The following is a 139,483-nucleotide window of genomic DNA, read 5'->3' as shown; positions in this document are numbered from 1 at the left end:
TGTAAACGGCACCACTGAAGTACATGAGTCCTTCTGATGGCCGTCGTTTTAACTGCCGTCACACGGACTACATATACGCTCATCTGAATAAGCCCTTATAATAGTTTGCTACAATGTATCAGTGTAGGTAAATTGTATCAGCCTGGTGTCTAGGCTGTTTAGATCACAGAGGGATGTCTAGACTGGGTACAACTGTAGCAAACTCTCAGCTGTGACAGGTATTAGGTCTGTATGAGTTTTCAGTCTCTTAAAGAGGCTCTGTCACCAGATTTTGCAGCCCCTATCTGCTATTGCAGCAGATCGGCGCTGCAATGTAAATTACAGTAACGTTTTTATTTTTAAAAAACGAGCATTTTTGGCCAAGTTATGACCATTTTCGTATTTATGCAAATGAGGCTTGCAAAAGTACAACTGGGCGTGTTGAAAAGTAAAAGTACAACTGGGCGTGTATTATGTGCGTACATTGGGGCGTGTTTACTACTTTTACTAGCTGGGCTTTCTGATGAGAAGTATCATCCACTTCTCTTCAGAACGCCCAGCTTCTGGCAGTGCAGATCTGTGACGTCACTCACAGGTCCTGCATCGTGTCGGCACCAGAGGCTACAGTTCATTCTGCAGCAGCATCAGCATTTGCAGGTAAGTAGCTACATCGACTTACCTGCAAACGCCGATGCTGCTGCAGAATCATCTGGTGCCGACACGATGCAGGACCTGTGAGTGACGTCACAGCGTGATCTCTGGAGAACACGGCTGTGTCTGCACTGCCAGAAGCTGGGCGTTGTGAAGAGAAGTGGATGATACTTCTATACACAACGCCCAGCTAGTAAAAGTAGTAAACACGCCCCGATGTACACACATAATACACGCCCAGTTGTACTTTTACTTTTCAACACGCCCAGTTGTACTTTTGCAAGCCTCATTTGCATAAATACGAAAATGGTCATAACTTGGCCAAAAATGCTCGTTTTTTAAAAATAAAAACGTTACTGTAATCTACATTGCAGCGCCGATCTTCTGCAATAGCAGATAGGGGTTGCAAAATCTGGTGACAGAGCCTCTTTAATATCTCCATTCATTTATAGCAAGCAGAGCACGTGAAAATATTGAGAAATTAAAACAAAGTAAGGTATACATAAAAACCTACAAAACTTTTTGGTATACAATGACTAAAGGGGTGTTCCAATGACAAACATTTATCCCTGAGAAGCTGATGTTAGATTGATTCCATGAGATCACGCTGTGACGGGACATCCTAACGCAGGTCCTTCACCGGAGCGACAAAAGAGTCAACAGACATCGCCTCCAGCCGTGCCAGGACGTTTATCCGAATCTGCAGCGGCTGGAGGCGATGTCTGTTGAGTTTTCCATGGCTCCGGTGAAAGACCTGTGGGAGGAAGTCACGTCACAGCGTGATCTCGCGAGATCACGCTGTGCTGTGAAACAAGCTGGGCATGAATGAAGAGAAGTGTATGACGCTGATTGGTCAGCATCATACACTTTTCTTTACAACTCCCACTTGGTGAAAAGTAAAAAATCGCCCAGTTGGGCATTTAGAACAAATTAGCATAAAACTAAAAATGATCATAACTTGGTAAAATATAAACGTTGTTTTTAAAAAAAAACAAAAAACCTGTTGTTATCTACATTACAGCGCCTATTTGATTAGGTAGGAGATAGGGCACTTATAATCTGGTGACAGAGCCTCTTTAACTCAGTTGCTCATGAATGATCAATTCCTATTTTCTATTAATTTTCTTACTTCTTTTCAAGTTGTAGGAAGCAGGTGAATAATTTCAAGCATGAGCAAAACTACCAGAGTTGCAAATATAACAGCTGCAATTGGGTCCAGCTACTAAAGGCCCTTTTACACGGGCCAATTATCGGGTAATACAGCGTTCACAGAACACTCATACCTGATCATTGCCCCTTGTAAACAGGGCAACGATCAGCAGATGAATAACCAATTGCTAGTTCATCGGCTGATCATATCGTTTTAGCTGCCTAAAATATTATCATTGTCGGCAGCCCAACGTCCCCAGAATGCTCGTCCCCATACATTGCTCCTTGTGAAAGAAGCAAACGAGCGCCGATCAACGAGCTGTCTCATTGATTGCCGCTCATTTACACGGCCCACGTCGGCCACCGTGGTTACGTCTTACAAACCCAGGGAAAAGAGGTGCTTCTTTGGCAAACATGGATTTTTCCATATGATCCATTCAGATTACAAATTTAAATTTTCTAAGTATTTAGAATGAAAAGGGTAATATGAAATCCTGTTATTAAATAAGTCAATTTGACAAATGAGAGGACTTGAATACGAATATAGAGCGCCTTGTCTAGTACAGTAACCTGCTTTGTCTGCCGACTTTCCGGTTTCCTTCTCATTACTTGCCCTGGTACCTTTTGTCTTAGGGTATGTTCACACGCTGAGAGGCAGTTACGTGTGAAAAGACAGACTGTTAACAGCTGCCTCGTTTCACACGTAAAAGCTCCTCCTCGTAATTTACGAGGCGTCTGAGACGCTCGTAAACCTTGAGCCGTGCTTCATTGATTTCAATGAAGAACGGCTCAAATTACGTGGCAAAGAAGTGCCCTGCACTTCTTTGCCGAGGCAGTAAATTTACGGGTCGTCGTTTGACAGCTGTCAAACGACGACTCGTAAATAACAGGTCGTCTGCACAGTACGTCGGCAAACCCATTCAAATGAATGGGCAGATGTTTGCCGACGTATTGCAGCCCTATTTTCAGATGTAAAACGAGGCATAATACGCCTCGTATACGTCTGAAATTTGGCCGTGTGAACATACCCTTACAGGGAGTGTTCTGAAAATGCTTGCTCAACTAGAATTTCCCCTCTTTCTTACCTTTTATCTGAACAAGATCAATGTGTAGTAAAAAAGAAAAAAAAAGAAAAAAATCTTGTGTTTGCTTAGCTGACACAATTTTTGGCTAGATGATCATATGAATATGGCAATAACCTGTCATTCACATTATCTTCAACAGTTTTTAAATTTTAATTAATTCTCATGATTGAAGACAAATAAGGTATTTCCACTTAATATATTTATACAAAAATGCAACTAAGGCTGCGTCCATATCTGCGTCATGGCTCCGTTCCGACGTTCCGTTGAAATTTTCTGTCGGAACGGAGCCCTGACTGACACAAACGGACATCAGAGGTTTCCGTTTCTATCACCATTGATTTCAATGGTGACGGATCCGGTGCCGTTTGTCTCCGTTGTGCAGGCGTTCCGGAACCGTCACCATTGAAATCAATGGTGATAGAAACGGAAACCTCTGGTTTCTGTTTGTGTCAGTCAGGGCTCCGTTCCGACGGAAAGCTCAGACGGAACGTCGGAACGGAGCCCTGACGCAGATGTGAACGCTGCCTAACACCCTTGTATTAATAAAACATTATAAGAAGTGCAAGTCATATGCAAATGCCTTTCCTTGGTCCATAAAATTAGCTTGAGTATGTCTTCCACTTCATTTCTCCACATTACCAAGTGGCGAAGAGAAATTATCCAGAATCTGAGCGCCATTTGCAATATTTAAATGTAAAAAAAAATGAGACATGGCATTAGACTACGTGTCCTGTGGAGCAAATCACTATTTAAAATATGTCCAAGGGAAGGCAGCAGCAAACTCTCAGTCTAGGTTGCAAGTCTTCCCCAGAGGGGACCCTGTCCTCCATAAAAATGTATTGAAACCACCAAAAAACGCCAGCATAAATATGGCCAAAAAGTTTATTTTTGTTACCCATGAGCATTGTTTCGGCAATTCTAAGATCAGAAAAGGCCTAGAGATGCTGTAACATTGCAGTGACAAATGTAAAAAACAACTTTTTGACCATGTTTTTATTGGATATCGCAGTCTGTTATGTGGTTTGGCTATTAAAAATAATTACTACTATTAACCATTAATATTTTTTATACTATATGCTTTTTAAAATGAAAACAGTTTGTGTTCCTGAACAGGAAGTATCAAATTGTGGCGAACCCACATGCACCGCTATACGTGTCTACTCTATCTATAAAGCCGGTAGATATGAAACTCCATCAAGTTTACTGCTTCTTTACCACCTGCACATGATCATAAATGGATCCAAATACAATGCCACAACTTTTTATGGACCAATTCTGTACCTCTAAGCAGCGTTACCTTAAGGGCAGGGACACACATACCGTATACACTGCTGACTTTCCGCAACAAATTTAATTGCAGAAAATCCACAGCGTCGTACAGTAGCAGCAGTGTGGATGGGAAAACGTTCATAAATTGACCTGCGGTGAGGTTTCTTAATCCGCAGCATGTCAATTTATGCAGGTAATCTCTGCAGTTCTGTTGCGGGCTTTCCAGGGGGGGGGGGGGAGGGGGGTAGACCTGCAACAAATAGCCATGTGTTGCGACTTTTGGGAAACGCTGCGATACCGCTGCAAAAATCGCAAAAGAATTCAAATTAATTTAAAAACGTATACTTACCCCAGTCTGTTGTCATAGTGACGCAATCCTCTGTTCTGAGTAGAGCCTGGCCTCCCGGGATGATATTTAATCCCATGTGACTGCTTTTAAATGGCTGCAGCGGTCATATGTACTACAGCGTCATCCCAGGAGGCCGGGCTGTACTTTTTTTTTCCTGCAGTAGTTCTGTAGCGGACACTCCACCCAAAAAACTGCACCACAATTTGGTGATGTTTTTCTGGCAGAATTCCAGGCAGTTTCCATGTCGGATACGCGGTGTACTTTTACACAGCATATTTGCCCTGTGTGTCCCTTTCCCTTAAACTGCGGGGTCTTGCAGCTTCTAAACTTGCCCCGCTCAGTCCCGATGACAGCCTGCATAGCCGCAGTTTTCACGCACCCTGCACTGCTGTAACAAAGCGTAAACGTGCTATGGAGTCCAAAGCACGCATACGCACTTGCTGCAGTAGAGGACGGAAGCTCCTTCTTCTTTACCACTGCCACCAAGTAGCCCGTCGGGGCACAGGGAGTGAGGAGAAAGGGGAGGCACTGAGAAAAGGAGATGCACAAGCAAAGCAGGAACGTGCCACTGTAGTAGGTAAGGACCGCCTTCAACAGTGGCATGTTCCCGCTTGTCTGTGCCTCTCACGGCTGAGCGTTATAATGGCTGGCAGCTGCCTGTTCGATCTTTCCTGCCTTAGAGGATTCCCACCAGGTAATTTTAGAGGTAAATTATATTTTTAAATAAAAATTATGGGATTACCAATATGAGGCTCATTGAGTTACTAATGGGGGTAGTTACTTTTAATGTGAGGCACGTTGGGGTTAATAAAGTGAGGCCCAGGGGGTAACTAATGTAGGACACATGGGGTTACTAATGTGAGGTACATGAGGCTACTTACTATTATTATGAGGCACATGGGGTTATTATTTAGTAACCCCATGTACTTTACATTAATTGCCCCATTTGCCTTACATGAAGACCCCCAATTGTCCCACAGTAGTCCTATTAAAGATGTATTAACCTGGACAATTGGCCAGCTCCTAACCGCTGCGCAGCTGCAAAGGCTTAGCGGGAACATCGCATCCATTTGCCTCTGATTTTATACATAGACAAATAGCATAACAACAAACAATATGGCGGCACCTGGAGTGCCTATAGGACCATGTAAAGACCGTTAGTCATTCTGTGTTCCCCCATACGGCGTCCAAGCACGTGAAATTGCCATGTGCATAAGCCCTTAAAAGAAGTGACTCATTAAACAACCATTACTTTGTGAACAGGATTATTATTTGCATAATGTCGCTACATAGATCCAACAATATCTCACTTCCATTTCAGAAACTATGACGGAGGAAAGGGCTCTCATGTAGCAAGGACTGATACAAAAACTGGACTAAACAGAAGTAAAGAATGCGGCTACATGACTGAAGATTGAGGTGCACATTGCTCACATGTAATATGTAGTAAAGGGGAATACTGGTAAATACAGGCGCGCCTTGTAGACACAGATAATATACTGATAATATTAGCATTTTTTTCCCTAAATTTGGGCATAGTGAAACACAGACTACTATCACTGCATACAACACTTATGCTTTCCAAAATTATAATTTTTTTCTTGTGTTTATTTAATTTTTATAAGGAAGTATAGGAACTAGTTCTGCTTCTATGGAAAAATATGTGGTTTCCTACTGTATTCCACAAAAAATGCCACAAAGATATTAAAACTGAATTGACACAAAGTTTTTACGGGTGCTGTCGGTGACGTTTTTCTTCATGTTTTGTTTTTTTTTCCCAAAAAATTATGCGGACAGATATTATAAGCCTACATAAATAGCGTTTAGGTTTGTGCATTTTTTTTGCATGCGTTTTCAAGGTCAGTGGGGTAGTGCACTAAATAACAAATGCCACCCAAAAACGTACGTAAAAAACCCCATTAACTACACATGAAATGTGTTTTAAAACTCAGTAAAAAAAAGTGTGTGTGATTAGGGTATGAGGTGGTTCGGAAAAAAAAGCCTACCCTAAAACAGCATAACCTATGTATGGATATGACAAATATAAACTCACTTGGACGATATTTCCATTAAAAGTAGTCCAAGAAACTGGATCTGCGCTTTTGAGGTTCACAGAAGAGAAAATAATGTTCAGTACGACCTTTATGTCAGGGATATGAATAGGGATATGCTCTGTCAGGGATATGTACAGAGAATTTCTAGGAATCCATAATATTTTCCAAGTTTGTCTCTTTGGAACATTGTTTAAATGTATAGCCTACAGCAAACGTAACGTGACACTGGAAGTTTGTTCAAACCTGCTTGATACTTTAGTAACATCAAAATGTATCACTTCCTCTTGTGTCATGGATCTCCCTGAAGCTAGACGCCACCTTAGTTAATTTTTGGCGTTCCCTCTTCTAAATGTTAATTAGATTAAGGGGGAAAAAAACGTTACCTAATCCTTTATATATGTCACGATCTGTGGGTATGTGGACCCACTAGGCCGCACCGCTGTAGCAGCTGGCCAAACAGTGTACCAAGTCTATACAAAGTCCAAGCACAAGGGTACCTGCAATTGTCCAGACAGTAGCAGCGGCTTAGGCACAAATAGTACTTTCACGACAGGTGATGCAAAACTTGGCGGGTGGTTCCAGGCGTGGCAGAGGACACCAGACGTAGTGTGAGACAGCAGGCATAGCAGGCAGCACAACACGACTCCAACACTAGAGCGGGCACAGGAACAAATACAGCACGAGATACAGGATACAGGTAGCGGGGCACGGGAACACTGGGAACAGGATATGACTAAGGGACCATTTACAAGACTACTATAGGAATACAAACAAAGCTCAGGCAAGGAGTGAAAGGGCAGGGCCCTTTTTATAGTCCAGGGTGATCTGGGAGTAATTAGTTAATTCTTTACATGTGTGTGCGCTGGCCCTTTAAGGCCAGAATTGAGCTCGCGCGCACACCCTAGTGGTCACTGCAGGGCAGCACAGCCGCATGTGCTGGCGTCTCCTGGGAGGGAGACGTCGGCAGGATGAGAGGGGTCCGCGACCGCTACAATATATAATGTATTTAATAAGTGTTCTTTATCACGAACAGTGGCATTTAGTATAGGAAGCTCTATATGAGATTTATCTTCCCAAGGCGGGCTCCTCCAACCAATTCAGCTCTGATGCTTGGTCACAAGAGAAAAAAAGTGCAGTCTGAAGATTTCTCCATAATCTAGAATAGGCCTGGGTATGTAACTACAGAGGAAAATTTGATTATGATCTCCTGTGGATCCAGGGTCCTAGAGGAATCCGCTTCAATAGCACTGCACAACTGGGAACTATCCTCCAGTCTATAAATGGCATGTCTCAGACCCTGACAGCAGTGGGGGAAAGGGGGTGCACTTTTTTAAAATTCATATTTTAAATTGCCAAAACCCAATCTAACTGCACCTGAAGAACTTGCCTAGGTGGCTACCACATTATATTTGATCTGTCATAAATCGTCACACTCCATGAAAAGTTCTGAAACTTTCATTGACGAGCGGTAGTAAAGGGCTCCATCATCTACAGCTCTCTTTAGCTCATACGTCCCTTCCTAGCAAGTAAGACTGTGCCCAAACCAGAAGAAAGTTCTGCACAGGCAGGCAATACAAATTTTATCACTACCCAGCCAAAACCACCATTGCCCCATACCCATTATACTCTATCTTATCTTCAAGTGCCACCAAAATCCATTGGACCAGCAGGGTTCCTGATGTGAGATCTGATCCTCAGATTGGTTGGATGGCACCTAGGCATGCACCATGTAGACCTGAGAGGAGAAACACAATAGACTCCATAGGTCTCCATTATTGGGACTTGTTTGCTGCCTGTAATTCAGGATTCGCCTGTGCTATGACTGTATGCCTTTGCTTGTATTTGTGGAGCTTTCTGCTATCTACAATATGATGACTGCATGTTCAAACATTATATTGTTTTATGACATGCCCATCCTTACAATGTTGAAACGTTGCCTTCTTACGGTCATATTTTTCCATTGGATTATTGTGTAACATTGTTCACTTTCCCTCAATAGGATCTTGGAAGTATTCCTTACTCAGTTTTTGCAACACACAGATCCTTTTTCTCATAAGATGCTACCACCTATTCCTGTATTGATGCCTTTTGCCTCCAAATTTGCACCTTCTGCAGGAGTCATCCTCCCATTCGGCTATTGCTCTTGAACTGAAATTCAACACACCCAACCCTTATACTGTCAAACTACCACCACTGAAATCACCACACTCTAAAAATAGTAAAATATTCACACCTGAAGGGGATCCTTAGGGTCCTATTACATGGCTCGACGTGGGCCGTGTAAACGACTGCCGATCAACGAAACAGCTCGTTGATCGGCGCTCCTTTCACACGAAGCAATAATTGGTTATGTATAGGGATGAGCGAGCATTACTCCGATCACTCGTCCCCATACATTTTTATCATGTCGGCATCGCATCTTCCTGATTACACAGCTGCCCACAACAATGATTTTTAATTCTGCATAAAAGTGCAGCTCAGCTGTTGAAGGAGCGTTTGCTCGTTCATCGGCTGATCGTTGCCCTGATTACACAGGGCAATGATCTGGGACAAGCGTTCATATGAACGCTCATTTGCCTGATCATTGGCCCGTGTAATAGGGCCTTTAGTTTTCTCAGAAATATGCCCTTCTCCCTCACTCATATCCCATTTACTCCTAATGATACAATACTATGATATTACAATATTCTGTTTTTTATTTCCTTTTTATGTTGGATTATATTTGAATTTGAATCTGACGTGATTTACTTACAAATAAATATTTAATCAGATCAAATAACAAAAAGATTGTGAAACCATATACAAGAATCCTGCAAATCTCAAAGAATGTGCCATGTTTGTACATACAAAATGCTTGTATGCTTAGAATACACATGACTAATATTGTTATATTTACTTATTCAGGACAAGATTAAAGATAAATCAGGGAGATTTATTCAGGTTATTTCAAGTCATGCTAAGGACAAACAAATACACTTTATCTTAAACTACAAACTTTAGCCATATGATGATCCATGTTGTACGAATTTGTAATACGACACCCATTGTTACGGCCACGTACTAGAATGTCGATTCTCAAAGCCGCAATCCACTTGACACTGGCTAGACTGGGGTGCTGAGTCTAAAGGCTCCCCTGTTTTCACCCCTAACTCCCGCAAAGAGGTGTGGACTTTGCTGCAGGAAGATCCCCAGGTTGCGGTCCCCAGAAAAGTCAGGATTTGCGGTAGTAGCGCTGATACCGTAGTAGCATAGTCAGGGACGGAGCCAAAAGTCATCACTAGGAGAGCAATAAAGCGACAGGTCAGAGGACGAGACGGGAGAAGTCAGAAACCTAGCCGAGGATCATAGGAAAAGAACAACAGGTACTAGACAAACTATTCAAAGGGCGAGGCAGAGGCAACATCCATGATCAAAACCACGAGGTCACGATCAGAGTCAAACAGAAGTCAAATCAGGAGAAGAGGACAAGGACAAGAATGAATGTGAGATATGGCTGGGTTTAAATAACAAGCGTGGATGATCTCATAAAAAGCAGCCCAGGAGCGTGGGGAGGCATGTAACACCCATGGTCTGCTATGAATCCATATTATAGTTTTGGGTGCCTCCAATTTAATAAAGGGGCACGCAGATGTTTTGTTTTTTTATCACGGATTCATGCAAAATCTGTGAAAAAAAAAATTGTGACATGTTCTATCTCGTGCCACATGGAGGCACCAAACAGTAGCACATGTAGTGCCTAAGCTCCATAATATGGAACCATGGGCACTCTGTAAGCCGCTGTACAATCTCCGCACATGTGGCTTTGCTGGGTGCGTGAGGCCTAAATCTCTTTGACCTGCTTCACTGCATCAAGATGCCTAAAAGGTAGAGCCACTTATTATAAAGAGATATCATACCAACACAACTTACACCCTCCCCCATACCCACTAAATGTTCTGCTATACCAATACACTAATGGAGTTTTATAAGCTTTTATACTTGTTGTAGCCTCCGTGGCCGCGGGTAGTCCGGTTTACTTACCTCCCGACGCCCGCAGCCATGGATCTGTGAGCGCTGGTCCCCATCTCCTTCCTAGGAGACGCCAGCGCTCACTTCCGCTCCGGTCCACTGTGTCCCGTAGAGTGCGCACACATGCTCGTGCCCGCTCTTAAAGGGCCAGCGCGCGCACATGAAAACAATCATCATCATCAAGTCACATGTATTCCTGGACTATAAGAAGGCCTCTGCCCTTCTGATCCTTGCTTGAGTGTTGTTTGTCATATCCTAGTTTGTCTAAGCAAATGGTCTTCTACTGTTTTCCAGTTCCAGTGTTCCCTGTTCCTGTATCCTGTATCCCGTGCTATCCTGGTCTAGTGGCGTGCTGTGCTGTAGCCGTGCTGTGCTGCATCTACGCCTGTCCTGCTGCTCCACGCCTGACGTCTACCCGCTGCCTAGTCCCAGCCAAGCCTGCCTTGCTACTGTCCGAGCTGCCAACTGTGGACTGTGACCTGCGCCCTGTTGGCCAGCTGCCATACCGCCAAGGCAGTATGGCCCAGTGGGTCCACGAACCCAATATGACACTTGTCCACCATGAAGAAAATATCAGTGGTTGTTCCCCAGCATGTTATATACATTTTATTCATCTGCCATTAGTTGTTAACATTTACTGTATGCTCTTTAGAAAAGCAGTCAGTGCAGACGAGTGAAGTTGTACACTTCTCCACAAGAGGGAGTTATTCAACCACTAAGAATTCACATTATTACAGCACATTTCCTTGTATTAGGACTCGATTAACGCTATTTTTAGGGAACACTTGTTTTCTTTTAAAATGGATGCAAACAGAATGCACGACCGATATCCTCCAGACTTCAAGAATAGAAAATAAGTACAGACCCCGACCCCCCCATCACCATTGGATCAAACAAATGTTGTAACACATGACGGCTAAGAGCCGTTTCAGATCTTCCTTTTACTTCATATTAATTTCTTTCACTATCCTTATCTCACTTTTCTTCCTCTACATTTTTGTGTATTTGATAATACCGAGTCATAAATGACCTGACCTCTATTTTTTTTACAACTATATTTTTTCTTGTGCTCTCGTAAAGAAACAATAGATGACTTTTCTAAGAAGGAAATGCAAATCCATTATACAGAAATGTATTTCTTCCTTATTGACATTAAACTAAAATCTAATTCTGCATTGCCCCTTCAATAATGCTTTTAATGGCTTTTTGTTTTTAGAGTAGGGGGCGAATATAACTTCCATCATAAGGTGCTCATATGTAGTATTCTTCACACAATAATCTTTGGTTATTGTTCCTACCAATTAGAATCTTATATATATTTTCAAAAGTTTGTTTTAAGCCCGATTTTTCATTGGTTTAAAATCAGGGAATACCTATTTTTGATTGGACACGCGTTCCATGGGTAATAGATTGCACTGGCAGGCTCCGCCCCTATTGATGACGTGGCAGCCCATAATTGGCTGCAATGTACATCATTCGATGACTTCTGGGACCTGCAGTATGTCACGAAGTGTCTGTGGACCCACTGGGCCATACCGCCTTGGCGGTAAGGCAGCTGGCCAACAGGGAGTAGGTGATTGTCTATAGTTCTATAAGTACCTGTGGCAGCTCAGACAGCAGCAGGGCAGGCTCGGCTGGGACTTAGGTAGCAGGCGGACATCAGGCGAGGTGAAGCAGGTCAGACGTGGATGTAGCGCAGCACGACTTAGGAACAGCTCCGTGCTAGACCAGGAAGGTATGGATTGCTAGGAACAGGATCTGGAAACAAGTATAGGGACAGGGACAGGGACTGGAACAGGAAACACACGAGGAGGCCATCACATAGACAAACACAACACAACAACGCTCAGGCATAGAACTAGGGGGCTGGACCCCTCTTATAGTCCAGGGTACTCACGGGTCATAGTTCGTCCATGCGGTCCGGTGTGCACGCTGTCCCTTTAAGAGCGGGCACGAGCGTGCGTGCGCACCCTACGGGATCCGGCAGAGGTGAGTGGACGCGAGCGCTGGCGTCTCCTGAGAAAGAAGGCTGAGGCCAGCGCTTGCCGACTCGTGGCTGCGGCTGTCAGGGGGAGGTTGGAGCCGACAGCCCGCAGCCACGGACATTACACAGTAAGGACTAATCCCTATAACTGGTCATTTATAATCAAGCACCGCAGTAATACCGCATGCAGATCACACAGCGATGTCAGTGACATCTGTATAACGTGTTCTTATATAAAACACAGCTGCCGCAGAACCTCTTATATGAATGGGACAGCTACAGTTCTGTACATCTGAATGTCGCAAAATCGCGGCAAAACGCCACGACCGCTACGTCTGAATAATCCCGTCAGAGATGAGACCCTCATGATTTTTAGCTACGAAAAAAAAAAACACCATTTGTACCTGACACCTTTGTTCCCAGGCTCTGCCCTCCATCATTGTGTGCAGTCGCCTCAGCTCAGCCCTGCAGCTACTTCTCGTGCGAGCCAAATGTGTCACGTGATGTCCCCAGTTTCCCACGCTGTCGCGTCCTCACATGAAGCGGGTGAGTCGGGTGAGCGGCCGGTGCCTCAGTTTTGTGGTCACATTATGTGTGGAGTTTGAGGTACAGCGGGGGCTCCGTGTCTCCCTCCACTGCCGGTGAATGTCATATCACTGCAGGATGCGGTCTGGACGGTGAATCCCGGAGGAAAGGATTACTAGGGGGAGTAATGGTTACCCCGAGTGCAGTAGTCCTCTATGTATCCTCTCACTGAGGGCATGCTGAGGGTTGTAGTACCTCCTCAGGTGCAAAGCTGCTCATCTATTAAATAGACACGTCGTCTGTATCGTGTGAAACTACAACTCCCAGCATGTGGCCGCACCACCCGTAGAGACCAGAAATACAGTGACAGGACTGCAAAAACTCATTTTATTAAGAATGAAAAAAATATATATAAGGTGATGACGTATATAACATAAGTGAAATATAGAATAACTGGTATATAATATTTACAAAAAATACCTGCAACTGGTGTATAACGATACATAACTGGAATATAAAACATATAATATAACAAATATAAAACATATATAATATAACGAATATAAAACACAATATAACTGGAATATAAAACATCGATGCCAAATGGGCATGAATCAGAAGTCCCCACCCCTCATCGACCACTTCGTAGTTTAGTCTAGGAGCACTGGCTTAGGACTTTTATTTCCTAAAAGGAATACATTTTTTTGATCATGTGATCATAGTGTTAAGGATATTTAATGGTGCTTCCAATAACATTGGGTTCGGTGTCACCAGTATTCCACCCATACTTACGGACCCGTTTTCTCTGCACTAATCGTTAGCCCCTTCTCTCTATCAGTGCTGGAAAGAGAGAAGGGGCAGCCCTTTTCGGGCAGAGTTTCCGCAGCGATTGAAAGTAAAAGCAGTTCATACGTACCGTTGTCCTGGTGACACGTCCCTCTTGACATCCAGTCCGACCTCCCTGGATGACGCGGCAGTCCATGTGACCACTGCAGCCTGTGATTAGCCTGTGATTGGCTGCAGCGGTCACATGGGATGAAACCTCATCCCGGGAGGCCGGACAGGAGAAAGAAGCAGGTAAGTTAACTTTCAATACTCTAATTATTATGCGGGTCGTGCTCCCATATAAAGTATGGGAGCACGGTCCGTAAAAAGCAAAAACAGGACATGTCCCATCTTTTGCGGAGCCTTTCTACGGCACGAACACCTTCCTGTAAATATACAGGAAGGTGTCCATGGGCAATAGAAGTGAATGGGTCCGTAATTACGGACAAATTCTACGGTCGTTTGCATGGGGCCTTACAACACATAATTGGGTATTTAAATAGTGAGCTTTTACTCTATCTATACCGTAAGTCAACCTCCCGAGCAACGCCCGGTATAAAAGCTAGTTGAATGTATATTCTTTTTAGAATTCTCTCTGTTGTGAATCATAGACGTTTAACCAGCACCTATTTCAATGTAAAACATCATTAGTAATTTATGAACAAGCAAAGCGTACAAAGAAGGTGACACATGGCTGTTGACTATTTTCCATTTATGAATAATTACTTTATATTCATTGTGCCTATGTATGTGCCCTAAGGTCATAAACTTAAAGGGGTTCTCCACTTTGGAAAATTCCTACTTGTTGGAATAAGCTGATCACATAGTGTCCTCTTGTTGGGACCCCCAGAAATCAGCTGTGATGTTTTGGAAAATCTAGGCGTAAAGGCCCTTTTACACTGGCCAATTATCGAGCAAATGAGCGTTCAAAGAACGCTCTTTCCCAATAACAACCCTGTGTAAACAGGGTAGCGATCAGCCGATGAACAAGCAAACGCTCGCTCATCAACTGTACATATTGTTTTAAATGTGTAAAATATTATCGTTGTCGGCAGCACATCCCCCTGTGAGACACGCTGCTGACATGATAGAAATGTATGGGGACGAGTAATTGGAGTAACGAGTGCTCGTCCCCATACTAGCTCCTTGTGAAAGGAAAAAACGAGCGCCGATCAACGAGCTGCCTCGTTGATTGGCCCTCGTTGTACCGGCCAAACTTGGCCAATGTAAAAGTACCTTAAGTGTTCATTTTCCCTGCAGTGCCACCACAGGGGAAATGAAGCATTACAAAGAGTCTAATCAAATCAATATGTTGTCTGTGTAATGAGGACAGGACAGGTCCTCCAGAGTGAGAGACGCTCTTTGTAACCGCTCTCCATTCTGGCCAAGAGATGAGGATCCTAAACGGAGGAACCCCAATAATAACTCAGAATTCCCTAATAGGGTGTATGAAAATAGGTTTTCTACATTGGACAACCCCTTCAATGTGTTTGTAGATGTATAATATGTTTACATCTGCATCATTTGTGTTTTTGTACCGTTTTAATTATTGTTGGAGCCGACGACTGCTCTTTTTACGATAAGTTGTAAAATTTATGATGAGGTCATTTGCACAACTGTAATATGATATGACGGCAGACCCGGCCTATTCATGCATTACATGCTCAGCCATTCATTTGAATGGCCACCACATAATGCTACATTTCTTCTGCAGAAGTGTAACAGGGGAAAGGTATGGCCAGATGCAGCTTCCCTCGGCAATAACAGCTGACTGGAGTTTCTGAAGCCAAACTTACGATGATTATTCTACAGTATATAAAATGGGGCTGGCTTCAAAAGACCACTTCTTTGAATGCCATAAAGAAAGCAGTGCTTTAATAACTGCCACACCTGTAATCTGAGGCTTCAGACATCCATAGTGTATATTTACCCTACTATAAGAGGGACCCTTTATACGGCTAAGGCTTCGTTCACATCGTAGTTATTGATTCCTTCACGACGGAACCCTTGCACAACGGAGACAAACGGAAACCATTGGCACCAGATCAGTCACCATTGAAATCAATTGTGACTAGAAACGGAAACCTATGGTTTCCGTTTGTGTTAGTCAGGGCTCCGTTCTGACGGGAAGCTCTGACGGAATGTCGGAACAAAGCCCTGATGCAGATGTGAACGAAGCCTTATCCAGGTTATAAGAACCAGATCCTGGCATTGTTAGTGTACCAGGGATAATAAATGTTCTTCTGCAAATGCAGTTCCTCAATCCAGTAAACATAAAGGCCCATATTTACTAAGACTGGTGTATCTTAACGCCAGTCCTAGTAAAGGAGATAGTTGGGATTATTTGCACCCAATTTTTAAAAGGCGCATGTTACTTAATACATTTGGTGCATTTGAACTGTCTGAGAGGCAGTAAATCAAATCTACGCCTGCTATAAGTTGGTATAGATTTGCAACAAAGTTTGCGCCATTTTCAGCTACTTTTCTTAGTAAATGGGGCCTAAACTACGTCTCCTTAGAGTCCACGTCCTTAGAACTTTCCACATTTGGTGGGCAACATCCTTCAGAGTGCCAGTCACCAGAACGATCTCTGTGCAGATATTGAGCCAGTAGGGAATGCTGGGAAATTTCTGAAATCTGCTAAATTGTGAATGGAGCTCTAAGCTATAATACAGGCTGTAACTGAGGATCAGTACAAGGGAATCAACCAAATATATTTAAAAAGTTAAATTGATATTAGATTAAAAAGTTGGTCGAGGGGCGCTCGCGAGCTGCTAACCAAGATGGCCGCATGCTGAGGTAGCTCCGCGACTCCTGGGCACAACAGCTATCAGACGCTAACTTTTGAGGTGAACTATCTCGCTATCACACCCCACTTTCTCCCCCAGACGACCCCCTGCTCAGTTTGTTCATGGTCCGGAAGAATTTAGTGGGGCGAAAGGACTTAAAACCGCCGGAGTCCTCCGTCCCTGCCCCCACGCCTGAGAGCGCAACTTCTCCCGCCATGTCGGCAGGCTCCGAGGATGAGATACGGGCCTCACCCGAGCTCATTGCAGACTCGCAAGAGGACGGGTCCCAGCAACCCGATCCACAATTCACTACCAGAGATGCCTCCCTGCTTCTAAAATTTAAGCAGCTTCTACAGCAGGAACTACAACTTACAGCTTCTAAGCTGTCCAGGGATCTTACTCGGGAGATACGGGAGCTGGGAGCCCGGACAAATGTCCTGGAGACTAAAATGGATGACACCATAGAAGTCTTAAATGCGCACGATGCTGAATTAGATTCCCTGAGGGCAGATTTGGATTCCACTATGCTCCGACTAGAGGATTTTGAAAACCGTGCGCGGCGGGGAAACCTTCGAATTAGAGGTTTACCTGAAACCTACGAAGATCTTAACTCCTCGGTTACTGCCCTGTTCCAGGAATTGGCGCCAGGCCTCCCTATTGACAGATTGGAGATGGATCGGGTCCACAGATCGCTCGGTCCCAAACGTCAAGATGGTAGGCCACGGGATATAGTGGTGAAACTTACCTATTATGCTACTAAAGAAACCCTGTCTCAAAAAGCCAGAGCTGCTTCATCCCTGCTGTTCCAGGGTCACGAATACCAAATCTTCGCCGATCTTTCCCCGATCACCATCCAAAAGCGGCGGAACATGAAACCCCTGCTGGCCGTCTTACAACATTGTCAGATTAGATACCGCTGGGGATACCCTTTCAAACTCCAATTTTCTGTGGATAATAAGTTCTACTCCGCCAACTCAGCCGACGACCTCAAGCAACTTTTGGTCACCCTGCAACTCTTACCTGTGGAGGCTGACAGACCGAGTCAACTGTCTCAGGCGCGCCGCGACAGACCTCCTCTTCGCCCCATCTGGGAGAAAGTTCCTCCACGCAGACCACCTGGGAGATCTGGTGCCATACCCGATGTTCGTGACGACCCCGCCTGATGGATGAGTATTTCTTGCTTGGAATCCTCCTGTGTAGTGGTCTGACCGTCCACCTTTTTGTTTCCAATAACCTTGGATTGTTACTCTGCCTCACTTGCAATGGTCTGTCTATGATGGGGACTGATCTCTGCAACGGGCAGTTAAACTCATTAGACGTTTTGTCTTGTTGTGTTTGATTTCTATGCTGTTCACTACATACAAAGTATTTCTGGCATTGCCCGCACTCATTTTCCACTTACACATTTATGGATTTTTGGTCTAGCCTGCTATGCATGTTTTGCCTTACCTCATGGCGGCACTGCATGCATGGCCTGCTGGACATACATTTCAACTGCCTCCTATTCTGTATTGCAGCCGGGTGTTGCGGCATACTTCTCTCGGGCCGTGGACCGGCCTGCCGGGTGCCCCCTGCCTCTCATTGGGGGTGGCGGGTGTCGGGCATGCTGTTTCCCGGCTCGAGATGTTGTTTCATACACTGTGCTTTAATATGCCGCTTCACAACACTGTCTTTGTTTCTGTATACAAGTAATGGGGCACACCAAGCCTGCCGCCGTTCCATTTTGTGTGGGATCGGTTAACTCTGCTTTACATTTGCTGTCAATATACTTACGTTTTATTCCCCTTACTTTACCTCTGCTACATTTTTGAGTTCACCCCAACAAAATGTTGTTACCACACCTTTGTGCCCAGGTGCTGGCGACCCCCTGGTTCTACAAGTAGTATTACCCGTACTGCTATCCACTTCTCTATGCCGTGTTTTGGGCATTTTCCACTTCTCGATGTCTATGTGCATAGTTTTTTCTATATCCCTTTTTATTTAGTCTGTCTCTCCCTCCCCTTTCTTACCTTCCCCTCTCTCCTTCTCCCCCTGTCGGTCAGAACTCTTCGTCGGATCATTAAACCACTCTCATGGCCCCTCCTGCCTTGAAAATAATCTCTCACAATGTCCAGGGTTTCAACTCCCCACATAAACGCTCGAAGGCTTTTCATTTCTACAAAGCTAGCCATGCCGATATAGTTTGCCTCCAGGAAACTAGATTTTCTGCCACGTCTAAACCACAATATCTAAGCGCGCACTTCCCCGTTTTTTATGGCGCATACGCTCATGAAAAACGGCGAGGAGTAGTTATTGCCTTCAGAAAGAATCTCCCTTTTATTTGCAACACAGAAATTATTGATCCCACTGGACGCTATGTGATTTTAGTTGGCACACTATTTGATGTAGAAGTGACCCTAGTAGGTTATTATGGTCCTAATGACTTTCAAACAGGGTTTTTTTCCCACCTATTTAAGCTGGTCGACGCTAACCGACGGGGTCTTCTGGTGGTTATGGGTGACTCGAATCTGGTAATCAATCCTTCAGTGGATAAATCCCCGACCCCCAATCCATCCACATCCCACACATCTTCCTCTGAGTTCAGGGATATGTTGCACCTACATGACTTTCAAGATCTCTGGCGTGAACTCCACCCCACCACAAAAGACTTTACTTTCTATTCCTGCCCTCATTCCTCGTTTAGCCGTATTGACCACATATTTACATCTCAAAGATCTCTACCACTATGCTCCTCAGCTAAGATATTAAGCACACCTTGGTCTGACCATAACCCAGTGGAAGTTTCCTTTTCTTCCCTAGTCCCACGGGGGCTCTCCTTTAACTGGCGTCTGAATGACTCCCTTTTGTCCTCTAAAGATACTTTCGCGCAAGTGGAAGCGGCGGTACAGGACTATTTTGACCTGAATGTGGGTTCCACGTCCTCCCCGATTATATTGTGGGAGGCGCATAAAGCCACATTGCGGGGAGCTCTCCTTCGACTAGGCTCATTTAAAAAGAAAAATAGAGAACGAAAAATCGCGGAGTTATACCGCGTGTTAGAACAAAAGGAACATACTTGGAAACAGAACCCCTCGATCGCTAATAAAACCTCGGTAGATGCTACTAGGTTGGAACTGGACCTTCTATTGACGGAGCAGGTAGAACGCAAACTCAGATGGTCCAAACAGCGATATTACTCGCAAAGTAATAAACCGGGTAAACTCCTGGCCCGTCAATTGAGGGTCCCTGTGTCGCCAAGGGAGCCTATTAGATTACGAACTTCCACAGGTAATGTTACAGCGGACCCCAATAAAATCACTTCCCTATTTCAAAATTTCCTCTCCAACTTATACTCCTCCCCCCCATTATTTGACTCCTTGAGGGCTGAAGGCTTATTTGCAGACCTGACTTTTCCGGATATCACTCCTTCCAACCTTGAAGCCTTGGAGGCTGAGATATCCGAAGCAGAGGTTCAGGCAGCTATCAAGGAGTTGAAACCCTCCAAATCACCTGGTCCTGACGGTTTTTCTCCTTTATATTATAAAAAACTCTCCCCACTACTGATCCCGTATTTAACTCAACTCTTTAATGCCCTCAGAACTGGTACAACCCCTCTCCCATCAACCCTTCATGCTCATATCGCTATGATCCCCAAACCACAAAAAGACTCTCTCCAAATTACCAACTACAGACCAATATCACTCTTGAACACAGATATTAAAATCCTGGCCAAGATTATGGCGACTAGGATTAACTGCTTCCTTGACGTTATTATCCATGGGGACCAGGCTGGCTTTGTCCCAGGCAGACAGACAAGTGATTGCACCAAGAGAGTTATATCTCTGATTCATGTAGCTCGTAGGAGAAATGTGGCCTCAATGCTTCTCTCGCTCGATATTCAAAAAGCCTTCGACACAATATCCTGGTCGTACATGGATTTTGCCTTGGGGAAGTGGGGCTTCCAGCGCCACTTTATGTCCTGGGTGCATGCCCTCTATTCCAACCCTACAGCCAAAGTTTGCTATGCTGGTTATCAGTCTGCTCCTTTTCCTATTGAACGGGGCACTAGACAAGGATGTCCGCTATCTCCCATTCTATTTATTTTGGCTCTTGAGCCCTTGGCTATGATGATACGCCAAAATCAGAACATCAAAGGGTTGGAAGTGGCGGGCATGCAACATAAAATGTCCCTTTTTGCTGATGACATGCTACTAATGCTCTCCCAACCTACTGTTTCCCTTCCCAACCTAATGAAAACTTTATCCGATTTTGCCTCAATTTCTGGGCTAGCAATTAACCCTACAAAATCAATCGCATTAAATATTAATCTCTCCCAACAAGTCCTGCACTCCATACGTAGCCATTTTCCTTTTCAATGGGCCAGACACTCATTAAATTATCTGGGTATTCACCTGACCCCCTCATATGCTCAGCTATATTCTGCCAATTATCCCTCTCTGATCCGCTCCCTCACCTCTTCTCTGACATCATGGCAACACACTTATCTCTCTTGGGTTGGACGGATTTCTGCGGTTAAAATGACCATCCTTCCCAGGCTTCTTTACCTATTTCAAACCCTGCCGATAAAAGTCCCACCGCACATGTTACGTCTCCTTCAGAACCGTATATCCTCGTTTATCTGGCGTGGCGCACGTCCTAGAATATCCAGGTCCACTCTCTGCTCGCTGAAAACAGACGGGGGATTGGGTGTTCCTAATATCTCTAAATATTATCAAGCAGCCATGATAGCATCCTTGCCTAAATTACACGTTTCGGTAAATATGCCTCTATGGGTGTACCTGGATGTTCCGGAGGTGTCGCCCACCCCGATACAATCTCTGCCCTGGATGCCCCCATCCTTACGTCCTACCCATCTCTCCCCTTCTCTTACACACATTTTAACGGTCTGGGACTCTATCAAATATTCCAGTAGATTGATTTCTCCACATCTTCCCCTTATTTCTATATGGCACAACCCTTTGTTCTCTCCTGGCGCAGACAACTATTATGCCTTTAAATGGTGGTGGTCGAATGACATACTTAGAGTTCACCAACTCCTCACGCCCACTCACTCTCGGATTCTCTCGTTCTGTGAACTCCAGACCTCTAAGCAGATCCCCAGTGGCGAGATATTCAGATATCTACAACTTAAAAACTGGATTACTTCTCTTCTTAACAACAGGGATACATCTGACTCTTGCTCACAGTTCGAGAGAATCTGCAGCATCTGCCCAACCTCGAGAGGGATTATATCCCTCTTATACAAATGGCTCCTCAACAATCCATCCCCTACCCCTCATACATATGTGGACCGATGGCACCGGGACTTGGGGATGACGCTGGAACTGGCTGAGTGGCGTAGTATCTGGAGCACAGTTTCACATTGCTCTATCAATACGAATATCTTAGAATCCGCATATAAAGTCATGATGTGGTGGTACTTGGTCCCCAGCCGAATTGCACATGCATTTCCCTCTTACCCTGCTTCATGCTTTAGGGGATGCCCCACGCCTGGTGACATGCTCCACATATGTTGGTCCTGTCCTAAACTCGTTAGATTCTGGAGCAGAGTTTTTGGTCTCGCTCAGAGTCTGTTTGGTATAATTTTACATAAAGACCCTAAGTTAGCTCTCCTCCACCTCAAACCCTCTGAACTAACGCATGCACAATTTCAATTGTTTTCTTACATCCTATTGGCTGCCAAAATGACTATTGCCCACGCCTGGAAAAAGCAGTCTGTAATTTTTGCAGGTGTCAAAACCAGAATGGACCAAATATTTGTAAACGAAAAACTCACAAGTATTTTATTGGATAAGATTGCCAGATTCGAGTTGCTTTGGCTGCCCTGGATCAATTACGCCTACTCTCACCTACCTGGTGCCATGATCACCGCCTTTTGACAATTTGCTAATAATTTTTCTCTAGATCTCTGGCCGACCACACCTTTACCTTTCCCTGTCTTTTTGTTCCCCTCTCTCCATTCCCTCTTTCCACTTCTCAATTTTGTTTCCTCTTTTTACATGCTCTTATCATTACCGCCATGACTGTTTGACATACTGTCTAGTGCATTGCTGTATCAGTTGCGATATATTATATATTGTGTATCTCCCCCCCTTTTTTTTTTGTGTTTATGCAATATATTTCCTTACTTTGTTGTAAAAACTCAATAAAACTTGTTGAAAAGAAAAAGTTGGTCGAACCCTCTGATTTCAGCTAATGTCTAAGATCTAATGTGTATTGAGGCCTCCTGACGGCAGATGTTGGGGAAAGGATTGGGCATATTGAATTTAAACATGCCAATCCTTTTTTGCTGTGGAAGAAAAGCCCATGCCGAAGCCACATTTACTCAACCTTTTACATGGATTAATTCTGTACTGCTCTGTGCCCATTTAAATGCCAGCAAACAACCCCCACACAAGTGTAGCTTGACACTCCTGGGCCTCATTGCAAAATCTTTAACAGGGCCAACCATCATATGCAGTTTATAGTACTGCTTGTGTCATAGAAGGTCCAGATATGATCCACAATCCCTTTCCCCTCACTAGAGCTATGCCACTGATTCCACATATTATCATCGCAACATGGGTTCACCATTTTTTAGAACAGACATTGGATAAGAAACCACTGTGTCTAAGGGTATGTTCACACGAGGTCATTACGTCCGTAATTGACGGACGTATTTCGGCCGCAAGTACCGGACCGAACACAGTGCAGGGAGCCGGGCTCCTAGCATCATAGTTATGTACGACGCTAGGAGTCCCTGCCTCGCTGCAGGACAACTGTCCCGTACTGTAATCATGTTTTCAGTACGGGACAGTAGTTCCACCGAGAGGCAGGGACTCCTAGCGTCGTACATAACTATGATGCTAGGAGCCCGGCTCCCTGCACTGTGTTCGGTCCGGTACTTGCGGCCGAAATACGTCCGTCAATTACGGACGTAATGACCTCGTGTGAACATACCCCAAAGGTTCTTTTACACGGGCAGATTATCACCCAGTAATGAGTGCTGATCGACTATAACAGCATGTGATCGGCACCCGATCATTGGCCAGTGTAAAAGAGCCATTAGAGTTCTGGTTCATCAAGGTCATGGCTCATCTACAACTGCAAATTGGGTTTAGTTTAGTTTGGTCATCAGTATCAATGGGAGTGCTGCACGTTTAGTAAAATAGACCCATTTTAGACTATGGTACAACATATGGAAAGATCTCTAAACACCCATTAATATACTCCAAGGTGATTAGTAAGTAGATTCTACATCCTAAATATCTTAATATTGACCAACATATATTAAAATTAATGAAAGCGAGACTTCCGGTTCCGGCGCTGGGGATGCAGGACGCGAGTGACTGAGCTCCCGCTCCCTTCCAGCCTGTAAGCTCGCAATAGTCGCTACGGCGACGATAATCAGCGGGGAAGTCACCAGCCTTGCACACAGCAACATCATCGGTGGTGCCTGTATGGACAGGTACCTCCTCAGAAGCGCGCAGAAGCCAGCCATGGAGGAATCAGCCGCGGCCGTGGTAAAGGGAGGTAAGATGGCGGCGCTTCCCGCCACTGCGACCCTGCTATACACACAGGAAGATGAGCTGCAGCACCATCAGTCCCAGCTTTCAAGCCCGGCAGAGCATGTACTGTCCGCTCTTCCAGTAGCCATTGACTATGTAACCCTGGCCCGTGAAGTAGCCAAACAGATAGCGCCAGACCTGCAAAAGGCGCTGGAAAAAACGGTGCAAGATTCTCTAAACCGCGTGCATGCGGAGCTGGCACAAGTCACTATCAGAGCTGATGAGTTAGAACAGCGTATGACGCTGTTGGAGGATGAAAATGAACGCCTGCAATCCAAACTCAAAGGGGTGCTGTCTGTTACTGCGCAGTTGGGAGACAAGGTGGAGGATCTGGAGAACCGCTCCAGGAGGAGCAACCTGCGACTGGTGGGGCTGAAAGAAGCGGTGATATCTGCTGATTTGCAGCGAGTGTGTGAGAGGACATTGCCGGAAGCCTTAGGTCTCCCCCGTCCCTGCCGGGTGGAGAGGGCGCATAGAGTGGGGCTGGACCCCAGAAACCTCCCAGCAACAGCTGACCATAATTCACATCGTCCCAGACAAGTGATCTTCAAACTGTTGGATTACAATGACAAGGTGGCACTCATGAAAGCTTTCCGCAGCAGATCGCGTCCTTTGGAAATACTGGGCATGAAAGTGCTACTATTTGAGGATTTCTCGGCGGAGGTTGCAAAACGAAGGCGGGCTTTCAGCAAGATCTGCACCGCGCTGTTCCAAGCGAGAATACGCTTTAGCCTGCAGTACCCAGCCACCCTGCGGGTGTTTCAAGAGAACGGGCGGAACAAGGTTTTCACCACTCCACAGGAAGCGGAGGACGCACTTGCGGAGCTTTGTGGGAACAGATCACAGCAAGAGGAGCGTCACAGTCCAGTACATAGTCCGCAACGCAAGTCAAGAGAAGACAAAAGGCACCGGCTAAATATGGAGCGTACCTGGGCAGAAGCCTTAATGCCCACACCTGGAAGATCCCGGGGGGGTCGAGCCGGAAATAGAGGGGACTCTCCGAAGCCGCAGAGGCGAACACGGGACCGCACCCGATCCACGTCTCCTGATTGACGGACGAAGTCCTTTTTGGCGCATTTTATTTAAGCTGATGTGATTTTGTGGACGCTGTAGACCAATTGCAGATTCCGACCAGATACAGATAAGTTTACAGATAATCTGAAAGTTATTGAGGGGGATATTTTGCAGTCTTAAACAGCACTATGTACCGGTCAATAGTTGACCTATTGTTACAATGTTACAATGTTATCAAGGTTGAAGTATATGCATTCTGATATTTCCCTGCTTTTTCAATGCAAGATATTTGTGAGGGAGTTAGATCAGGATCTGAGATTGTCCCTGGTGGGCGGGATTGAACGGGAGTTATACAATGCCTCCCCCACGCAAGGGATTAGTGTTATCTGTTACAATGACAGACTGAGGGACATTGTGGTAGGAGATAGGGGGCACGGAGGTAGGGAAACCTTGAAGCGAAGCAAGGTTCATAGGGAAATGTGAGGATGCAATCCTAACGGACTCTAGGCTGTTAAAGTAATGATAAGGGAAGGTACATAAGGGTGCGCAGGTGACAAAGAGGTACTGAGGGGGCAAGGGCAGGTGTTACTTCCTCATGGAAGGAGCCATATAGGCAGGCTGGGGGGGAGGGGGAGGGAGGGGCGCGTTCTGGCATAACAGAAAAAAGTGAAGTCACATACACCAGTGGGTATTAAGGGAATGCTAACCCTTGCCGCAGGTGATTTTATGATTTTGTTAGGTAAGGGATGGTTGGCATTGTTGGTTCTGGCTTACAAGCCAGGGTTTGGTTATGATGTTAATGTTAATGTTTGTACATGGCTCTTGGGAAAAGACGGATCTGACTCCCTGGACTCCACACGACTTTTAGGCACTTTAGCTCATCTTAAACACGGTCCAATAACATGAAAATAGTTTCTTGGAACGTTAAAGGGCTGAGATCCCCACAGAAACGGACCAAACTTTTAAGGCACATGAAACGATTGCATCCTGATGTGGCCCTATTGCAGGAAACTCACCTAACCGAGCCGGAGTTTAAGTATTTGCAAAAGTTCTGGGTGGGTCAGGTTTTTGGCTCGTCGGCAAGGGAGGGTAAGGCGGGAGTTATAATTCTGGTACATAAAAACTTTGCGTTTACGCTGGTGTCCCAGGAACGGGATGACGAGGGCCGTTGGATCCATCTAGTGATGGAGCATGCAGGGGAAACCATCAGTATTTATAATGTGTATGGCCCAAATACGGTTAACACTGGTTTTTTTGGTCACTTGGAAACCCAACTCCAGCAGGATCGCACTAGGTTTTTGATTTTAGGGGGAGACCTTAACACTGTAAGGTCTTCAGAGGAGGATAGGAGCGCAGGGACTAGTTCGCAGAGAAATAGAGATAAGATCTTGCCCGACTTTTTAAGACACACGGCCCTAATAGATGCGTGGAGGAGTCTACACCCAGATGCGCGGGAATATACACATTTCTCTCATGTTCATCAGTCATGGTCGCGTATTGATTATTTGTTAGTTAGTGACGCAATGTCGCGACGTTTACGTGAAGCGACAATTGAAGATTTAGTTATTTCGGACCATGCTCCGGTTACCATTACCTTGGCCGACACAGTAGCTAGAGGAACGGATTTTATCTGGAGGTTTCCCGCTTTTCTGGCAAAGGATGAGGGCTTTACACAGAAGCTTAAGGGGTGGTGGATGGAATTCGATGGGGATAATGTAGCGCATCGCTCGGAACCGTCATTGTATTGGCGTACAGCCAAGGCGGTAATAAGAGGGAAAATCATGCAGTATATGTCTAATCTTAAACGTAGGACGACCGAAGGATACAAGGCAGCGAGCGACAGATTACGGCGTGCGTACACAGCATTCCTACATTCGCCATCAATGCTATTGGGGGAGGAATGGAAGGAAGCCAAGCGACAGTTTGATCAATGGTTAGACAAAAGAGAGAGTATTTACCGGTCCCAATTTGATGCTGATTTAATGCGTTTCGGCAATAAGGCGGGCAAATTATTAGCGCGGTTAGCAAAGGGGAGGTATGCACCGTCACACATTTCAACACTTAAAGAATCAAACGGAACTCCTACCTCGGACCCAAAAAAAATCAATACCATATTAAGTAAATATTACCAAGCCCTTTACTCAGAAACACCCATAGATCTCCAAAAAGGGAGGGAATTTTTGGAGAAGGTGAAGTTGCCAGGGCTTACCCAGGAGCAGAATGGTCATTTGAGCGCGGAGATTACACTAGAGGAAGTTTGGAGCGCCATTAAAACATTATCTAACGGAAAGGCCCCGGGTCCGGATGGATTCACAGGGGAGTTTTTCAAATCTCTGAGAGAAGAAATCAGCCCTACCTTGGTGGCATATTATAATACTTTACTAGGAACGGGAGCTCTACCAGCAGAGGCCAAGGTAGCGCATATAAAGGTGCTACCCAAGAAGGGGAAGAATCCTCTTGACCCGGGGTCGTACCGCCCCATCTCGCTGATAGATCAAGATCAGAAATTGCTCACAAAAATTTTGGCCAATCGACTGGCTATGTATCTACCCATACTGGTGGGAAAATCTCAGGTAGGCTTTGTAAAGGGCAGGGCTGCAGTGACAAATTTACGTAAGGTATTGACGGTGCTAGAAACAGTCAGGCACGATCCCCAGCCAGGTACCAGGCCGGCACTTCTAGCGCTAGACGCAGAGAAAGCCTTTGATAACATACAATGGGAATGGCTGGGGATGGTGCTAGACAAAATGAACATTCAGGGAGATTTCCGGGTCTTCCTGAAGGGAGTCTACAATAGCCCGCAAGCACGTGTTCACTCCTCGGGGTTCCTATCAGATCCCTTCCAATTACATAAAGGAACACGGCAGGGTTGCCCCTTGTCGCCCCTGCTATTCAATCTAGCACTGGAACCTATGGCCAGATTCTTGGAGGAATCGGATATGTTCAGAGGCATTCAAGTGGGATCTTGTGCAGTGAAATTAGCCCTGTTCGCTGATGATGTCATACTTTTTATGTCAAACCCTCAGGAGCATTTAGGGAAGGTTTTTCAATTTTTGAAGGAATTTGGGCAGTGCTCGGGATACAAAGTCAATATAGCTAAGAGCGAACTGCTGGAGTTGGGCAGGCCATTGCCAAAGACCTTTTGGCAATCCTTGGGTTGCGGGATATCACCGGTGGAACACTGCATTACCTATCTGGGTATCAAAATAGGGAGGGTACCAGACACTCTGTATGGCCTAAATTATCCCCCGTTAATTAAAAAAATACAAGCGGAACTCACTAGATGGGGCCAATTGCCGTTGTCCCTCTTGGGAAGATGTCATCTGATCAAGATGGTTAGTTTTCCTAGATTGCTATACCCCTTTCAAACGCTACCTCTCTTATTGAAGCATGTGGATGCCTCGAAATTGACGGCTTCATTCACTAAATTTATATGGGCAGGAAAAAGGCCGCGCATAGCACTCACCAAGTTCATGATGGGCAAACAAGAAGGGGGTGTGAACTTTCCGAATGTCAGGGGTTATAACGTGGTCTGTCTTATGCGTCATGTAGTAGATTGGCTTCATGAAACAAGTAATTATTCCAATTTAGATCTGGAAGGGGAGTATGCCTCACCTTGGAACCTGAAAGCTTTGTTACATTGTAGAATCGCTTCTCTTCCGTGCCGTCTCAAAACCTCCATTGTATTGAGAGATACAGTTCTAGCTTGGAAAGTGGTACGTAAGCAGTTTGGGTTACCCCACCTGTTATCGAAGTATATGCCATTGAGCGGCCACCCGGAGTTTTTACCGGGAATGGACAAGGGGGACGGAATTGCCTCATGGGGGAGGGTAGGCATTGGTAGCGCAGGGGATCTCATGCATACAGAGGAAAAGAGGTGGTTAACTGGGGAGGAAATCACCGCTAAACTCAGACCCATAGTAGATAGAGTCAATTTTTTGCAAGTACTTCAGGTACGAACATTTTGTACCTCCAGGCTCAGGGATTTGAGTAAGGAAGCTACTACGCACACTCTGGATGAGGTCATAGGTCCAACAACTGGGCGGGCGACCATTTCAGGAATGTATAGAGCATTGAGAGAGGGTTTTGTTCGTCCGCAATTAAGGATTAGTTTTAAAAGCTGGGAACGGTGGACTCAGGATCCAGATATAGGAGAGACCATACTGGGAGGTTGGGAGACGGTACGGAAGAGTGTGATAAATGAGAGCTGGAGGGAAACCTATTTCAAGTTGATGCATGCAGCTATATATGGTTTTAATATCTTGCCCTCACAATCTTTCCCTGATCGCATTACAAGTTGTCCCAAGTGCAATACACCACTGACGAATTTGTGGCATGGAGTGTGGGGGTGTGTACACACGAAACGATTTTGGGGGATGGTACAGAAATATATTAAGGACCATTGGAAAACGAATCTCCCAATGACGCCTCAAGCGCTACTATTCCATCAAGCGCGGCCGCCGGAGGAAGAGGGTGCTCGAGGAGTAAGATCACCTCCCGTGTTGGTGCACACGATTCTACTGGTAGCTTTGAGATGCCTCCTGAGTCACTGGTTAGAGGCAGACACGCCGGGGTTAGAAATGATTGTGTCACGGCTGAAACAGTTATTGGTTCTTGAGAGGGTGGAGGTGGAAAGGCGGAAGGAAACGGGAACCAAGAAGCTATTTGATAAGTGGCAAGTATTTATAGAAACGCAATGTACAACAGCCGAAATAGCGGAAATTGTTAGGCCTTTCCAGTACACAAAGTGGTACTGCACGCAGCTCTTGGCAGGCGGTTTAGGGAGGATGCAACTGTGAGCCAGCTGGGGGAGAAAGGATGAGTGGAAACTCATTGATGATCTAGGTGGTGTTGGAGTTGGGGGAGTCATGTTTGTTTGGTCCATCTGAAGATCGACAATTATGCCATGTTTCTATGTTGGTGTGTTTATATGTTATGTTGAATCTAAATCAAAAGTTAATCCCATGACAGTTGAGTGCTGCGCACTCATGATGTAACTCTTACGTGAAATGTTTGTAAGAAAATGTGAAAACTGACAATAAAAAGGATATTTAAAAAAAAAAAAAAATTAATGAAAGCAATAACTAGAAATGGAGGGGCAAAAAAGAGAAGGGAAGTGCGTTGTCCAGAAAACCTTAGGGATTAAATAACACATTTCTATATGCGGTAAAATATGCCAGAGAGACTGTCATTAATTTTTCCATATATAATAGAAATGGCAAAATACACAAAGCTAAGTTTATTTTGGGCACTGATGTACTTTTCTCCCATTAAAAATAAATTAATCAGCAAATTCCTACACAGTTAAGCCGTCTTTCTGTAAATATAACACAGCTGCAATACATTACAAGGTGAGATCGCTCGAAATTTACTTTAGAATGCTTTACACATAAGTAGGTTCCCGTGCAACAAAAGCATGTTAAATAAACTGAGAAAATTTTGTTTGCTTTGTAATGTTTTGAAAGAAGTGGGATATACCTTACACTTATAAAGTTTCTTTATATGACTCATTTTATAAGATGTTAAAGTGAGGAAGTTTGGCTTGGAAAACAGAATTAACAAAATTGCGTTCTCTCGACTCAAAACCAACCTGTTTCTGTGTACTCAGAAAAAAAAAAATCCATGGCGGTTGACAAATGTTCACACAGATATTTCTAAAATGTGCCGTGTTCTCAAAGGAAATACATACTGTGAAATAAAAAATGTGCATTGTGGAAGGCACAGATACATTATCAACTCACAATTTAGTACTCAAAAAGGTTTAAAAAAAACCCCACAATATTCAATAGTGAGCAAATAAAGTTATAATAAAGCACCTTGAAATCGAATATAATATATGTGATATGTACAATAAATAAGTAAACATATATATATACATATATATATATTCCATAGTTACATAGGTCGTACGGTTGAAAAAAGACACATGTCAATGTGAACATTTCAAACAAATAAATGTTCATTTCATAGTCAATTTATATTTAAAAAAAATAGATCAGTCAGTGTGTTTGGTGCAACTTTCAAATTAGTTTTTATTAAAAATTATTTTTACTTTTTGAGACACAGCTGCTCTGTATTTTGTATACAGAGCAGTGGTATCGTTTGCTAAGACCTGAATCCGTCAGTCCCACGGACCTGACGGGTTCAGTGTCAGCGGGTCCTGCGTGTGGATCCACCTGTAATCTATCACATCTAAATTATGAAGATGTGATGGAAAACAGGTGGATCCTGTGTGTCAGACACACGTAGGAGCCGCTGTCACTGAACCTGTCAGCAGGATTCAACGAACGATACAGCTGCTCTGTATACAGAATTCAGAGCAGCTGTATCTCAAAAAGTAAAAATTATTTTTAATAAAAATTGATTTGAAAGTTGAAAGTTAATTTATTTTTTAAATAAACATGTCAAAGGTTTACATAGCCTTTAATCTTACTAGTTGAGAGAATAGAACACTTCAAAGTATTTTAAGTCAAAGTATTTATGTGATTTACTACCTCCTACCCATATTCCAAACATTTATAGGTGATAAAATAGCTCAAAGAAAAAAAAGAGAGAACAGCGCTATATGGTGTAATATGTTTCAAATATAAGCGGTTAGCGGGCATATAGCTGTAGGTTAGTATGCTCACCTTTTGGTGTCGTCTATTGATGCGTGTAGAATGGCGCAGCTGCTGCCGTCCTTCCCTCCGGGTGTTCGATAAGATAACCTTGTCTGTATGTAGAAAACTTTTAGGGAAAAAAAAAATTGCAGATGATATTTTACCCGGAAGAAGCTACTAGTCCAGTCCCAAAACCGGTCGGATTTATACCTCCTGCCCAAAGTGGAGTTTTATTACTAGCATCACCTTCGAAAATCCCACCATTTTTCCCCACAAGTATCCATACATTGATAGGAACATTAAAGTTAAAGAAAAAATACCAACTAAACCTAATATGATACTTAAAGGATACTCCTCCTCCAAAATGCAATCCAAAAGTTAAAAAATAACTTAAAGTCTTACATTCGTCTATATGTTTCTGGAGGCACCCCATTTATCTCCCTCTTCTTCTCTGCTTGCTGAGCCTACACTATGAGGCTGGGAGGTGGTCCCTACTGCTTCGACGGCACTACAAAACAAGCAAAACTGAGCCATATTAGTATAGCCGTTTTCTGTGGAGTTTGCTTCCCTAGATCACAAGTGGGGCAGTCATGTGTGTTCTGTAGAAGTGCCGAGCCCTTGTGCACTAGTTTGAGTGGGCAAAGAGTTGTAACATATAAACAACTGACATAATAGAAGAGGAAAGGGGGAGAAGTAGGAAATGTTTGTGTATACTGAGGTGACATTGTGACCTAAGACAGTTCTCTATAGCCTCCAAAATGGCTGCCTAGGTTGCAACAATTACGTGTAGCCATGGCGCATAAATTACTACTTTAACAAGAGACATATTGCACAGAACAACGTATGAAAATGTCTAGGGCTTTTACTTGGAAGATCTAACTAAAGGTATTTTTACACCAGCACATTTTGGCCATTGCAACGAGCGTCGATCAACGAGACAGCTCGTTAATCAGTGCTCGTTTGCTCCTTTCACGAGGATCTAGTATGGGGACGAGCGCTTGTTACTCCGATCGCTCATCCCCGTATATTTGTATCATGTCGGCAGCACGTCTCCCTGATTACACAGAGAAAGGTGCTGCCGACAACGATAATATTTTCCACTTCTAAAACTATATGATCAGCCGATGAATGAGCGTTTGCCTGATAATTGGCCAGTGTAAAAGGGCCTTTACACATTTGTGTGATAACATATCCACGCTGTTGTGAGCTTTAGATTAGATTAAGGCCCCATGCACACGACCGTAGATTTTGTCCGTAATTCATTTCTATTGACCATGGACACCATCCCGTATATTTGCGGGAAGGTGTCGTCCGGGCCGTAGAAACCCTCCGCAAAAAATAGAACATGTCCTAACTTTTCCTTTTTACGGACCATGCTCCCATTCTTTATATAGGAGCACGGGCCAAAAATGCGGGAGGCTATCCGTTGGCACCTGTGCCCATAATCGCGGACTGTGACTAGAGGCACGAATGTGTGCATGAGGCCTAAAGGAAATGTGTCATCAGAAAATGACCTCTTGATTAAATCAAGTTTTTATGTTAAAGCGTACCTCTAATTATACAGACATTATTTAGAAAAACGATTAAAGTGCAGGAGCGTGCAATATCATGGTTTTTCTAAATAATTTGTATTAGCGATTTTGCCTCTAACTACAGCACGGACAGTCTATGGTCGCTGCTGGCTGCTCACAGCTCGGCATTGGGAGTCAGAGTGTCCTGCTCTGTCTCCTAGACTCCCATCTCTAGAACCATCAGCGCTGTAGGACCACATTACACTCTACAGCGCTAGAGGTCGCTCTGGATACGGGAGCCGTGGAGACGAGCAGGATGCTCTGTCTCTTAATGCAGAGCTATGAGCAGCCAGCAGCACGGACTACGGGCAGTCTGTGATGCTGTTAGAAGAAAAATTGCTAATACAAGTTATTTAGAGAAACGATTATAGTGCACACTCTAGCACTATAATTGTTTTTCTAAATAATGTCTGTATAATTGGAGGTGCACTTTAAAGAGGCTCTGTCACCAGTTTATAACTTTACTATCTCCTACATAATCTGATCGGCGCTGTAATGTAGATAACAGCAGTGGTTTTTATTTTGAAAAACTATCATTTTTGAGCAAGTTATGAGTTATTTAGATTTATGCTAATGAGTTTCTCAATGGACAACTGGGTGTGTTTTTACTTTTGACCAACTGGGTGTTGTACAGAGGAGTGTATGTGGCTGACCAATCAGTGACCCATCAGCGTCCTGCACTTCTCATTGTTCCAGCCCAGCATGATCCACAGCACAGCGTGATTGTGCAGTGAAAGAAGCTGGGCTGGAACAATGAGAAGTGCAGGATGCTGATTAGTCACTGATTGGTCAGCCTCATACACTCCTCTGTACAACACCCAGTTGGTAAAAAGTAAAAACACACCCAGTTGTCCATTGAGAAACTCATTAGCATAAATCTAAACTAGCTCATAACTTGCTCAAAAATGATCGTTTTTCAAAATAAAAACCACTGCTGTTATCTACATTACAGCGCCAATCAGATTATGTAGGAGATAGTCAAGTTATAATCTGGTGACAGAGCCTCCTTAAACAATTTGTACGATTTGGGTGATTTTTTCTAATTTTCTTTGTCCTGTACTAAAAAATGATATTAAAAGCTTTCAGTTTTCCCTCTGGACACTGAGCCGCACAATAAACTGACACTTCCTGTTCTGTATAGATCCCTTCTCAGCAGTCATCTCATTATCATCACAGGCAGGATTACACGGACAGGTAACACCTATATATCGATAATGCAGGATCCACCATTTATAATAGACTGGCCCTTCCTGTTCTGAAGAGATCACTTTTCAGCAGTCACCTTTATTATCATCACAGGCAGAATTACTATGGAAGGTAACACTTCCATATATAGTTAACACAGGATCCACCATTGCTAATAGGTGATGGAAACTGCTCTCCTCCTCCCCTCCCTGCACAATGACCTATGCACAAGTCACAGGGCTTGCCTAGAAAACTATTCCATAGAAGTCAACGAGTCCCCTCCTGTTCATAGGTTCCTATGGTCCATGTGGCTGCAGTAAAGCAAATCTTTAAATGCTGTTAACAGCAGCTCAGGCAAGATGGCTGCCCCATAATCATGTACAAAAAAAACCCAAAACAGATCAGAAAAAAGGATTATGTTTCACGATCTGATTTTAATTCTGAAAAAAAAATAAAAAATGTTAGGTGATACATTCCCTTTAAGGGTGCACGTTCACATGACATCTAAAATGCTTGCAGTTGATTCTGAGCATCAGACTACAAATGATCATTGTGTTAGCAATAGCGGCAGGTGCTAAGGAGTAATTGGTAGAATTTTAGAGGTTATGTGACAAATATTTGCAAAAAGAAAGCCTACACTTTGGATGACCCAATGCTTTGAACTCACTACTTCATAAAACCAAATAAGATGGAGAAATAAATCACATCATGTGCTGAACAATCTAGTGCAACAAATTAATATTAATCAATGAAGGAGTAGAAAAGTCCCTTTAAACTATGCGAACATTTGACTTCAGGATGTTACAATTATCGTATATTTAAAAAGTCATTCTCTTCACTGTACGAGTTGTTTCATCTTGTAGAAACACCAGGGTAATGAACATGAGCTTGTTTATTGCTTCTACATCTGGAAAGTCTCCGAGATCAGTCATTTTAGGATATGCTGACATCAATGTACTTTGTTTTATGGATCTAGGCACTTCTGCTAATAAGTGAATCAGCTTCTTGCATCTCCTGAGTAAAGGTGATTGTGGATTCATCTGCATTTTACATATAAAGTCTCCTTGGACTTCTCCGAATGTTAAAGGAGCACTCCCACAAAAAAATTATTCTCTGGCCCTTTAGAGGGGCACATTATATAAATTGTGGTGAAGGTAATCTTCTTACCGGACACTGTATTTGGGAGTTATCCGCTCCCTTCTGGTCCTCAGTTGTGTCATGTGACCAGTAATAGGAGACTCCAACCGCCACAGCGTCTCATGTGTGGACAGGAAGTCAGTTTCTCCATTCATTACGATCACAGCCTCGATGTCAGTCTTATAGGAATGGAGAAATAGTTGGCGTAGCTATAGAGGGTGCAATTGAATTTGGCCCCTTATGGCTTGGGAGAGCAAAGAGTCCTCTTCCACATAAGAGACAAGCAGCGCCAGTGAAGATGCCACAAAATCTTATGTGAAAGGGAACCTATCATCAGATATGACCCCCCACAAACAGCCACCATTGGGCACACATGTCAGTGAGATAAATCCAAAGATGCCCATGTATCCAGCAAATGTTTAACTTACCTTTAGGCTACATACAGACGAGCGTGTCTGATTTGCGCGCGTAAAAAATGCAGCATTTTTCCTACATTTAATTTCCGTGTGCATTGCGTATTGGCATCAGTGTGCTTTGCGTGTGGCATGCATTTTTCACATCCGTGCAAAGCATTTTTTTTTTCTCTGCATTTTAGAGTGTCTGATCCATGTACTGTCCGTGTTTCACGCATGTCGTCCATGTGCTGTCTGTGGTTTTCACGCACCCATAGACTTCAATGGGAGACTAGGTGCGCAAAAACGCACCAATATAGGACATGCAGTGAGTTTCACACAACGGACACGCTGTGTGAAAACTCACGCGTCTGAATAGCCACATTGAAATTAATGGGTCCGTGTGCTGTCACTTATTTAAACGCACAGCACACGGACGCGGTACACGCTTTTTCTGAATGAGCCCTTAGAGCCCTATTACACCGGCCGATTTTGGCGGGTGCAGCGAGCGCCGATCAATGAGACTGCTCATTGATCGGTGCTCGTTTGCTCCTGTCACAAGAAGCTAGTATGGGGATGAGCGCTCGTTACTCCGATTGCTCGTCCCCATAAATTATTTTCATGTCGGCAGCGCATCTCCGTTTACACAGGGAGATGCGCTGCCAACAATTATAGTTCAGTTTTTTGAAACAATACGATCAGCTGATGAACGAGCGTTTGCCCCTTCATCTGCTGACCATTCCCGTTTACACAGGGCAATTATCGTCAAAGAGACTTCTATGAACGCCTGCCTGCCCGATAATTGCCCAGTGTAAAACACCCTTTAGAATGGAGTTTAAAAGACTTCTGCATTTTTTGCAAATTAGGCTTGAAGTGTTCGTTGGGCAGAGCTCTAATAATACTGAAGAATCCTTTTCTCAACAGGCTTTGACCAAGTCTCGTGCGAGCGTCGAAATGATTAATTCCAGAAACTGCACAGTATAAATATTACGTCCAGTGGACACTGGAGGACTAACTTTCATACTGTGCAGGACGCTTTTAAATTGCATTTCTTAAGGTAACCGTACGCATTTGCTGGACACATGGACATCTTTGGACATGACACTTATTTGTGTCTTTCAATCCTATAATGAAGTCATTGCATACATGAGCATGTAATAGCATTGGCAACGACATTGGGGCTGAAATACTGCTACAATTGCATGGGCATGAGCACACAGACTGAGGAGCCAGGCACTGGAATTGCAAATCTATGGAGTGTATAAAAAATACAAAGAGAGGAGAACCCCTCGTATAAAAGTTGGGTGGTCTCAATTTAATTCAGTTCCAAAATTGGTGGAGCTGTAGAGGCTGTGAAAAACACACGTACTCATGCTCCCATTTTATTCAAATTATTTTCTTTCTGGTAACAACCCATCTGTACAAGGTCCAATATCTAGGTTTATGTAAGAACCTGCTCCTTATCACATGTTGACTAAAGGCACTCGGCAAAAAGGTACAATAAACAAACACACACAAATTGATAACACACTCTGAAATCATGTAAATCGATGACACAGATTACATGCAGTACTGTATTCCCTGCATTGGGGCAGTATTGTTCTGTCCTGTACCTAGTCTTGTAACTCATACGTCTCATATGAACATAATATCTAAATAGTGTACTGCAGTGGTCTGCTATGTGTGATTTCCCAGTTTGCTCTACTAGAGCATTATATGAGCTTAGGTTTTATAATAGCTGGAGAGCCACAGTTTGGAGAATGCTACACAGTACTGTAAAGTATCCTTCAGAGTCCCCAGCATGGCTCCCCTCTCCTCAGTCCCCAGCATAGCCCCACTCTGCTGCTCAGTCTACAGGAGAACCCAAGGATGACTCCATCAGCTTGTCAGTCACCATAATGGCTCCCCCATGCTTTTTAGTCCTCAGACTGATTTCCCTTTCCTCAGTCCCCAGCACAGCCTTCCCTCTCATTCTACTAACCATGGTTAACTTCTTTTCCTCCAAATGATGGCTCCCTGCTCATCATGCCGGCTGAGCTCTGTTCACCGGCAGCAGGAATTCAGCTTAACAATTCCTATCCTCTGGCTCCCTACCATTACTAAGTAAGCAGCACCTTGACCACCCCTGTGCTGCATTCAATCAGGCAATGCACCGGCCCTAAGAAGGAACCAGAAAAAAAGACTCAAAGCTTGGCAGCTTCCTCCTGTCCTCTGCTAGGCCTTGCTGTCCCACACTGAATTTGGGACAAAGTAGTCCGCAGTCAATTAAGTGATGCATGTAATCTTTACAAAAGGAGATCCTAGCAAAAAAAAAAATATTTAAAAAAAAGGATAGCCTCTGGTCAGAATGAGAGGTGGTCTTTTTAAAGAAAGCCATTGTACTGTACATAGATTATAATAGAGCTGCAAATGGGTCACAAAACATCTGGTCTTTTTGGGGTGGGGTCTTCTCAAAGAAGTACTCTTCTGGGGAGGTTTCATTGTATATCTTATGGCAATGTGTAAGAAAAAAAATAACTTAAGCGATAAAATATGAGTCAAAGAACTGTACAACAAGCAAACGTTATAAACGTACCACATCATAAATCTGATCAAGCAGCAGATACTGTATATGACATTACTGGATCAGTAATCCCGTCAGTTGAGGACTTACTATAGAGGCATTGATTGTACTAGATGACCGTATGTAATTCAACGGGATAATAGTCACAGACGTGATATTACAAGTATTTAATGAACACATACAAATACTTAGGTATCAACTTTCCAAAGTGCAATGTACAGCTTTTTCAAAATATTTGTTTTATATACTTATATATATATGTACCACACCACACTTTATTAGGTTTACTTTCTACAGTATAATATGTATAAGTTATTCAATCATCAAATATAGTATATCACTTCTATAACATCTGCTAGTCACAAAACATAGAAATACAAAGAATGAAAGTACATTTGAACTCAATAGTAGAAAATCATAAAAATAATTGTGTGTGTGTGTATATATATATATATATACACATGTATGTATATATATATATATATATATATACATATATATATATATATATACATACACACATACACATACATACATACATACACGCACTGACAACTTGATAATTAGCTCATAGTGACCCATCACTTCTATCAATCTGGTCCAAATAACAGGCAAACCTATTGGTTCATAGAAAATATTTAAAAAAACTACAGAATTATTTTCCCTGTTACTCTCCAGTTGTAAATGTGCACATTAAAGAGAATACTGAAGGCTGGCATATTGTGGACATGGCAATGCTTCTCGTTAATGAACCGGGACAATGGTCGTTATCAGACCTCGTGCTAGTAGTGCAGCTGCATCTTAATACATTTGACTATTGCTGTAGTCGTGAAGGGTTATTCCTTAAAGTAGCTCTAGGAAATATTCCTGAATCTGGAGAAAAATGGAAAATGAAATAATGGCTTTAACCAATTTTTTTTTTATTGAAGTCATTAGGGAAGAAATACCATCAAAATGCCATGGATAGGCACGCTGCTGGCCAAAAAACCTGCGTAACTGTTTTCTAAGCCCACATTGACTAACACGTAACATTTGGCAACTTTGGTAAAAAGCGGCTGTGGCCAAACTGCCTCAAAAATACTAAATATGAATGAGGCCTCAACAAAAAGAAGGATAAAAATAAATAAGACTAGGTGTTTTATAGCTTCCTAACAAAGTGCCGGACCATGAATGCCTATGGGTGGGAAGGCGGCTGCAAGAATAGAGCTCACAACGCAGATGTCGACAGGGCCAATCTTTACGGTTTCAAAGCTTCGTGGACCTGTACACCCTTTGTTTGCCTGGCATAACTAAATAAACCCTTAAAAAGCCTGAATAATTCACAGGATAATTATTATGATAAAGCCAGTATCTAGTGCTACCCTGTGTCCCCTGCTCCCCATCCTGTCGCAGGTTAAAAGAAAAAAACCCTGAGTTGAGCCGGCCATAAGGTACTTTTACACGGCCGGACGTGGGCTATGTAAACGGGGGCAGATCAATGAGATCGGCTCGTTGATCGGCGCTCGTTTGATCTCTTCACAAGGAACTAGTATGGGGATGAGCGCTCGCTACTGTGATCGCTCGTCCCTATACATTATCACGTCGGCAGCATGTCTCCATTTACACAGGGAGATGTGCTGCCGACAACGATTTTAGCTGCAGTATTTTAAACGATACGACCAGCAGATGATCGAGCATTTGGTAGTTCATCTGCTGATCGCTGCCCTGTTTACCCAGAAAAATTATAGGGAACGAGTGTTCTGTGAACGCTCGTTTGCCGATAATTGGTTGGTGTAAAAGGGCATTTAGACATCAGATTTTTCGTCGTCGATTTTGACACTGATTGAATTGATCCATAAGAGACACCCGTGTAGTTAATCTCCCTACAGATTATACTGTACATGGCTCATAAAAAAAAGTGGTTATACATACTCGGGCGGACACTAGAAAATGTTTTGTTTCAGTCCTGGCAGGAAAGTAAGGATTGTGAAAAAATATTTAGAAATGTTTTATGTTTAAATAAATCAGACTTCTAAGGATTTTTCTTATTAATATTAGTGTATCCATGTAAAACAAAATAACTGTGAACATATAAAAGCTAAGACAAAACAGCTAAAATACATGTGCATTGTGGTGCGCGCAAACAGACATTTCTAGCACTAAAAAGGCAGCGATCATTTCTATTAAAGGGATTTTCCAGTTTTCTGTAAATAAAAGCATTATCGCTGTATAAATGAAAATCTCTGTAACTTTCTCATATGCTGTATTTCAATACTTCACCATTTTCAAGTTATTGGTTTGCAGTCAGTGAATGAGAACACTAGGCAGCAAACCGTTACATCAGATAAAACGTGGATACAATTGTATCCATGAGCTAAATACATCAGCAGCATCAGTCTAGAGCTCAAAGAACACGGAATAGACCAGATACAATTGTATCTACTTGCCAGTTGGGAGCAGGACTACATATTTAGTTTGCTGGCTCTAAATGTAAACAAGTATTTCCATTCACTGACAGCAAATAAATATCTTAAAAATGGTGAGAAATGGAGACAAACTGTATATTAGAATGTTGTAGAACTTTTTATTTATACAACAATTAAGCTTTATTTACATACAACCGGAAAACTACTTTTTTTTAACTTGTCATCCACATTACACTTGGTCTCAGAGGGAGACGATCACTCCTTTAAAGGGGAAATCCAGTCAAACTGATGTTCTGATGTCATCGCATTAGTAAAGACTATGATCTTGGACCACCACTGGTTTCGGAAGGTATTTATAGAGCACACAGACCCCATTACCACTATTTAGAGATCTTCGTGCCAAAGGGGTCTACACACTCTATATTGCCCTTTCATTATGGAATATAGATCTGGACCGAAATCACAGACTTTGCCAGTCTGATCTTCTGACGTATATCTATGAAGTTTAGGCATCTATAAGAAACCCAAACGAATACTAAATAGCCCCTGAAGGGTCAATCCGTTAGCACGTCACTTGTATCAATGGCCTCTCGTCTAGTCAGGAATTACTTGCTATGACCTATCTCTGAGCGCTTCTGACTTGTGGCGAGGTGGCACAATGCTAATCTCATCGTTTCTTCATGGGCCATTTAGTTCACAGAAGTTATAGCATCTTATAGATTTCCTTCTTCTGCTGACAAATCCTCTCTAAGTCGAGGGTCATGGCTTCTAGAAATAAGGATTTAACAAAATCAAAACAACAACACAGTGCATGTCTTTAATATGTTTGTTCACAGTTTTTAGGTAAATGCGCAGGTGCCATTATGGATTGGATAGCTGGAGAGCCACAAGTTGGAGACCACTGCTCTACTGCATATAGAAAGTCCTCTTCACCTAGACTCGAACAGAACAGATGTGTAACCTTTTATAGACACCAAGAACCAAGACACCATCATGGTTCTTCAAGCGTCACATAATAAAATTCTACTAAATCCAACAACAATATCATAGTAACACTGAGGGTCCCACAGCTATGGAACGCCAAGTCTCTGGGTCTCGAACAGGATGCAGATCATCCAACTAGGTCTAAGACCCGATCCATCTCTTCATAGGGATTGGTCAACTAATTTGGTTGATAAAACAGCATATTTTCTGTAGCTTCTCCACCTTGGGGAGTTAGCAACATTTAGTTCTATATACACAGATCATCCCAATAGCCACTTTGTCACGATGTTCAAACCCCAAGACAGTGGCATTACTATGGAGGGTGGAAAGGTTCAATGTGTACTGGGTTCTGGTGCTTGGGGACACCCATTTTTCCCCTTTGCCACATAAGACGATAGTACTACTATACATATCATGCTTGAAGGGTTCAACAGTCTTAGGCCGAATTCAGACGAACGTGGGGAAACTCGGACGTGAAAACCAGCAAAAGACACATTTCAAAACTCATCCTCAACGTGGAAGAAGCTACAAAAAAATTAGTCAAGAGAAACCAAACATTAACATTTATTCCAAGTGTAATATTCTATTTCTACATAATACAATCTGCAGTAGTCTGAGCATTTTAAGGTCCCCCCAAAATAGGCCAACTGAGTATTATATGATGTCCTCATGTTATTCATCCATGTCAGTTCTGGATGAAGAGTTCTATTTCAGTGCTATGGTGTGCGGAAAGTTGTCAGAATATTTGATACCGTCGGGCCATAATGGAAATTGCATAGTATACCACACAGTGACTCTCCCGGCAAGAGAAGACTCAGTGGAAGAGTCCATAATATCTTTACCTATTCCCTGAAATTTATGTAAACCAATCCACTGAACATATACTATATATATATATATATATAAAAATCGTCTCTTTCTGCATTTTTAACAATTTCCCACAAAGCATACTCCTTTGATGGTCTCCAGGGCTAGACACACCACGTGCTATGTTCAAGAGACACATTGTCATAAAGCAATTTTAAAGTCCTTCATCATTGTATGTTGGGGGAGATGGCTTCAGGATGCTTTGAGGATCACTCTCCACAAGGGGGCGCCAAGCTACTTCACCAGTTAAGAGAAGATCTTCTCCGTTTAGTGAATCCAGATATTGAACCTTAAAATAGAAGGGTGAAAATGAAATATATAAGTTAAAGAATTAGATGTATGTTTTTTTCATTATCTGCAATACAAATGATAAATATGCATATGGAATACTAGTTCTTTATGTATTTCCCTTTGTGTATTAATATAGCAAAATGTATATGCTATATGGAGCATAGATGAGAAAGGACAAACTGAAGGAACTACTGTATATAAATTAGATTTAAGAAAAAAAAATAGGAAAAAAAAGGTTTTCCGCAAGAGATACACAGATTCAACAATGAATGACCATACAAAAAAAATCTAAAATCACCATCCGCATCAATGGCCACACATATAACTGCCACTAGTAAAGCTAGTTAGGATATAGACATTGATGTAGATGGTGATTTCTAGGCACACAATATCTCGGTGACAACACTGAATTTGAGAAAATGAGAACAATAAATATTAACGTTTGTAGGTATTCAGGCTGATATATTAGGGAGCGGCATTATCTGCTGCTTTTATGTTAACTCTCAGACTGGTTGACCTCACGTCTCCCTGCATCCACCAGTTAGTTCGGCTTCTCTATACAAAGAATGTCCTGCTGTGGTGCATTATTGGAGGCGTAGCGTTTATACTATAACTGGAGATGGGGAAAAATTACCCACAATGCAGTGCACTATAGTCAGCATATGTTTCCATCTAAGCTATTATAGTGGTGTCCGTCAACACAGTGTTGACGGTTTCCAAGTGGCAACCAGTAGAATTTTGAATGCATGTCTGTATGGAGATGGAGGGGACATAACGAATGTAGATAAATAAGCAAAGGGTCGTATTTGTAAAATTGCTCAACGTTAGAAGTAGACAAACTGTAAAATGGCAGAGAAAATTGGAAAATATTAGATGTGTTGTATTGAGAAAAAAATACAATATGTTGTTTCCAAGTAATATTTTTGGATGGTTATTCGTGTATATCATCAAGGTAGAAAATGATGGAGAATCACCGACTGATTTGAGAGGTTTGATGATTTTATTAAAAAGTATATGAGTGTTGTGTTACTTGTCTCTTTGGAAAGAAGCTTGCAGCTAATGTCACATCTCCGTGACTCTGAGCAACTTGTTTTCCATCCACCAGCCGTCCACTTGGCAAATATCACATCGTTGGGCATTTCCCTACTCACGTCTCCTCCAGATCATATTTATCTTTCAAGAGATCTAAGCGTTTCCAGGGAGCACAGGAGAAGTGGTGTGACATGTAAACTCATATTTTCAGTAACTCGAATTTGTACTCGGCTCAAATTGTTAGTATTAACGGATTCAAAATGCTTTATGCCCAAGTTGAGCTGCCAGGTCAATATATTTCCATGTATGCAGTACTATCCGAATTTATTCAGCCATTTCAGCACGTAGTAACGCAAATATCATTATGAAACATAACACGTGTGAGGTACCTCATCAGATGTCCTCCTTAGAATGTGTGGACATCTAAAAATATGCCCACAAATGGTAAACCAGTGGGCACGATCTACACAGCATAGGGTTTGCACACTTTTAGTGCCTACTCACTGAACAGGTCATATAGGTGGTGTGGCGAGGAGATCTTTGCCTATCTGCATCGCTTAGAGAGCACACGGTCATCTTGATTGGCCAAGAGCCAGGCAGTGATACATATTGTACTTACAAGACCCGTAGAGTGAGTAGGTGGTAGAAGTGTGCGTCAACCAAAAGGTGATTAATGGGGTTCTCCTACTTGTTGGAAGGGTCCCTTGACAATATGCTGATCAGAAAGTGTCACCCTGCTGGGACCCCCAGAAATCATCTGTAATCTGTGGGGAAACCGTGCACTAAGTGTTTCATTTCCCTGCAGCACCACCTCAGGTGAAATTAAGCATTACACAGTATCTATTCATATCAATGTGTTGTCTGTGTAATGCAGGAGAGGATAGGTCCTCCAGAGCGAGAGATGCTCTTTATAAATCGCTCTTTACTTTAGCCAAGAGATGAGGATCCTTAACAGCAGACCCCTCTCTATTAACTCAGAATTCCCTAATAGGGTACATTAAAATGGGCTTTCTAAACTGGACAAACCCTTTAAAGAACTGTTTAGCGGGAGCAGTTAGTGCCCAACGGTACATCACAAGATCACCATGGCAGCCCTTGAAGTTTGACTGGCCCGACAGAAGACCAGAGAATTCTCCGGTGAGTCTAGGCTCTGACACAATAATGGACCCCAAAAGGTCCAGCAAGACAAACCCATGTGGAGCTTGGGCTCTAGGCTCTATTCCTACGAGTTCATTCACAAATAATCTAGTTAATCCTATTAATAATATGTCCCGTGTGTAGCGATGACAACAAAGTTTACACTGGTATTTAACTGGACGTGCACATGATCAGTATAAATGGGAGATGGGTCCCCAAAATCTTTTCTTCTGGTGGTCTCAGGGAACCCTCGTCTGACATGACAGACAATGCTTGGAGTCTACTATTATGTGAGCTAAACCAATATGCAGCCTATTAAATTTACTAGAAACTAGATATTGGTAATGTATGTTAGTTTCTAGTCTGAGGGGGGCAGACCTTAGAGGCAGCTGAAGTGAATCTATATTCCCCAGGATTGCCCTTCGAGCCCGTTAGCAATTAGCAGTTACAGTAATGACAATGAATTTGGCAATTAGACTTAATTTAGTTTGCGAATGTCACACTCAAAAGGAGTTTGAATTTTTTTGAAAGAAAAATGGAGAAAAACAATAAAATCGTAGAATAGCTCTAGCTTTAAAGAGTAACTGTCATTTCATGAAACTTTTGACATAGGGACGTCAGAAGTTTTGATTGGTTGGGGTCCGGGTGCGGAGACCTTCACCGGTCACGGACATGAAGGGGCTGAAGCAGTGCCCCTGCGGCTGTAATGGTATAACTTCTACTCACCTTGACTCTACTCAGAGAGGTGGCGTTAGCGGAAGACGGGCCCATAGAAGTCTACGAGCCCGTCCTCAGTTAACTGTCTTTCTGAGAACTGCCAAAAGAGCTGATGGGGCATGCGCTCAGCTGAGCGCTTCTGCCCCTTCATTTCAGGGAGTTGCTCAACACCCACGTCCCCCACCGATCAAAACGTTTTTTTAATATTATATATATATATATATATACCTTCACCTTTGGTGTTTACTTTTGAACATTTCATTGGCGTCTTTTCCGCCACAGATATGCACTTAACCCATTATAAAGAAATGATTCTAAATATTCACATACTCTCATTAGAATACCACTATGTGTGTAGCTGGGCAAAGTATGGGCTGGTGGCAACTCTACTGAAATCAACTTTCACCCAACCAACTCAATAACTCATGTCCGCAAGGTGCGCGTGAACTACACTATGTCTCTGGGCTGGTGGAATAACACTGCTTAGCATACATGGAGTGTCTCGAAGGTCTGGGAACTGTTTTCACCATGCTTGGCCTGTATTCAGCCAGCAAAAGCACCAGCTCGCAGAGTGGCAGGAACACGGACCAGCTGAATAAACAATGACATGTTAGAGAGAAAGTAAAAAAAAAAAAAAAATTCAATCTACTCTCAAAATCCTGCCTGTCCCGTACTTGTTAACACGGCTGTTCCAGCCCAATCTCACATAATCCATAATGAATACCTTGTGTTAAGAGAGGGGGGGGGGGGGGGGAAGAATAAAAACTTAGCTTTTTTATTCCTTAATGGATTTACTAAAATGAATTTTAAAAACCTTGTCGAAGAACCAAATGACTAGTGTTCTCCTTGAAGGTGGGGAAGATCTGATGGCCACTTGTCACGACTTTGATTAAAGAGGGTTAACTAGAGTAGCACCTTCAATCTACTAATATATATATATATATATATATATATATATATATATATATATATATATAATGTCAAATATCTCACAGAATATATGAAAGGAGGATGGAGTCATTTGGGAAAGGATTACGTAACTCACAGGTGTTTCTGCAGACCCGTACAGTTTAGTCCATGCAGAAAAAGACATCATTAAAACCAAACCTTAGAAGGACCTACAAAATCCACATGAGACTAAACCCTAAAACATTCTTTGGAATTGAAGGATTATTAAGCATGTCACAGTGGTGTTTATTTCGTTTAACAAGTTTCAGTCTAGCTACAAAGACCATACCACAGAAGACACTGATGTTGGAAATTCGGCTTTGCTCGGCAAGGCTTCGGAGAGGGCAGCGCACAAGCCTCTCCTGCGTCCTCAGCACATCCATATGCTAGCAATAACACACCAGACATTATTAAGAAATGCCCCTAGTGGGTTGTTTACTGCATGCCAACTATATGTGTAATGTGTCTGCACAATAAAACACGCAGAAAGACTTACGATCTATCTAATACACCATTGAGAGCGTGACCAGCTGCTTTGTATTAAAACCTGATAAACAGACTTTACAAATGTCTCTCATTATTAGCTACCAGAATAAGCAGCTGATACGTGCGCCGTCTCGTGCCGAAAGTGAACATATACATCACTTATCCAGAATTCGGCTCAAGACCATTGGAATTGTCATTTGTGAACTATATAAAATTGTATAGAGTGATTAGTACAACTAAAAAATATACAGTATGACATGTAAACAATGCTCAGAGAACAATAATACATCCCTTTAATTCATACTCTATTTTTGGGAGAGATATAAGGAGGTTTTTGGGATTTACCTGTTTGCGCACATATTCAACCATGAGTTCCAATTGTCGGGGATCATCGCACTGCATGTTAAAAAGATTACGCCAAAGGGCGGAAGCCAGAACACGATCATTCGATATAATCCCCTATACAGACAATAAAAGCGTGTGTCAATGTTTACGCACAACTATAGACGCGAGTAACAAGCATGGTAAAAATGACTTTGTATCACTTGAAACATTAAGGGACATATCTAAAATGCGTCATTTTGCTAACAATTTCCTATCAGCAGAAATGAAATTTAGTGTAAATATTGTATCCTCACTTAAAGGGATTGTCCAGGACTAGAAAAAAGGGTCTGCTTTTTTTTTTTTTCGAGAAAAAGTGCAACATCTTGAAAATGGGGCGTAGCTGCCATACCAGACACAGCCTGTGTACAGGAGTGGTGCTGTTTCTGGGGGAGAAAAAAAAAATCTATGCAAGGGTCATGTTGGATTTTAAATAATCTTAGCCAGATAGTGGATAAGGAACCATCCCATTTCATTTTTACATTTTCAGACTGTTAAATACATAAAAAGGAAAATATTTTTTTATCTCCCAATACCAAAAACTGTCTGTGATCCCATCAATGATGATATACTCTCCTTTTCTTTTTGATATATTTAGTTAGCTATGGGACCCATATCATACCTCGTCATATCCAAAGATTGACGCATAAAATATTTCTGTTAAAGCTCTCATTGTGTTCTTCATGGTCACGGAATCAATCTGAAAAAAAAAAGTTAAGATGTAGGACTTAATTTCCTAAGTTAGCTTTATAGCAGTCAGAGCTCTGTTTTTCAGATACAGAACTCCAAGTCCCCTGTAAAGACATAGATTTAAAGGACAACATCGCGGCTGCCGAACCTCCCACCACTAGGGGGAGGTTTGGATTTCACTGCTTATTTTATATACTTGAACTCAATAATAACACAGTATGCAGTGAGCTCCCTCTAGTGTTCTGCTGTTCATCTGTTATTCCTCCTAGAAATGTATGAATAAAATGAGAACAGGGTGTTACTATTCCTTTTGTCAAAGAGGCGTGTCCCTATACAATCTGATACTGTGACCACTGATTGGACAGGGTCAGTCTGTAGGGACACACCCCCAACTGGTAACACCCAGTTGTCAATTTATTCATACATTTCTAGGAGGAATAACAGAGGAACAGCACAACGTAGAGTTCTAAGAAAAGATGCTCTAGAATTGTTATTTCATGGGGAATGTAATTATTTACTCAAATAGACATGTCAGGAGAGGTGACAGGTTCTCTTTAAGCAATGTCTATTGTTACATTTAAATCCAACATCTGTATTAATGCAAGCGCACACGATGTATTAAGTGTCTTTGGAAGCTTACGGTTTACAGAAAAATTATAGAGAAATAGTCCACTGTTTGCCATGTTTTAGGTAAATAATTTTTTTCCATGTCCCTGGCCTTTTCTGTAATACGCTCGACTAAAAAAGCATCAGCCATTCTTGGATTCTGGTCAAGCTGCCGTCTTCAAGACTGACTGTGTCAATGACAGCAGCCAGAGCACGGAGTTGTTGGATGCGCTAGCCTGCACAAGTGAGGTCAGCATAGCCAAGCATAGACCAAGTCCTTTATTAAATTAGAGAACGTTTAATGACATTTTCTTCATCAATAGGACCTTGTGCCATTTTTATAGAAGGTTATTTTGGCTACCGCTATTGAGTTCAGTAAATTACATGGATAATCTACTTTTTCAACCATTTATTGTATTTCCCTACAGGATAAAAAAAAAAAAAAAAAAAAAAGGGAAAAATATAGTTTTAGGCTGGAATTGTGACATTCAAATTTGGGCTTTTCTGTCAAAGTGATGGTAAAAAGATATTCAGTCATTTCATTGTGAAAGCCAAGACACTTCAGCCTCGTTCCAAGAGCACTTTGCTTGCGTTTTGGGTTTACAACAAAGTTTATTTTCTCTTTAATGTTGTAGTGACTTGAAATTCTATAGTGACGACTTGCTTTTTCCCTTACTCATGTATATTTTGTTGATCCACCTAAATTGTCTGTCTCGTCAAGTAAAGTGAAGACAAGCTGGAGTCTTCTGAACGTTTTATTTATTGCTTATAGATTCACTACAAAACTTATGGCAAAATCGCACCACATCGTCGTAAATACTCCAGATTCTTGATTAGTTAATAGAACGGACTTTCCCAAATTCTGTCCGCCTTAAGGAACAGAATCCCCGTATTCCCTGCATATGACTGTAGGCATTTCAAGAAGGCACATCGATTGATAAGAACATGGGTATAATACTTTAGATCTGTCCAAAAGTTATTACTGAAGTATCTTATTACTTAACCCCTAGCTGCACCACTCAGTAACTATACGTGGTCACGGGCGGTTACTTTCCGAACGAGGACGTATAGTTACTGAGTCGTTTCCGATGCACACTGTCGGCGACAGTGTGCACCGGGAAGGAGGAGGTCAGCTGTCTCCGACAGCTGACACTCCGCTCTTGCCGGCCAGGTGTCATTTGCCACTGAATTTGGCAATTAAACCCTTAAATGGGGTTTCTAGCACATTGGCAGATCCTGCTCTGAAATTGCAGAGTTTGCTGATGGTTCGTATGGCAACCGGAGGCCAAACAATGGCCTCTGGGTCTGCCATGTATGCAAGCCTATCAGGACCAGCCTCCGGCTGGTTCTGATAGGCTTCCTGTCACAATGACAGGAAGTCACTGTGTCGTTCCCAATGCACACTGTCGGTGACAGTGTGCATCGGGAACTGGGAGGTCAGCTGTCCCCGACAGCTGACTCTCCAATGTTGCCGATCAGTGGCTCATCGCCGCTGATTTTGGCAATTAACCCCTTAAATGCGGCGATCGATTGCGATTGTCGCATTTAGGTGGTTTGTAGCACATCAGCAGCCCCCATGCAATCGTGGGGGTTGCCATGACAGCCGGAGGCCAGACAAAGGCCTCTGGGTCTGCCATGTATGGAAGCCTATGAGGACCAGCCTCTGGATGGTCCTCATAGGCTTGCTGTCAGAGGGACTATGACGTCACACTGACAGTTGTAATACATTACACTACCTAGGTAGTGTAATGTATTATAACAGCGATCAGAGCTACAGGTAAAAAAAAGAAAGTGTAAAAAGTAAAAAAAAAAGTTAATAAAAATGTTTTATAAAAGTGTAAACATAAAAGTTGTTTTTTTCCTAGAAGTCTTTTACTATAGGAAAAAATTGAAATCGTTAAAGAAAAAGTACACATATTTGGTATCGCCGCATTCGTAACGACCCAAACTGTAATGTTATTTTTCCCCACACGGTGAACACCGCAAAAAAAATAGAAGAAAAACTACGCCAACATCGCTATTTTTTGGTCACCACCCCTCCCAAGATATAGAATAAAGAGTGATCAAAAGGTCGCATGTACCCCAAAATAGTACCAATAAAAACTAACACCCGTCCTGCAAAAAATAAGCCCTTACACGGCTGTTTTTGACTGAAAAATAAAAAAAAGTTATGGCTTTCAGAATATGGTGACACAGAAAATAAATTATTTTATAAAAATGTGATTTTATTGTGCAAACGCTGCAAAACATAAAAAACCAACTATATACATATGGTATCGCCGTAATCATACCGACTTGCAGAATAAAGTATAACGTAATTTATTGCCCACGGTGCACGCCATAAGAAATAAAGAATTTAAAAAGGCCAAAATCGCTGTGTTTTTTGGTCACCTTAGCTCTAAAAATTTTTTAATAAAAAGTGGTAATCAAGAAGTTGTATGTACCATAAAATGGTACCAATAAAAGCTACAACTCATCCTGCCAAAATTAAGCCCTCACACCGCTCAATAGACTAAAAAATAAAAATGGTATGCCTCTCAGAATGTGACGATACAAAACAATTTTTTTATTTTTTAACAAAGTCTTTGCTTTGTAAAAGTAGTAAAATCTAAAAAAAAACAACATAAATTTGGTATCACCGTAATCGTATTGAGCCGCAGAATAAAGATAAGCTCTCGTTTTTACTTCACGGTGAAAGACGTAAAAACAAAACCCAAAAAACAATGGAAGGATCACAGTTTTTTCCAATTTCAGACTGCAAAGAATTTTTTTTCAGTTTTCCAGTACATTATATGGTACTATAAATGTTGTCAATAGAAACTACAACTCCTCCCGCAAGAAATAAGCCTTCACACCGCTCTATTGACGGAAAAATAAAAACGTTATGGCTCTTGGAAGGCGAGGAGTGAAAAACTAAAATGAAAAAGTGAAAAAGGATCAGTCCAGTGAGGGTTAATTAATTTAGAATAAAAAAACATTTATTACCACATATGGGGTATTGCCGTACTCGGGAGAAATTGCTTTACTAATGTTGGGGTGCTTTTTCGCTTTTATCCGTTGTGAAAATTAAAAAATTAAAAATTTTAGTGGACAAAAATGTTGATATTAATTTTCACGGGCTAATTCTACTAAATTGTACAAAAAACCTGTCTTGTCTAAATGCGAACTATAGCCCTAGAACAATTCCCTGGGGGGTTTAGTTTCCAAAATGGGGTCACTTTTGGGGGTTTCCACTGTTTTGGTCCCTCCAGGGCATTGCAAACGCGACATGGCACCGAAAACCATTCAAGCAAAATCTTAAACTTTGCGGGGCGAGCTGTAGTTTTCACCGATACCATTTTGGGGTACATGCAACTTTTTATTCATTTTTTTTTGGAGCGCTAAGGTGACCAAAAAACAGCAATTTGCATGTTTTATATATATATATATATATATATATATATATATATATATATATATATATATTTATTGATTTTTACGCGTTCACCGAGCCAGTTAAACAACGCTATATTGTGATAGATCAGACTTTTACGGATGTGGCGATATCAGTTATGTTAAAAAAAATGGGAAAAGTTTTTTTTTTACTTTTAATATAATTTTTTTTTCTAACATTATAAAAAAACGTTAACAGTATTTTTTTTACTTAGTTTTTTTTAAATTAGTCCCCCTATGGGACTTGAACCAGCGATCATTGGATCGCTTGCATGATATACTGCAATACTAATGTATTGCAGTATATCAGGATACGGACAGTCTCCTTTGAAGCCCTGCCAGAGGCAGAGCTTCGAAGGTGTACAAAGATGGCAGACCTGTGGACCTTCATTAGGCCCCCAGGCTGCCATGTCAACCATAGTCACCGGCCGATCCCGTCGCGGTAGGGGACGTGATGGCGTGTTTGACGGGGCGCACCTCTGATTCTAACAATTTAAATGCCGCGGTTGTGATTGACTGCGACATTTAAGGTGTTAAACGGGCGGAATCAAAGTAATCTTTGATTCCGCCCGTTGCAGCGAGGGGTCTGCTGTATAACACTGCTGTCACCCGCTGAGTATGGATCGCGCTCAGCCTCTCCATACTTCCCCTTAACGACTGCCACGTACAAGTACGCGGTATGTTGTTAAGGGGTTAAAGACCTCTGCTTGTTGTTACACAATAGGAACAATCATTGTTTACTTCCAGTGGATATAATTCTGTCCATGGTCATGTGATGGACACACAGGTGCACAGCTCGTTACAGTATGTGTATCAGAGCGGAGTCTTCAAATGATCCCAGCACCTATGTGTCCATCACATGACCATGGACAAAACTGTATCCACTGGAAATAAACAATGTTTGTTGCTACCGAATGACAACAAGCAGAGATCTTGAAAACCGTGAGAAATTAATACAGAAAGTATGTTGTAAAATGTTAAAACTTTTAACTATAGGAATATTATTAATATGTTGAAAGTGAACAATCCCTTTAAATATAGTGGTGAGAGAATACACTGCGGCGAGTACAGCAAGGATATGTCACAGCATCGGAATCAATTGTGCATTAATTTAATCCAGGTACAAAGACCAGGTCTGTATTAAAAAAAGACAGAGGTCTTTTGTGTTTTTACTCAAAACACTCTCTAAAAAGATGGAAAATATATATATTATAAACTAAAGAAACAATTTCTGAAAGGTGGTAATGGTCTGAAAAACAAAAGTTCAAAACGCAGGTCTCAGCTGTAGTGGCGCCTTCTCTTGCCCCCATGAGAACTCTTTGTAGGCTGTTCTGAGCCAATTTCGTCTTAGAATGCAGACATATTTTGGAAGCCCTTCTATCTAGAGACACTCAAGAGCAGGTCGGCAGAGCGGAGGTCTGAGATGCAGACCTCGACTGGGCTGTCATCCAAACAGGGCCTTCAAAAACAGCGGGGGGCTTCTCTGCTACTGATGACTAGCAGAGTGTCAATCACAAAAGAGACGACTTATTCTATCCCGCTCGCTGAGAAAAAAATCCTCCCCTCCAACACACACTTTCTTGACAAAAAAAATAAAAAATACATAAAAAAATTTAAACATTATAGTCGTATTGGGAAGGAAAGCTAAATAATGAAGTCATTTTTTTTGTAGGTCACCCAAATGCCTTTCAATACATCTGGCTCCAACGGAGGGAGGGGGGGGGGATCATTTCTTACCTTTTTCTCCACTCACGCACTTTAGTCTCTTATGTGACTGTACACAGACCCCACTCCACACCTTATAAATATAACAACTTTCAATATAGATGTGTGTATATTACAATGGCATGCGATTTACATTTTTTTATTTGGTATCAACATCTTGTAAATCAGGTTTTCTTTATTATTACAAAAAAATATGAACAGGAATCCGGGCTTTATTAAACACTTTTTTTTTTTTTCACTCCATCCTGTAAAACTGCTGAATCAGCAAGGTGTATAAGGGGGTCATTAAAGGTTTGTGCCTAATTATTTTTTTTTGGTCTTTTGTGACTTTAAAAAAAATTTAAAAAAAATAAAGAAAGGTGAAAACGCATTTGTGCAAAGTCCAGCTTTGTATCAAAATATTATCCATCTCCTTCCAATTTGCCATTTTTAAAGTCCAAAAACAACAGCATACGGCATTTCTGATGTCCTTTAAACCCTTCCCACCGCAGCCATTTTTATGATTTTCATTTTTTTTTTTTGGTTGATAAAGCCGTATGATGGCTTGATTTTTGCGGGACGAGTTTTATTTTTCCACGCACCATTTATTGTACCATAAAATGTAGTGGGAAACAAAAAAATGCGCTCCCTCCATTGTTTTTCCAGGTTTTGGTTTTGCGGCATTCACCGCGCAATAAAAACGACATGTTAACTTTATTCTGCGGGTCAATATGATACCAAACTTAGAGTTTTTTAATGTTTTACTACTTTTGCAAGGAAATTTTTATTTTTAAACTCCTTAAAAATACAGGTCAATTTGAGTTTTTTTATTTAAGTTTCTTCCTCCAACCATCCAAATGCCATAACTTTTTTATTTATTTGTCGACATAGCCATTTGAGGGCTTGTTTTTTGCGGGACAAGTTGTAGTTTTTCAAGGGACCATTTATCGTACTGCCTAATGTACTAGGAAGCTGAAAGAAAATCTGTGCGGGTGAAATGGGCAAAGGACAGCGATGACACCATTTTTGGGGGGTTTTGTTTTTACAACGTCCATCAGGTGGTAAAAATGACATTCACCTTATTCTACAGGTTGATACGATTGCGGCAATAACAAAATTATATATTTTGTTTTATGTTTTACAACAAAAAATAAAACTAATTGCTGAAAAAAAAAAAATATAAAATAAAATAAAAAGATTTTGTGTCGCCATATTCTGAGCCATAACTTTTTTTTATTTTTCCATCAATTTAGCGGTGTGTGGGCTCCAATACGTCGGCAAACATCTGCCCATTCATTTGAATGGGTTTGCCGACGTACTGTGCCGACGTACTGTGCCGACGACCTGTCATTTACGCGTCGTCGTTTGACAGCTGTCAAACGACGACGCATAAAATAACTGCCTCGGCAAAGAAGTGCAGGACAGTTCTTTGGACGTAATTTGAGCCATTTTTAATTGAATTCAATGAGGAACAGCTGAAATGTTCGGCCGTCATAGACACCTCGCAAAATGCGAGGACGAGCAATTACGTCTGAAATTACGGAGCTGTTTTCTCCTGAAAACAGCTCCGTAATTTCAGGCGTAATGGACGATATCGTGTGCACAATACCCTAACAGTGACGGCCTGTGAGTGCAATGTCCTCTTCATGGTCTACATAGGCACGGCTGCTTGTCCATATGAGCCATGGTGCCTATGTAAACCATGAAGTGCCCCTTGATTGTGCTGATCAACAGGGGTGCCCCTTGAAGTGCCCCTTGATTGTGCCCCTTGATTGTGCTGATCGGCAGGGGTCCTGGAGATCAGAACCCTGTTGATCAAATACTTATGGTATATCCTAAGGATAGGTTGTCAATGTGAATAGTTCAGAGAACCCATTAAATCATAGTTTAACCTGCACCAGTAGATTTTTAGACCGGCTGTGAAATTTACATGCCATAGGAAAGAGAGGGGGCAGAAAGAAAAAAAAAAAAAAGGAGTAACTGCGGAACAGTACCAATCCTAGCTATATGCCATTCAGTCTGTGGAAAGATTAAATACACCCCCATATGGGTACGGCAATGGGAGCCATCAGGGGTTGTCACCTATAGAAATCCAGAATTTGTTAGACCAAGGTTAACATAAAATATGATAAGATCTCACAGAAGAAGATGGCAACTCACGGACTTATGTCTCCAAGTATTTTATAAGAATAGCGCCTGAAAGTAGTTAAAATTTTGGAAATACAGCCGACCATAGAATCGGCAGAGCAGCAATGACTGGAGAACGACCCACGTTCTGTTCATGTAAGTGGTTTCATGAAAGAAGTCCAGCAACATAGAATTAACCCCCCTCCCCCAACACACAGAAAAAAGACACAGTGCTATAAAAATATATCACATTTTCAATGAAACTTCAGAAGAGGGAAGACGAAAAACACACAGTTTTACCCTTCAGTGACTTCGCATCTGCGGGAGAACCGAGCTCTCTAATCATACTCATGCTGCTATGGGCAATGGATTGTGTCACGGCGGTATGGATTTCCTTCCTTTTGGTAATATATAATATCTGGCCAAGACTGTAAAACAGAAGCACTTTATATAGCTTACTTCCTGTGGGTTGTATAGATTTGTTACAAGCGAAGATATATGGTGAAGGCGAGACACAGCCATGCTTTGTAGTTCTAAAGAAGCCTTGGCCACCTCTCAACTTTTTCCAAGTACGTTTGAGGATTTCGAGTGGTCTGAATACACACATAACATAAATGCATTATATATATTAATTCACACATCACACACTTGTGTCCATATTTATTACCCAAACTGCTTTCATTGGCATAAGATCGGTGACCACTCCAGCATATAGCACAAAACAATAAAAACCCTATACAGAAAAACGCCACTAATCCAGAACTCAGCGGTCAAGAATACTGCATCCAACAAAAATAGTCCCGGTGACAGAGGAGGAAAATTCCCAGTAGTCCATCTGATCTAATAAAAGGAATGGTGTAAAGGTACAGCACGGCCGATTCTCTTTTCTCTTGAATAAAGGTTTACACAGACAACATTGGAATTAGATAATTGGCATATCCTATTACTAATAGTGGGCCGAACAACCAGAAAATAATGCATATGGCCATTTTAAAGGGATTGTACAACATTAGAAACACATAGCTGCTTTCATCCAAAAACAGTGCCACAACTGTCCACAGGTTGCATGTGGTATTGCAGCTCAGCCCCATTCACTTTTTTTTTTTCACCAGATACAGCCCATGGACAGGTGCGGCGCTGATTCTGGAAGGACGCAGTCATGTTTATCTAATCATGTGCAACCCCTTTAAAGAAAACCTGTCATCTCTTCAAACATGCCAATTTTATAAAATAATTGTATTTCCCATGAAATAACAATGCTGGAGCATACTTTCTTAAAATTCTGTGTTGTACCATTCCTCTGTTATTCCTACTAGAATTTTTTTAATAAATGGACAACTGGGTGTTACCATTCCACGTGCCACAGAGGCGTGTCCCTACACAGTATGAGACTGTTAGCACTGATTGGACAGTCCATCTGTGTAGGGACACCCCCCCCAACTGGCAATACCCAGTTGTCAATTTATTCATACATTTCTAGGAGGAATAACAGAGGACCAGCACAACGTAGAGCTCTAAGGAAAGATGCTCTAGAATTGTTATTTTATGTGGAATACAATTATTTACTAAAACAGACATGTCAGGAGAGGCAACAGGTCCTCTTTAAAGGACGAGTGTCGCGGGAAAAAATTTTTTTATATCAATTTGCTTTTAGTGTTTTATTTAAAAAAAATTTAGTTTTTATTTGTGCGTTTGTGTTTTACTTTTTTTTATTTTTTCACTTTTTCTTGCCTATAGGGGCTGCCATTTTTTTTCCATCTCTAAATGTGTCGATTAACGACACATACAGACATGGAATACGGCACATACAGCCCCATAGTGAATGCGAATGTGGCCCGTTCCATCCACTATGCTGTACGCCGTCTGTGTGGGAACGGCGCATGCGCCGCTCCCACACAGTCCAAATTGAAGGTCTTCGGCCGAGCGACGTATGGCGCCATTTTCTTGTGGACCAGAAGCCGCGGCCGGACAGTAAGATTACTACTTCCGGACTTGTGCACTTGGAGCGGAGGGAGCGGCGGCGGCAGGAGCAGGTAAGTTAGGTCTGTGTATGTACGTGTTTTACTGTGTGTTTACTACTGTATGTAAACCTACTACACTGTGTTAGCTCAAAAAATGGCGACACACAGTGTAGGAGGTTTGACCGTTCAATCCCCTCCTTTCTCCTGGCACTAGCCAGGATAAAGGAGGGGGGATTCTGTGAGCTCACTAGAGCGAGTGAGTTTTCTCAAATTTTGCAGCACAAAGCAATGTGGTTGCTTTACCACATGCCAATGCTGCAATTTTGGGAATTGCTCCATCTGGTGACCAGCACTGGGAAATGTTATAAATTAGAATCTAAATTTATAATATTTCCTGACTCGTGAAAAAATTAAAAAAATTAGAACAATGTTTAATCACTTATACACTAACTGGTTAACTAAAAAAAAAAAAAAAAAAAAAAATTTTTTTCTAGTGACACATTACCTTTAAGTCCTAATAAAAGCAGTCTAAGGCTTCGTTCGCACATCCGTCAGGGCTCTATTCGGATGTCATGTCGGAGCTTTCCGTCAGAATGGAGCCCTGACTGAAACAAACGAAAACCATAGCTTTCCATTTCCATCACCATTGAGTTCAATGGGGACGGATCCGGTGCCAATGGTTTCCGTCATTTTGATGGCATCAAGTTGACTACGGTATTCATTCCGTCAAAAAAAACAACAAAAACACACTCTGAAACGCCTAATCAATAAATTTACCATACCCAAATTACACCGGTTATATCCATAGACCTAATTTGATGCTAATAGACAAATATAGTATATATATTTTTTCCCATTGGGAAAGTCGAATGAATAAAAGATACAGACCACGATCCAGATGACTCTCAGACAGGCATACCGAATGAGGTGTGTACTATGACATCGTCTTAGTTTTTTGGGGCTGCTACTATGACACTGTTTTTTAAAGTAAATGTCCGTCCTTGAACAACATTTTTATTTTCAATCTAAATAATAGGGGTAAAATAGTGTTCTGTATAATTTCTTAATAAGGTTAGAGTTCCGTTTCTCTGATACAGAGATATGATAATCTTTTGCATGGACCGTTATATGATATTCTGGCTACCTGCAGCCACCACTAGGGGGAGTTTCAGAGCTTACTGCATACAATGAACTCAATAATAAAAAACAGTATGAAGTGCAGTAAGCTCCCCCTAGTGGTGGCTATAAGAACTCTATGCAGGAGATTTGAAGCAGATTAAGAAAAATAAGAGCTTCTACCATTATAAAGATATATTAGGAAATCAAGCAGTACAAAACGTTGCACCCAAGAATGCCATTAGTGTGTTAAAGATGGACATTTAATACACGGCCATGGTATAAATAATAATTGTGAAGGATGTGATGTGCTTTGAGAAGACAAGGCTTGCAGTGAAGAGTCGGGATTTTTTTTTCTAAGTATATAAAATACATTCTGGTAACGCAAAGGGGTTAATAATAAAAATTGAGGCTCAAAGCATTCTGCGACAATTCCATGAATTATAGCCGTTAAAGAACTATTTTTTCTACTATAACAAGCCAGTAATTAAACAAGGTATATAAAGCCATCCATTTTCCAGCGTATAAAAGCAGCAAGTGGATGGTTGGTGTTTGTAGGCTGTAAACACCTGCCTAAAGAATCACGGTGCCACTTACATCTGGTTATTACAATATTTAATAAGGCTTGATAAACTAACAGAGACACATTAGAAGGTTCATAGTATGATTACAATTCATCTGATGGTTCAATTATATTTTATAGCGCTCACAAACAATGAGGTCACGTCTGGCCAATGGGAGCGAGCTGTTCCATGCGAGTCACGGGACATGTTTTTTCTCAGTGGAATACATTGTAAATTAGGATTACTTGGCTTTAATAAGGCAGACCCGGTTACATGTAGCACACTCCATAAATTACCTCTCCGTTTTTAAATAAACAAACTCCGCGACTTACGATATATTTGCTACGCTCTTTTTATGGCATAGTAAAATTGTTACCCTGAGAATTGCTTAACACTTATTACAAAACTTACATCAGGCAAATGTAAAGAGGCAAGAAAAATAAACTCTGGCTCCATTAATTGAAGTACTTCACTCTATATACCTGAACCAAAAACCAAATCTTTTTCAAAAATTTTTTTTATGGGGTTTAACCCTTGCATTATTGTACTACAACACATACATGTTGCTTAAAAAATAAAGTACAATTTAAATATGTATGTATGAGTGTGTATGTATATATATATATATATATATATATATATATATATATATATATATATATATATATATATATATATATAAAAAATGGAAAGCAGCAGCACTCACAGTCAAAAAAAAATTAGGAATGGTTGCCAAGCAAGTAGTCCTGATCCATGGACTGTATAATATAGAAAAAGAAAGTCCTGCAGCACCTCCAATAGGGCACCTCTTGATAAATTTGTCGCATATCCCACCAACATAAATGAATTTAAGACTGAGGCCTTATTCACACGAACGTGTTAAACGTCCGTGCTCCGCGCGTGATTTTCACGTGCGGTGCACGGACCTATGTTAATGAATTGGGCCGTTCAGACTGTCAGTGAATTTCACGCAGCGTATGAGCGCTGCGTAAAACTCACGACATGTCCTATATTTGGCCGTGTTTCGCGCAGCACGCACCCATTGAAGTCAATGGGTGCGTGAAAACCGCGCTCGGGACACGGAAGCACATCCCGGTGCCGCGCGTGATGCGCGCTACAGTAGTAAAATGAATGAATGAAAACAGAAAAGCACCAGAGTGTCAACATGATGCCGGCTGCGCGAAAATCACGCAGCCACGTACCATATGCTGATGCGACACGGACCTTTTGCGTGCGCAAAACGGACACGTCCGCGTGAATAAGGCCTAAGGATAAATTCAGGCGGGCGTTGTGCATCTCTGACGTGAAAAACGGGCGTTTCTCACGACCGAGGTTCATAGGTGCTGTGCAGGATGCGATATCACGCATCCCCCATAGACTAGAAGTCTATGGAGGGATGCGTGAAGCGTGAAAAATAGGACATGTCCTTTTTTCTCACAGACCCTTCACACGGTCCGTTGAAATAACAGCCGTGTGAACGGCCACATTGAATTACAAAGGTCCGTGGGATGGCCGTTGTTTCAACGACCGTCACATGGACGTTGAACACGTTCGTGTGAATACGGCCTTAGAGTGTGAAAAGTCAGTCTTCCTATATTCCCCCTATTGTAGATATTGGAGGCGCACACACCTTCTTTAAGTATTGGGGGCATCCCTGCTCGAACGAGGGGGTGAGATCGATATAAGTATCGATCTCACCCGTTTAACCCCTCAGATGCGGTGCTCAATAGCGTGCACTGCATCTGAGTGGTTTTGGAGAGAGGGAGGGAGCTCCCTCTCTCATCCCACCGACACCCGCCGATAAGATCGCCGAGTGTCTGTGTCTCCGATGGCAGCCGGGGGCCTAATAAAGGCCCCAGGTCTGCCTGTAATGAATGCCTGCTAGATCATGCTGGAGGCATGACCTAGCAGATGCCTGTCCGTTTTACACAGACAGGCAGTAATACACTGCAATACAGAAGTATTGCAGTGTATCATAAAAGAGATCGGATATATAAAATAAAGCAAAAAATTTACACATATTTTGTATCGCCGCGTCCGTAACAACCCCGACTATAAATCTATTACATTATTTAACCTGCACAGTGAACGCTGTAAAAAATAAAATAAAAAAACAATGGAAAAATTGCTGTTTTCTGTGAATCCTGCCTTGAAAAAAATGTGATAAAAAGTTATCAAAAAGTTGCATCTACTCCAAAATTGTACCAATAAAAACTACAAGTCGTCCCACAAAAAAAAGCCCTCACACAACTGCATCGGCGGAAAAATAAAAAAAAATGTATGGCTCTTCAAAATATGGAGACACAAAAACAAAATTATTTTGTAAATTGTGTAAAAGTAGTAAAACATAAAAAATCTATACAACTTTGGTATTGTTGCAATCATAACAACCCGCTGAATAAAGTTATTGTGTTATTTATACCACACGGTAAACTGCGTAGATTTAGGACGCAAAAAAAGTGTGTCGAAATGTCTGTTTTTTTCTATTCCCCCCCAAAAAAAGTTAAAAGTTCATCAATAAATTCTATATACCTCAAAATGGTGCTATTAAAAATTACAACTTGTCCTGAAAAAAAACAAGACCTTAAACAGCTATGTCGATGCAAAAATAAAAAAAGTTATAGGTCTTGGAATGCGACGATGGAAAAAACTTAACAAACACCTTGGTCATTAAGGTTTAAAATAGGCTGGTCATTAAGGGGTTAAAACTATCTGGCCAGGACCAATAACACGGTCTATCCTCAACTTCCTGTCTGATGAATAGAATACCAAAACTACAGTGAAGACTGACACACAGCAGCAAGAAAAAGAGGGTGCATGCAAATTTATATATTCTTCTTAGTCTGACTGAACACTGGGTCACATCTCATAGTGCACTGTAATAGCATCTGCTAAACGGGTTGTCTGAACCCTCTCTTTTACGCAGAGAGGACAAACCAATATTTTAAATCTCCAGATATTTCTTCTTTTAAGGGCCTGAGCTCCACGGCTTGTTTGTGAAACACTTTGCAGTCGATTTAAACCCATTAACTATGGAAAAGAAAGTTGCAAGCAACCATGTTCTTTCCTTAACTTAAAATATCGAAGCGATTGCAGAATAATGGTAAACCCGCGATTTTTACTGCAGCTTGCAGGCGCTACTGTGGAGCCCCTTCTAATTAAGTAAACACGGCGACTTTTGGTTAAACTTTAATCATTGTAAAATGTGGGGTTACTGCAACCTTTGCACAACCCGAATATTTCCCTATGGCGGAAAGAGTCACAGACGAAGCCTTTTCCAGTAGCCTCAGGGAATGATTGGATAATATTTTTTTTTTAAACCCCGACTACGCCATATATACTGCGTGTTTGTTGTAAACTTGTCATGTCCCCCCCCCTCCCCCAATTACTTTAAAGGGCAAACCCTTAAAGAACTGCAGGTGGTTAACATAGGAATGCATACATAGGGATGTGCAGATGACGGCATCTTGCTACCATAAAGGTATTAAAAAGATACTAGTTGGTTAAGTAAATTCAGATTTTTTGAAAATAACTTATGCCAATTTCTGCATTTTATTTCCCTAGAAGACGTTCTCTGCTTTAAAGCATCAACCTAAAATATTTTGAAAGTAACACTGCAGGAATAACTGAATTATACCTAACATAAGAGGGCGGAGCATGACACAGGAATGAAAAAAATAACAAAAAAGGGCTATCCTTGTGTCATGCTCCTCCCCTTTTGGGCCCTGCACTAGACATAACAGTGTATAATTTTTTATCTATAGAATTCTTTTAGATGAAGAACTAAATACACACATCGTCCTTTGTCCCTGCACCCACCTGTTTTGTCATTAGCAGTTTTAGCAAATTAAATTAAATTGGTTTGTATACAGCACAGCACATCCTGCAGCTCGGTTGAACCTCCCTATTAGTAATGCTCAATCTCAGGTTGCCACTTTCCTGCATATCTCAGAAGGTGCTGTCCACCTGGGAGGAAGCAATATGGCTCCAACCTATACGGAGCTCTCCTGGGAGTATGGAGCTCTACAGGAACCCTAATTGTTCTGTGTGTGTATATATAGGGTATACATAGCGAACAGGCAACCTTAAAAGGGGTTGTCCGGGCACGGACAACTGATAACTGATAACCTATCCACAGGATAAGTCATCAGTATATGATCAGTGGGGGTCAGACACCCAGAACCTGCACCGATCAGCTGCCTCCGGGCACCAGATCTCCATGCCGGAAGCAGTTGGCTCCGGTCACGGAATAGCGGCAGATTTGCTGTTCTGCTGCACGGCCACTATGCAGTGTACGGAGCGGCTCCAACTGCTGGCTATCCTTCACAACATCTGGTGCCCGGAGGCATCCGGAGCAGCTGATCGTTGCAGGGTCCGGCTGTCGGACCGCACCAATCATATACTGATGACCTATCCTGTGGATAGGACATCAGTTGTCTGTGCGTGGACAACCATTCTGTAGCATTTTGGGTATATATACATACACACTTATTTTTTTATTGTGTTTTTCATATTTTTTTAATTTTATTTTATACTTAGAAAAAGAAAGTGTATTTCTTTGCAGGTTTCCAATCATAACATATATGCACACATATACACACTGAAAAACTCCCAGCATTCTCCAGTGTTTTTTATGGAAGACTTAAAGCATGTACTGGAACTTTGCCGAGATCCTTCAGAAATGAAGCTCTGCCATTACGTTTCCATAAGTTTGGACCTCGGTGGAAAGTTCCAGATGTACAGTGACTCATTGTTTCCCGCGCTGCACCTGTACAAACGTTGCGGCATTGACATATCCATTTTCTTTCAGAGGGCTGTGCCGCAGACTGGTAGAATGCCACTCCCCAGCACAGCTGTAAGACTGCTTTCATTGTTTCATCACCCAATTAATAGCAATCCTTTTCCAACTACTATATGTTCCTGTAATATATACACGAGGCTTTCACAAACCTCGGTGCTATTACTTTCTTCTGATTTTAGTGAGGAGATAGAAATAAATATTCCATTTAGAACGATGTCTACATCAGGTTTGCATGGCCCTGTACTTATACAAGACAATGACATGATACTCCATCCCATAAATGACAACAAGCAACAGGACTTGTATATTATGCACTCATGGATTCAGCTCTCTATTCTTATCAGCTTTAAAGGGGAACAACTTTTCGGTGGGGGTTTGAGCACTGGGACCCCCACCGATCGCTGAAACGAAGCAGCTGAAGTGCTCGGGTGAGCTGTTTAGTTTCTGATCGGCTTTTCTTGGAAAGCTGAGAAATTGCTGTACGAGCTCATAGACTAAAGTTTTTAGTTACCCTTTAATACAGGACAGCAAGCGTTTGAGGTACTGCAGTATCAGACTACACCCAGGGTTTGTTTGTAGTCTGTAACCATGGAGACACAGATCTGTATGGGAACTGCATACACAAAATGGTAGTATATTGCAATACCATTTGCAAAGTTTATTCATTTTTATATAAGATGCATTGAAGAATTAGCAAAATGTTTGCAAAACTGATCACAGACAACCCGTTTCATATTGGAGCACGCAGGCACTCCGCTCTGGCTCAGTGGGGTCCCAAGCGGTAGACCCTCCTATATAATATCCATATGCCCTAAAAACAATATTTATTTTAAAGTGTAACACCGACAACTCCTCATATATGCCCATACACACTCAGCGTTATCCCTGGATGCTGCACACTAAACAAGGCGGCACAGTCTTTCCTCTGTGAAAGGAACACTTGCTCCGGGAACAGGTTGTGTACGTGGGGTGAAGCGGGCCAACAGTTAAAGTACTTTCGTGCCAAGAGTTCAGTAGGTTCCAAATGACAGATAAAATAAACAATGATAGGCCTATGAAAACCTCTGGCTGCCGCGCTCTCTAATATTAACAAGGCTCCCTTTATTACTGAAACTTTTCAGAAGTGAATAAAAATTATTACTTTGCCCTGATTCTGCCCTCATGTGTCAGGAGAGGTGGAAGGGATTGAGGAAAAAGTGGAAAAAAATACACATCCGAGTAACATAGTAGCAGCGTCAAGCGTTTTTGAAAATTGCAATAGACAAGCCCTTAATCGTGGAAACTTCCCAAGTTGTCCCAGTATATTGTGGATGAATGTCCTAAGAAAATATATTTAAAAAAGGAAGATAAAAGATAATTTCAAAAAAAGAAAAATTGATTGAAAGGGCCAAGAAGAGTAAAAGATACAAATATGACTCGTTTTCTGCTGCAAAAGTAGCCAAAAATGACAACATAGTATAGGGTTACCCATAATTCTGCCAATTTTCCTTAATCTTTTACAAAAAAAAACACGGTTCTTCTCGTAGCTTGCTCGCTGCCAGATTTAGGAAAAACTCAGTACCAAAATGCAGCTCAGTGCAAATAAATGAATTAAGTAAAGAAGAAGGGAGTCAGTGTATTTTGGCCAGTGATTTGGTAAAGCACTTACACTCCGCTATTCATTTGGGATAATTAGATTCTTTCTGTAATGATGATGGCTGATTGCAGTTCCTCTACTTTCCACACTATTCCTCCTCCTATCGGCCTCTAAGACATGCACCTAGTCTTGAACCGTTCTTACAGCAAAGTTTCACCTTCACTTGGTTAATGGATCCATATGTTACTGGGAGCTTTGTCTAGATAAGCAGTGATACATCCCAGCGCTCCCCTATTCTTGCATCACTAGGATCCTAGGAAGGCGGATAACCCCTGTGTAATACAATCCTTAGAATACAAAAGTGCAAAATAACTTATTCATAGAATAAACCTGCCCAGAGACCAACTGATCGCCATGGGTCCGGCTTCTCTAACCGCCATCAGCTGTATCGCTGGGTAAGCTACGTGCAACAATTCAAATGGGCGATCATATCAGGAGATGCTCTTAACAGTGGCTCTCTGCTCTGGTCTTCTGTATGAAGTCCATATGCCTTACACAGAATGGACAGCCCTTTTAAGAGGGAAGTGATATATCTGTGCGTAACAGTGCAAAAAATATTTGGCGTTTAGGGTCTGTGGGTAACCACCATGATGTGCACAAAAAGAAGACATTACCTGTGTATAAAACCAAGATATTCCCAAAGCTTCCAGGTTCGCTCTTTAAATGAGGTTTGTTTCAATCACCCGTAATCTTGTGCTCTTTCACTTAGGGCATATGGACTTCATAGAGGGGGAATTCCCAATTGGGATCCCCCCTCTTATAAGCCAAAGAGGCTTTTGGCTGCTCTAGAGGAAGTGTGGCCGGATGCGGCCTCCCCGAGTGATCGCTGGGGATTTCTGAACCAGACCCACCTTTAAAGAGACATATGGCTGATTCCACCATCAGGAGCAGATTTTGTTCTGGTCTGCTTGCTCTTGCTGATCCATAGAGATTAAAATAATTTGTGTACATATTAGTAACAAATTACACACGAATGCAAAAGGAGGATTTGTTGCAAACAACCCAAATTCTTTCGTATTTTTTTTGGTGCAGGTTGCAAAATGTTGACTTGACTAATTTCTATAGGAAATATCTCAACTTTCCATCTACACCATTTTCCAGACCCCCTACTATATTTGAATTCGTTTGTATACAGGAATTCGTTAGACCTTTATTCTCCGAGGCCCCGTCGATGACACTAAAAGGTAATCTATATTTAGTTCTGTAATAAAGAAACTGTATGCATGCATGTTCAAGCAATACAAGGGGTTAACCTATAATAAACTAGAATGTTCTTATAGAACAACATATACAAGATAACACAAAACTCACCCCCATCACTTTCCCACGCTGCTCAACATCTTCCCACATAGAGTAGACAATGAATCTGCACATGTACTTTCCTGCTCGTCCTTCCTGCTTCATCCGAACCATGCACATCCTATAAAAACACATTACTGTCAATCCGATGCCCTTCAATGTCCGGTCTTTATTATAATCCATCTATGGTCTTACCTACTAATATCATCATAGGACATTTTCAAAGCTGCAGAAATCACTACAAAAGTATTTCTCTCATATGAATGTACGTGTATTGTAACATTTCATCCTGCAATATTCTTAAAGGCTATGTACACCTTTGAAATAGTTTTTGTTTTTAAAATAAAAATGTCTATCAGTGTGTTTTGTGCAACTTTCTAAATACTTTTTATTAAAAAATAATTCTTACTTTTTGAGATACAGCTGCTTTGTAGTCTGTATACAGAGCAGCTATATCTTGCGCTGAGACCTGAATCTGTCAGGTCAGTGGCACTGACTGGTTCAGTGTCAACGGGTCCTGCTCAAACCCATCAGTGCCGCTGACCTGACGGATACAGGTTTCAGCGCTAGATACAGCTGCTCTGTATACAGGAGCTGTAATAAAACAAAAATAAATAAATATTCAAAAAAGGTGTATATAGCCTTTAAGGATTTGGTTATAATATTCTTTATATTTTAGAATGTAAATAACCAGAAAAAGAAATATATTAATAAGAAATACACAAATAGAACAAGTAAAGAGTTCATGACCGACATGCAAAACTGGAGTTTCAAGTTAAATTCTCGTTGAAACAATTTGGTATTTTTGTGGCTAACTTCAAAGGACGCTCTATGACCAGAATTTGCCCTTAGTCCAAGTAATTTATAGTTATAACCGGTCACAGAGGAGCAGTGTAATAGGAATGGCCTACACTAAGTTCATGTAGTAACACTAATAAGTGAATTATGTGAATACTTAATGACATTGTCCACTTTCAGAAAATTAATGTTATTTTTCACATATTTAAAGGGTTATACAATTTTCCAACATACTTACTGCATAATTCTGCACGGTTTTCAAGATCTCTGCTTGTTGTTATTCAGTAGGAAGATTCATTGTTTACTTGCAGTGGATATAATTCTGTCCATGGTCATGTGATGGACACAGGTGCTGGGATCGTTAGAAGAGACAGCTCTGATACACATACTGTAACGAGCCCAGCACCTGTGTGTCCATCACATGATCATGGACAGAATTTTATCCACTGGAAGTAAACAATGAATGTTCCTATTGAATAACAAAAAGTAGAGATCTTAAAAACCGTGATGAATTAATACAGAAAGTATATAGGGAAATTCTATACATTTTAAACTATAGGAAAAATAACGTTAGTTTGCTGAAAACAGACAGCCCCTTTAATTGTGAATCTTCACCTTGTTGTGTAGGTCCCAACTATGACGGATTAAAGTAGTATATACACCACCAGTACATTTACCATCACCAAAGGAAAAAGCTATTGCTAGCACTAGTGGAGTTTTAGTTGTCACCACTTTATTTTTTACAAGAACACATGTAATTGAAGTTAAACCTATTGAACCCCTCCAATCGTTTTACTACCATCATTTTTCTGCCTTCTTTTCCCAGTTCCTCCACGTGAAGTTTTGTGAGCAGTACGCTTCCTTATCCATCACATGACAAGCAAACAATGCCAAGTTAACTTCTACGTGCACACTCCCGATGAAGCACTGTGACAATCCTCATAAGGGCTTTGCAGCTATGTGCCGATTGCAGCACTATAGGGTTGGGTCCAGGGCTACTGCACATGCCGGGGAGCGGTCTGAGAACCCCAGCCAGACTCTTAGTAAACTACAGAGAAGGCGCTGCCCAAGAGTGACCATCGCTGAGGGACCATTGCGGTGGCTGTAACCGTATATGACTGAGAATACCCAAAGATGTGGAGATGAGGTGGACGGGGTGGATTATCTCCCAAACCCTCCATATGTTTTTTTTGTTGTTTTTTCTTTAAATAAGGTATTTGCAAACCTGCATCTATTTACATTATGTATCACTTGAACATTGATCGTTGAAATTGGAATACCTGTTTAATCTGTTACTCATAACCCTGCCCTGTGAGGTGGCACATCCTCTACACACTATAGTCCTATAGAAGTCTCATTTACTAGATCTACACCCAAACTGTATCCACACCTAACCTAAGGAACCCTCTAAACTGTAATGACAACACAGACAAATTAAAGCTCAAACCCTACAATTAATCTACTTTCTAAAAGGTCCCAAGATCTGGATGTACTTCTTATCAGTGGAGATCAGACGATGTACTTATCATATTCGGCACAGTGCATTTGGGTCTCACATTAACAGAACCTTAACTGCCCTGTCATTAGTTCTCAAAATTATTTTCCGGAACTGGTAGAGGAGAATATACTGATAATGCCATGTATCACATTCTAGGCAACTTAAAAGGGTTTCCCATAATCAATATTCATCACCTATCCACAGGATAGGTGATAAATATTTTATCGGTGGAGGTCAGACCAATGAGGACCTCAACCGATCCCAGGCTTACCTGGAATAAATAGAGCGGTGCTGCACATGCTTGGCCACCACTCCGTTCACTTTCTATGGGGCTGCCGGAGATAGCATCCGGAAGCCCCATAGAAAGTAAATTGAGGAAAACCCTTTAAGTTAATCTAATTGGTGTTGATGACATACAACCAAATATTTCCATAAGTGAGATGGATTATTCTATGACTTCCTAATTCAACTAGGGCAGTATATGCCCCAATGCCCAATTGTTGGTCAATAAACCGACATCCCTATGATTTGAAACACTTTTCCAAGATCTATTTACAAGGACCAATAATCGTCCGAACCAGTGCTCCTACGAACCCTTGGTCGCCATTATTGGCCGATGTAAACAGATCACATCATTTATGCTACCTATAAAATTCTCATTGTAGGTGTAAACAGGGGATGAGCTGCGACAATGATGTAGACCGAGCGATCATATTAACATTAGCATTGTCCTGTGTAAAAGGCCCAGTTATCGAGCACCGATCAACTTATTATATCAAACAGCACTCGTTGTGGGCAGAAATCTGCCCGTGTAAACCAGCCCTTAGACAACTAAATCAAGTTCTCTATAAATTCAAATAGAAACTTACTTCATCATTGCCTAACAAGTCTCGAATGTTAATAGCATTCCTAATTAGAAAGAATAAATCTTAAACAGACTGTCGAGAAGTAAACTTTTGAACAATCACCAGCTTATAGATGATACTTTTCTATACCATTCAATGGAATATTGTGAAATGGAGAGTGATGAGGCCAATGCTACGCACATTCGGCTTTTTCCAAATTAAATCACGTCACTTTGCAAAATCTCAGCATTGCAGGGAAGTTGTATCATTGTGTACCAATCTATCAACTAAAAAAATGAGGTAATAGAATCCAATGTTTTTATGCGAAAATGGCATTTTTTTTTAGCTGCACCTGCAAACTAGAGTTTAAAAGAGGAATATTTTCTCAGTCTATAAAATTCCCCGACTATAATCAGTACTGTTTGCAATGCAAGACCTGTAGCACATTAAAAGTCTGACTCATCATTGTCAAACCACAAAGGTAACATTGCATTCCTGTTTACAAAATTGTAATAAAGTCACTCGCAGCTCCATGCTAGCAAGAAGTTAGCAATATTTTCCATATGTAAAATGAGACTTCTATTTAACCCAGTTACATCCGCAGTCTAAAAGCGAACACAAATATTATATCACATCAAAGGGCCATAGCTGGACAGGGAAGGGTGCGTTATGATCTGAAGTTGGTGTTTCATTGGAAGGTTAAAATTAGTCGAGCTGCTGTACACCACAGCGATTCCTCCCGACTCTCCCAGATACATATACGCTGGTCTCTGCCGAACGTGCACGTATACTTAATGGGTAGAGGAGAATAAGCCGCTTTCAGACACCCATGGAGGGTTATATTCAGGGACAAAAAAAAGGATTGGGCATATTGAAAGTCAACATGCCCGATCCTTCTTTCCCTCGACATCTGTGAAATCGGCCAACATTTATCTAATGTATATGGGCTTCTTTTGTGTAATGACCACTTAATAGGAATTAATTGGGATACTCATGGCAGTTAAAGGATAGCGCCTCAACAAGGAGACATTGTACATTTGTATGTGATATGTTTTTATATTATTATTATAATTACATGAGATACAGACAGACTATCCAGTCAGGGGATTAGAAAGTCAAATTGATAATAATAATTTAAAAAAAAAAAGGATCATGACAGAATTGATGAAGACTAAGACTAGAACTACACGGCAACATTGGCCGCAACACAGGCCTCAACACAGGCCGCGCGGCCAAAGATCGCTATGTCGTCCTGCCTGCATTGCAGGTAACAGAAGTCAATGTGGATGCGTTGTGACCTGTGGGTTGCCACGACCGTGACAACAGTTGCAAGGAATCCGAACCGGCTGTTGTGTGGCAACATTGACTTTAATCGATCTTTGGCAGCACAACCTGTATCGCAGCCAAAGTCGCAGTGTAGCCCTAGCGTAATGCATACTGAGGCTTTTTACCATTAGTCTGAGCCTCAAAGAAATGAATAGAGAATATTATTTCCTTGTGATGAATATTACTAATAATAATGGAGTACAAGAGAATTTTACGGTTCACAAAGTTAAATAAGGCTTCAAGGATCTTTTACTGGTGCGGAGTTACATTTAGAATTCTGCTGGTTGTAATTGGAAACTATTTGACGCTTTGCTGACAGATATGATTCGAACAGCTTAGCGGAGCTCCTAAAAGGCAATACTGCATTGCATTCTGGGAAAGTTAGTTCTTGCGCAGAAAACGAGCCAGAAGGAAACGCTGCGACATTGGAGCTCACCAGTCTGGAGTAGAACACAGGCTGTAACTCGGATCAGTAAGATAACTAATGCAAAGTATTCAGTGTGTTTTTTTGTAAACAATGATACCTGTAAACTGTAAAACAAGCCAATGCTTATAAAATGGCAAGATTAATAAAACGAACATAATCAACAATTACATACCAATAGCAACCCATCATACTTCACTTTTATTTTCACAATGACACAGTTTGCAGTGTAAAATAATTAACAAGGCTCATACCTGAAATTGTCCAGTCACCTAAACATCCACCTAGTGTGAAACTTTAGATAGGAGACAGGGAGTAGGGGGGAGATGCTGCTGCAGTCTCTTTCCCTCAGTGTGTGCATGTGTTTTAGACTGAATGTTCTGGGGAGGGGAGCAGCAGGGGAGACATTTTTGGCACATCACAGAGAAATTGCGCATTTAAAGAAAACGGCAGAGGCAAAGAAAATGACTTAAAATATTAAGCTTAGACATTTCTGGCTGCACTATATCTAGTGATTTTATTTCTGTAATGAAGTACTCTTTGAAATGGGTTGTACAGGATTAGGAAAACCTTCTTCTTCCAGGAACAGTGCCACACCTGTCCATGAGTTGTGTGTGGTATTGCAGATCAGCCCTATTAACATCAATGGGACTGAGCTGCCATACCAAACACGAACTGTGGACAGCTGTGGCGCTGTTCTTAGAAGAAAGCAGTTATGTTTTTCTCATCTTAAAACAACTGCTTAAAAGTGGTTATCCGGGTTATTAAAATCGATGGCCTAACCTTAGGATAGGCCATCAATATTTGTTTGGTGGGTGTCCGACTGTGGTCACTTGAATGGGACAGTGGTACAATACCTTGCACAGCCACTAAAAACGTAACAGCGGGTGCAAGTATTAACTGAAAGAAGAACCATGTAAATAATAAAGAGGCTGCAGCACTTGTACGAGTGCCGCAGACCCTTCAAACAGCTGATCGGCGGGGGTGCCGACAGTCGGACCACCACCAATCTAATATTGATGGCCTATCCTGAGAATAGACCATCAATTTTAACAACCCGAATAACCCCTTTAAAGAGGCTCTGTCACCAGATTTTGCAACCCCTATCTGCTATTGCAGCAGATAGGCGCTGCAATGTAGATTACAGTAACGTTTTTATTTTTAAAAAACGAGCATTTTTGGCCAAGTTATGACCATTTTTGTAATTATGCAAATGAGGCTTGCAAAAGTCCAAGTGGGTGTGTTTAAAAGTACAAGTCCAAGTGGGTGTGTATTATGTGCGTACATCGGGGCGTTTTTAATACTTTCACTAGCTGGGCGCTCTGATGAGAAGTAACATCCTCTTCTCTTCAGAACGCCCAGCTTCTGACAGTGCAGATCTGTGACGTCACTCACAGGTCCTGCATCGTGACGGCCACATCGGCAGCAGAGGCTACAGTTGATTCTGCAGCAGCATCAGCGTTTGCAGGTAAGATCGACTTACCTGCAAACGCTGATGCTGCTGCAGAATCAACTGTAGCCTCTGGTGCCGATGTGGCCGTCACGATGCAGGACCTGTGAGTGACGTCACAGATCTGCACTGTCAGAAGCTGGGCGTTCTGAAGAGAAGAGGATGTTACTTCTCATCAGAGCGCCCAGCTAGTGAAAGTATTAAAAACGCCCCGATGTACGCACATAATACACACCCACTTGGACTTGTACTTTTAAACACACCCACTTGGACTTTTGCAAGCCTCATTTGCATAACTACAAAAATGGTCATAACTTGGCCAAAAATGCTCGTTTTTAAAAAATAAAAACGTTACTGTAATCTACATTGCAGCGCCTATCTGCTGCAATAGCAGATAGGGGTTGCAAAATCTGGTGACAGAGCCTCTTTAAGGCTCTGTTGAGATCTAGCTTTTTCCTTCCATCAAAGATATATACTGAAGGCTGCTCCGTACGCCACTGTATACACATAAAATACAATACGATTATACTTTTTTTTTTTTTTACTCTATTTTTCTATATAGGAAAGGGCAGCAGATTACACTTTACTATGCAGTAAAATAAAAAAAATAATAATATAGCAAGGCATATCAGTCCGGTGTATGCCAGAAAAAACACTCCTGGCATATGGTGGGTGCACGGGGCCATACGGATACATTCAGCATATGCCGAACCTATTCAAATACGTCTCAAACGTGAACAGAGATTAAAATATACAGTGTGTCCTATGATAGACAGAATGACAAAATCCCATAAAGAAACACCTATTGACCTTCTACATTTTAGAAGGGAAAATATAGGAACTTGTATATAGTGAATGCATCGTAAATTGAATATTATTGGCACAATTGGATCAGCACAGTTAGACGATTATAAGGATGGAATTTTTTTTTTTTATAACTTCAGCATATATACAAATGTTAATTCTTTTAAGGCTACCAAAATATTCAAGGTCAACTGAATTTCCAAATATCACATCATAACCCCGGCAGTGGGATAAATGAACAGAAAACCGCTGCATTCCATCTCTGCGGCTGGACAGGGGGATTCCAGCCCAGAAGGAAACAGTTTGGCGACCTAGGACATTAAAAATACTGGCGGGTTTAAATAAGGCCCCATACATTTCAGCTAAAGACAACCCAGTAATCAGCTCAATTTATGATGTGTTAGCTCTTGCCGGCATGTTAGCAAATGTTTGAATGTACTTCAGCGAGGTTCCTGTTACACATTAAGATATATACCTTTCCCCTTGCCACAACATACGCTGACCTTTTCAATAATGCTAGATTAAACAATATTTTTTTTTGCCTATTTACTCCGCAGATGAAAAGGAAAAATATTGCCTGGGTGTTAAATATTTTCACAAGCAACAAATCTGCAATTTAGGAAAATTGTGTGTATTTTTTAGGTGTAACATAAATGTCAGTGTAATAACTCTTATAGTCTACTGACATCTCGCAGTGAGAATCCCAGTAGGGACGTTTCAGCTAAACCACTTTTAAATAACTTAATGCAGTATCTATGTATATTTTCTATATATTTTTTATGCATATATTCATTTATTTATAGATTTTATGAGCTGCCCGACACAAAGCTTGGGTTGTCCACTTTGGACAATCCATTTTTAGAAGAAAACTCCCGTTGGGTTTTCTGTGAACAGCTGTAATCTGTGGGTGAACCCGGCAGCAAGTGTTTAATTTCCCTGCAGCTCCACCACAGGGGAAATAAAGCATTACACAATTCCCATAAAAATCTATTGGATATTCGTTTAACGTACTGATCTGCTAGGTCTTCCAGAGAGAGACATTATGTAGCCTCCCTCCCCTCCTGCTAATAGATGGTGGTCCTGAATGTAAAATTGAATATTTTCTGATAATATATTTTAAAATGGGTTTTAGGTAGCCATACAATCTCTGCGACGAGGCTATCTTCCCCTTTTCTCATAGACCAGAGAAGGATGAGGCCAAAAGGTGCTGTCCTATGCCCAATGTTGTACTTGACTTTTCTCCATTTCAGGGGTATTCTCAGAATCGACACTTATGACCTATCCACAGGATAGGCAATAATTGTCTCATGCTGGGGGGCCCCAGTGATCGCAAGAACGGGGTCCCGAACCTTCCCGTTCTTCCTTTTTTCAGCACTGCTGGAGTGAGATGAACCTTGAATGGAGCAGCGGTCCATCATGCGCCAGCTGCTCTATTTAATGTCTATGGGACTGACAGAAACAGCCGAGTGGAGTTCCTGACTCCCTTTCTCGTGATCCATAGGCCACCAGTGGTCAGCCAATTATCACTTGTCCCGTGGATAGGTGATCCTTTTCGATTTTGGGAATACCCCTTTAAGCCACCTAAGTTCACAATTGTCTTCTTGCTTGACACAAAGCACCCAGAATCCATTCTTCCATGGTTGCCTTAGCATGTAGGACTAGTACAACATGACAAATCTTCCAATTATTACAGCAGGAACATTGTGGTTAATGATCTAATAGAAAGTCAAGCTCTAGGCACCATTCCAGAAGAATATGCCACCTTTAGATCTGTGCCACCTAAGAGGAGGTTGACACAGAGGTGGTACGGACTTGTCTGTGGTACATTTGGAACATAATACAGTTTAAAAAGTTCCTCTGGTTTAGAGGTTTTGTGCAGTCATATTCTCCGCAGCTTCCTTGCCAGCCTGTCAGTAGGTATAAGGAGATATGATGTGTTTAAACGGGTGTTCCAAGCACGGGCTCTATTAAAGATTTTGCATCAAGCCCCCAATAGAAAAACACCACAGCCACACGTATGCAATGTGGCTGTAGGTGACGTGTTGTCTATTAAGACATCACATCCCTTTGTGATGTGTAGTAGTCATAGCGTTGTACACAATGGGTGATGCGGTCACATGCCATTGTTAACATGTTTTTTTTAATAGAGCTACACTGGTAGGTCACTTAATTACCAGATGCCTAGAAAGGGATTTTTTTTAAACAAGTGTTTTATGACATGTCGAAAGGACATTTATGGCCTCCTCTCCATAGAAAGATGGAACAAAAACCAGCCCATTCCCAGGATCCATTCGGGGTCCCAGCTTTCGGATCCCAACCAAACAGTATTTTATGTCCTATTGATATTCAAAAATGATAATAAAGGAACAGCACCAGCATTCCAAAAAATGATTACCCCAATCTTCTGTATAGTCATTCACTTCCCTCCAATGTATACCCAAAGCACATGCAAAGACGTCAGCATACATCCAAAGGTTTTTTAATTGGTCTAGATCAGTCTTGCTTTACTACAGTCCTCAAGTACCCCAAACTGGTCATGATTTGACGATATACCCCATAGAGAGAACACCTGTGGCAATGACTGATGCACTGACAATAATGATATTACTTGTGTAATACTTTGGACATCTTGAAAACTTGACCTGTTGGGGGCACTTAAAGGGTAACTAAACGTTCAAAAAACTTCTGACATGTCATAAGTTTTGATTGGTGGGGGTCCGAACACTGAGACCCCCACCAATTGCTAAAACGAAGTGGCAGAAGCGCTCATGTGAGGGCTCAGCCGCTTTGTTTCTGTTCGGCTTTTCCCAGAAATCAATGTATCGGAGTACGGGCTCAATAGAATGTCTATGAGCCCATACTCCGATACATCGGCTTTCCGGAAAAAGCCGAACAGAAAATAAGCAGCGGAGCGCTCACACGAGCTCCTCTGCTGTTTCGTTTTAGCAACTGGTGGGGGGTCTCAGTGTTCGGACCCCCACCAATCAAAACTTCTGACATGTCACTATGACATGTCAGAAGTTTGTCGAACGTTTAGTTACCCTTTAGAGATCGAAGTTAAAAAACACTGATCTACATAACGTAGACCAATAAACTTCTTTGCCTATTATTTGGAAGTCCTATTGACATGTCATACCTTTATGTAAGGTAAAGTGCTCAGAACTGTTCTAGAAATCGTAGATAAAGTATACAGCAAGTATTCTGTGACTCTTAAATATCCAGTATAGCGCTTCCCTACATAGCTCACTGTATGTTTCAGTAGGAAATCTTTCAGATTCTGTTAGATCCATGCTAAATTCAGGCAGCTGCAATCCTTCATAGTGTATACCGGAGACTTGGATGCTTCTTACTTACCATACATGTAGCTGCGTCACTAGGAACCAAGAATTCAATGTATCGGGCAGACTGCATTCTGCATTCAAAAACACAAAACAGAGATTTTCCATTAGGTCTTTAATAGTGTTGCCTATACAGCTAACAATAATATAGTACAGCAGCAGGTAAGTCACGGATATATACATTTAGAAGTTTATATTTTGCATGTGGCTGCATTTTCTTAAGGGGTTACTCCTATGTCATAAAGTGATGGTATATCGCCATTCCAGAGGTTGGACTCCCACTGATCAGAAAGCAATGGTATGTCTTTGCAATATGTTATCACTTCATAAGATGGGAAAACCCATTTAAAGGGGTTCTCCACTTTGGATAATGCCTACTTGTTAGAAGGGTCCCTTGACAATAAGCTGCTCACAAAGTGTCCCCATATACGGACCTCTAGCGAACAGATGTAGCCTGTGGGGAAACCTGGCAGTAAGTGTTAAATTTCCCTGCAGTGCCACCACAGGTGAAATTAGGCATTACACAGTGGCCATTCATATCAATGGATTGTCTGTCTAATACAGGACAGGTTCTCCAGAGTGTAAGAGGATCTTTGTAACCACTCTGGCCAAGAGATGAGGATCTATAACAGAGGACCGCTCTTTATTTAGGAGTTTATTTTGTAAACTGGACATCCCCTTTAATCAATTGAATCAGTTTGGCATTTCTACTTATAAAGCGACTGGTCTCCCTGCTGATGTGTTTTGGGGAACCTCAGTTTAAGAAAATCTTTCAGATGCTTGTATTAGAAAGTGACCTAGTATGGAAACATGTAAATAATTAGCATTTTGGGTCTATTCACATGGCCAAACTTTTGGCTACATCCACACATATATAACAGATCAAAACAGATCAAAAATACAACCATGTAAAAATGTGCTAGAAACCTAAACCCATCGTGCAAATATTAAAAACTTCCTTAGAGGTGTACAAATTGGATGGTTTGAGGACTTTCTTCCTGAACTTGCAAAAAACTCAGACCAGGTCCCTAATATTATAATGTTTAATGTGCTCTTGCCAGGAAAGAATTGATTTTATTGATCTATGGTGAACAGAAATAAGTTCATAATAAGCGATAAGTTATCATTACCGACAACCAGAAAATAAAATTCAGACTTACTTTCAAAAAACTCATCATAATCTATTCGATCCACACAACAGGTATACATGCGCAAAGCAGCGATTTTAATTTTCTGTAAAAGTAAAAGATACAATTGTTGTCAAGTTCCAAACTAAAAAACATTGCAGCAAAACTTTTCATTAATACAAAAATAGAATATAAAGTGACACTGGATTATGCAGAGACTCTATTATGAGAAAACAAGTTCCCTTTAAGCCCGATTCAGACGAGCGTATTATATGTCCGTGTGCTGTCTGTTAAAAAAAAAATTAAAAAAAAATGACAACACACGGACCCATTCAATTAAATGAGGCTGTTTTTTCACGCAGCGTGTGTCCGTTGTGTGAAACGCACTGCATGTCCTATTTTGGTCCATTGTTGTGGACCATGTCGCCCATTGAAGTCAATGGGTGGGTGAAAAACACGGACAACATCTGTGTGCGGTGTGTGTTTTTCACATACCAGTCGCTAAAGAAATGATGAGAAAAAAAAAACAGGAACACTGATGCCACACAGAAAGCACACGAAGCTGAAATTCATGAAATACGGTCCGGCTTTTGCGGACACAAACCAGACACGTTCATCTGAATCAGGCCTAAGGCTTTATTCACACGACCTGGTGTTAAATCAGCCGTTTTATCACGGCCGATTTGCACCTGTTTTCACGGATCCCCATAGACCAAAGTCTATTGAGGGATCCAGGAAACTGGGCAAAAATAGGACATTTCCTTTTTTTTGCCCGGGCCGTTCACAAGGTCCATTAAAAAAACGGCCATGTAAATAGCCCCATAGAGATGCATTGATTTTAATGCAGCCGCGTGATGGCCGTAAAAAAAACGGCAGCGACCCGGCTGATTATCCCAGTCATGTGAATAAGGTCTTATATGGATGAATGTCCACCCGTGGCGCTCTATTTCTTGCTGTTTCTACTGGTGTAGGTCTTCAATCAGAGCAGATTTTCTAGTGCATTAAAAAATAGTTATGGCTGTACAACCTCACCTTGCATTGCCCTTTTATTCATGTTGATCGATGAAGGTTACACTGCCGTGATTCCAATTCGATCAGTGCCGAAGTGCCAAGTGGTGGCTGCAAAGAAAGCCCTCCCCGATTGGCGTATCACATGATCCCTCACAGCCAGTCAGCAGCTCTGAAAAGGATCATGTGATACACCATGCAGCTCCTCAGAGCAGGAATTGCTCTCTCTTCTGCCCCCTGTTTGGGGCTGTTTAGTGGAAGTAATTACACTCATTAGTAGAGCTATTTTAGGGAATCACATCAATGCTCTAATTTGAAGGGCATGATATATTGACCAGATCTTTTTTTTTAAAGGGTGTCCTGCAATGACAGTGCCAGGAGAACAAAGCAAGACATTAAAATCCATGGGTATACATTGCAGGATGGCTAGCATCCATTGAAAACTGAGTCAAGAACCATGCAAAGGGGGTCTCTGTCTAGAAACCCTCCTCTACTATCTCAACTGGGGTTGTCTAAAGCAGACGTATTTTAGGAAATTATTTTGAATAAATCCATTACATTTAGCTACACGTCAATAACACTAATTCCAGAAACTAGTGAGGTAACCCTGCAGAGATCCTCACACCGCACACCTTGCATTTAGTCGTCAGAATTCAGACTCAATATGTAAATTTGGAAGGAAAGTTCCTTCTAATGGTTTGGGAGTAAAATACAAAGTCTGATTCAATGCACCCAAAATGGCAAAATCTGGACCCAAAGTTTTTATTAAATCACTTAACCTTTATTTAAAAGGAGTTAAAATGTCAGCATTTAGTGGATGCCAGATGCCACAAAACCACAAAGAACAGATGTCCTACACAGCTTGCACACTGCATACTTCATTAAGCAACGCTTAAAAAAAAAAAAAGAAAGAAAAAAACCCTAAAACTGATATTTGCTTTATTTTCAAATAAACGTTTGTGCAGACTTTCATTAAATGATGTGCGTCGAGTTGTCTCATTTTATTTTCCTTTACCGAAATAAAAGTCGTCAAGTGTACGGTAACCGTTTGAAGAAAAATAAAAAGTTCCTTTATTTTGATTTTACTGCATTGACTTTGAGGAAAAACATATCCACAACGTTCGGCATAATTAGCACTAGCCACGTTTAGGCTCCTGCGTATGTTCCCTTTCCATATACAGTTTCTCAATTTTTCAGAAGAGTCATCTTGCGGCAGTGTGAAATGTATTCCGTAGAATATATAGTGGCCAAATAACAGCGCTGTACAATGCCTTTGTACATTTCCCATATAAATGGTACCATAGGGTGTCCAAGTGATATCACCACATAGAAGCCATGAGCCGTAAAAGCAAAGATCAACACCTATCCTTAGGAAGAGTCACATAGAACTTGGCATGGGAGAAAACCGATGAGCTATGGTATCTAAAAAATGGGTTGTGTAGTCTAGAAAAACAATCTTCATGTACCCCTTTACGGAATTCTTAATTAATGGGGGCTCTTTTGTTCAGGATCCCCATCTTTTGGCCAAAGTGGAGAGCAGTTACAAGGAACATCTCCTGTTTTGGAGGACCTGTCCTGTATTGGACAGACAGCCTATTGACATGAATGGGCACTGTGTAATGCTTAATTTCTCCTGTGGTGGCGCTGCAGGGAAGTTGAACACTCACTGCCAGGTTTGCCCACAGTTTACAACTGATCACTGGGGGTTCCAGCAGGGGGACATTTTATGATCAGGTTATTGTCAAGGGACCATATTATCTCTTTAACATAACTTGGTTGTTGGAGGAGAATATAACCCTAGAGAGGTGTGCATGGAGCTAGTAGGGCACCTGTTACATCAATGTAATGACAGTGTGATCTGCGATTGGTTCACTCTTCAGTCATGAAGTCCACTTGATCTCAGTTTTTCATCAACAATTATTATTACTCGATTCTTAAGAGTTCAAAATGTTAATATTTAGTAGTTTCAATTTAATAAATTGTATTCATGACAATAAGGTGAGATCAAAACTCAATGTTTGGATCCCGCTCTGGGTCCCAGAGAGATTGTATATAATAATGCAGACAAAACTGTAAAATCAGCCCTGTTACTTAAAGGGGTGCTCCGCTTCTGACAATCCCTACTTGTTAGAAAGGTCCCGTGACAATAAGTTGATCCCAAAGTGTCCGCTTGATGGGACCCTAGTGATCAGCTGTAATCTGTGGAGATACCTGGCAGTATGTGTTTAATTTTCCTGCAGTGCCACCACAGGAGAAACTAAGTATTACACGTTGCCTATTCAAATCAATGTAATGCAGGAGAAGAAAAGTCCTCCAGAGTGAGACTCTCTATGCAACCCGCTCTCCACTCTGGCCAAGAGATGAGGATCCTGAACAGAGGACCTCCTCTGTTAACTCAGAATTTCCTAACAGGATGTACGAAAATGGGTTTTCTAAACTAGACAACCCCTCTAAAATAAAAAAAATATCTCACCCATTTGTTAAATTTCAGCGGTCCAGTAAAGCCCATTGCTTCAATTATCTTGGTAAACGTTCCAACCTCTTCCTCTGAGGGTCGAAGTTCATCTTTTGTTGCACTGTTCTGGAGAAGAGAAAAATTTAAGTAACATTGACAACACATCTGAATTCATACAATGGAAATACATGTAAGAAAGCAATAAAACAAACTAAATCAATCCGGCAAACAAAGTCATTTACAATGCACATAGTCACAAAGAGTCTTTTACACGGCACAACCACTAGATTGGCACCAGAGCGTCTGGATTTCTCAAAGATTCCTCCAATTTTTAAGCTAAGATAACAGAATTTTCCTCGGGCATATTTTTAGGTAGAGTGGTGGCCTTTTGGTGAATTATACAATATTCAGGAGCAGATAGGCAACATAACGTAGTTAAATTTAACTTTAATGGGGTTGTCTCGCAAGGACAACCCAACCATATGCCCAGATAGGGTATTGACATCATTGAGGGGGTCCCCAGCTCAGAACCCCCTCTATGTCCCAGCATCCATGCATTACATGGATGGCCATTCATTTCAATGGCCGGCATGTAATGCTACATGTCCCCTGCTGCGGCCACTGGAAGGGGACTTCAAGAACGAATAGTTCTCAACATGAAATATGCCATTAATATTTTCTTTCAATCCTAGGTGTCTTCTAGTTGATTTTCTCTTCCACCACCAACCTTGTGAGTGTCTACAGTTCCGTATTCGATGTTGACTTAAAGGAACGCTAACATTATGTATCTGCTTATTCTATATATCTGTTCGCGAATGTAGTTTCACAGTGGTTTCCAAGGACTATGTAGATACACTACTGGGAGAGGGCTTTGTGAAGACTAAGGCTGGGTTCACACACACACTATTTACGGACGTAATTCGGGCGTTTTAGCCTTGAATTATGTCCGAAAATACGGCTCCAAAAGCGTCGGCAAACATCTGCCCATTCATTTTAATGGGCTTTACGATGTTCTGTGCCGACGGTCATTTTTTTTACGCGCCGCTGTCAAAAGACGGCGCGTAGAAAAGACGTCCGCGTCAAAGAAGTGCCTGTCACTTCTTGAGACGTAATTGGAGCCGTTTTCCATTGACTCCATGGAAAAACAGCTCCAATTACACCCGTAATGGACGCAGCGAAAAGCGCCTGCACATGCCATTAAATCTGAATTTCCGGAGCCGTTTTCTCCTGAAAACAGCTCCGTAATTTCAGCCGTAACGGAGGCTGCCGTGTGAACATACCCTTAAAAGGGTTGCCCAGGATTAGAAAAACATGGCTGCACATCTGTTCATGGTTTGTGTCTGGCTTTGCAGCTCAACTCCATTGAAGTGAATGGGGTCAATCTGCAATACCACACATAACCTGTCGACAGGTGTGGTGCGGTTTTTAATCCTGGACAACCCCTTTAAGCTGTAACATATATAAAAGTTAGACCTCGCTATACGATTTTCCCATTTTATAACAAAATCTAGAACATTCAGACGTGTTGTTATCTTTATTTCATCTCCTATTTTGTATTTTTTATGTTTTTCGCGTCACATAAACTGACAAAACACTTCAGTTTGGCATAAATATCACCACAACTACACCGCAGTGTGTTTATTTTACAGTCTTGGGGTTTGGAGGTTGGAAGCTCTTTACAGAAGTAGCTATAAAGACTGGGGGTGAAGCAGATGGGTCAACAAACTTCTTTATATATAGTTACAGAAGAAGATCAGAAAATAAACAGCCAACATTGGCACATGCCCTGACAAAATATTCTAATATCAGAGGTAAACCACAATGTTTTATTACATGAATCCAAGGGCAGGGTGAAATAAAGATGTATACACTGACAACAAGGGTCCTTTTTAGGCAACGTGTGCTATTTAGGCATCGTCTGTGCCCCATGCAAAGGACATTACGATAGAATCATCAAAAAATTTCAGTAAGAGGTGTTGTGTTTGAATGCAAATGTCTTCTTTTACCGAGAAGGTCTTCGTGCAAGAAAACAATATTGTTCTTTCAGGTTTCCAATAATCCGATAAAGCCAATGAATGGGGCGAGCATACAAACTCCATGCACAATGAACGTTGCATGTACACACTTAATTAAAAATGGGGTGAGATATTGAAGGGGTTTGTCTACAATACTAAGTGATGGCATATGTCTAGAATATGACACCACTTAGTGATCGGTGGGGGTCCAACTGCCCTGACCCTCATCAATCCTTAGAATGAAACTGCAACAGTACTGGTTGAGCGCTGCTGCTCCTTCCCAGATTTTCCCTGCACAGCGATACTCGTCGCCTCCTGCTGTGCAGCCCTATTCACTTTAATGCAAACCTGGACCCTCCATTCTCATGATTAGCGGGGGTCCCAGAGGTTGAACCTGAAACGATCCTATAATAATGGGAAAAAAACAGGGAAACCTCCATGTATAATTCAACACGTGGGAAAGTCAAACTAAAGATATGGTGCTTATAGATGAAATTAGGCTTTGTTCTCAATCGTGTCATGGCTTCCATTTTTGAGCAGATGCCATCAAAACATAATGGACCCAATTAACTGATAATGTAGTCCATCAGGTATCCATTGGGGTTACAGTATTTGACGGCAAGGATAGCTCTGTAGACTGATGCCTAAAATTATTAATTTGCCTAAACCCAAACCGTTTACTAGGAATCATGTTGGAGGTGATAAAGATGGTGGACTAAGCAGAGAACATGACAATACTGTACACATAAAAACTATACATGACAATATCAAATGCAAAACTATATATAAAAATTAAAAAAAATCCTCTGTCTTCTGAAAATTTTACTGGGAACATTGACAATACCAACTTGGTCTTACTCTTTGTGTTGTGTGCATTGTCTTCATTATTTGTTTCCCCACAGTTGTGAGTAGTAGTCCTTTGTGTTCAACTTTTAGTCCTGTATTAAAAGTACAAAGATTCTGAAAAGCAAAAAAAAAAAGAAAGGAAAAAAAGAACCATCATGAAAAACTTTCTCATATATATATATATATATATCTTTTTTTTTTTTTTGGTAATTGATCATAATACAGTGGACATTAAAGACGACCTGTCATCACTTTAAACCCTAAGACATAAACAGTCGCAAACAATCCTGTCAATATATAGCGTCTCGTGGGCTATTCAGTGGCGCTCTAGCCTTACTGCTTGCAGATTATAGTCACTTGTATTGTGAAAAGCTAATTCACCTTACCAAATGTATTAATCAATACATTACAGCACCAACCTATCCTGCGCCATTTACACTTACACCAGCAAAATAGATGGTATACTCCTACATACCCATCCAAATTTATCGTCTAGTTGGGCTCTACAGAAAGCTGGGTAACAATAGGCAAAGCAAAATGTCAATATTAGACATAACACGACACGTTGTATTGGACATGGACTGTACACATGCTAGGGGTGTCCTATAAACCTTTACTACGCTATATAGAATTTTTTATGTTTATTTGCTATACACAAAAGTCTACACTGCTGGACGCAAGTGAATACGGAATATTCTAACAGAAGCAGATTATGTTAGTGCTACGGGCAGCCGGTCGAGTATCAAGTCAGAGGCGTTTATTGACACAGTGATACAGGATAAATCAATTTCTGCATTTCTGTTTATCGTTTTCCTTCCTTTACTGAAAAGAAGGTTGCCAAGTCTTACTTGGCACAGGCTCTTTAGCATAATTTACTTTCTTAAAGCTTTTCCTTTTATTTGACATGCATACCGTCTATCATGATTACTTTTTGTCTACTCAAGGCGAGCCATTGCATTTCATTTGACTGAACGTGGAAAACACATTTTTAGGTTGTATGTTTTAGCATAACTTCAATCAGCCCATGGACACAAGGTAGCAATATGAAATTTCCCTTTGCAATTAGTTAGGCCCCCTCTCGTACCATTTTAGTTTCAATCCGGATTTGTTTTTGTACCATTTTTAGATTCTTGAACCTTTCTCAGGGTTAGGCCTTAAGTTAAGGACTGATGCTGTTTGAGGGGGGATTTCCAATAATGGACTTTTGTGACAACATAAGGCCTCGTTCACATCTGTGTTGGAGGCTCCATTGGGGGCCTCCGTCGCAGATCTGGCCGAGATTACCGGAGGCTATAGCGCAGCATGCTGCGCTATGGTCTCCGGTAAAATCTCGACGGAAAGCGGCCATTAAAGTCACTAAGATCAGTTGGCCGCCGGCAGTGTCCGTTGTGAAACGGAACCGCTGCTTCTGTTATTCCCTTGTTCTGCTCCTCTGATGGAGCAGAACAACGGAACACACTGAAGCAGGCGTGAACATAGCCTAACAAGCATATCATGAGTTATATTGTTGGGGGTCTGGCAGCTGAGACCCTAACGGATATCAAGAATGAATGGAGTGAGGCTCCATATTTTATGAAGAGATTCCCACATATACAAAAACATCTGTCCACCAAAATTAATGGTGGGCACTGAAAACTGTTGGTACTCCCATTTATGTCACTCATTTTGATTTCTGTGGAAGGGTAGCCGCACATCCATATGAAAACCAGAGTCATCTAGACCAATTTATTCTCATAAACTGTGGGGTCCCAGGAAAGGATTTTGGGATGACACATCTACAGTATAGGGCGGAGGGTTTACAATAAATTATCAGGACCTGGATACTTAAAGGAGTTGTCTCATCACTGGCAAGCGCTTAAATATGAGGGCCGCTGTGGCTCTGGAGGCCCAAGGAGTTGGCTGATAATTTTTCATGCAAAACAGCTATAGGAGAGATGTAGTACTCCGTGCGGGCATTAAAAGGAATGGCCGTCCATGTAATCCATGGATGGCTCGATTCCACCAGAGTGAGAGTCACTGCTTGTTAGTTGTTCTCTACCATATTGAATAGAGGGGTGCCCTGAGCCGGGGTATCCCCCACTATGACATCCATATGCTTTTAAACTGAAGCGCTGACAATTTATTTTGTAGTGCGTATATACTGGTAGTCATGGGGGGCATATGACTCCATTGCTTTAGACTACCTGTTCATTTCAATAGACATGTGAAAACCGTAGTCAGAGGTGATCCACATAAACCCTGCCGATGCCCAATAGTAGTTGTTAGCACAGTCCAGTGAAAGGAGCTTCTGTCTACCTGTCCAATAACGCTGCTGGCCACTAGAACACGGGCACTGGGTCAGAGACATGGTGGTATTTTTTTCTTTTGCTCCTGTACTATTATGTTTTTCATCTCAAGAGCAGAACAAAGCCCCTCACCAGCCAAAGATAAGAGATCTGCTTTATCAGTAGATAGTATCAGTGGGGCTCTGGGTGCTGAGACCTCCACCAATCTAGAATGAAGGGGCTGCGGAGCTGGTCAGCCCCCATCCCAACTGCTGTACCATTATAGTCTATGGAAAGAGGCACCGCAGGGATCCATGGGGGTCTCAGTGCCCAGACTCCCACAAATACTATCTTCTGACAGGTCTGTGTTCATTAACTTTATGTTCCCAGAAATCTTCCCCATTGCTGTAACTCAGAGTCCCCAGAGTCCATCTCTACTACTCAGAATGTCACCTGGATAGACTCAATTCCATCTCTCTTCCCATCACACCCTGCCCTCCCTGCTTTTTTTGTTTGTTTTTTTCCTCATACCCTATTGTACCCACTTTTTAAAATTTTTTATTCCATGTGCCTTCTTACAAACTGATAGAAAAAAAGACCTGCAACACGGATTCTATTGCTACACAATGAACAAAGGGTTAATTTAAAGGATTATCATTCACACACATAATTATGTTTCCAGCTTCCGTTCAATGAACACTTCTGAAAAATAAAAAAAAAAAAAGATAAAAAGGTCATTGTTTTACCCGTTTACGTGAGCAATGTGCACGCGTCTCCAAGACAGAATAATAAAGGCATCGAAAATGAGAAGTAGTAAATCCCTATCTCCTTTGTGAACTACAGACTGTACATTTAAATAAGCAGAGATTCAGCCGGTCTGCTCGCTGCCAGGTCTCTTTACGGTCTGTGGTTTAAATGTGGAAGAGAGCGTCTGTAAAAATGAATAGCTGCCACAATGGTAGACTGTTCCACAGTTGCATGCCGTGCCCCAACAGCTGCCAACAAGCCTTTCAATATCAAAACACTCTCTGTGGGTACCCAGCAAGCTCGCAGCACAGCAACCCATGATATATAGGTCATCGTCCACTACGTTACTGTCTGCGCTGCCTCCAAGTGCCATAACGTTGGCAAGCACTGCCTGCACCATGCTGCGTGTATTGTGCGCTCTTGGAATTTTCATGCTTCGATGGCTCGCTTGCATTACGCTCCTGCACTTTTGGAGATAATTTACATTACTAACATAGGATAATTTTATAAACAACAGGGAATGGAATTTCCTCTAAAATAACTTCAATGCTGAAATTTTGCAGCTTTCTTTTACAATGATTTATGAAACATTTTCCCCTTTATTTATGTACTTTTGGCTGATTAAGTGTCATTTGAAAAACATCTGGGGATCACCGAGGCATTATGCCACCACCGTACTTCCACCAGGATCTCAGCTAGTGTTATACAATAAACACAGCTGTGGATCTCCAGCCATTTTGTATACGTTGTGTGTATCAGAGCAGTTTTTAAATAAAAGAGCTGGCACATCGGGCTGGTGAAGATGCTGGAAAAAAAAGGAGGGGATAATTGCGGGAAATACCATGCTGGACATTTGAGATCACCATGCATAAGGAGATTGGGCACCATCACCTCTACACATTTTAATCTTGAGAAAAATACAGGTTAATAATAACAACCTGTAGAGTAGTACATGATTCACAATTCAGCAGACTTGGGCTGTTTTGTGACAGCCTGTAGTCCGCTGACAGACTATCAAATACCCTTAACAGCATCCTCTAGTCTCCAAAGGATCTCCAGCGCATAAATGGGGCCCACAAGCCTTGTAAGGGATTATCAGAACACTCCCATAGGTAAAGAAAGCAACTCTGTAAATAGGAAAGGATATTTCTAAACTTCCCTTATATATTCTTTAAAGGGCATTCCCATCTTAGACAAATGTCTGAGTCCCAGAGCTGCGTACCACATCTATCTCAAGAACGGGGGTATCCTGACCCTGACTGGTGAGGCAACCGCTGAAAGTTACAATAACAGTGTAGTACAGCGAGCTATGCTGTTTCTGTGACTACCATTCACTGCTAATGGAGTTATGGAAACACTCAAGCACAGAGCGCTACGCAGTTCCTTTAAAGGAGTTTTCCTATCTTGTACATTTATGGCATATCCACAGGATATGCCATAAATGTCCGATAGATGCGGGTCCCACCTATCTCTAGAACGGGGCCCCCTAAACACCATTCTAGCTCACTCGGCTCCGCTGCCTCCCGGCGACTTCTTGTTAGGTGGTCGGGAGTTACGGAAACATCCGAGTGCTCGCTGAGCTACGCGGTTTCCGTAACTCCCATAGAAGTGAATGGGAGTTATTGAAACAGCGTAGCACGGCGAGCTACGCTGTTTCCGGAACTCGATAGATACGGAAACAGCGCAGCTCAGTGAGTTCGGATATTTCCGTAACTCCCGACCACCTAACAAGAATGTGGCCAAGAGGCAGCGACAGCCGAGTAAGCTAGAACGGGGTTTAGGGGGCCCTGTTCTACAGATAGGTGCGGTTCCCAGAGGTGGGAGCTGCATCTATCAGACTTTTATGGCATGTCCAGGATGGGAAAACCCCTTTAAGCCCACCCACCGATCCACATAGTATCACCAGTAGCCAACGACTTCCTCACCAAGCTGGGATGGGATCAGGGGACCCCGTTCTCGAGATTGGTGGATATGCCATAAATCGTGTGGAGATGCCATAAATGTCTTGATGTAAGTGCACACAGTTAATAATTAAGAAAAAAAATGATAAGCAATTTGGCAAATGCTTTGAATTACTTATCCTAAATTATAGCTTCTGTTATAGTCCAAAGCTGCATTCAGATTTCTGATGGTCACCATTGGAAACAGTCAACAGAAACTACTCTAACAACTTAACTGGGATTCTGCAATGCCATATACTTCTCAACACAGCATTTTGGCACAATTAAATTGGACCTGTCATCATAACATACTGCCCCGTCTAATGGTAGAATAGTATGGGGACAGGTCAGATTTATTAGCAGGGGTTTGGGTGCGGTGGACTGTCACTGAGACGAAGGTGCAGAAGCGCTTTGCCGAGCACCATGCACTTTCGGCTGTGATCGTTGCTCCTTGTTAGACTGAAGACGGGCTCACATAGATGTTCTACACCAAATCAATGCCTCTAGGACATATCAAAAGTTTGCTGAAAGTACAATTATTTCTTAAGTATTCCTACTACAAATGACTTTACAGTGCCAGATATAAAGTTTACAGTTTAAAAATTTGAATCAATTGAAAAGCAGGAGATACAGAGAGATGTGAGCTCAGCAGGTGCAGCGGATAATGGGCTATAATACTTGCTATAACCCAGGCCCTGGAGACGTAAAGCAATGTGTTTGCAGAGTTGCTGTTTTTCTGTAGATTATACGGTCACATTATTATGACCACCTCCTACTTTCAACGTCAGCAGCGCGTAGCCCATGAAGAAACTGACTTGTTGTGGGCTGGCTTGGTGGGTATATAAGGGGTTATTTATGGCAGAGTTGCAAAAAGGGATGATTATTGGCTTTCGGGCCAGGGGTGGCGGTATTTCTCAAACAGCGCAGTTTGTGAACTGTTCGCGTGCTGCTGTGGTGAAAGTGTATCGTGAGTGGAGAAATGGCACCATTGGGAATAAATGAAGTGGAAACTGCGGAACAGAACGTACCATTGATGTGAGAGGTAAACGTCGGCTACAAAAGGTGAGCGAGGGCCGAACGACACGCTACTGTGGAGCAGCTCACCGTGAAAATCAACCAGGGGCTACCAGACGTGTGTCTAAAACAACATTTCAGCGAATCCTACTGCGTATGGGGCTCCGAAGCAGACTGATCGTCACCGCTCCTATGCTAACAAAGGTGCATCGAAAAAAAAAAAAGCTGCAATTTGCACGGCAGTATCGGAATTGGACCACCGATGATTGATAAAGAGTTGCCTTCTCCGATGAGTCATGTTTTCTGCTTCATCGAACGGATGGACATTGGTGTGTCAGGCGAGAAACATCAGAGAACAAACACCCAGCAACCATTGCTGGAAGGACACAAGCTGGAAAAAGGAATTTTTTTTATGCCATTTTCTGGGACCCCTCATCCATGTGGAAGGTGGTCTGAACGGATTTGACTATGAATCCATCGTTGCAGATCACGTCCACCATACATGCTGTTTGTCTTCTCTGGGGCAGATGGAATCTTCCAGCAAGACAATGCGACATGTCACACGGCTAGAAATGTCCGACAGTGGTTGGAAGAGCACGACCAAAACTTCTAAGTACTTCTCTGGCCCCCTAATACGCCAGACTTGGACCCAATTGAGCATCTGTGGGACCACCTCGATCGTCTTGTTCGGTCTATGGATCCTCCCCCACGCACCCTCCAGCAAATGTGGGATGCACTACAGTCAGCATGGCTCCAGATACCTGAGATAAACTACCAGCACCTTATTGAGTCACCCCCAGCCCATCTAGCTGCTGTCCGTGCTGATCATGGTGGTTACTGTGGATATTAGATGGTGGTCATAATAATGTGACTCGACTGTGTATATGGACAATAAAATGGTGTTCAAAAAGCGCCATAGGTAGAGCTTCAAATTAAAAATCATAAAACCAATACTTCACATTGGCTGAATGTACAGAATATTATTAATAATGGAGATCAAAAGTATCGCAATGGAGTCCACTGGTAGTTTTTATAACATAGTCCTGCACTCACCTTTTTTGTTTTGGGACATGATCGGTGCCATAGAAGTTGTGCTGCGTTGTGTTGTATTGTACTGCAAGCCGCAATCTGGGAACTTATTCGTACCTGTAAGGCCTAGGGAAAGAACAAGAGAGTAAAAAAAGTTTAGGGGACTGTTAAACATAATCCAATTCTTAGTTATATCTACTTGTGGGATGTTGGGTGACAATCAGTGTGCCAATCATTACAAATACAACAGGAGTGGTCATCCAACTTTCTAGACTACTGAACACCAAATCTGCTTATTTAGGCAGTGAGGTTGAAGCAAATTTGGGGTTGAGGATCAGGAGTGATCAAGAAGACAAAAAGATTCAGTCTCATTATGGAGTCCACGAGATTCACATTGGGCGTCTTATAGGAACGCATAGAGAGTGACCAGATCGCAACATAAAACGCTGTAGGATCATTATAGTCAAAGTGTAGGTCACATGATAGAATGGCGGACCAGAACGGAGCTGATAATACCAGTCCTACCTTTTACCAGATGTGCTTTAGAATTGGAAGCAAAAATTAAAAAAAATCTGGGAGTGCCGTTTTAATTATCTATAATTTATGTATCAGAGAGTCAATCTCCATAATAAAGTAATATGAGGCTTACGTAAAGGATTCCACCATGCACACGGAGGTATATCCTCTTCCCTGCCCCATTATGTACAGCAGTGTTATGTCTGGCAGGGCATGCTGGGAGTTGTAGTTTTACAAATGATTATCAGGGCTTACGTGATTTCTAAAAACGTAGCGTTCTATCGCTGCCAACACATAAACCTGGGACGATTTGTTGTTTAGTAGACTAGGTAGGTAAAAAAAACAAGGGCGGCCATATTATTTGTGAAATACAAGTGGAAAGTGCGTTTAATTATTTTACAGCAGCTCTTCTTATACGTGCCTCGCTGTACTTTGTTACTTTATCGAGCAATCATGCATAAACGCTGTTTGATAAAGTCAACAATATGTGTCATGTTACGACCCAAGGATCTTCTTATATTCATATGTAAAAGCCCTGGCAAGTCGTCCTGTGCGTTCAGTGATCATCAAGGCAGAAAGTCTGGATACAGTCAATTATTTTATTATTACTGTACATTGTAGTAGTGATGAAGCACAAAACCGCACCACCACCGTAACATAAAGATGCATTTTTATTGTGGTAATGGGCACAATCGATGGTTGTGGTGTGTATTGTTCCCATAACCGCTTCTATTGAAAACCACATCACGGTGCCATACATAAAAAAGGAAGGAGTCTCCTTAAAGGGAACCTGTCACCAGCATTTCACCTATTGAACTCTACTCACCCCTCGCTGGCCGGAGCTGGCAAAAGTTCATTGCCGTTATCCCCTCTGCTAAACTCCTCTTCCAACCGTAAATAACGGTCTGCAAACATTTTGCGCCTTTTATGGTAATAATCCAGCAGTCTCGTTTGTTCCTCTTCTTATGCCCGACCATCAAAAACCGGCCCACGCTGAATGCCGAAATCTTGTATGAGAGAGTGCGCATGCTCCTGTCACGTATGGACCAACACCCTTACCTGCTTTGTCCGGGCCTCAAATCTAGTTACTGCACATGCGCCGCTATGGTGTCCCGTTGTATGAACGCACCAGAACTGGACATTGATGCGCAAGTGCAGGATTCTGTGTGTGCTGGGGGGAAGTGGGGAGCGGTCAATCAAAAGTAAGGAGGCGGGGCTAACTCACAAAGACTTGAGGAATGAAGATATGACTCTTTTATGCCCATTAGCATACGGCACAGGAACACAAAAAAAACTGAATACTAAAAGTACGGAGCCGACTTAGAAGACAATTATAGGTTACATAAAAATGATTTTTCACCCCCTACCACCAGGTATTGCTGGTTTAACAGGTGAAATGCTGGTGACAGGTTCCCTTTAAGGCCGGTGCCAGACAGACATAAGGAGGCTGAGTTTAAGGGTATGTGCACACGTAGTGACCAAAAACGTCTGAAAATACGGAGCTGTTTTCAAGGGAAAACAGCCCCTGATTTTCAGACGTTTTTTGAGCAACTCACGTTTTTCGCGGCGTTTTTCACGTCCCTTTTTGGAGCTGTTTTCATTGGAGTCTATGAGAAAACGGCTCCAAAAACGTCCAAAGAAGTGTCCTGCACTTCTTTTGACGAGGCTGTATTTTTACGCGTTGTCGTTTGATAGCTGTCAAACGACGACGCGTAAATTACAGGTTGTCTGCACAGTACGTCGGCAAACCCATTCAAATGAATGGGCAGGTGTTTGCCGACGTATTGTAGCCCTATTTTCAGACGTAAAACGAGGCATAATACGCCTCGTTTACGTCTGAAAATAGGTCGTGTGAACCCAGCCTTAATGTCCATAAGACAGTCGTAATACTCGCAGAACCCTATGGTGATCTAACTTTGGTTTAGGAGAACCGGGAGAGGTCCAGGAATTGTGGCTGAAATATGGACATTGAAATGCAGCCGAACTTTGGCCATCTGAAACCGCAGTAAGGCCACACACTTGGCGTTATTTAATTTGTGTCATTTTGTACAAGTGTTTTTCCAGGCGTTTTTAAAGTTCTACTGAGAAGCCTATGGAGAAAAAAAAACACACAGAAAAAAAATAAAAAATACCTTCATGATTTACAGATGTTGAGAAAAATCTCATTCATGAACACTATTTTACCTTTCTAGGAGGTAATAAAAAAAACCTGCAAAATTAGAGATGTCACATAACAGTGGGGGCACCAGCTACAGTCTTAAAAAGGATCGAGCCCTCGTCCCTCCTGGGAGATTGCACGTGTCTGCATCCATGACACCGCTCCTCCACCTGTTCAAGGCCCCCTTTGCCCTGACGGTATGTTCCCCCTGATTAAGTTGAGGTTGAAAAATCAGACTCTGAATTTGCCTCCAAAATCAGCGCGTTTTTCAGGCTGATTTTAACGCTATTTTTTTTTTTTTAAAAAACAGACCACTGGTTTTAAATATTAACACGCTTTTCATTGTTTGATTTCAATGTGAATTTTAGTGCAGATTTCGCACCTAGACAGGTTATTGGTCGTCGTTATTTGGCGCTGATTCCCACTAAAACATTATGCAGTAAAATAGAGCCATTTTCCGTGTGCAAAAAACGCTAAGTGAACATAATCCGACATCCTTGAGCACCCATTTAAGTTCTATGGAGAGTAGTTGCACGTATAAAGGCCAACTGAAAACATGATTACAGTACGGGACAGTTGTCCTGCAGCGAGGCAGGGGCTCCTAGCATCGTACATAAGTATGATGCTAGGAGCCCGGCTCCCTGCACTGTGTTCGGTCCGGTACTTGCGGCCGAAATACGTCCGTCAATTACGGACGTAATTAGTGTGTGTGCACACACCCTAATAATTGCAATCAACTATATGACCACCGCCGACCTATACTGCGAGATTATCTATGAGTGCAGTCACACACGGCAGGTTTTTTTGCAGAAATTTCTGCAACTGAAAATCAGTTCCATTCATGGAAGGATTTTTTTTAAATTTGAGCAAATAAAATTGGCCGCGTGTGAATCCACCCTGTATTTTCTACAAAAATTAACGTTTCCGTTGATGGGTTCTGTCAGGCCTTGCTATTGGAGGAACCCATCAACTACACTATTAATTCTGGCAAAACGGAAACCTTACGGAACGGAGACAAATGCAAACCATTATCAATGGAAGCATTACCATTGAAACCAATGGTAATGCAAGCGCAAGCTATGGTTCCAGTTTGCCCTTCCGTTGATGGGTTCCTCCGACGGAAAGGTCTAATGGAACCCGAATGCTGATGTGAACACAGCCTAATATAGCTTCTTGCATTAAACTTCACTCCTCAAGTGCTGAACTCCAGTACCATGACTTCATTTGGGGTATAGGGGGTTTATTAACATATGTCATTCCATAGAGGCTGATTATTAGATAGAAAATTTAAATTTTAGGAAAATGTCCAAAATTGCCAGGAAACCATAATACAAAATTACAGAAAACCAGCAGGACTTGCCCAATAGATCGGACGTTGAAGTGTAGTATGAAGGCTCATTTGCTGCTTCTTATACACAGTTCCCTCGGCCCATTCACAAGTTCAGGATTTCACGAGGATTTCCGTGCCAAAATCCACCTCCCATTGACTTTATGGCAATTGCTATTATAAAGGCTCTTACGTGCGGGATAGCCTCATACGCCGGAAGACGTTTTATACATGTCACGCAGCGGAGACATAAAAAGTGACATCCGGAAGACATCTTTTTTCTACATGTTCCTAGTATGGCAGAGCAGTACTGTAATATATTACCAGTGTTCCGCTAGACATTAGTAGGGAGTTTTCTGATTCTATTTTTCAGTGAAAATCCCTACATGTGAACCCAGTCTAAGGCAACGCCAAGCGCACGGTCCCTGTTCAGCAGCACACAGATCCCTGTCCGTAATAGTCCACAACTATGTGTGTTCCCATATCGTTCCCACGAGTAGCCATATTCTTCCTCAACAATCAATCAGTGAGAAAAAACTATTTGCACCTCTGTATGAAATTGGAGGTACAGCGATAGCAGCCTACGGGCACCGTCTTATGGATCCGTACAATATGGATATATAATAGTGCTGTGTGCATGGACCCGATCACATACAGAAGGAAACAGGTGAACGTTAAATTCTGACATTCGCCATAGCGTTAAATTCTGACATTTTTCATAACGTTAAATTCTGACATTCGCCATACAGAACGCATCGGTAAGAATAGAATCTAAAAAGAGCGAATTCGGTTGGAACGTGTTACATAACACTAAACTGAAAGGTGCAGAAATGTGTCAGGTATGATGATAAATAATAATATATAATAAGATTATATATATTAAAGATGATATAATATCATTGTATGTTGCATAACATATTATATAACATCATGTTGCTACAAGGAGCAGTTTAAGACATTGTCCAGTTTAGTGATCTCAGCGACCAGTGCTGGACACAAGAATAAGAGGTCACCTTGTGTCACACTATACCTTTCCAAAAACGTCCCCACAATATATGCACAGGACCACCCCCGTTTTGTATATTGAGCACGGACTAACAACACTACAGGTGCTGCAGACTATACCACTCGCTCACCCCGTTGGGGGGTAGTCTCGTACACAGCTACTTACTCCTAATCTGACGAGCGCTGCCATAGTGACACCAAGGAGTTTACTTGTCGCTGCGGCCCCGGTCTCTTCTGTCCATGCTGAACCTAAACACTTCCGAGGTGAGGAGAGCAGCATCCGCCTCTGGCTCTGTGGTGTAGGCCTGGGAGACCGATGGCCGCCATCTTGTGGTTGGCAATGTGTATGCAGCAGAAGCAGCTATAGACTTGTGATTTGATTATTATTTATTTATTACATAATATATTATAAAATAATATAAATTACATTCACTAGGCTGAATACTGACGGCAGCTCCTAAACATGTTAGTAATTATCAGGATAGTAACTTGACAGCTTTCGATCTCTCTTTTTAATGTAGGTAAAATCCTCCAATAAGGGGAACAGTATGTGTTCTATATGGGCACATGTTCCTTTAGGGGAGTCTCCATAAATGTGACAGCCATGGTGCCCCCATAATAGTGACAGTCACAGCGTTCCCATAACTGTGACAGCCACAGTGCCCCCATAGCCGTGACAGCCCCTGTGCCCCCATAACAGTAATATCAGCCACAGAGCCCTCATAACTGTGACAGCCACAGTGCCCCATAACCATGAGAGCCACAGTGCCCCCATAACAGTAGTATCAGCAACAGAGCCCCCATAACTGTGACAGTCACAGTGCCACCATAACTGTGACAGCCACAGTGCCCCATAACCATGACAGCCACAGTGCCCCATAACAGTATCAGCCACAGTTTCACCATAACCTTGACAGCCACAGCGCCCCCATAACCGTGACAACCACAGTACTCCATAACTTTGACAGCCACAGTGCCTCCATAATCGTGACAACCACAGTACCCCATAACTGAGACTGACACAGTGCCCCCATAATTGACAGTGGCATATGTTATACATAGGCTGCCATGTAAAAAATAATATTTCCCAGCACTTACTCCAAACGTACACTGCAGTGTGAACACCGCCGAACCTGGGCAGAACCTGAATATTCAGGTTTAGTACGGGGGTTATACATCTCATTATATTTTTACTTGCCCTTTAGGATCGCATCTTTGGAAATGATATATAGTCACGCATGTCAGCACAATACAGTCACTGTAGAGATATGAAGACTGGCATCACTGCCACTTAAAATAACTTTATTGCTATATACTGGATTACAGTGACAAGTAACTTTCTATTTTTAAGGTGGAACCCAGAGGACCTATGTAAAGAAAATGCTGTGCTAATAATAATTTTAGAGGTGATGAGAATACGTAAAGATAACCTATCAGCTCTCCTGACATGTATGTTTTATCAAATACTTGTATTCCCATAAAATCTTTTCTTAGAACTCTGGATTGTACTGTTCCTCTGTTATTCCTACTGGAAATGTATAAATAAATTGATAACTATGTGGTAGTATTCCCCTTTTCAATATGGTGAGTCCCTAAGGCTCTGTTCACATCTTCTTCTGTCATTTCCGTTGCTCTGCTCCGTCTTAGGAGCAGAATAAATAAAACGACGTCATGACAGACGCCAATGGCGATCGCCGCAGACAATGAGAGGGTTCAGCGGGTCTCAACGCTGACGAATTGTATTTCTGGCATAATGACCGCTGAGCCCTCTGAATGTCTGTAGCGGGCACATGCTACGTGTATGTAAACAAGCACCAGGACTGCCACCGGAGTGACAGCGCTGGATTGCCGGGGAAAACAGAGGTAACTATTGCTTCTTTTTTTAATTTATCTAGTTTGCAGCCATTACAAAAAAAAAATTCAGAAGCAGGATAACATTTTAAGGTGGTTTTCCAGTCATAAGAAATTGATGGCCTTTTCCTCCGGACAGGCCGTCAACAGCTGATTGATGGGGTCCAACTCCCGTCCCCCCCGCCGCCGATCAGCTGTTTTGACGGGGCCGCGGTGATCGTACAAGCACTGCTTCCCGTTCATTACTGTCACTGCTCGTTCAGTAAATCGCCGACACACTTGAAGCGGCGGTTCACAGTATAAGGGTATGTTCACACGGCCTATTTACGGATGTAATTCGGGCGTTTTTGCCCCGAATTACGTCTGAAAATAGCGCCTCAATAGCGCTGACAAACATCTGCCCATTGAAAGCAATGGGCAGACGTTTGTCTGTTCACACGAGGCGTATATTTACGCGCCGCTGTCAAATGACGGCGCGTAAGTAAACGCCCGCGTAGAAGAAGTGACCTGTCACTTCTTTGGCCGTAATTGGAGCCGCTATTCATTGACTCCAATGAATAGCAGCGCTAATTACGGCCGTAATTGACGCGGCGTTCAAGCGCCTGCACATGCCGGTACGGCTGAAATTACGGGGATGTTTTCAGGCTGAAAACATCCCCATAATTTCAGCCGTAACGGCATGTGCAGGCGCTTGAACGCCGCGTCCATTACGGACATAATTGGCGCTGCTATTCATTGGAGTCAATGAATAACGGCTCCAATTACGGCCAAAGAAGTGACAGGTCACTTCTTCTACGCGGGCGTCTATTTACGCGCCGTCATTTGACAGCGGCGCGTAAATATACGCCTCGTGTGAACAGACAAACGTCTGCCCATTGCTTTCAATGGGCAGATGTTTGTCAACGCTATTGAGGCGCTATTTTCCGACGTAATTCGGGGCAAAAACGCCCGAATTACGTCCGTAATTAGTGCGTGTGAACATACCCTTAGGCCTCATTTACACGAGCGTATGCGTTTTGCGCGCGCAAAAAACGCTGCGTTTTGCGCGCGTATGCATGGCGTATGCACTGCGTATACGCAGCCTTGTTGCGTTTTAAACGCGCAAAAGGCATTTGACAGCTCCGTGTGTCATGATGCGCGGCTGCGTGATTTTCACGCAGCCGCCATCATAGAGATGAGGTAGTCGAGGCCCGTCACTGTCCAAGGTGCTGAAAGAGCTAACTGATCGGCAGTAACTCTTTCAGCACCCTCGACAGTGAATGCCGATCACAATCTACACCAACCTGTGAAAATAAAAAGACTTTCATACTTACCAAGAACTTCCTGCTTCCCCCAGTCCGGGCTCCCGGCCGTTGCCTTGGTGACGCGTCCCTCTCTTGCCATCCGGCCCCACCTCCCAGGATGACGCCGCAGTCCATGAGACCGCTGCAGCCTGTGATTGGCTGCAGCCTGTGCTTGGCCTGTGATTGGCTGCAGCTGTCATTTGGACTGAACTGTCATCCCGGGAGGTCGGACCGGAGTTATCGGTAAGTCAGAACGTCTTTTTTTTTTTACAGGTTCATGGATTTTCGGAGCGGAAGTCACTGTCCATGGTGCTGAACCAGTTTAACGCTTTCAGCACCGTGGACAGTGACTGTCTCCTGACGTCGCGTACCCGAACATTTTTTACCGGTTTCGGTCAAAACGAGTTTGGCCGAACCCGGTGAAGTTCGGTGCGCTCATCTCGAATTTGACACTCCGTTTGGATGTTTGTAACCAGAAAAGCACGTGGTGCTTTTCTGTTTACATTCAGGAGTTTGACAGCTCTTGCGTGATTTTCGCGCATGCAACGCAGGACCGTCAGTGTGGCATGCGTTGTTTTCACGCACCCATTGAAGTCAATGGGTGCGTGTTGCGTGAAAAACGCAAGAATATAGAACATGTCGTGAGTTTTACGCAACGCACTCACGCAGCGCAAAATTCACGCATCGTCTAAACAGCCCCATAGACTATTATAGGTGCGTACGACACGCGTGAAAAGCACGCGTGTCGCACGCGCGTATAATACGCTCGTGTAAATGAGGCCTTAGGCCTCATTTACACGAACGTATTATACGCGCGTGCGACGCGCGTGCTTTGCACGCATGTCGTACGCACCTATATTAGTCAATGGGGCTGTTTAGACGATGCGTGAATTGCGCTCATTGCGTGTGCGCAGAAAAAAACTCACGACATGTTCTATAATCGTGCGTTTTTCGCGCACTCACGCACCCATTGAAGTCAATGGGTGCGTGAAAACCACGCATGCCGCACGGAAGCACTTCCGTGCGAACTGCGTGATTCGCGCAAGAGCTGTCAAACTCCTGAATGTAAACAGAAAAGCACCACGTGCTTTTCTGTTTACAAACATCCAAACGGAGTGTCAAATTCGAGATGAGCGCCCCGAACTTCACCGGGTTCGGCCAAACTCGTTTTGACCGAAACCGGTAAAAAATGTTCGGGTACGCGACGTCAGGAGACAGTCACTGTCCACGGTGCTGAAAGCGTTAAACTGGTTCAGCACCATGGACAGTGACTTCCGCTCCGAAAATCCATGAACCTGTAAAAAAAAAAAGACGTTCTGACTTACCGATAACTCCGGTCCGACCTCCCGGGATGACAGTTCAGTCAAAGTGACAGCTGCAGCCAATCACAGGCCAAGCACAGGCTGCAGCCAATCACAGGCCAAGCACAGGCTGCAGCCAATCACAGGCCAAGCACAGGCTGCAGCCAATCACAGGCTGCAGCGGTCTCATGGACTGCGGCGTCATCCTGGGAGGTGGGGCCGGATGACAAGAGAGGGACGCGTCACCAAGGCAACGGCCGGGAGCCCGGACTGGGGGAAGCAGGAAGTTCTTGGTAAGTATGAAAGTCTTTTTTTATTCACAGGTTGGTGTAGATTGTGTTCGGCATTCACTGTCGAGGGTGCTGAAATAGTTACTGCCGATCAGTTAACTCTTTCAGCACCTTGGACAGTGACGGGCGTCGACTAGCCTCATCAATATGATGGCGGCTGCGCGAAAATCACGCAGCCGCGCATCATACACGGATGACACACGGAGCTGCCAAGTGCCTTTTGCGCGCGCAAAACGCAGCGTTTTTTGCGCGCGCAAAACGCACACGCTCGTGTAAATGAGGCCTTACACCCTACTCCTATTCACGTGAATGGGAGAAGGCTGTAATAGCGTGATCCGCCGCTACCAGTGTGTTGGCGATTCACAGTAGGAGCAGATAAGGAATGAAGGGGAAGCAGCACTCGAACGATCACCGCGGCCCCGTCAAAACAGCTGATCGGCGGGGGGACGACGACAGGAGTTGGACCCCATCAATCACATGTTGACGGCCTCTCCTGAGGAAAAGGCCATCAATTTCTTATGACTGGAAAACCACTTTAAAGCTTTAGCTTTAGAGACTCTCCGGTTTATTCCACTAATGTTATATGACAGTCTTAACATTCGGTGACCCCCTCTACAAATAAGCCTAATAAAACAAATGAGAGCAAAATATGCCCAGTTTTTATTAGGGTATGTTCACATGGACAAAAAGAAGTGACTGAAAATTATGAGGCTGTTTTCAAAGTGTTTTTTGAAGCAGAAAATGAAGCTTTTCCAAATTTGAGGCTTATTTTGAGCCTTTTTTGAGGCGTTTTTTTTTGTAGTGTCATGGGATAACATAGGCAACCCCCAGAAATACCATAAATAAAGACAAGCATGCAAATAGTTGGAAATAAAAGGCTGTGGTGTTTATTATGGGTAACAAATATATTAATAAATCTTTATAATCAACTTGAATAACTGAATAATTAAATAAATAATGTCCAATAAATAAGCACTTGTCCACACAGCATTATCTGTGCGACATCCCACTAACAAACACCGCGACGGGGATTCTGTCCATGAAAAAAGGGGGGTGGGCGGGGCTGCCTCAAACTGCTTCCTCTTCAGACGAACTGCTGATCGGACCAGACAGCAAGGCCTTTTAGGCTGGGTTCACACGAGCACATTACGTCCGTAATGCAAAGAACGTATTTCGGCTGCAAGTCCCGGACCGAACACAGTGCAGGGGGCTGGGCTCCTAGCATCATAGTTATGTATGACACTAGGAGTCCCTGCCTCGCTGCAGGACAACTGTCCCGTACTGTAATCATGTTTTCAGTACGGGACAGTAGTTCCACCGAGAGGCAGGGTCTCCTAGCATCGTACATAACTATGATGCTAGGAGCCCGGCTCCCTGCACTGTGTTCGGTCCGGGATTAGCGGCCGAAATACGTTCCGTCCATTGCGGACGTAACATGCTCGTGTGAATCCAGCCTTATACTCCAGGATTTCCCGCCGCTCAGCTGCTCAAACCAATCCCTGGACTGTTGCCAACATCTGCCTGGTCACGAGGTCAAACCTGAGGAAACTTCCAGAACAAGGTAAATACCAAAACACAACCCACAGAAGGGGTGTGGGAAGATACCAAGACACAAATAGGGGGAAAAGCAGAATATAGAACAAACAAGAGAACAGAATAAGGGAAAAGAAGGATAGAAAAAGGGGGAAAACAGGGGGGTGCGAAGTGATCCCATGTGTCCCCCACGCTATGCGCTCTAAAGGGGTGTCTCTCAATGGAAAATCAGTTCCAAAAACACTTCAAGCAGGGATATGCTCCTTCTTTTTACGAGGCTGTTTTTTTACCAGGCTTTGTTCAATTCAGCAGCGTTAAAATAAGCCTCATGTGAACAGCACGGTGTATTTCCCTTTGAAATCAATGGGAAACTGTTTGCCGGCTTATTTCAAGTGTATTTTGGAGCGCAATACGAGTCTTTTACGCTCCAAAATAAGCCTGAAAATAAGCAGTGTGAACATTCCCTTAATGTTTTCATATCAGCCATATATCATTTCTATTTACAGCTATGAATCCCGGGAAAATACACAGTTGTAGCCCCTCCGGCTGTCAGCTTAACAAGCGTTAGTGTCAGGTTCAATGGGATTTCACATTCAATAGTGTTACAGTCAGCACTTTCCCTAATGAATAACCCGTATAAATCTGCGGAGAGATGGAGAGGATTCCTCCTCCTGCACAGACGGATGGAGGCTCCTCTGCCAGCGCTTTTCATTTCCAAAGTTCCTATTTGACTTTCCAGTGATCGCCGACGCTGAACTGCTCATTTTCCTGTGTACAGAAGCAATGGGTCTCGTTGAACTGGATGGCGCAGGACTGATGTTCAGTCGGGTTCTGTGATAAAATGCCATTGATTTATAGAAATCTGGCATCCCTCAACTTGCATCCTAGGCAATGGCCAATGTTTCTGTTCTGTCACTTAGTGTCAAGCGGCAGCATCAGACAGCCCTGGATACTTAGGCTATGTCAAAGGGTCATCAAGGGAAAAACTCAGAGGCCTGGACTAATATATATATATATTTTTACTAGTGTGAAAGAAAAAAAATAATAATCCATCTACAATTAAGTCCTTTTCTGCAGTGATGTCTATAGTTTTAGGAGTATGTATAAGAAAAATATAAATGATCTTGTGTCCCAACACATCATAACATAGTCACTAAATAACAGACATAAGCCAACATTTTCATCTTGAGATTTGTATCTAGGCTGCGACCTTGTGAAAAGGGGTAGAACTGTCATGGAGATAGAAACGATAGAACTCAAACAGGATGGGTCCCAAAGGCACAATTTAAATGGTTTTTCTACCTTCTGACAACTGATGACCTATCCACCGGATAGGTCATCAGTATATCATCGGTGCGGGTCCGACACCCAGATCCCGCACCGTTAAGGCGCTCCGGTGGCCTGCTGGCACCGGATGTTGTGGCTCATAATGCTATGTACGGAGCAGGAAGCAGTTGGCTCCGTACATTGCATAGCGGCCGTGCTGCAGAGCTGCAGGTCTGCTCCTATTCACTTCCGTGACCAAAGCTAATTACTTCCGGCATGTACATCCGGTCCACGGAGGCACCGGACCAGCTGACTCCTTAATGACCGCCTATACGCCCTTTCACAGCGGTTATTAAGGGCCAGTTCACACTGAGGTTTTTTTACACGTTTTTTGACGCAGAAACCGCGCCGGAAAACGCACCAAAAAACATCCGAAAACGCAAGCGGAAAAAACGGCTCACTGGAAAAAGAAGGGGCATGCCCTATCTTCGGGTGTTTACTCCTCTGACCTCCCATTGACATCAATGGGAGGCAGAGAAAGCGTATTTCACTGCGTTTTATGCCCGCAGCACTCAATGGCCACGGGCGAAAAACGCAGCGAAAATCGGCGTGCAGGCAGAGGAAAATCTGCCTCAAAATTCCAAACAGAATTTTGAGGCAGATTTTCCTCCTGCAAAAAACGTTGTGGAAACCAAGCCTTAACTCGCAAAACTCGGCAGAAACGGCCCGAGAACGCCTCCCATTGATTTCAATGGGAGGCGTCGGCGTCTTTTTCCCGCGAGCAGTAAAACTGCCTTGCGGGAAAAAGAAGCGACATGCCCTATCTTCGGGCGCTTCCGCCTCCGACCTCCCATTAACTTCAATGGGAGGCAGGAGAAAGCGTATTTCTCGCTGTTTTATGCCCGCGGCGCTCAATGGCCGCGGGCGAAAAACGGCGCGATAATTGCCGCGAAAATCGGCGTGCAGGGAGAGGAATATCTGCCTCAAAGTTCCAAACGGAATTTTGAGGCAGATATTCCTCCCCCAAAATACTCCGTGTGAACATAGCCTAAAGGAGCTTTATTCTAGGCCATCGCCTTTTCATGGCGGCCTAATTAACGTCCTTCACGGGTGTCCCGGGCAGGCTGGAGCCAGGACTCAAAGCTAGCGATCGAAGTTTACTTTGATCACGACCGTTTAAACCCTCAAATGGCGCGGTCATTAGCGACTGCTGCATTTGAGTTGTTTACAGTAGGAGGGAGCTCCCTCTGTCACCCATCAGGGGCCCGCAAATGCGTTTGCGGGCATCCTATGGGGTGCCATGGCAGACGGGGGCCTAACAAACGCCCCAGGTCTGCCCTGGCTATATACCTATTAGGCCGTGCCAGAGGCATGACCTAATAGATGCCTGTCAGTTTTATACTGACAGGCAATAATGCTTTGGCATACTGAGTATACCAGAGCATTATATTTGCGATAAAAAGGTACACATAAAAAGGTACACATAAAAAAATAAAACTATTTTTCCTATAAAAAAATGGTTTTATTTTGTAAAAGTGTAAAAATAAAATAAAAACTACACATATATGGAATCCCCGCAATCGTGATGACCCAAAAAATAAAGTTAGCATATTATTTAAACCGCAAGGTGAACGGCGTAAAAAAACATCAAAAAACAAAGACAAAATTTATATTTTTTTCCATTCCACCCAAAAAAATAATAATAAAAGGTTATTCAATAAGTCATATGTACCCCAAAATGGTAGCAATGATGTCCAGCGAAAAACATGCCCTCAAATTTTGGGTTTTCATTAACTGTTAGCCATAATCATCAACATTAAAAGAAAAAAATAGATCATTCTGTGTGTAATGAATCTATATAATATATGAGTTTCACTTTTTGAATTGAATTACTGAGATAAATTAACTTTTTGATATTCTAATTCATTAAGAAGGCCTAGTATCTTTATTCTAGTACATTAGCCTGTGTACTGATAGTACCTAAGTATGCCCTAGCAACAGGAAATATGGTCAGACAGCCCTAAGGTCCTTCGATGGACCCTGGGCTGTCTGCCTATAGAACATATGATCCTCGATCGCGTCACAGGGATTCCCTGTGATGCAATCAAAAGGGGGTCCACCTTCAGTCTTTCGCTTTTAATGGCACGATCAGTGTTGATCGCGGCATTCAAGGGGTTAATGGTGGAGATCAGGGGTTTCTCTGATCCCTGCCCTTAGAGCGGGGCTGCGGCTGTGTATTACAGCCGTTGCCTTCTCCTGATCGTGTGGGCACACGAGCTCAGTAGGGCAGAAGTTATAGCATCTTCTACTGGACCCACCACCTTAGGATGCCCATTCACGGACAAGGGCTTTATTTTATTTTTTTCTCAGAAAATTTGCTGATAGTTATGCTGTTTTGGCGGCCCAAACATAGATAAGCCGAGTGCCACCACTATGTTAGAAGACTGCCAACTCATCCAACTAAATAGCAGTGGCTATGGTATAGCCTGGCACACGTACACCACATATATACAGGTAAAGATGGCATTTACAAAAAATGTTTTACACCGTGCTCAGTAGACAACACAGAACCATGCAAAACATTTCCGCTTATTTATCTTTAGGTCAGATGTTATTCCATGTACTGCTTCAACAAGCACAATGGGCACAAGGTGGATGCCACCCTAGAAGGATCACCCAACCCAAATTTGGTCTCCTCAATTCCAAAGACTTAATCATCATGTAAAATAAGTGTATTCATAAAAGGTCACCGCTGACAAGACCACCACATAAATGGTGGACTTTAACTTTGAGAAAGTTTAAGATAAATATGAATGTTGAAATGAATTGGAAAAATGAAATATACTTAGAAACTGAACTGATTCAGAAAGTAAGATTTTCCAGCCTGTGGTTCTACCGTGTGTACAAATTGGCAAAATGCCTCATTCAAGCAAATGAGATCTGTAAAAAGGTACATTGTTAACTTTCTTCTTCCTAGACAGCAAAATGTTAATGTGCTGCCGAAATGTCTGCCAGAAGATAAAGAACTTTATAATGTGGTCAATTGAGCTCCGAGTGAAAGCAGAACGATTGAGTGATGAGGTCAAACCTAGTGAAATAATGTTTCTGTTGAAGAAGAAACACTATTTGTTCTCTTCTCAGTATTATTGATATTGCTGCAAATTATCTTTTTTTTTTGCTGTGGGAGCAGATATTGAGAATTTCAAAACAGGAACATAACTTTGAAGCTTGGTAGTAACTAAAAACATTTTATCACTGCCTTTCCATTAGGAATAAGTGGACTGGCAGCGGACCAGGTCAAACTTACAAGTTCCCGCTAAAGGTTTGTCTTTCGAGACAGGTTAATGGACTAGTGATGGACCAAAGCCGATTCCACCTTATTTTTTTCTTGGATAATTTATTTTATTTTTTTAAGTTATTAGATGCAGACGGTCAACCCAATTCAAGGAACATTCACATATCAGTAAATTATTTCATCTTATTGACTGACAACCAGAACGCTGACTTCTCTGCTATGAAGTGACATTAGTGGCTCTCAAACTAGGGCAGAAAGTACTGGTAATACAGTAATACGGCATATCTATACTTTGTGACCATTCTCTACTCCACAGTACTCATTGTGGCTGGTGTCTTTAAATGGGGCCATCGCTGTATATTCCCGGAAAAGCCCTTTAACAGCGCTCTGTATTGTTCAGCCATTCATTATTTAGGAGTGACCTATGAATGGTTATTAGTGTCCACACTTCTTAGTTATCCTTTATCCATACAATGCGAGCGTGCTCTAAGGCTATGTTCACGTATGTCAGTTGTGTCCGGGCAGTTGTCTAATGCCTGAGGCGGGTACAACTGATGATAGATTTGTGCACAGGTCCAGCATCCATACCGGACAGTGCATGCAACGTTTTTCTGTCTGTTGCAGGGGGATGTTCATCGTAACAACGAATGCCACCGGACACATAACTATTCTTATAGGAATATGGGACGGATTTTGTCATCAGTTTCCCTTCTGTGTTTTTGTACTATGCCAGAGAGAATCGTGACGGAGGCGGGCAGACATGTGTGAAGAGGGCCTAACAGTTTTATTCTTTACATTAGTCATTATTTCAATAGAGCCTAAGGCTCTGTTCGAATTTGCTTCATTGCTCCCGTTTATAATGGAAGCCATGACACTATGCCTAAGATACTGACTGGGTTTCGTTGTTTTGACTGCAAGAATTGTAATGCATGCACGAGCACATCGTAAAAAGTTGGGCTCGTGGAGATGTGTCCGATCTGCTGTTCCGCTCTGCCTTCCCTCACACTGCCCCCTGTGGTTGACAGATCTCTCCCTATACAAAAAGATTTATCAATCATAGCAAATAAGAACCAGGGTGGAGGGGAGCGGCTGAACGGACCCTTCTCCCCAAACTTGACACTTTACACTGTGCAGGCTCCATGCTTTAAAGGGAGTCTGTCAATAGATTTGGAGCAACTAAACCACCAGTATGCCGTTATACAGCTGAGGTTTAGTGTTCCAAATTTGCCTACCTTAAAGGGACTCTCCGGCCAAAACGAAACTTTCCCATGTATCCCATTCTGGTATTCCACATATCAATCTCTCACCTGTTAATTTTTCTTGCTGCTCCTATCGCTATATATCAGACTGGGATGGTTGCTTAGCAGTAGTGTGAATCCGGCTCGGTGACACGCTTTCTCTACTTGAGTCTATGGAGATCTATGTGTCACCCATCACAGGCTTCAGCAGTTCCTGTACCACTAGTATTACACAGGGGGGGGGGGGGGGGGAACGTCTATCATCAGCAACCACTGATACTAAGACAGGTTCCTGTCACACAGGTATAATGTAGAAGAATAAAGTGCAGCCTCCCTGTCTGTATACTTATGGTTTCCCAGCTTATTTAGGAGAATACAGAGAAAATGATAATCGCAGTGTTCCCCAGCAAGAAGAAATGGTATGGTCTTTAGCTGGTCATGTGATGCTGTGCTGAAGCATCATGGGATTGATAGCAAAGCAGAGAGGAAGAGAAAGCTGGGGAAATCTGAGAATCAAGATGGAGGCTTTTTTAAAGCACAGACAAAAGTAAGTCCAGTATAGATAACAGAAGTGTAGTGTGTGGTGTACAGTCAGGTGGGGAATGCAGACATGGGAAAGTTTTGTTTCCACTAGAGGTCTTATTTTAAAAAAAAATAGTTAGTAGAGTAAATTACAACTTACTGAGATAAGCCCAGGAGCAGCATTGGGTGCATGTGCATAGTACAGTACACATGTGCAGTGAAGTGAAGTGTACTATCCTCGGCTTCATAGGCGCAATGCACATGCGCCTGATGCCACCAGTCTCTTTACCCGGACTCCTCTTTGGTAAGTTGTAACTTTACTATTCCTGAAATGTCAGTTTTTTAGGTTGGCAGATTTGGAACACTAAACCCCAGCTGCATAACGACATGTTGGGGGTTTAGTGGCTCCAAACCTAGTGACAGGTTCTCTTTAAGTCCTAATATATATTCAATTATCTATTGCTTAGTGAAAACAGCTTTTCTCCCTAAGTTCACCAGCCCGGTCACTAATTCTTGCTGCCCTCCAGTAGATGATGGAAGGCCAGTATGGGCCCATAGATTTGTAAAGACGCCATGATACAGCCGTGTGCAGGAGGTCGTAGCAGTAGATGATATGACGATAGTATTAGAGCTGAGCTGATCTGCATGGTAGCGAAGCTGTACACTTGTTATTATCATATTGTATGGCTGTGCTGGACATTTCTACCATTATTTTATGTTTATGTTTTACAAAGAAAGATCACCTTCTTGAAAGATCGTCACTTCAAAAGTTACATTTATTTCTTCATTTTTCCATTATTCAAACATTTAAAAACTTTCTAGAAATATTTCTATCAATACCTATATAAAACCAAGCCTAAAAATCATAATATTATAAATGTCTATATATATCAGCACTTAAACAGAATACCTATAAACATATATATATAGATCTATCTGCATTGAAATTAATCAATAACCAACAGTACACGGTCCTGTACCATACAAAAATCAAATACTTTATTGCGAAACATCATAAAAACAAATTGGCCATCAAGACCTAAAAATACACACAATAAAACATAATAATGTGGTGGTGGTAAGGGGATATAGAGTACATGTAGTAAAATTACATAGTGATCAATAGAGCACGGTAAAACATAAATATCTTTCCAGTGAAGTGACTATATATACACTACCGTTCAAAAGTTTGGGGTCACCCAGACAATTTTGTGTTTTCCATGAAAACTCACACTTATATTTATCAAATGAGTTGCAAAATGACTAGAAAATATAGTCAAGACATTGACAAGGTTAGAAATAATGATTTTTATTTGAAATAATAATTTTCTCCTTCAAACTTTGCTTTCGTCAAAGAATGCTCCATTTGCAGCAATTGCAGCATTGCAGACCTTTGGCATTCTAGCTGTTAATTTGCTGAGGTAATCGGGAGAAATTTCACCCCATGCTTCCAGAAGCCCCTCCCACAAGTTGGATTGGCTTGATGGGCACGTCTTGCGTACCATACGGTCAAGCTGCTCCCACAACAGCTCTATGGGGTTGAGATCTGGTGACTGCGCTGGCCACTCCATTACAGATAGAATACCAGCTGCCTGCTTCTTCCCTAAATAGTTCTTGCATAATTTGGAGGTGTGCTTTGGGTCATTGTCCTGTTGTAGGATGAAATTGGCTCCAATCAAGCGCTGTCCACAGGGTATTTCATGGCGTTGCAAAATGGAGTGATAGCCTTCCTTATTCAAAATCCCTTTTACATTGTACAAATCTCCCACTTTACCAGCACCAAAGCAACCCCAGACCATCACATTACCGCCACCATGCTTGACAGATGGCGTCAGGCACTCTTCCAGCATCTTTTCAGTTGTTCTGCGTCTCTCAAATGTTCTTCTGTGTGATCCAAACACCTCAAACTTCGATTCGTCTGTCCATAACACTTTTTTCCAATCTTCCTTTGTCCAATGTCTGTGTGCTTTTGCCCATATTAATCTTTTCCTTTTATTAGCCAGTCTCAGGTATGGCTTTTTCTTTGCCACTCTGCCCTGAAGGCCAGCATCCCGGAGTCGCCTCTTCACTGTAGACGTTGACACTGGCGTTTTGCGGGTACTATTTAATGAAGCTGCCAGTTGAGGACCTGTGAGGCGTCTATTTCTCAAACTAGAGACTCTAATGTACTTGTCTTGTTGCTCAGTTGTGCAGCGGGGCCTCCCACTTCTCTTTCTACTCTGGTTAGAGCCTGTTTGTGCTGTCCTCTGAAGGGAGTAGTACACACCGTTGTAGGAAATCTTCAGTTTCTTGGCAATTTCTCGCATGGAATAGCCTACATTTCTAAGAACAAGAATAGACTGTCGAGTTTCACATGAAAGCTCTCTTTTTCTAGCCATTTTGAGAGTTTAATCAAACCCACAAATGTAATGCTCCAGATTCTCAACTAGCTCAAAGGAAGGTCAGTTTTATAGCTCCTCTAAACAGCAAAACTGTTTACAGCGGTGCTAACATAATTGCATAAGGGTTTTCAAGTGTTTTCTAATCATCCATTAGCCTTCTAACACAGTTAGCAAACACAATGTATCATTAGAACACTGGAGTGATGGTTGCTGGAAATGGGCCTCTATAAACCTATGTAGATATTGCATTAAAAACCAGACGTTTGCAGCTAGAATAGTCATTTAGCACATTATCAATGTATAGAGTGTATTTCTGATTAATTTAATGTTATCTTCATTGAAAAAAACTGTGCTTTTCTTTCAAAAATAAGGAAATTTCTAAGTGACCCTAAACTTTTGAACGGTAGTGTACATTGTATGAACCACTATTGATGGAATGTATTTCCCTAAACGGGAGGACACAGCTATATGAATAAGAGACCCCTAAACCAGGGCCCAAATCCAATACTAACCCATGTCCTGCATCCTGATCCCCTATACCACAATACCATCCCCTGCTTAAATGCAGAATGCCCGTGGAAAACAATATTTACATATATCCCTATATAAATACCATAGTGTGTATATGCTCTGCATACAATGAAAACACACAGCCCCGAGAACGACTATTCCTAAGATTGGTTCTCTGGACTAAGTTGAAACATATAATATTACACAGGCTCTGTTCACATCTGCGCTAGGATTTCCATTATACTTTTCCATCATTTAATGCTGTGACGGATCTGTCACATGATGGACACCAATGGCGCCTGACCAACTGGTCCATCCGTTGGGTTTCTATCATGGTGTCTGTCGTTTTACTGAAAAAATATAGTGCAGCATGCGTCACTTATTTTTCCTGCCAATTTTGACGGAATCTGTGACAGCGGCTACTAATGAAGTCTCCAACGCAGATGTGAATACAGCCTACATTTGACTCTTTGTGAACCTGCCGAAGTGAAATAAATTGGCAAATTTCAAATGTACTGTTACTGCAATGCAATAGCAAACACACACAACAATGCAGCAGCACTCTGTGGGCACTAAAATATCTGCAAATAAGTATATGGATTATTTTTAATTGCATTACTGCTATATTTACTATAGTTATAAATGTGAGGTACTTAGCATTCTTTTTGATCAAATTGTGTGAGCCCACCTGCCCCGATGAGGTGCCCTCATACAGGGGGTCCTTATAATAAACAATATACCTGTACAACAGATGTGCTGCTGCTTGTTAGTTTTGGAGAACCCCCCTTTAGTTTGCAAAAATACTCCACACATTTATAGAATGGGTCATTTAAATCTCACCTCCCATAAATACTATATTGTATTCTCGTTCTTCCTAAATGTTTTAGATTTCCCAGATAAAGGGCTGTTTACCTTGTTCTGTATCTCTTTATTTCTCTCTATGGTTTACATTGATGAAGATCAGATAGGATAAAAGCATGAACTCTCCCAGACATGCACTGCCTTAAAGTAAATTTCTATCTCTCAACGCCATTTCTTTATAAATCCAAAATTCAGTGCTGATAAATTTCTTAAAACATCCTCGAAGTCATAACTCTACATCCAGTAGCCTGCAGATTTTGCAAGCATGCACAACATCATACCATTCAACATGACCTTGTGCCTAATGTCTCATTCTTTACCTGTCCAACTAAAGCACCATTGCAGACATCTATGCAGAGTCATCTTTCTTTTATTTTAAAGAGAACCTTTTACCTGCCCATTCACGTGCCAGCCCTGGGGCACTTTAAAAATGTTTCCTATCCTCCTCCATTATTTAGATATTGGTGTCGTTATATTTGGTGCCCGATATTTGAATAGCCCCCAAACTATCAATGGGGTGTGTAATTGGCATGGCGTGCACGCTCTCACTCTTCAGCTCTCGGCAGGCAAGCTGAACAAGACTGTGTGATCTCTCGCGAGAGATCACAGCCTTGTCCTTGTCTGCCAAGAGCTGAAGAGTGAGTGAGAGCATGCATGAACGCACGCATGCGCGCACAGCTCCGATGCCGCTGCCGAAGATACTCCCACTACCATGGAACAGAAGAAGAAGAATTCACATTTTTCTTCTCCTCTTCTGTTCCGTGGTGGTGGCGGAGCTGCGCATGCGCGCTCACGCTTTCGCTCTCCTCTCTCCAGATCTTGCCATTCCTATAGGCTACCCCGCCATTTACATAGGATAAAGACAAAAAGGGGGGAGGAGGGAAGAGACTGACTTCCCCTAGCCCCGCTGTACCCATATTAACCCCTACATTGCCCACAGTCATAGTCCCTACGGCCAATAAGCCTTAAGACCCCTTGCCAATTACACGCCCCATTGACAGTTTAGGGGGTTATTTAAATACCGGGCGCCAAATATAATGCCACCGATATCTAGATAACGGAGGAGGGTAGGATTTTTTTTTATAGTGAGACAGGGTTTGTGCAGCCCTGCCCATTACATGCTGCACTCAGCTGCACACGTATGGGCAGGTGAAAGGTTCTCTTTAACCATCCTCTCCAATTTATTCAGCACATAGAATTGCAATATTAAATATGGAGTTTGACCAGAATCTAACAATAATTATTAGTGATTCAACTATCGACAATAACCTTTATGTTTCTAGTACTAAACAGATCTGTATCAATGTATGGACGTTTTTTTCATAGGCTGGAACAATGATCGGACTGCTGTAAAAATGTTCTTGCCTGTTATTAATACTTGTATGACCTAATGGGCCACCAGCCCATTATTTTGCTTCATAGATTTCTACACATATGCCCATTCCATGAGGGGTGCACCAATAGTGAAAAATATGAAAAAGCTAGTCAGAATGAGGTTGCATCTCGCCATTTACGGCCAGTCTATATCAGCTCATTAAAAATGAGTTGCAAAAGTAGCAAAATATAGGAATAGATAAAGCAGTATAGACGGATTAGGCTCTGGACACCAATAAAACCCGCGGGCCCCATACATGCCAGTGCTATCCTGTTACTTAGCATGCCTAAATGGCATAATTATCTTTTCACATGCAATTATTTTCCCCCAAAGGCAGGAAATAGTTGAGTTCAACTGATGTAGTCATTTATGGTCCACTGAAGAACTATAAAAGGAATTTTGTTTCAGTAACTGCAAACTGCAACACTTCAATTCACAAAGGAATAATGCCAGCTATTTATTTCTGCCATTTCTTAAGTGAATGTTTATACGTAAGTCCCTAATTTGTAATGTTAGAAAAATATTGAGCTAATTTAGTGGCATAAATCCTAGAGGAAGATTAAAATCATAATATTATGTAAACTAAATCTCGGCTTTATTCCAGTCATGTCTGTGTTTCCTCTCACTCTTCTCCTTCACTTCCACCATTCTCAGTGATGACACCCAGAGTTCACTTCCCCAGCAAATCTATCTCTGTTCATTTCTTGCAGCTAATTTTTAATGGAATTTCCAATATTTTGGAACTTCAGCATGCATACAACTAAAAATAGAAAATTGTCACGCTGACAGTCCCGTGGTCACTGGTCTTCGTTCTCTAGGCCTCAGCAATGACATGCTGAATGTAACATGTGACCGCGGCAGGCAATCACTGTGTCATCCATGTTGATATCACCGCTGCTGTCCATACTGACATTAGTGATTGGCTGCCACGGTCACATGTTGAGTACGGCATGTCATCGCTGCAGCTTCATAAACAAAAACTGGCACGTAAGATAGACCCATAGGGGTGGGACCCCCTAGTGTTAAACTGTGGCTTTAGAAAATAGCATTAAACCCCTTTCACTGATATATAATGAAGCAATTTTTATTACAATGCATCTTGTACATCCTGACCCCAATCAGTGATTTGTCCCTAAAGGCTTCATCAGCGTGGCAATACAATGGTATACCATATGCTATCGAGAAATAAATACCATGTTATACGTATTAAACTATGAATCAGCCAGAATAGACTCTATATCTATGTATTGACTCACAATTGAGTTATCAATACAAACTGTGTCGGACAGGTTTGGGGCCACCAGATGAAATGATTATGATGCCCTATACTACAACTATACAGAACATGTGTATGAACCCCTTTTCATTATAAAGGCTATGTTCACATCTCATTTTGGCCCCATGTTTAGCGTGCACATTCGGAAAGCTCCCTATGTACACGATAAATGTGTCCATAGGGCTGCATTAGCCGACAAAGTCCAAAAGAGTGTACTTTTGGCTTCTGTCAGGCTGTTATATGTCGGTATACCTTTTTTTGAAGAATGGAATAGCGTAGTTGACTACGCTTTTCTATCCTGAGGGATCCGGCAAAAAAACCTATACCAAACGTATACCATGTATAGACAGTGATGTCAGGGACTTTCAACTAGGGAGTCCTCGGCCAGGTCATTGGTAGCGCTATGGCTAGGGGCTCTGGGACTGGGGAGGCCCCTGACATCACTGTCCATATATGGCTTTTTACTATGGAGTCCCTGGCCAGAGCATCGGTAGCACTCTGGCTGAGGACTTTGGGACTGGAGAAACTCCTTTCGTTTTTGTCCATATATGGACAGTGACATCAGGGGCTCCCATTAGGATCGTTGCCGACACTCTGGCCAGTGATTCCGGCATCTCAAAGCCCCTAACTTTCAATGTCCATACATGGACAGTGATGCCAGGGGTTTGCCCACATTTAGCGACACATCGGGACTCCTCCTGACGTATAATTTCAATGGAGGGAAAAAAAGGCGATGTGAACATAGCCAAACTTAGCTGTTTTAATTGTACACGCAAGCCATATTATCAATAAGGACTGATTTATAAAATAATACCCCCTCCCCAGTAGAAAATGACTATAATTGATTTTAATTGTTTACTGCTGACCTCATGGTCCTATTGTGGCTGCACCACATATTCCCATCAGAGCCGGTAGTCCAGTCATGAGACAACCCTGTACATTGACAGGGAGAACCACATGAAAATGAAATACTGCCCAGTGTAGATATTCACAATATGTAATATCATATATGATGACATCTTACTATATAGGATCTATATACACTAAATTAAATATGAAGCATTCATTGATATAGTGAGATAGTACTGCTATTCATTTTCATGGCAACGGAGTTCGCTACATCTACTTCCCTACACATAAGGCCACCGTACAACTATAACTGTAACTATATCACTATAGCCATTATATGTTCGCCTCTGAAAAGCTGAAGATAATTATAATGGGACATATTTAGGCAATCTATTGCAGCTTTAAAAAATACAAGTCTGCACTATTACATGAGAATAGAATAAATTGGGTCATGCAAACTCAATGAGATCGATAAAGCGCAGTGACTTTCCATATTACCCCTGTCAGCTCGGGGAATGTGCCCTTACCTGACCTTTGTTTATTTTTCATTAATAGGCTCGGAAAAAGGAAGGAACAGGTAGTCCCTTGGAATGTCAGGCACATGTTCTGGAAGATGAAGTTTTACGGTTTTGGTTTCATCTGAATTCAGCTATTTGATATGTTGTCTGAAGCTGCAAGGTCAAGTGGCAGCAGAGATATGCATCAGTATAATGATAATGAACATGTAGGACAAATACTCGAGTCATTATGTATACTGGTTGTTTGACAGGAACCTTCAATGTCTGTCAAAAATGGAAATATCAGTACGATTGGCAATACGCTGTGTGATTTCTAGGCCATTTTAAATTTCTAAAACCAGAACCGTAATTTTTACAGGTGGGACTAGAGTTTTCCATAGAAGCAGTTCTAGGAAAATTGAAATTAATTAAAAGTAAACATTCGGTATATGTTTTTATTAACAGAGTCTCTTCTTTTACGAGTAGTATTGATTCTGAGAACACAACAGATTTACCAAGGGAAATTAAATTCCTTCAAATTCCATCTGACTGTAAAGTGTTTAAAGAGTAACTTTACTTTCAGAAAACTTTGAGCCTGAAGATGGGCTCACATAGAACGTCTAACAGACCGTCCTCAGCTTAACGAGGAGTGGTGATCACAGCCGAAGGTTTAGTACGATCAGCTGAGAGCATCTGCAACTTCGTTTCAGTGATGGTGGGGGTCTCTGCACCCAGACCCTCACTGATGAAAACTTCTAGGTCATGATGACATATCAAAGTTTTCTAAAAGTTCAGCTACTCTTTAAGAAGAGCCTAGTCTGGAATTAATTTCCAGACTACTTGACTACCATCAGCAACTTCTTGATTTGACCAGCTCTCCGGGGTCATATGACCACCAGGACCAATAGTGGCAGTGGACTATATAAACATATGTTTCTCACTAGAAAAGTGGATTCTTTGAGCCACAATTGGCTTGACTCAGGCTAATCTGGGGTGCAGAGTATAAGGAATCTTCCTGTTCTTCACCCATAACCCTACACACACAGTGGTTTGGACTTTACCAATTGCATTCTCAGGTCGCAGTCCCCAGAATAGTCACCGATTGACTACAGGTTCACTGAGGAATGCTTAAGACTAGTCAGCACCAGAGTCAATGGTCGTTACCAGAACAGTGCTCAGGATATGACAGGCCAGTGAACAAGATGAGGATGTAGTCAGAGGCCAGACGAGGGGTCAGAACCAGGATTAGAACAACTTGTACAAGGCAACAAATCCAAAGGAGCAAGACGGGAGCAAAAACCAGTAACAATGTCAGGGTCGGGATCAAAGTCAGGAACTATACAGAACACAAGGATGTACCTTAGTCGACAAGGAGTTACAGGATGACGTCATCAGTGGGCGACCAGCAGCAGGAAGGACAATGCTGGAGCAAGAAGGGTTGTTGTATTTTGCTTAGCAACCTGACGTGAATGGAGGAAGGAGATCCACGGTCAGCAAAAGGGAACGGCTGCTGAACCGGGGAGAGCACTTGATGATTGTTGTATACGTATATTTGATATCCTAATGAGTAACCCATATATAAATGGTTTATGTAGAACGAATTCAGAAAGCCTATCATGCTTCATTAGTAAAAATACACAATATAATAAATTAGAACATATAGTTACCCCTGAAGAAGAGATACATACATATTGTAAGGGTATGATCACACAGTGTTTTTTAAGCATCAAGCGTTTTTTGATGTTTTTTTACGGGCTTTTTCGGAGCTGTTTTTCTATTAACCCAATGAAAAACGGCTCCAAAAACAGCTTAAGGCTGGATTCACACGACCATGTTACGTCCGTAATGGTTGTGTGAATCCAGCCTAAGTAGTGACATACACTTCTTTTTTACGGGGTGTTTTTTCACGCGCCGTTTTTACAAATGGCCGTGTAAACAACGTGGAACGCCGTTTATCCCATTGAAATCAATGGGCAGATGTTTAGAGGCGTTCAGCCCGTATTTTCAGCCCGAAAAATGGCTGAAAATAGGCCGCGTGAACATACCCTAAGAATGGAACAAATTCCAGCACCAGAGAAGGACCGGACCCAAACGACACCGCCACGGACCCGACGCGCGTTTCGCCATAGCTTCATAGCTCCCTAACAATGCTACAGCGAAACACATGTCGGGTGCGCGGCGGTATCTTTTGGGTCCAGTCCTTCTCTGGCGCTGGAATTTGTTCCATTCTTACAATATGTATTATGTATGTATCTCTCCTTCAGGGGTAACTATATGTGCTCATTTATTACATTGTGTATTTTCACTAATGAAGCATGATATTGGTTTACTATTGTTACTGCCTGTAGTTTCCCTCATGTACCTATGCTGGGATACATTAATATATGAATTTATTGTATGATGGTAAGCCTCATATGTAGAACCTTGACATAGTCTCTATAGCCATTTCACCTACCATGTCTCTTCTTTCCCCCTCTTGTTGTGAAGGTTGCACGCTCCATTTTATCCTCATGTACGCTTGTATACTTTTAATTATGCTGTGTAATAAAATTTGCTTTTAAACTTTCCCGCAAAAAGGTTGTGTTGTTCCTTAATAGGCCTTTTGTCTACGTATACTCCTATCTTCTCTCCTGGGTGTGAGGCAGGCTCTGACAGTTTTAGGGTCAGGTTTAAATATCAGTACCGTGATGTTTAGTACATTGCGCGGTCCATGAGAGGTTGACGAAAAGTTTTTTTTATTGTATTGACATGATTAAAGGTGTAGTAGACTGTACTTAGATGGGACGTTTCAAAGTTCATGCTGTTCACTCCAATATTCCTCCATGCTACCGAAGAGTTATTTTGACATTTTAGAAGGACATTCCCTATCTGTAAGGGACCTCCTGCTCCTACATTCAGTTTTGTCTTCATATTATGACAGCCTCAGTCCTTCTTAGCAAAATCAAATAAATGGAAAGATCCCAGTTTCCCACAATATCACTTGACTCTTCTGCTGTAAAAATTCTGATGATTTCAATGTCTACGCATTGGCCAAAGCCAATGATCAAACAAGAAATGAAATGCAGCCAATAGGAATGTCTCGGACGAAAGGTGGTGCTTGGAAAAAAATAGACCCAATGTGCGTCAATAAACATACCCGAATCTCCTTTATATATACTTGTCCCCCACATGCTTGTTTTCTAGGGTGTTACGGCAATATTCTCCATGAGGTATTTTATAGCCAAAACCCACCCACTTCAGTCAGTGCCATGCAGCAATTGGCTATACCTGCTGGGCACTGAACTTCATTAATGCCTGCCCTCTCCTATGGTTGCGCCTCCGTGGACAGTGAACTGCCGAATGTTCAGAAGGACTACTGGTCCCAGCAGTGCCGACTGATTCTCTTGTACTTAAGCACATTTGGGTTCTTTTTCTACAAGTCTGAGCACGCTGAGTACGTTCAGTTCATCTCAGTATGGATGACGATACGGATGCCACACACGGTCCTAGCAGCAGTCCTTTGAATATGGGAAAGGAAGACGTAAGCAATTTTTGGGGCTGACACTGTCTTCGTCTTCCCCCCACACCTTTTTACAAGCATTAAAGAAGTTTCTACGTCAGACCGGGTGAGTGCGGCTTTTTTCTCTCTACTTGCATTGTGTTACATATGGCTGCCAACGTTTTATAGCATTGGAGTGCGGTGTACTCTCTCATAGCTGATTCCTACAGCCAAACACAGGAGAAATCACCCATAAGGGAGCCTAAAGCTCTCCAAAGATAATGGTTTCCAAACCAGGACAGCATGGTGAACGACTACCCCAACACCCCTAAAAATATGAGCATTGAAGGGATAATTACCAAAAAAGAAGCCTGGGTTATATTTATTGACAGAAGTTGGGTGCATTTTGTAAAAAAATTTATTCCAGTGTTTCCCTTTAATTTCAAGAAAACATCTACAAGGAATAAAGCGTGAAAATAAAATGCAAAGATGTCAGGCACATTCTCTATAAAATATGAGCAATATTCTGCTAAAAAGCGGGCTGTAAGGTACTGTCTGAAGAAAATATTTTACTCATCAATCATCAATTTGTACATGAGGGTATGAGGGTGTTATTATAAACTGCTCTTTAAGAGACACGTATAGTTCAGTTTATTTTAAAGGAAGAGAATTACTAGAACCTGAGGCCATGTACTGAGGAGTAACATGGGAGAGTCTGGAAGAAGTACAGTAATACAGTGTACTCCGAAGATAAAATAGTAACAGATACTTAAAGCAAATCTCACGCAGCTCTACTTGAGCTAAAGAAAACATACAACAACTACATCGCAGCTGAAAAAGACACAGCGGCATTATGTCCTAAAATGTATTATATATTTGGACATATACTTCAATAATTAACAATAGATAGATATCAAGACAGATATAAAAAGAAATCTTAAAAGTACAAACTTAAAGGGGTTTGTGGGGACCAAAAATTATTAGCAGTGCAGTCACTGCAGTATGTGAGTACACTCGCTAATAATTCTGGTCCCCCGTTGTGCTGATAATGAAATTTTCATGGGTTTTTATAGCGATGGCGGGGGACCGGAAGTCTTCTTCTATGACGATACGACTCTTCATCATGCGCCTGTAATAGTTACTGCTTGTACAAAGATTATAGCGGGGCCGGTCACATGATGAAGAGTCGTATCGTCATAGAAGAAAGCTGTGAAACTAGACTACAGGTCCCCCAGCAGCGCTATAGATGAAAATCTCAGAATCAGCAAGACGGGGGACCAGAATGTATATTAGCGTGTGTACTCACATAGTGCAGGAGTACACTGCTAATCATTTTTGATCCCCACATAACCCCTTTAAAGCCGTTGTTCAGGTGAAGTCTTATAAGTTATAGATGTGACATAAATTACTTACCTATTATTTATCTCCATTGTTGACAGCTTGGTTGCGGCTGCTAGATATGGTCTTACCCATTCACATCAAAAAGTAAATCATCGGTGACCGCCAGCTACCAAATAAGACCTAACATGTCATCTTACTGTGTGTAAGAAATAGTAAGGGTGGATATTGGCGTTAACAGAATTTTCAGGATATGATGGAGTTACATATTTTCTTGCACCTGCAATAATGTAAAATAATTTTAATAAAATACAATTTTGACCCATATCTTAAGTTTGCCACACTAGCGAGGAGCCTGTTAACTCCATATGTTGAAAAATATAGAAAAAAATATAGAAAAAGTAAAAGCTTGGAGATAATTGTGATATAGAGGTAGAGAATATCGGCACGTTACTTATAGATGGAATTAAATTTGGAGACACTTGGTGCTCTCCATAGTCCTGAAATAACAATTGAAAATAGATATGAGAAATGGACAGACTAGAGCTCGCCCTTTGTATTCCTACTCCGCCACTATTCTTGTTTTTTTTATTGTCCTTCCTAAGTATATACAGGTCTTGTTTTGTTTTAGGCAGTGTTCACATCACTGTTGTCTTTCCATTGAGGGGTTCTGTCGGAGGTTTCCGTCAGGTTAACCTCTCAACAGAAAGGCAAATGGAAACCTTAGCTTCCGTTTGCATCACCATTGATCTCAATGGTTACGGAAACGTTGCTAATGGTTTCCGTTTGTCACACATTCACATATTTCTGCCATATCCACAGAAGCTTGCTCGGCTGTTCCCACAACTCCCATAGAACTGAAGGTAGAGCCATGTCCCTCTCCATTCATTCTTCGCCTATTGCTAGCATATGCCACCACTTACTGATCAGTAGGGTTTGGTTGCTGGGACCTCTGGGAATCCTAAAATGAATGGGCTGCAGCACTAGTAAAGCACAGTGGCCACTCAAATTTTTTTCCTGCACATCGCTATTCTTTCTTATAATGGGCTTTTGCGACCGCAGGACACAAGGAACTTGCCGGTGCCTCCCTCCCAGGAGACACCAGCACTTGCGGCTGCTCTCTGCTTCTGGTTCTACTATGGTGCATGCACTCATCCCCAGCCTTAAAGGGCCAGGGCGTGCACCAATAATGTGTTCCCTACCCAATCCCCAGATCACCCTGGACTATATAAAGGCCACTGCCCTTCCCTTCCTTGTCTGAGCATTGTTGTGTATTCCCATGTTAGTTTAAGCAAATGGTCCCTTAGTTGTATCCCGTTCCCAGTGTTCCCGTATCCTGTATCATGTTGCTGTGTTTGTTCCTGAGCGAAGACTATTGTCTGAGTTGTGTTCATCATCATCTGCCTTGCTAAGGCCCCATGCACACGACCGTATTTTGCATTCATCCGTAAATACTGTCCGTAAATACGGATCCGTAGTCATTTATAGTCATCCGTACATTATCCGCATATACAGAAGGGTGTCCGTAAATACAGTCCGTAGTGCATCTGTAATGCATCTGTATTTACGGATACACAAAAATACTGTGAGGAATCCAAGGTAATCCCCTGGCGTCGCATAGCAACACTTCCGTAATTACAGATGTCTACCTGTTTACATAGAGAGATGTGCTGCCGACAACGATAATATTTTATGCTGTATAAACTATACAATCAGCCGATGAACGAGTGTTTGCTCGTTCATTGGCTGATTGTTGCCCTGTTTACACAGGACAATGATCGGGAACAAGCATTTTGTGAATGCTCATTTGCCCGATAATTGGCCAGTGTAAAAGGGCTCTAAGGCTTGGCTGTACACATCAGATATTTGTCAGCGGCATGTAATCAGACTTTTTTCTCCCCCGATGGATAAGCAGCATCAGAGTTGTGTGGCAGAGTTGTGATCGCTCGTCCCCATACATATCCAATCATTGCTCCTTGTGAAAGGCGCAATCGAATGCCGATCAACGAGCTGTCTCGGTGATCGGCGCTCGTTTTGACGGCCCATATCTGGCCATGTAATAGGGTCTTTAGGGTTTGATATGAGCTAAGAGACTTGTTGCCTAGGGATAAATCCTGCAGTGCTGCTAAGTTTTCTTACACAAATAAGAAAGTTACTGATTGTCTTTGTAGAAATCCAGCAAGTAGGGTGTCTTTAAGACAAGACTCCCTGGGAAAAGTAAGCAAATTAGCTCTTCTCCAGAAGGAAGAAAACTGTCCCCAAAGTGTCATCTAAATACCCTGTAAATCAAAGTCTGACTCCTTAAAGAGTCTTTGGGTTATCAGCCATCATCCATCTGTAGTAGGCAGCACTGTATTACACCTAATGCACACAACCGTGTGTGCCGTCCGAGTCCCGCCCGTGATCCATGGAAAGATGAGGCCCAATTCACCCACTAAAGTGAATGGGTCTCTGAAAACTATCGGGTGCCACTTGGATGCCATGTAGAATGGCCCGAGTGGCACTCGGTCGTGTACAAACTGGATTTATCGTTTTTGTTCCTCATCACTGTAGAGTGGGGTTCTTAATGGATGTGTGAGATGTTGTATGAAAAGCCTCCTTGCGGAGATCTTGCTTGTAGGGCATCTTTAAGGTAATGCTGATGATTAAAGTGTCATCACTAGAGTGTCAATCTGTGAATCTAATGTTAGAAAAAGACTTCACAAGAATCCCTCTGCAGAACAGAACAGACCTCGTGTAAGGGTTACATATCCATGGTCCCGCGTAACGTATGCCTCAATGGTCACGCATTGCTTTTGTAATTTCCCCTCTAATAATGTTTAGTTCTTGGAGTACATGCTTGAGAAACTTTGGTGTCCTTAGGTGTCCATGCATTCTATATAGACGAAACTTTCCAAATGAATTAGTCTGCTTCAGTCACAGAGCTTGTCACTCGGCTCTTTTGATATTGGAGCAATCTATCATTTTACCAGTCTATATTATGATGTATTTTGCTTTGCAAATTCATCATTTGCTTTATTTGGCATAGATACCATTTTGCAGCATCATGTAGACTACCCTGGGACCATAGGTCAATGGGGTTATAATCCACCTGGATTTCTTGGTGGCTAGATTGTGTGTTCTCGAGCCATGGTTGCACTCAAGCCTTGGAAACCCTTCTTCCTGCATCAATAAATGCCTTATGCCTTGCTCCCCCGTGGCCCTACATGCTGATTGAGATATTGCTGCTGTAGCTTTTAACTGGAATGCCGACTTTTACATGTGGGAAGGAGAAGGGGAAAGATCCATTAACGTGCATGGGCTGTGATCACACCAGGATCTGACCGTGTGTTTCCTGGAATGTTCTTGACTAATTGTCATTGATGTATGATCACAGCGAAATGTTCTCTTTTACAACACATCATGTAAGCGGCAAAACACCATTCTAGATATGTAATACATAATTGTATATACATACAGGAAACCATACTGGAACGTCTACCTCAAATATGATGCAGAATACTTTACACTTAGGCGTGAATGTTGCGGGGTGTATTTTTATAACTGTTGGACTTACTTTAGTGGTTTTATGCCGAAAAGCTAGATCAAGTTATAATGCTATGTTCGAAAAACCATTTTATAATTTGTTTTATTTTACAAGTATTAAAGCAAGTAGAGAATTACATTTGTTGTAAATGGAAATTGTAAATTTAAGTGGAAAAAAAGCTCATACTATTTTAGAGGGGTTCTCTCATCTTGACAAACCTTGCTCTAAATAAAGATCCATGGCATTCAGCTGATAGTGTATGTGTGTGTGTGTGTGTGTGTGTGTGTATATATATGTGTGTGTGTGTATATATGTGTGTGTGTATATATGTGTGTGTGTGTATATGTGTGCGTGGGGGGGGGGTATTACATGGAGCTCATTCAAATGAATGGGTGACCATGTAATACATTGTACTTTAGAGTGGAATTACTTTTTGCAGTGGCTCTCTGCTCTGGCTATTAGTGGTCTATATGTGTAATATGATGTCCATATGCCCTAGTCGGGCATATGGAAAGAACTTGTCCTATTTGGACAAATCCTTTAAGATCTCATAAACACATTTTGGTCCATAACATGGTGCAAAATACAAAACAATATTGCGCACAATATTGCAGTCAGTACTGTTTCTCATTGAAACCATATTGCCCCATATTTTCTTATAAAATAACTAAAAACAGATCTTTTAGGGAGTAATATAGTATGAGATATGGCATACAATGAAGAATGATGATATTTTATTCATGTGTACTTTGCGTTAAAAACACCACTGTAGGCATGCCCCAAATAAAACGCATAGCAGCCATATTCAATACGCCTGTACGCATGTAGTCCTGCAATTTACATGTAGCCAAGTACGGTATGTTCCTTTTCATCTTCAATGTGCGTATTTTAGGGAACAGTAGTGTAAATGCTTTTTTTCCACTTCATATACGATGCAGTCGATAGAAAGCATTGCAGGGTGTCCATGGTGTCTATTGATTTCTATGGACTCCACCAATCCACAAGAGCAACTCTCAGCTAAAGGAAGGGGTCCCCTTAAGGAAATTCGTCTTCTATTACATCAGCTTACCTTAATAGGACAATTTTACAGACGTTGTGTTGGTTATATTACATTTTGAGTGTGTGTATTATGTCTGTTATATATTTTATAGTGTCCTTGTTTACTTTATCAAGATTTTTTTTTTTTTAACTAAGCGTAATTTAAGAGGCAAAATATATTTGTCTTCAGTTTCAACATTTTTATTAGTTTTGCCCATGTTCTTAGAAAAACAATATCTTTTCACACCTTTTATTATGCTAGTGTCGTGGGATTTTTATGTTACTCATAGTCAAGTTCATATGGTCCTCACAGAGGTTTACTACATCTCTTGAACAAACAAGTACATTTTACGCAGGAAATGACATAGACACGTTAAAGTGTACATAAGGTTTAGGATCACATTCACTTGGTAATGGGAATGTATTGTTTGAGTACCATACTGTTAGCTTTACATTTCCAAATTCAGAGCTTGGCTTAAGCCAAATACAACACACATATCTGCTTTGCTTTTTTAGAATAGTTTCCTTTCTAAGGGCAAGCTAAGAACGCTTAAAATCACAAAATGCCAAAAAGTACTCTGAAGGCTACACAGAGCTATTAAACTGATGTGTTACTTGATGCACAGTAGCTATTTTGAAAAGGTTTGGGTTTTACGGAGGCCTGCAGTACACCTAAAGCAAGAAATTTAATCAACAGACAGTCACATGGGATCAACCATCACTAGAGCCGCCGTTGTTGTTGATTGGATCTCCAATGTGCTCTTGTTTCATGGTGTTGGCCCAAGAAAGTGATTGGGCTCATGGGATCTGCTTCTAGGTATTGCCATTGGCTTATGTTTGGAATGTTCTTCTCGGTTGATTTGATTAACTGGGCATCTTTTTTATCCGAAGATGCCCAGATGGAGTAGAAGCTAAAATAATGAATTGTAGAATGCCCTTTGTATATTGTAGTGGAGATACTGCACTAGAATAAAAAGAGCTCTTTATCAAAAGATGGTGAATCACAGAGACATAAAGCATCAGTCTTGAGGCATTTTATATGTAGGACTCCTAGAAATACCAGTAACATTGTCTAAGATGGAAGCGCCTCCTTTGTTTGTTTCTCTAGTACTCTGATCCCCACTTAGAGTGTGAGAGGTCCTGGGTTCGACTTTATGGACAAGCCAACCTTTTGATCGCAGTTATCCTTATCGTCTTTTTTATGAGTTGTATAAAGTTTTCTGATACCTGTACCTGCTTAAGATCATTCTTGTCCAACAATAAATAAAAAAGTTTTGCCATGTTTTTGCATCATCATATGGGATTTTATGGGGTAGTATATGGATTAGTGGTACCTGGGGTGGTGTAAAATGAACACTATGTAATTTACTGTTGCTCCGATCTAAAAATCCATGAAGATTGAAATTGATTCCTTTCCCAAGACCTTCACCATCCTCCTAATGTAAGCTAGTCGTGATAATTTCCAAGGCACTAGAATCCCTTCTGCATACTCCGGAGATTGCAGATTAAAAATAAGCATTAATTCAATGCAAACTATATAAATATTTTCAAACATACCCTGTATGTCTTGGTCCTTGCAGTGGGCATATGCATTTTATATAAATACTTGGACAATATCCAGTCCCCTTGGCATAAATATTCGTACCTCCTCAACATGTTGAATAACAATTCAATCAAGGGGATCATACTCAAGTTTTGGGGATGCTACACTAATACTGAGACTAAATGATTAGTATCGCTGAGATTCTTAATATGCCAGGCATTTGGGTTTTGAGAGAAATATTATAGCTTTAGTATTTTTACTCAAGACTAGGCAAGTCTGATAAGAAGAACTTAAGCTAAAGCTAATGGTATTGATATTTAGCTATTAACTATTTGAGTGACAGCAGCTGCTGTATTCAGTGTACTGGGGGGAGCCATGTGAGTGCTGCGCTCATTTTATGAATATTCTGGATTATAAAAAGATAGGCCTGGCTTAGTCTTGTAAGCTGTCCTGGTCAGGCTAAGTATTAAAGGGGTTGTCTTATGGTTGTCACATATTACGGCATATGGACATCATAGAGTGCGGTTCTCTGCTCAGGACCCCCCTCTATGAGCCAGAACAAGGAGCTGCTCTCTAAGAGCAGCTCTTGTTCTTACTGACTCAAGCTGTCCTTGTGTTAGGTGGTTGGCTTTCCATCTAAATAGCCGCCATGTATTACTACATCTCCCCTGCAATGGTCGACGCAGGGGAAATACAATACTGTCTGCGGCTTCCCCGGGGAAAAGAAGCTGTCTGCTGGGGGTGCCAGGAGCCGGACCCACTGTGTGCAGCAAAGGCTAACATACGAAAATGAAATGTCTCTGAGGACCACCTGTAAATATTCCTTTATTATTCAGATTTCTTATTGGGTTAATTTCGTGCATTTCGGTACAATTCATACCAAAGTTACTTCCAAAAGTTTTTTATTTTTCAAAAGTTTTATCCATTTACTATATTTTCATGGTTTGGGAAAATCAAGCAATATGTCATATGGATTTTGTACAGTGGTAATTTTTTTCAAAGTGCGTAATATTCCTGCATCCCAGTTATGTTCATGCCTGCAAAGTATTTCACTTTTTACAGCAAAAGTCTGCAGAACTGATATTCCTATTGTACTCAGAAAACGTTTCAGTAACAGTCAGCCATTTTTATTCTTTCTTCTCCCTCCAACTGCATTTTCCTCTCTTCATGTCTGTCAATCTTGTAAAATTTGTAGTGTTACAAACATAGTCACACTCTTCTGCCTTCCTTGCTTACTTGTTGACTATGACACATTAAATAAAAGTCATTCAAATCTGACAATTTCTACAAGATTGGCCGACTATCTAATGTGGGGGAATGGTGGGGGAAAGAAGGATTGTGCACGTTGGATTTCAACATACCCCATCCTTTGTTTTCACAAGATATAAGCCGTTGGCACCCCTGGACACTGGTAACTATAAAAGTATGATAACACATTAAATAAAAAATACAGCATTTTAATAGTGCACCCTTAAGCGTCTCTACAAGTAACGATGACATTACAGGAAATAGACTTTAAGTACCAATACAACTAGGATGAATATGTTGACATAATTAATACCATCTCTTACTGACAAGCCTAGTGCATTTATTGGAGAGCTTGAATAATACATTTTTTTTACATTTTTACACTTTATTTTACATTTTTCAAAGCATTTATGTTTTTGACAAACACCATTATATCCACAGTAACAATTGATGGGAGTATATACGTCAGCACTTTACAATCATTTATTTTATTCTTTCAGACCACTACACCACTTTGAATCACTCCAAACCTATGAACTATGTATCAGCCTTACAATCCACTAAGAGCAACTTTACAAAGCATTTGGTGCTTAGAATATGAGTTTATATCAAATACAATTTAGGCTTTATGGACACATCCCGTACTATTTGCACCTTTTATACGAAGAGTAGTGTTTCATTTCAATGGGGCTGTATATTCGATAAGGTTTGAAAAATTAGCACCTCAATTCTGAACGGAGACTCTCTGGTCATACATATTAGATAAAAGTTATTTAAACCTGACAATTTTGTCAGGATTGGCCAATGATCTAATGTGTAAGGGTGCCACAACACTCTTCCCTGCATATTTCAGGGAAAAGAAGAAGCAGTGGATTGGATTTCAATGTACCATCATTTGTTTTCACGGGAGATAAGCCAATGGCACAGTATGGACCATTACCAAAGTGTTGGAGGAAGTATGGGCCATTATCAAAGGCCTGGAGGAAGTATGGACCATTACCAAAGGCCTGGAGGAAGTATGGACCATTACCAAAGTGCTGGAGGAAGTATGGGCCATTATCAAAGGCCTGGAGGAAGTATGGACCATTACCAAAGTGCTGGAGGAAGTTTCCAATAGAGTCAAAGAAGCTCTTTATCCACTATTAAGCTAGCAGAGTCAAAAAGTTTATAGTGGTTCTCTACTTTTTAACAGCACCTTCACAAAAAACATACAGGAAGTGAAAACAAAGTGAAATACCCAGTCTGACTACATTGGTTACATTGATTGGCTTACAAAAAGATTTATTCCAGTCGCCCTGGACATGGCTCTCTGCATTAAGAGACCCCCCCCCCAATCCAATTATCCTAACCCTATCCTATTAGAGATGCGTATAAGCCCTGAAAGCGTATTTTGCAATTAGCCTTTTAATGTCCCATTTTGGTCAATCCTATCATATAACATAATCCCTTCCTCATCATGATGTCTGAAATGAAAAAAAGCAGTTAACATTTATTTCATCCAATTAGAAAATTATCTCCAATATCTAAAAAATTGCTATACCGAAAAGAAAAGACTGGTTGTGGTGCGTTTGAGCTAGAAGAAGCTCTGGCTCTGAGATTCGGGTAATATCATTTTTCATAAAAGGTGGTTTATATTGATGGTTACTTTTTATCATTATTCATTCATTTATTTAATATTCATGGATGACTTAGGAATTCAAAACCTGGTACAGAATCGAAGCTGACGGTAATATTAGTGGTCAATGGTGGAATGCTTTTAGCAGTTTCGGCACTTTCTTCAACCATGATGCAATCGTTTTTTCACACAAAATTATAAAAAATCATCTAAAGTCAGAACCTACTTTTAATCATATATAGTGGAAATTAAAATGTTGACTATATATTTCCATGAAATGTCTTTTTGAAGGTAGTTAGTATTTGCTTTCAGAAATGGTCTCCCATTACCATTACTCTTACAATGTAATGGTTGAGAAATTTACAGACAAGGTACCATCCAATCTTTTACATTTCATTTGATTTCTTGCTATAAACATTTCAAGAAAAAAAAATGTTTTAGAAATTGTTTTACTTGGAATAACATTGCTTTTATGTACATTTGTTCTTATACAAACTGAACTAGTACATTGATAAAAGCCATTATCACCTCTAAATATTCCTTTATTATTCAGATTTCTTATTGGGTTAATTTCGTGCATTTCTGTACAATTCATACCAAAGTTACTTCCAAAGTTTTTTCTTTTTCAAAAGTTTTATCCATTTTCTATATTTTCATGGTTTGGGAAAATCAAGCAATATGTCATATGGATTTTGTACAGTGGTAATTTTTTTCAAAGTGCGTAATATTCCTGCATCCCAGTTCTATGTTTCTCCCATTTTGGGTAATCATATAGATGAGTATGCGTTAACAAATTTTGCTACCTGCAACCACAAGACTCAACAACCATGTCCTCATATTGCTTGTAGACCACATTGTTGGCAGAGTCTATGTATAGTATGCTTATTGGACTCAGCCTTGTTGGAACACAGCATGTAGGAGGTGTAGTTTCTGGGTCCATTGAGTTCATCAAAGTTTGGATTACTGCATGATTTGTTGGTTCTAAGTGAGATCTCAAAGGAAATTCACAAAGACCTTCACAATGATATGCCTCATACTCCAAAGGTGCAATAATCCAATCATCCCACCCCATGTCCTTGAAGTTCACATGAAGCGGCTTTTTGCTACATCGGGCTTTCGAATTCTTGTTAGGCCTCTTTCTCGCTGGAAATGGAGCCCTTCTCTTCCTCCTTTGGTTGAATAAATACTCATAGACAGTTTTATCATCCTGGCCAGATCTGGCTTTAATTTCATTAAAAAATAAATCTCTCTTCTTTGTTCTACCAAAGACGAGAAAAATAGCTTTCTCATTAGTCTGCCGACCAGTTCTGTTAAACCCCACAGTCTTTAAATCAACAGGTTTTCCCTTGTCCAATACTTCTAGCTCAAAACACAATTGAGCAGAATTCTTGAAGTTTTTAAAAAGTTTCCAAATATCAAAAACTTCCCACTTTGGTGTATCGCTATTGCTGAGAGTCCGAGAATCCAAAAGAGCAGCCGGCTTCTTGTTTGCTGGACAAATATATAATTTTATCTGTGAAAATTTTCCAGACAGCTGAAATTTGGGATCTAATGGTCTTTTTCTTAAAATACGAAGTTCTGCTCCCAGCAAACCATCTTTTTCCAGAGCAGTGATGTCGAATACGTATTTTTGTCTTCTTGTTACTGTCATTCGTTCATCTTTAAAGAAGAAAAAAATATGTTAACACATGGTACAGTTGACTAATAGTTGTAATGGTCATTCAACAAAAAGATAGACTAATGTTTTTGTAAAAAAAAAAGACCCAAACCACCTGAAACGTTTTTGCTTTTACTTGTAGGGTCCTACTTTAGCCACTGTTGTTACATTAGCTCCATTCAAAGAACAAGAATAACCAAGGAACATATACTGCATAGACACTCTTCAATTTTTGAGTTTTATATATTTTTTTAGTTTGGATTTTGATTGTTTCGTTTATTATTATTTTTTTTAGATATTTTTATACTTGATGTTTCTTTTTTTTTTTAACAATTTGTTCAATATAGCTTTGGCTTCCAACTTTTACTGACCAATGACTACACTTGGTTGTGTCACATGTTTTAAATGTTAAAATTGCTGACTTTTGGCAATTCTACAGATCAACACTGTGATATTATGTACAGTCATTAGTAAATGGGCCATTTGCCTTTATGGTCATAAAGTGCTTTTAGTGGAACATCAATTTCCTCTATACATGGGGCACAAATCTTGTGGAATCTGTTTGCTTGTTTTCACTGCTATGATTAAGGGCTTATATAATGGGGAAATTCGCATGATTTACTGCACTGCAGGATCCAAAGTGCTGGACGCTTTATTAGCTACAGGTGTTTATAATATGCAATATACAATACTTTGCAAAATGCCTCTTTGAGTTTTAACATGTCGCGCACGCTAGCGAAGTACCTAAAATTGATTTTAATTAAAAACATGATGGATCATAATATTATTCTACAGAGACTACAGAATAAAATCTTTCATTATTGAGGAGGTCTTTCACAACTAATCCTCACAAAAATTGTGGAATAGGCAAAATGTGGTTTCTGACTTAGAAAGTCTTGTCCTGAGAACAATGTTTTGTCTGTTTCAGAAGTTATTTTCTTTGCTATAAGTCTGTTACATTAGAGGAGCAGACAATTTGTTTATTTTCCCTTGGAAGCGGAGTGGGTTTCTGTCAAGCTATACAATCACACACAGTTCCTGTGCAGAATAACCCTGCAGGTCCTACTTATATTAGAATACGTCAACCTTTTTTGGATGATTACACCTTGTTAACAATTCTAAATTCTAAATCTAAAACTATTCACAAACTCAAAAAACTTGTGGAAATAATACCAATAATTCAATAGGCAACCTTCTTTAATATAATCCTGAACAAAAATGTGATTGCCAAGACTTGTCTCCAAGGGCTACCATGTAAGTAAGGCATTGCATAATAAACTAATATGTATTCAAAATTGAGTCAAATGATTTGATTAAAATTTCAAAATGGAAAAATAATATTGTAAACAAATTGACAATTACTGAAATAATAAAAATAAACCTAAACCCAAAAATTAACCTAAAACCAGGTGTATTGGATGATAGAAGAACATTACACTTTTTCAGTTCTCTCTAACAGGTGCACAGAAAAGTCAGAGCCTTGTCTTTTCGTTGTCTTACAGCAATGACTGATCTTATTTGCCTCCAGCAAAAGTTGAGTCAAATCTAAAAACAATTACACGTTTTACTGTATTTAGACTCAAAAAAAGGACCCAATGTATGTGTCTATGATGAAGAAAACAGTTTAAATAGAACCAAGGTATCAAAAATGGTTAAGGTTAAAAAGCAGGTGTCATGCATGAGCCACTGAGGTTGGTGCGGGTTGTTACCAATTTTATACTTTTTACTGCTAAATATTATTAAAATGTCTTCTCGGAACTGGGATATTCTTACCTTGACCTTTGTCTATAAAACTGGTGATAGTGTTAGCTAACCCTGCTTCGAGTTTCAGGCTCCCATTCATGCCTTTTCTTTCAGCATCAGAAAGAGTTCTATATAGTGAAAGCATGTACTCATGGGGAGTGATGATAGGATGCTTAAAGGAGTCCTTTTGTTCCTTCTCAGGAATAGGGTTTGAAGGCTTTTTTGGTTTGAATCCAGCAGAATCTGCATGGACATTGACAATTTTGGTAGAGGCCTTTCCACCGAGGAGTAGTGGCCTTGCGTTCACAATTTTTTTTGCAGGTTGCTTATTCTCAGTGTCTCCGTTTTTGTTTTCTGAAGATGGTCTTTTTGAAGCTTCCCTCTTTGGTTCATCTTTCTTAGTTTGAAGAACCCTGGTTTGAACAACAGGACTCTTAGTCCTAGCCTTGGCAAGACCAACTCCATGACCAGCATTCCCAGCTCTAGTTGTGTTAAGCTTCAGTAGAGGGATCTTCTCTTTCCCTGCTGCTACAGGAATCCCGACTTTAGCTCCGGGAAGGGTTTGTCCTTGTTCAGAGAGGCACAGTACCAAAGGGACTAGATCGAAATAGTCCCAAGTCAGATACCAAAGCAGTAAAGGGATAAACCTCAGTATTTTCATGTTCTGATTTTCCTTTGAACATCACAGTAGAAAAAAAAAGCAAAGGGTCCACCAAACTGGCATTCGAAAACATGAAACAAATGAAACACCAATGTTAGCAAGAACAGCTTTCTTCTTAGTTTCCTCTTTAAATCTGTTTGCCTTATGTTGTTATCCAGTCCCATAGTGGAAACTAACATGAATTCTGCTCTGATCTTTTTTTCTCCAGTGAGCAGCTGTGAAGAACTTGCTCCTGAAAGGTAAAGTTTACCTCCCGCTTTTCTCCTTCAAAACTGTCTGAATACTTGAAGGAGTCTTGTTTAAATCTGAGAGGTTTTTTTTTCCAAGGAGGAAGAATGGCGTAATGCTCTGCCTCTGTGTAAAACCCTTTTTTAAAGATTTGAATCCTTTCCAGTGAAAATATTTCACACACAGCGTCTTGCAGGTGCTCAGAAATCTTTTACAAACCTGAACTCAGGAATTGGAACCGGAATTCCAACCAAAACCAACTTAATTACTCTCTGATGTCATGCTGTCTAAACTAATTTAAGTGCGATATATTTCTTTAAAAAAAAAAAAAAAATCTTTAACCTTTCCATTAACGTGACTCCTGCTCTATGTGGAACGATTCTGTAGGACCGAAACGTCAAATTATGTCATTTAAAGAGGCAAAGGCTCTGTATTAACCTTACATGAACCTTGGGGGAATTACAATGTAAATAGAAGTAATCTTTGCTTGCGTTAATTAGAACGCTTCTAATACGAGTGCGCTTAACAAGTACTTAGTCTCTCAGATACACAGATAACAAGCAGTTATGTTATTAGTATTAATCACTTATACACTTTTTTTTAATTATTTCTTAGAATATTTTGGCTCCGCTCTTTCACGCTATTAAAATGTGAAATGAAATGACATGTTAATGTGGTAATGCCGTAGCACTTTCAAAATACTTTATAAAATGATCTGTAAAATTAAGTAACGCAGCAATGAATAAATGAAAATTTAAGAGGAAAAATTTCCCTGTTTCATATAAAATACACTCAGGATTTTCCAGATGTTTTCTTCCCATGATATTGAGCAGCAGTGTCCCCTGCAGTCTACATTTAAAATATAAACCCCAGCGAAGGTTCCCTTATGGTGAGTCTACTCTTGTATTAGGGAATTGCATTATTAGCAATATCCCCTCTTCTATCTGTAGGGATAAAATATCTGACCTTTGGCTCCTGGTTCTGAGCTGAGCTTAAAGGGTAACTACATTTTTAAAAAATTTTGACATGCCATAGTGACATGTCAGAAGTTTTGATTGGTGGGGGTCCGAGAACTGAGACCCCCACCAATAGCTAAAACAAAGCGGCAGTAGCGCTCACAGTGAGTGCTGATCGTTCCTGATCGGCTTTCCTTGGAAAGCCGAGCGAGCAGTGTATGTGCTCAAAAGAACGGTTATGAGTCCGAGCACTGGTAACTTGGCTTTTTGAGGAAAGCTGACCAGAAACGAAGCGGCACAGCGCTCACCCGAGCGCTTCTGCTGCTTCTTTTTAGCGACTGGTGGAGATCTCAGTGCTCAGGCCCCCCACCGATCAAAACCTCTGACATGTCAAAAGTTTTTTAAAAGTTTAGGTAACCTTTAGAGGGGCATTCAGCTTTTGTGTAAATAAACCGTAATCATTGAGTAAAGACAATTGTAATAAACGTTGTGTTTGAATTCCTCACTATTTCAAGACCTCTGCTTGTTGTCATTAAATGGAAACATTGTTGTTTATATAAAAAGGCTAAAAACTTGTATTGATCAAGTTCAACTGACACAAGATATATCAGCTGGACATGATCAGAATAGGTTTTCAGACTCTGAATGTAAACAAGAATTACTTACCGCAAACAATGACTATTCACTGACATTAAGCAGATATATTGAAAAGGAAGATGAACTGAAACTCAAAGTATTTAAGAAAGTTGAAATTATTTTTCACCATACAATGATTAAAAGAGTTGTACCATCTGGACAACTTCTTCTCTAACTAAGAACCTGCTAGTGATCGGCTGATGGCCTTAGGCAAATAGATGTTATAGCCGGAGGAAGCTTCAGGCTGCTGCGCATTTCCCTTAAGTGGCTGCGGCAGGGGAAATGTGGTGTTACATTTTGGCAATTTAAATAAATGTAATTAATGGTATTGCTGAGTCCCCTTAGCCTCTCCACTGTGGATAAAAAAAAGTAGGTCTCCAGCGGGGTACTGCTGTCTATGAAGTCGATAGGCCCCAATTGGACAACCCCTCTAAGGATGACCTGACAGCTTTCCTAAATATCTTTTTTTTGTAAATACTACCATTCCCCATAAAATATAAATTCTGGAACATATTTTTCTTTGTGCTGTTCCTCTGTTTTTCCTCCTGGAATTGTATGCATAAATTGACAAATGGGTGATACCATTCCCTATGCTAATGAGATGTTACCCTACACATACTGATACTGTCCAATCAGTGGTGACAATGTAAGACTGTGTAGGGACACACCCTATTCGGGTAATGGTGCAAAACAGAGTTCTAAGAAAAGATGTTAGTTGATGGAGTATACAAGTATTTACTACACAGACGAGTCAGGAGAGGTGACAGGTCCTCTTTTACCTTTATTTATCTAAAACGGAAAAATGAAAGATCATCTGGTGAGTGCCTTCAACCAGTGGCGTAACTAATGCTGTAGCAGCAGTAACGGCTGCTATTGGGCCAGGCGGCATTAGGGGGCCCGTGCCGCCTGCCGACACGGCCATCCCATGCCCGGTGGCGCTGCTAGCAGCAGTTATGGCTGCTACAGCGGTGGCGATGCCACTACGGGCCCCCTCATGCCGGTTGCGTCATTAGCACCAGATGGAGCCCCAATGCTAGTGACAGCCGCCATCACTTGTATCTGCGTCCTCCCAGAAGATGAGAAGTGCTCTGTCCGTTACGGGAACGGGGTAAGGTAAGTACAATATTTTTTTTGGGGGGGGGGGCTGTGTGGCAATATACAGGGGGGATTGCTGTGTAGCACCATATACAAGGGAGGGGGATGTGTGACACTATATACAAGGGAGGGGGGCTATGTGGCACTGTATACAAGGGAGGGATGCTGTGTGGCACTATATACAAGGGTGGGGTGCTGTGTGGCAATATATACAAAGGAGGCGGGCTGTGTGACACTATATGCAAGGAAGGGGCGCTTTGTGGCACTATATACAAGGGAGGGGCGCTGTGTGGCACTATATACAAGGGAGGGGGCTGTGTGGCTCTATATACAAGGGAGGGGCGCTGTGTGACACTATATACACAAGGGAGGGGGGGCTGCGTGACACTATATACAAGGGAGAGGGACTGTGAGGCACTATATACAAGGGAGGGATGCTGTGTGGCACTTTATACAAGGGAGGGGCGCTGTGTGGCACTATAAACAAGGGAGGGAGCTGTGTGGCACTAAATACAAGGGAGGAGCGCTGTGTGGCACTATATACAAGGGGGGGGTCTGTGTGGCACATTATACATGGGGGGCTGCGTGGCATTATATACAA

The 139,483-nt window shown here is 41.8% G+C and overlaps 2 protein-coding genes across 4 annotated transcripts; both read right to left on the bottom strand.

Moving 5' to 3' along the window:
- Positions 1–41,883: 41,883 nt before the first annotated feature.
- UQCC1 (ubiquinol-cytochrome c reductase complex assembly factor 1) lies at positions 41,884–99,073 on the bottom strand. Of its 3 annotated transcripts, none has more exons than XM_075845062.1 (10): positions 98,991–99,073; positions 92,811–92,912; positions 85,805–85,906; positions 82,950–83,057; positions 79,502–79,574; positions 78,358–78,415; positions 67,871–67,979; positions 48,546–48,623; positions 47,888–48,001; positions 41,884–43,220 (listed from the first exon to the last, which is right to left on the bottom strand). In XM_075845062.1, the coding sequence occupies exons 3-10, from the start codon at positions 85,829–85,831 to the stop codon at positions 43,086–43,088; spliced, it is 702 nt and encodes a 233-aa protein (XP_075701177.1). In that variant the 5' UTR covers positions 85,832–85,906; positions 92,811–92,912; positions 98,991–99,073; the 3' UTR covers positions 41,884–43,085. The 3 variants fall into 3 exon arrangements, with proteins under 3 accessions (XP_075701177.1, XP_075701176.1, XP_075701178.1); XM_075845061.1 differs by lacking the exon at positions 98,991–99,073 and adding an exon at positions 97,959–98,100; XM_075845063.1 differs by lacking the exon at positions 98,991–99,073 and adding an exon at positions 97,818–97,846.
- Positions 99,074–132,450: 33,377 nt separating this feature from the next.
- GDF5 (growth differentiation factor 5) lies at positions 132,451–135,967 on the bottom strand. Its single transcript, XM_075845460.1, has 2 exons — positions 135,337–135,967; positions 132,451–133,565 (listed from the first exon to the last, which is right to left on the bottom strand). Exons 1-2 carry the CDS (start codon positions 135,965–135,967, stop codon positions 132,706–132,708), a joined length of 1,491 nt encoding a protein of 496 aa, XP_075701575.1. The 3' UTR covers positions 132,451–132,705.
- Positions 135,968–139,483: the final 3,516 nt, after the last annotated feature.

The sequence above is a fragment of the Rhinoderma darwinii genome, chromosome 13 (assembly GCF_050947455.1).
Source record: "Rhinoderma darwinii isolate aRhiDar2 chromosome 13, aRhiDar2.hap1, whole genome shotgun sequence".
Lineage (NCBI taxonomy): Eukaryota > Metazoa > Chordata > Amphibia > Anura > Rhinodermatidae > Rhinoderma > Rhinoderma darwinii.
The sequence above is the reverse complement of the archived record's forward strand: the minus strand, read 5'-3'. Positions and strand labels throughout refer to the sequence as shown.

What these genes read in the sequence shown, in the direction of transcription:
- UQCC1 (XM_075845061.1), bottom strand. Translation starts at nt 98,072, where the DNA reads ATGCTGCTCTCCTCACCTCGGAAGTGTTTAGGTTCAGCATGGACAGAA. An exon ending in CAATGCACACAACACAAAGA is followed by an intron (nt 83,058 to 85,804) that starts GTAAGACCAAGT and finishes TCTCTTCTCCAG; the next exon opens with AACAGTGCAACAAAAGATGA. An exon ending in AGCGTGGGAAAGTGATGGGG is followed by an intron (nt 48,624 to 67,870) that starts GTGAGTTTTGTG and finishes TTTTTTTTTCAG; the next exon opens with ATTGATTCCGTGACCATGAA.
- GDF5 (XM_075845460.1), bottom strand. Translation starts at nt 135,967, where the DNA reads ATGAAAATACTGAGGTTTATCCCTTTACTGCTTTGGTATCTGACTTGG. An exon ending in TTTTATAGACAAAGGTCAAG is followed by an intron (nt 133,566 to 135,336) that starts GTAAGAATATCC and finishes TCTTCTTTAAAG; the next exon opens with ATGAACGAATGACAGTAACA.